Genomic DNA, 144,179 nt, shown 5'->3' with positions numbered 1-144,179 from the left:
TTTAAAGGAACAAAAGGAAAGTGGCAAGGGGAGAAAAAAGGGGAACAAATGGCTCAGTGAATGAAAACAACATGTCAGTCTTTGAAGAACCACAAAATCGTATTGAAGAAAAAGTGAACACAAGAATACTAAAAACTTTTTTTTTTTTCTTTTTAAGTCTTCCGGCAACGTTTTGGATTCTCAGTCTGTTGTGGGACGAAGTAAACATCATCAGCAGTTCTGATGAGACGAACAGGACCTTCATGTTTAACGTTGGGCGTAGTGATTGGACGGCGGGGGGGCGAGGGTGGCCGTCCCCTCCGCTCACAGGCGCTTCTGGGCGAAGATGGACCCGGCTATGAAGGCCGTCACCACACTCATCCCCAGCAGCAGCCAGTTTTTGAAGCTCTCCTGAGATCTTCTGCTCTCTGCCGCCGCGTTGCCCCCGAAGATCTCAGCGAAACGGTCCTGGAAGACAGAGGGAGAGAGAGTAAGCAAGCGTTAATCTGATATTAATGTCTGTATCTGATCCTGAAAGATATTCTACATTGGATATCAGGTGACAATGAAGGTAGATCTGTTCAGTCTAATTCTATGTGTGCAATTATATTTTCAAGGGAAACAAAGCTATTGAACAAGTTGTTGTGTTTTTACATTTTTGACCAAACTTGTGAAGCTATTGGTATATTTAAGTGTGCTGTACTGGTGCAGAGTTATCAACTTAATTTGTAATTCAGTAGATCTGTGACTATGTTTCAAAAGCAGAAACATTTTAAGTAAATTCAGCACTGATATTTTGTACTGAATCTGCATCAGCTGGTACTAAACCTCAGACATCTGTATCAGAGGTGAAAAATGTGGACCGGTGCATCCCTAGTTAAAAGCTGGGGGGAAAAAAGCACACACCGTTTTAAAAAAGCACACACACATTTTGCAAATGACAAGCAGGTAGATTCCCTTTGTAAAGGTCTCCAGACCTCAAACACTCAGAAAGATCCGTCACAACCCACAGACTCGCATGTGGAACCAGGCAGGTGAATAAAAACCCCTGAAAAATCCCCTGCGAGGTTCCTGTCTGGACTATAACAACATGGTCCTGCTAATTAACAGGAAGAGGCCCCGCCCCTTCCCGCTGCCACCTCTCCGGCACCCCGTCAGCCCCGCACAGGTCCCTCCAGAACCGCCGCCGTCGCAGACAGCCGTTCTCCGTCTGCCAAACCCGCACTGCCTCACCGCCCACTGACTGTCATTTCCTGGAAATGAATCAGCAGAGGGTGCGGTTTCAAGTTCTTGCCACACAGAGGCGCCAGCGAGGCTCTGAACGACACACAAACAAACCGGAGACTTTAATCAGCTGACACGGACAAGGCCCCGGTTGAGTAATACTCATGTTGTCGACACGTAAAAAGTGAAGTGATTTATGAGGCTGATGCTTCAGGAGCATGTCACCAAAACAACAGTGACAGTGACTGACTGAGGTGGATCAGCGTTAGTCAGAGTGAACTCAGCAGAAGGGCTTTAAGAGGAGTGAGCGAGGGGGGCTTTACCAAGTTTTAAGCATTCAGATATGTGGATTTATGTTATTTTTCCCCAACATCCGCATGATTTCTACCTGCATGGAGAAAAAAAAAAGAAGTAAACTGCCTGACCAAACAGAAAAATGGAAAGCATTGAAATGGAAAAGTACTGCCGTAAACAAAGTTTCAGCTGACAGCAAGGTATTCACTGGAGTTAAAATGTCACAGTGTTCTAAAATGATGGATGAACCAACAAAATATGGTGGAACAAAGTGTCAGATAAAACAAAAAATACCATATTTGATCTATAAACGAACAGCATTTAGTTTAAAATGCGCTTTCTAATAATCTGACAAATCCAAAAGAAGATAATAGCCACTGGGGAAAAACAAAAAAAAAAAAAGGAGAAAAATGTCAAAATTTGGTTTTTTGTTTTTTCTCCTGACCGGGAGCAATAATTAATCAGCTTATATATTGATAGATAGAATGAATAACAATGATGGAAGGAATAGCAACTTTTAATCATGTCTGATTAAAATGTGGTGTTTTTCCTATCATATTACAATAGGATAACAAAAATAACCTGCTGTAATAATGTCTTTGGAAAAAAAAATACTATGAGTTGACAAAAGATACTTGGACGTACGCAATACATTACTACATTAATACAGACATGTATTTATTATTGTTATTATCTTTATTTAACCAGGTAAAAACGCCACTGAGATCCACATCTCATTTTCAAGAGGGACCTGAGCAGAAATCTGTAACACACAACAACCTGGTTACACAAAAGTAAAACAAATTAACACACACACAAACATGTAACACAGACCTCAAAGGAAACTGGAAATTGGTACCAGGTACACAAGTCCTGGTTGGTGAGCAGTGGTGATTTTGAATGAGTATGTTTATCTGGCAATAACTGGAAAACCAAAATGATGTGGAAGATGGACAAAAACTAAAATATAAAAGGTCATTTTCTTATTGTTAGTACTATGGAGTCCCCTGGGGACACAAAGGTTCTTTTTTCTTATTACGTTCCATCACAACAGTAATGCATTCAACCGCTCAACTGTCATACAGCCATCTGATGACAGTTCTAGTTGTGAAATCTTCTTTGTGTTTACAGTCTGGTTGGATGAAGAGATTAAGCTGCTGTGGAATCTGGTTGTTGAGCAGAACAATCAGATTGTTCTTTTTTTCTGAACAATCTGGGGGGAAAAAAGACTGTTCAGAAACAATCTTTTTCTTTTTTTACTGATCCATTTCTACAGAAAACTGACATACTGACTTTATTAAAACTTACATTTTTTAGCTTATTATTGAGAAGATAAAATAAAAAAAGGGCACAAAAAGTTTGTTTTAAAAATGTTACAAAAATATAAGATTTTTGTGGTCTCATGCTTTCAAGTTAGCGATTACTTAAATTTTGGCCGCGCTTGGTAAAAAAGCTTGGGCTCTAGGGAGCTCCATACAGTAAATACAAAACATTCTTTATTTTTCAGAAAGTCCAGCTATTATCTTTCAAATTATGAACATCACTTTTTCATCCTCAACTCATTGTCCATGCTTGTCAAGATGGTGCAGGAACCTTGCATGTGTCCTTTAAAAGCAAAACAAATAAAATCGCAGGCAGTCAGCTGGTCACCAGTGATCCGCTGAATCACTGGAGGTTTCCTGGGAACAAAATTGTTCTTCCCCAACAGCCTGGCCATTTTCCAAGCAACAAAGCCGGGATTCATGACTGGTCCGGAAACCATGAGACATCATGTTACCAAACTCGTTGGAAAAACATAGAAGCACTTCCAGAAAAAAACTGAACAGCAGACACAATATGATCACTGCATATTCATATGAGAAATAATTACTGCTATCACGGCTATTATCAATGTTATTGTTACTATTTAATGGAGTTGTCAATAATGGTATACTGACTTAGAAAGAATTTTAATGGCATGGAAATATGAATGCATTGTACCAGTCATACATATGGATTTAGAAAATGCTAACTAATTAAGAATGTTATAACAAAGTTAACATGAAGAGTAATTTATTGGATGATGCTTCTGATGTTAGAGGGGATGCTGTAAAAGTGAGTTTATATTTCTACTCATTGCTTTGAATGTGTAAATATACTTTACTACTGTTTGTCCTTTGCTTGCTTTTGTTTTAAATTGATTTCCTTTGTATATGACTTGGTTTATTCTTTTATTACAATATGTTCAATAAAGTTAAACTCTAAAAAAACAAATTGATTCCCAAATCAAAGATAAAGGAAGCTAAACAAAACATTACAGTGCGATTTTTAGCCCCCGCCCCAATAGCACATCATCTGGGTACAACCTTCAGAACAAATTGGTACAAAATGGGAGAAACGGGGCCCAGTAAACATTTTATGTTTTACTTATAAGGAGAGGCGTAGAAGCCCAACAACAGAGACATCTTCCATTTAGGGAAATTCACAGAAATTTTCCAAATTTGCTTAATCTTTTTTTAATTATTATTATTATTATTATGTTTTTCTATCTTAGGGTGAGGCTGTTTCATTCATGCACTATTCTCTGTTCTTGCGTTATGCAATAAGGTTGAGCCTCCATTTTCTGTTTAAGAACAACTAAAAAACAGGGATAATTAGCATGGCAAGATCCTGTGACAGAAACAAGCACTGAGGTCTTTTAAAACAAGTTTAGGCTGGTTTTATTTTACAGTTAACTCATTAAAACCGTCAACAGTTAAGCTGTTAAAGGAAGAGTGTTGATGTTGATCAACGGACAAGTTTTTAATACTGTGAGTAAAAAAAAGGAACAGAAATGCTGCAGAATCGCTGGTTCAACTTTTGAACGGATTCTGTCCCTGAAACGTAAGGCAATACCGGGTACAGACTTCATTAAAACAGTCACATTCAATGAATTAGAATATTACTGAAAAGATAATCTATTTCAGTAACTTCAATCACTAAATGAAACATTATAAAGATGAATTAAAAACAGACTGTTGTTTTCAGCCTTTATTTCTGTTAATTATATTAATTTTCCGTTTTTAGTCAATGAAAACTCAACATTTAAGATTAGAATATTAAATCTAGGGAAGCGCCACATATTGTAATCAACATCAGCATCAGCCAACGTTAGTCATTATTTAAGATTTCAGTGTCTGTCCGATAAGTAAACCTGGGTTGATATCAACAACTGATATTTTGGTCATGTGACATTGATGCACTGTAGGATCGTGGGACTATTTAACAAAAGCACAGGAGCAGTATGGGTGGGGTGTGATTGTTTTTTTTACGGTGATGAATGGTTAGGAAAATATATTTATTTTCCTACATCTGTATGGTACATGTAAATATTGTGATCAGCATTTCAAAATGGATCATAACCACATTGGAAGCTCACTTTTAAGTAAAGCTCTTCATCAGACGACTAAAAGTTTAAGACCGATAGCCAATAGTGTTACTCGGCGAGCAGCCCACCTACTAGAGATGTAACAAGATCTCATTTGGACTAGACAGCCATCTTGTGAAAACTTGCCAGTTGTAGTTATTATGACAACTACCCTCAAATTATTTTGGCAACACTTTGAGTTCCCAGTAGAAACAATAAATGGCTGCAGAGCGACAGAGAAAACACAAACTATATGTAAGCTTTGCAAGTTGTTCAGACGCTGAGGCAGAAAGCGTCTCTGTGACAACCAATGTTTAGACATGTGGGTGTTTAGGTATGGATATGTTCTTCTTTTTCTTCCTATTATTGTTGTTGTCTGTTTGTCATCGTTGTTGACTTTAGTGCAACAACACTAAATATTACCAAATATTTTTGTCTAATTTGAGCTACATCACAATCACAGTACAACCATACCAGCAGTAACTGGAAAACAATAAATGTTGACCAAAGCAATGTCTTANATTTTCTATTTTTAATTAAGATGAAATTATTAAAGTAAAATTTCCTTAAAAAGAAAACACTGGCAGCAACACCAATTATTTGTCTTTAAATAACAGCGCATTTTGCATTCTCTTGCAAGGATCAAATATATCCAGTGACTTTTACTGGAAAGCTGACTATGCTGCCCCCTTTTAGTTCATTTATTAAAGTTGATTAAAGCAAGCGTTTTCAAAGAAAGAGGAACACAAATCCTAATTTTATTGCTCAGAAATGACAGAAAAATAAAAATAATTCCAGTTCATACAGATAATATTAGCTAAATTTCTTTTAATTAGATAAATCAGATAACTTTTACAGTTACATGCTTAGTTTATTGTTATGTAGGTACTAGAATGTTCTTTTGACCAAAATTTGGACATCTCTGCTAATAGATTGACTACATTGATGTTTTCAAGCCTTTTATTTTGTTAAATATGGTGATTTTCTCCTTCCAGCTAACACTTACCTGAGTTATCAGCGGTGTCCTCAGGGTTCTGGGTTAGGGTCAGTTCAGTTAATATTTCCTTTGATAATAACCGACACATGATCTGCATTTACAATCTTAGGTGGATGATATAAAACTTTGTCAAAAAACCGAATGCATCACATTCTCTGATCTGTTCAGTTCGGGGGGAGTTTTCAACATTTTTTTAAAGAAATCATAAAAGAACTTTTGTTTTTTATTGTTGAACAGGAAGAATGACATCATATCTGATTTTGTTGCAGGCTGTGGTTGTGTTTCTGTTGAATGGAGTTCTTAAGATGAGGCTTTTACTTTTAGTGAAAATTTGGCACCGGAAAAAAAAAAACATCCTAAACGGCCTGAGGTTCAGCCCGAGATTTGAATTTGTTTATTCCATCATGCTTGACCTTCGTTTGTATTTACATTCAGCCCATTTCCTCTCATCAGTCGTGCCATCACTGTCGGCCTGGACTTTCTCTTTCTTCCATGGCATGTGATTTCAACTTTTTGTGCTGTATAGATACAGTTTAAACCAATTTAGACACACACACACACAGATACACATACATTTTTCCTCACTTTCTGTAATATGTTTCACTTTTTCTCTTTTAAGTTAATTAAGCGTTACCAGAATTAAGCGTAATTACTAAGTGTCTGAATAATGAGAGAATTCTTTTATTCTTGATTCAAATTTCTTAATTTGAAATTTCTTCAAATGAAGGAATGCCTTCCTCATTTGAAGAAATTGTGTCTAATTTCTTCAAATTCAGAAGTTTATGTCCTTTTGGTAACTGACTTGAAATAGAAAGTGATCATTCTGATTTAAAGTCTGGACATTGTATATAAAAATAATGTGTTGTAGTTGAGCCACTGTCATCAAGACTTAAAAAAGAAAAAGGCTAGAAAAACTTAAAATACCTTTAAACATTGTTTTATTGGGTTCAGTGTTATCTCAAAGTTTACAATGGCATTCTAAAGACATACTAAGAGACAATTGGACATAAATATGATTTCCTTTTTTTATTTGGATTTTTTTTTTTGCTTTTTATTGATCGGCTTGTTTACCCAGCATTAAAGAGACTCAGATATCCACCTTGTTTATTCGTATCTTCCTGTCTACTAACATTGGAATAATCCTTAAACAAGAGAAAAGAAGAACCCACAGGTAACGACGCACATCAATGCAAAGATGGAGTTTAAGGCCATTTTGAAGGGGCACAAATATGCTTTTTTTTTTTTTTTTTACATCAAATATAAATTAGTCTTAAAAAAGCCATCAGTTATTTACTTAAATATGTCACTAAGCTAACTTACTAACCTAATCAATTTAAATAACAAGCATATTCATAGATGTATGTCGAGGGTCGTGCCAGTGCTGTCACGCTTCCTTCATATGTGCCGCCTTCAGAAACAGGTTGCCTGACAGAAACACACGCACACACGCATGCACACGCATACACACACATAGATGTTTGAGTTGGGACCCAGACAGCAGAGAAAACTGTGAGCAGCTTCTTAATGGAGCATACACTAGAAAAATAGCTATATAAATATACTGTACTGGAATGTATGACAGCAGACCCTGGTTCATAGGATGATGCTCGGGATACAAGCATTTTAAAATCAATATGGATTCCATTTCTGCTTATTTAGAGAGATATTTCTCTCAAACATAGTGGTTGGGATTATGGGAGAAATAGAGAAAATGTGGGTGGAAACGTGAAAGAGAATATATCAGAGGTGGAATGGTTATGATAACTATGACGAAGTGAGAATGAATGTTTCACTCATTAACCAGGACAGGTTTTATTTGAATTCTTGACCCGCGACGCAACATGGCGGCACGCTGAGCTCATCAGAAAGCGGATCCAACTCCAGCAGCGCGAGGGGACAACAACTCTGAATTAAAGATGGATAAATTTTCAGAAACAAAGCCAAGGTCTTCCCCCCTCTGTTCTCCCTTCCGAAGTCTCCCGTGGATGGCTTCTCGCTGGTGTGTGAGCGCGCGCGAGGCGGCAGGTGGCCCTGCCGTGAGTGACACACACGAGTAAGCTGCCGTGACAGCCGTGGGACCCGCGGAGGAAGAGGAGGAGGCGGGGAGACGGCTGGAGGTTTGACAGCTTCCAAGTGTCAGGGGAGGACGAAGGAAGACGAGGGGGAGGACGGCGGACTGTGAAAGCAAATCAGAGAACTTGGAGTGGTGCGGTTTCATGGTCCTGCGGCGCGTGACAAGTCGTCTATGGCACGAGACGTTTTCCTAATAGAGGTTTGATGACGGAGCTACATCATCAATCTGAAGGCTGTAATACTTGGGCTGATATTAACTGGAAGTGAGCTGCTGATAAATGTCAGGTGTAAGTAATGGCTCAACAACACACAGCTGTGGAAACGGGGTGAATAAAAACTGAAGCACATGTTCAGGATTCGATGGCGACCTAATTACTGAAACTGACAGCAGGAATTCATCCCTCTGGGTTATTTCTGAAGAGCTACGGACAGCAAGATGGAACAGAGTCTGCTCACTTTTAAACCTACCAAAAAACAGATCAACAGCAACTGCAAATCAAACTACTTAGACTGTAAACAGATACAAATAAGGCTAATTAGCTTTGTTCAAGTTCCTTTAATGAGTACAGCTCTGCTGGTGGAACAGGCTACAGAGAGATGATGATTTATTGCCGGCGTCCTTTTAATTAGCCTTAATAAATCAACAAAAGCATTTGTTTGTATTTACAGCAGCAGTTAAGGGGTCTGACACCGACTGGACCATGATTAGTTAAATTTATTTCATGGATGGAGTGGAGCTTTATGGAAGCGTTTAACTACTGGAGGTTGGAAAGAAATTCAGAAGTGGTTTATTATTAAAACGAAAAGACTTTAGTTACTAGATAAACCCCTTTAAAACGAGTTTGTTTATAATGACACATAACGAATTGTATAACTCAAACTTGTCTCATTACAATATAAATTTATATTGTTTTAACGAGTTTTATATCTCAAGATATGAAATGTCTTGTATTAACAGAAACTCATGAGTTTTGCGTCTCCGTGTAAGGAGAAAAAAAATAGATAATCCTGTTGGAATAAGTTTTATACCTCGTTATAGCGAAAAAACAAACTTGTCTCCTTTTAATGAGTTTTATATCTTTTAAGAGTTTTGCTTCTCTTTATAAGGAAAAAAAAACCGATATAAAACTCCTTAAAAGGAGACTATTATTTTGTTATATTGACATGTAAACCTATCTCATTTTAACGAGATAAAATGAGACGAAACTCATCTCGTTATGAGAAACTTGTTAAAACAAACAAAAAAAAAACCTTTAGCAAAACGAGATGGGTAGCATAAAGAAAGCGTTTCTCTTATGAAATATAAAACGTTCGTTTTAAATCTTGTCATGATGTTCCACTTACAGATCACTTGTTAAAAATGCATGCTTGTTCTCACCCTGGGTCCTCCAGTCTAGACCACATCTGAAAGCCCCAAGAGGTGTTGCCGTTTTACTGTGACTGTTCCGAGTTATAAGGAGCTTATTAATCCAGTTATAAACATTTTTTTTTTGTTTGTTTAAACAAGGTACTGCTCCTAATTTTTTTCCAACCCCTGGCAGCTAAACATTTCTGTAGAACTTAAAGGACAAATTTAGCATTTCTGTTATTTGCTCCAGTATGTGTAGTACTGACTCTGGGTGGTTGAACAAAAATGCATGCCGCATTTTTCAGGTTACACTTCCAATGGCGACAGCCTGTTTTAGCTGCTCTGCTACGTTAGCTTTGATTTGTTCTGTGACCAGCATTTTTGGTTGAAGTCTTGCATGTTTGGATAATTTTTCCCTCTGGTTTTGGATGTGGCGTTACATTTTTACTTTTGAGCGCTTGTTAAGATGCTTAACCATGGCAACGAGGTATTATTTTTCCAACTGCGAGCAGGTGATCATCATCTCAAAGCTCAAATGACACCTGAACTACAAAGCTGAATCCCAGAGGAGTTTAACAGGAAGCTTCATGGAAGCAGAGACAGGAAGTTTAAACCATCTCTTCCAATAAGCAATCCCTAACTCCATTCAGAAGCCTCTTCAGATTCATTGCGAGACTAACTGCTACTGGAGACCTTTCCAGCCCACAGCAACCGTTTGAAGATACTTTGATATGAGTTAAAGCAGCATTTCATTGTTAAATTGTAATAAATTCGTAAAGAACGTTACCCTTCACTAATTATGTTTGTGTTGGTCAATTGCATTAAACCCACATTAAAATACAATGAGTTTTATGATTATAATGAGGCAAAGTCCAAGGGGGGAATGAATACTTTTACAAGGTGTTGTAAACAGCTTCATGTTGTCATGTTCATTTGTGTTCCAATAAGTCGTGCGTTGCTACGGTATTTTCTGGATCCTTCAACCGCTCAGAGGTCCTGATAAGCTGCCAACTAAATCGCCGCGGTAACCATGAGGCGAACGGAAACACCGACACTATGCCAAGATCCAACAATGCTTTTCTCAGCTAGACTTTCCTTTAAACTGCGTATGGACTGATGGATGAGGATGATGATGGGGATGGCAGACGGGAATTTGGAACTACAGAAGGTAGTTCACTCTCCATATGGCACAAACAAAGCTGCTTTCTGGAGGGGAGTGGAGGGGGAATAAGGGGACAACAAAACACACCGACTCGATGCGACAGGCTTTCAGTGTCACCGTTAAAACTAAACTCAGCTTTGTAGAAAACTAGAATGACAGAGAAAACAATTTGTTAAAACTAATTCCAAACATTCGAAAAGAACGATGAAAATAAGATCTTTAATAAATCTGGGCAGCAAAAAAAAAAAAAAAGTTTAAAGGAACAAAAGGAAAGTGGCAAGGGGAGAAAAAAGGGGAACAAATGGCTCAGTGAATGAAAACAACATGTCAGTCTTTGAAGAACCACAAAATCGTATTGAAGAAAAAGTGAACACAAGAATACTAAAAACTTTTTTTTTTTTCTTTTTAAGTCTTCCGGCAACGTTTTGGATTCTCAGTCTGTTGTGGGACGAAGTAAACATCATCAGCAGTTCTGATGAGACGAACAGGACCTTCATGTTTAACGTTGGGCGTAGTGATTGGACGGCGGGGGGGCGAGGGTGGCCGTCCCCTCCGCTCACAGGCGCTTCTGGGCGAAGATGGACCCGGCTATGAAGGCCGTCACCACACTCATCCCCAGCAGCAGCCAGTTTTTGAAGCTCTCCTGAGATCTTCTGCTCTCTGCCGCCGCGTTGCCCCCGAAGATCTCAGCGAAACGGTCCTGGAAGACAGAGGGAGAGAGAGTAAGCAAGCGTTAATCTGATATTAATGTCTGTATCTGATCCTGAAAGATATTCTACATTGGATATCAGGTGACAATGAAGGTAGATCTGTTCAGTCTAATTCTATGTGTGCAATTATATTTTCAAGGGAAACAAAGCTATTGAACAAGTTGTTGTGTTTTTACATTTTTGACCAAACTTGTGAAGCTATTGGTATATTTAAGTGTGCTGTACTGGTGCAGAGTTATCAACTTAATTTGTAATTCAGTAGATCTGTGACTATGTTTCAAAAGCAGAAACATTTTAAGTAAATTCAGCACTGATATTTTGTACTGAATCTGCATCAGCTGGTACTAAACCTCAGACATCTGTATCAGAGGTGAAAAATGTGGACCGGTGCATCCCTAGTTAAAAGCTGGGGGGAAAAAAGCACACACCGTTTTAAAAAAGCACACACACATTTTGCAAATGACAAGCAGGTAGATTCCCTTTGTAAAGGTCTCCAGACCTCAAACACTCAGAAAGATCCGTCACAACCCACAGACTCGCATGTGGAACCAGGCAGGTGAATAAAAACCCCTGAAAAATCCCCTGCGAGGTTCCTGTCTGGACTATAACAACATGGTCCTGCTAATTAACAGGAAGAGGCCCCGCCCCTTCCCGCTGCCACCTCTCCGGCACCCCGTCAGCCCCGCACAGGTCCCTCCAGAACCGCCGCCGTCGCAGACAGCCGTTCTCCGTCTGCCAAACCCGCACTGCCTCACCGCCCACTGACTGTCATTTCCTGGAAATGAATCAGCAGAGGGTGCGGTTTCAAGTTCTTGCCACACAGAGGCGCCAGCGAGGCTCTGAACGACACACAAACAAACCGGAGACTTTAATCAGCTGACACGGACAAGGCCCCGGTTGAGTAATACTCATGTTGTCGACACGTAAAAAGTGAAGTGATTTATGAGGCTGATGCTTCAGGAGCATGTCACCAAAACAACAGTGACAGTGACTGACTGAGGTGGATCAGCGTTAGTCAGAGTGAACTCAGCAGAAGGGCTTTAAGAGGAGTGAGCGAGGGGGGCTTTACCAAGTTTTAAGCATTCAGATATGTGGATTTATGTTATTTTTCCCCAACATCCGCATGATTTCTACCTGCATGGAGAAAAAAAAAAGAAGTAAACTGCCTGACCAAACAGAAAAATGGAAAGCATTGAAATGGAAAAGTACTGCCGTAAACAAAGTTTCAGCTGACAGCAAGGTATTCACTGGAGTTAAAATGTCACAGTGTTCTAAAATGATGGATGAACCAACAAAATATGGTGGAACAAAGTGTCAGATAAAACAAAAAATACCATATTTGATCTATAAACGAACAGCATTTAGTTTAAAATGCGCTTTCTAATAATCTGACAAATCCAAAAGAAGATAATAGCCACTGGGGAAAAACAAAAAAAAAAAAAGGAGAAAAATGTCAAAATTTGGTTTTTTGTTTTTTCTCCTGACCGGGAGCAATAATTAATCAGCTTATATATTGATAGATAGAATGAATAACAATGATGGAAGGAATAGCAACTTTTAATCATGTCTGATTAAAATGTGGTGTTTTTCCTATCATATTACAATAGGATAACAAAAATAACCTGCTGTAATAATGTCTTTGGAAAAAAAAATACTATGAGTTGACAAAAGATACTTGGACGTACGCAATACATTACTACATTAATACAGACATGTATTTATTATTGTTATTATCTTTATTTAACCAGGTAAAAACGCCACTGAGATCCACATCTCATTTTCAAGAGGGACCTGAGCAGAAATCTGTAACACACAACAACCTGGTTACACAAAAGTAAAACAAATTAACACACACACAAACATGTAACACAGACCTCAAAGGAAACTGGAAATTGGTACCAGGTACACAAGTCCTGGTTGGTGAGCAGTGGTGATTTTGAATGAGTATGTTTATCTGGCAATAACTGGAAAACCAAAATGATGTGGAAGATGGACAAAAACTAAAATATAAAAGGTCATTTTCTTATTGTTAGTACTATGGAGTCCCCTGGGGACACAAAGGTTCTTTTTTCTTATTACGTTCCATCACAACAGTAATGCATTCAACCGCTCAACTGTCATACAGCCATCTGATGACAGTTCTAGTTGTGAAATCTTCTTTGTGTTTACAGTCTGGTTGGATGAAGAGATTAAGCTGCTGTGGAATCTGGTTGTTGAGCAGAACAATCAGATTGTTCTTTTTTTCTGAACAATCTGGGGGGAAAAAAGACTGTTCAGAAACAATCTTTTTCTTTTTTTACTGATCCATTTCTACAGAAAACTGACATACTGACTTTATTAAAACTTACATTTTTTAGCTTATTATTGAGAAGATAAAATAAAAAAAGGGCACAAAAAGTTTGTTTTAAAAATGTTACAAAAATATAAGATTTTTGTGGTCTCATGCTTTCAAGTTAGCGATTACTTAAATTTTGGCCGCGCTTGGTAAAAAAGCTTGGGCTCTAGGGAGCTCCATACAGTAAATACAAAACATTCTTTATTTTTCAGAAAGTCCAGCTATTATCTTTCAAATTATGAACATCACTTTTTCATCCTCAACTCATTGTCCATGCTTGTCAAGATGGTGCAGGAACCTTGCATGTGTCCTTTAAAAGCAAAACAAATAAAATCGCAGGCAGTCAGCTGGTCACCAGTGATCCGCTGAATCACTGGAGGTTTCCTGGGAACAAAATTGTTCTTCCCCAACAGCCTGGCCATTTTCCAAGCAACAAAGCCGGGATTCATGACTGGTCCGGAAACCATGAGACATCATGTTACCAAACTCGTTGGAAAAACATAGAAGCACTTCCAGAAAAAAACTGAACAGCAGACACAATATGATCACTGCATATTCATATGAGAAATAATTACTGCTATCACGGCTATTATCAATGTTATTGTTACTATTTAATGGAGTTGTCAATAATGGTATACTGACTTAGAAAGAATTTTAATGGCATGGAAATATGAATGCATTGTACCAGTCATACATATGGATTTAGAAAATGCTAACTAATTAAGAATGTTATAACAAAGTTAACATGAAGAGTAATTTATTGGATGATGCTACTGATGTTAGAGGGGATGCTGTAAAAGTGAGTTTATATTTCTACTCATTGCTTTGAATGTGTAAATATACTTTACTACTGTTTGTCCTTTGCTTGCTTTTGTTTTAAATTGATTTCCTTTGTATATGACTTGGTTTATTCTTTTATTACAATATGTTCAATAAAGTTAAACTCTAAAAAAACAAATTGATTCCCAAATCAAAGATAAAGGAAGCTAAACAAAACATTACAGTGCGATTTTTAGCCCCCGCCCCAATAGCACATCATCTGGGTACAACCTTCAGAACAAATTGGTAGAAAGTGGGAGAAACGGGGCCCAGTAAACATTTTATGTTTTACTTATAAGGAGAGGCGTAGAAGCCAAACAACAGAGCCATCTTCCATTTAGGGAAATTCACAGAAATTTTCCAAATTTGCTTAATCTTTTTTTAATTATTATTATTATTATTATGTTTTTCTATCTTAGGGTGAGGCTGTTTCATTCATGCACTATTCTCTGTTCTTGCGTTATGCAATAAGGTTGAGCCTCCATTTTCTGTTTAAGAACAACTAAAAAACAGGGATAATTAGCATGGCAAGATCCTGTGACAGAAACAAGCACTGAGGTCTTTTAAAACAAGTTTAGGCTGGTTTTATTTTACAGTTAACTCATTAAAACCGTCAACAGTTAAGCTGTTAAAGGAAGAGTGTTGATGTTGATCAACGGACAAGTTTTTAATACTGTGAGTAAAAAAAAGGAACAGAAATGCTGCAGAATCGCTGGTTCAACTTTTGAACGGATTCTGTCCCTGAAACGTAAGGCAATACCGGGTACAGACTTCATTAAAACAGTCACATTCAATGAATTAGAATATTACTGAAAAGATAATCTATTTCAGTAACTTCAATCACTAAATGAAACATTATAAAGATGAATTAAAAACAGACTGTTGCTTTCAGCCTTTATTTCTGTTAATTATATTAATTTTCCGTTTTTAGTCAATGAAAACTCAACATTTAAGATTAGAATATTAAATCTAGGGAAGCGCCACATATTGTAATCAACATCAGCATCAGCCAACGTTAGTCATTATTTAAGATTTCAGTGTCTGTCCGATAAGTAAACCTGGGTTGATATCAACAACTGATATTTTGGTCATGTGACATTGATGCACTGTAGGATCGTGGGACTATTTAACAAAAGCACAGGAGCAGTATGGGTGGGGTGTGATTGTTTTTTTTACGGTGATGAATGGTTAGGAAAATATATTTATTTTCCTACATCTGTATGGTACATGTAAATATTGTGATCAGCATTTCAAAATGGATCATAACCACATTGGAAGCTCACTTTTAAGTAAGCTCTTCATCAGACGACTAAAAGTTTAAGACCGATAGCCAATAGTGTTACTCGGCGAGCAGCCCACCTACTAGAGATATAACAAGATCTCATTTGGACTAGACAGCCATCTTGTGAAAACTTGCCAGTTGTAGTTATTATGACAACTACCCTCAAATTATTTTGGCAACACTTTGAGTTCCCAGTAGAAACAATAAATGGCTGCAGAGCGACAGAGAAAACACAAACTATATGTAAGCTTTGCAAGTTGTTCAGACGCTGAGGCAGAAAGCGTCTCTGTGACAACCAATGTTTAGACATGTGGGTGTTTAGGTATGGATATGTTCTTCTTTTTCTTCCTATTATTGTTGTTGTCTGTTTGTCATCGTTGTTGACTTTAGTGCAACAACACTAAATATTACCAAATATTTTTGTCTAATTTGAGCTACATCACAATCACAGTACAACCATACCAGCAGTAACTGGAAAACAATAAATGTTGACCAAAGCAATGTCTTAAGGTCCGAAGAGATACAAAAAAAAAGAAAGAAAAAGAAAGTACCCATCATGGCAGTAGCGTTGGAAGGAGCATTCAGAACAACAAGAATGATACTTACTTTTCAATGACCAATTTTTGATGCTCCTTTGCAAATTTTAAGTGGGTAAGTCTGAGGCGTGGAAGGACAGGCGGCTTTGTAAGGTTTTTTCTAAAACCTTTGCTCACAAATTCCATCTCAGGATTACTGGACAGTGGACAGTACTTTGGGTCAAGGATCTGTCTTTTGATCCTCCAGCTCAGCACACGTGAAATTGACTTGGGTTTACTACTTGATTCGTTCGTCCCAAATGACTCCAGATCCTTTAGGAAACTGAAAATGACTGCATCCAACCTTGGCAGCAATAGAACTTTACGAGAAGCCTCATTTATGATTCATCTCAGACACATTTATGAATGTCTACGGTGAAATGACGGAGGTCAGATTTATGATTTAGACTTTTCAAGGCTATGGCCTTAAACTGCTGAACATCTTGAGCTTATGTAGGTGAATTATTGAAAACTGTTTTGTCTCTTGCTTCGGTTTCTTACATTACAAAACAACATACAACCTGGTTATGATGCACCGTCTTCAGGTTTTGATAGGAATGTAGTTACACACCATTGTTCTCTGTTATACTGAAGGACTCTAGAGGGAATATGGTAATAAAAAAAACTAATTCATTTCAACTTTTAATAGATCTTCATTACTGTTACACACTGCAACTTTGAGCTCTTGGAACTGCAATATCATACACATGGGACATGTTAAAGATTGAAGAATATTCCATTAAAGTCCATTATGATAAGTATAACACTAATACTCCATCACTGCGACCAATTACAGCATGACAAATATGAGATCACCCCGCATTGATCAAGAGTGTGCTGTGCATATAAAGCTTCTCTGAATAATTCATTATAGTGTATCAGCAGAAAATTACAGTAAATTGCAGTATAGTGGACTGTCCTGATGTCAGCGCATTACACACAGATACAGGTGTGATGCAATGCTCACTTTAAACCAGGAGAGTCACTGTAGCTAAAAGTGAGCGAACAGATCACCTGTGACACATCCTGCTTATGTTGATGTTTTAAAAAGATAACTGTGGAGAATGATGTAATATCGAGCCAATGGCACCCTTGGCTTTCTAATGTAAATCTTAAATTAAAGAGCTTTAATGAAAAGAGGATCAATAAGGAGATGGAGCTGTGAGTCTGTCTTTTGAAGGCAGGGGGGCCTCTCAAGAACACCTCTCTTTTCCGGAACATAGAGGAAGGTAATACCAGAAGCCAAGGCAGAAAGCAAGATGAAGAGAAAGCCGTTCCAAGCGTGTTTTGCCTGTGTGAGAACAGATCTCTGAGGTGTAGTTCTGTTCATGCTATTCATCGTAGTCAGAAAAGTGCATGACGCTTACAAAGGAAATGAACCCGCCTTCAAGTTCTCTAGAAACACTGGTTGCTCAAGGCCTGGAAACACTAATAATGGCAGAACATGGAATACCATACTCTGGAGGGTAGGTGTTGTAATGTCGTCAAAGTTCTCAGGAAATCAATGTTAACTTTCACAGTCATCAGAGTGTGCTGCTCTGCGATAAGAGGCTTCAGCAGAGACTGCTGGCACATGATCTCACCAACGCATTGTCAGAAAGTGACAGACATACTTCTATGCAGCACAGAGCATCCCAAAAAGTGGTCATACCACTTTAACTTTTTCTACATTTTGCTACTTAACAAAACTGAATGAGATTTATTGGGATTTTATGGAGCAAACCAATATAAAGATATAAAGTAGTTCACAATTACAAAGTGGAAGGAATTACAACTATACTTTCACTCTTGGAAGTTGATGAGAGATGTGGATGTCGATTCCGAATTGATTAACAAACAATTAATACTAATGTTGATTAGTACAGAGAAGTACAGAGAAAGATGAAACTTTGAGTCGGGTAAGTGTTGCATTGGGGCAGTTTCTGATGAACACATAACAAACCCCTGCTTCAAGCTTTAGCAGAGCCAATCACTTGGAGTTCAGTTTGTGGGTTACTAAAATAAGCTAATCTTGTTGAACAGTAGCTCTATTCATTCATAGTTTAATTCTATGTAAACACACACACAGAAACACTTTTGCCTTAAAATATTACCACAGCGTCAGTGTGTAAACATTTAAGGAGCTTTTTTCTCCCCCCACGTGAGTGTCAAGTGTATAACTTGGTAAAATACCTATGACCTGTGGAATGTGATAATATGTAAACAGATCTGAACAGAGTGAAGGGTTTAAGGGCTTAATCGACAGTCTGCGCTCACGAGGCTGGAATTTGTCCTTTCATATTTCACATTTCTGATCTCTTACTCAATGAAACTGTTTGTCTCTGTAAAGCAAACTCATGACCCACTATACCAAAAGCCTTGGCAATAAGTGTGAGGAATCAAAAGGACCATTTACTTTGGCCATGGGCGGAAGCTTCCAGAGAAAAGTAAATATTTAACTTCCACCTCACCAGAACGCAGGGCACAGCCCGGATGAAGCGGAGGAATACTATCAGACAGGCGGACACTTCAGTCTATGATTCATGAGGACAACGTGAACATGCGGTGTCCATGAACGAAAGTAAACGACGTCATGTACAGTATGCAGTTGAGTTAAATATGTTTATTTGAACACCTTGCTTTGATTCAACTAAGAATGTCCAAACGGACGACTACACAATTAGAAATATTTCTGTTAACTCTAATGAGTCAAGGACGGAGGCAGTCTGACCCTGGCTTCTCCCTGTGAAATCTTCTAGAACAATGTGAAGAATGTGGGTGTATAACTCTTGATAAGGTCTTGTTAATTTTTTTGAAACAGACAAGCCTAGGCATGTTACCAGTCAGTGTTAAGGAATTACTTCTGAAACAAAGTTTGCTAATTACATGGTTTAGTGAACCTTTGGAGAGCTACCTGAACGTAGTATTAAGAATTCGACATAATAGGTGTCTACCTATTTTGTGACACATTGTCACTCAAAATTAGTTTTCACACCTGATAGTCCGGTAGACTTGGTAAGGTTGGGGATCAAAATTGCGCACAATTGTGGTCCTCAATTTTGATTGGGGAAAATTTGTTCCATTTTCAGCTCTCTTTCACACTTAACTGTGTCAAACAAACCAAATCATTTGAGCAACCCGTCCACCTTGCCTGTGGTGGTGCTACACTAAGAACCACTGAGGGAAGCAATACATAAATCTCTGAAGTAGACACTGAGTGCAACTCCTTTCTTCACAAAAATGGAGAGGTGGTTGAGTTTACTGGTTGAAGGACTTCTCCTTTGTCTTTGGTAAAAAAAAAAAAAAAAAACATTTTTTCCACCAGCACTACACTTGCGCAATTATTCTGGTTGCATTTACCCAAAATGCCCTGCGCTTGTCATTCACATTTGAACAACACCAAAGTTCATGTCAACCAAACTGAGACCTATGTTTGTAGGGGGACCAGAGATGGCTTTTTTGGTTCGCATCAGAGTTCGATTGCATTCACACCTCCCCAAACAAACTGGACTTTCTAGGCAAACAGACCAGAGTTCAATTAAAGTGGACTAAACAAGGCTGGTGTGAATGCAACCTTAATGTGAAAAGATTCTGCTTTAGTTTGATCCTCAACTAAAGTAAGAATATTTTAACAATAAACACAGTAAGTTCAAAGTATTTTAGGCATTAAGTAACTAAATCTAAATGACTATACAATCACAGCACACATCTTTTTTTTATTGGAGAACAAAAACAGACAGATGGCAACCTCTGCTAGATATGGCATTCCTCAGGAATAATTTCTTAGACTCCTTTTCCTTTTTCATCACCTTTAAGATGATACTATGGCTTTATGATAATAATTAGGGATGAACAATATAGGAAAAGTGACAGTGAAGCAGGACTGGATCATAGGGTGTTTAACTGGTTCAGAGAGAGGTGTTTAAATGTTGGTGGGGTGGTCATTATTAAAGTGGTAAGGTTATATAATATTGATAAATATTGGTTATCAGCCAATAATATATCAGGAGGATGTAATATTAATATACTGGTGGCTATTTAGTAATTTTCTCCCATATTCAAGGTGAATTACACAACTAATTCTCCACTGGAGGTTCTGTCACGGATTCTGTTAGGCAGAATACAACATGATTCCTGGACAATATATCAAATTAAAACCATCAATGTCATATCAAATCACAAAGGATTGCTTGGATGTAATTTTTAATGGAATTTCATATTTCAATGTCATGCCTGCACATTCTGTATTGATAATATTTTTGTTCTGTTCCACCTATAATGCCCACACTTATGTTTTTAGTGGTAGAGATGCTAACTCTGACAATCTGTGTTTGGGACATTATGATGAAGGAAAGAAAGAGTCATGAAAATGGGGGCTATACTTAATATACCACATCATTAGAATGGTAATGCAATTACATATTTTCCTGCTATTGTGCAGCTCTACCGCTTGTAGATATATGAGGTCTCAGTGTAACCACCGCAAGTGTGAACAGTAAGATAAATCAAATGCTTTAGCTCAACCTTTACGGTGGCAGCATCATTATTATCAGGTTGCCGTGGTCACACGATATATTTAAATACAAATCACCTGCAGCTACATTCCTCTTTGCATAGATCTGCAGACATAATTCAAAATATGACTTTTCCGTTGTCCGTCTCTTAACTTGGAAAGTAAATGATGTGTGTTTTCCTTTCAGGATGCCTTACTCTCCAGCCCGTTGAGGTTCCAGCTTTATTTCTATCCCATCTATTACCTATGCACATATCAAGTTGGGACTATTGGTGTAATAGGCCCCAACCTGACAGGTAAACCCCATCTTTATCTTCTCCTTTCCCTCCTCTTTCACACGGTCAAGACTTTTTTCTTTGCCTTTATCTCAGCGGAGTTCCCAGAGGAAATCAGATGCTAGGCAGCAGCCTGCAAAGTGCTTTAAGACCAGACCTGCTTTTTCTTTTAACTCAGTGTTTTCTACATCTTTAACTTCCCCTTCCTTTGTTAGCTGGGGAAGACTATAAAAGGATAAAGAAAGGATTAACTCATGAAAGCAAAAGGGTGAACATTAAAAAAAAAAAAAAAAAGACAGAAGAGGAGTTAAAAGTGAGGGGAGGGATTCTGCTGCTGGTTGCCACGGCTACCGAGAAGCAGCTGATTAGCGAGTGAGACGTGAGTGTTGTCTGGATCTGCAGGCCCAACTCTGCAGCTGATAAATGGCCCGGTACTGCGTGTGGAGAAAGGAGTGTTTTAACGATCATTAGAGGCATCTTCCCATCCATCAACCCCTGACTTGTTGTTGCGTCCATGTTGCAACATAAACAAGCTGCAACGCTCAAATCCCCCGATGGTGAAACCTCCTGACCGTGACTCGTACACAAATGTCGATTAACGCCTCACGTCCTCTTCCTCTTAGGCAAAAGAGGACTGAAGATGGATCGGAGTTCAATAAGTTGGAGATGCTTTGAAAAACACTGTCTGCAATTGACAATTGTATTTTATTTAAATCAATTCTTCAAGTCTTTAAAAAAAAAAGCTCCAATGTCACTACATTAATAACTAACTTTTCCTCAATACTGGAACTATTAAGTAATTAACTTCTGCAGCTCACTTTGTATTTTTTTAACTACTTAATTTTAGCAGTTTTTTGGTTGGTTCTTTCTTTTACACAACTTATCGAAATCTTCAGGAAGAAAACCAACATTTAACCCTTGTGCGTGTGAGGACTGAGGCAAACATGGAGGACTGTGGCAAATGATACAAGTTTTACGGGTGTGGGGTCGGTTGGACCCCATTTGTAAACACAAGGGTTAAGGTAACCTTCGACGCCTCATTTAGTGAGGAGGGAAATCTTCCTTTTATTCACCTCCACAGTAGCTCAAACTTTACTATCTTTTGTTCAGTATAGCCATTGCACTTCCCTGCACATGTCCAAACCATCCCAATTTTGCCTTTTTGTACCTTAACTTTTCCATCTTAGCATGCACCATCTTACTAGTGTCCAATACTGACCGTTTTGGTCAATCTAAATGAAAATCTCAACATATTTAGTTCCGTCATCGTTCTCTTCCTAATGCCTCATTTTTACTGAGTAGCACAGCACAGACCCATGCATTTGCCCATTTTATGGTCTGTCATATTCAGGATGCGTTACACTGTCAGTGGGACACTCACTGGGCAGGCAGGGTTAAACTCAAATGACTAACTTAGCGTTATACTACTATAATAGCATTAATATTTTTTTCCATATCTTCAAGGTATGGTAGATTGCTCTTATCCTTCTGTAGTAACTACATCTTTCCACCTCTCCACTCTTTTGAAAAGAAAGCCTTCCCCAGGCGTTCTTCCACTCAAGGACTTTGTTGAACTATCATGGTAAAAAGCCCACTGTCCTCTGGTCAAGGTGTCCTTCAGTGGAAGGACACCAGTTCATTCTAAATAGTGCTAGGTTCAGTCTCTGCAGGCTTAGATGGGATTTATGTTCACAGTTCACCATATTCTGAACCATGTTCACAGCTACCAGAAGTAGGTCTCGCTCATTTACATTTTTTCTGAAGAAAAGGTTTAAGAATACATACATATAGGTCATAATGCCAATAACAAGGATGCGCATATACCTACATTACTAATAAATGTCCTCACTAAGCTGACCATAGCCTCAGCTTGAGGGCAAATGCTGCCTCTCTTTCTCTGTGAAATATGCAAAGTTTGTTCCTATCCTTTGTCCACCTCCAATCAGCGCCGCCAAATGATATTAAAGTGTACTGCACTACTTTCATGTTCCCCACTTGCAAACAAAATTGTTCAGGTCAAAGTTCTCAAAAATGAAAACTCCACTCATGAACAATTACCAACAGTTTTTCCACTTGTTTCCTTGCAGTTGGTTTTAAAAAATATTTGGCAATGTGGCAGATTTCTCTTAGGTCACATTTTGTAAAGACCGTTTGGTACTATTGGCCTCTATTAAACAGTAAATTGACGAGAAATTAGGTGGATAGAGATGGGGAAGACGATGCCTGCATATGGCGTACGCGCTCTACCTGAGCAACTCAACACCTTAAATAATACGATTTTAATTTAAAAGTGCTGTAGTTACTATTCTTCTGTGAAATTACTGGCTTCACATTAAACAAAACTAAATGATTTGAAAAAAAAAAATCTTGGAAAAAAAGAAGAATCCTAAATACTATTTATGAAAGTCATCAAAAGTTGGAGGACCTGTGCTGGTGTGACTTTCTCTTGGCTGCATGTGTGCTTGGAACTCTCAGTTTTATATCTTCACAAGTTGCTGCATCTGTTTGCAACATCAGATTTAGACATGCAGCTCTTGACAGACAGAACACGCTTTCCAGCAACCCACAAGGCACGTGATGCACCACAAACTGACTGCAAACCAGTTGAAGCACGCAAAGACGGAGATTCTGACGGAGCTGTTGGCAAGGCGATGCTCTAGGTGTCAGTCACACGCAGAGAACAATCCCAGGCAACCAAGCTTTACCCGCTAGATTATTGTTTGCAATACAAGCTGACAAAGACTCCTCCTCCACTTGAAGACATGTATGTTCTCAGACATCTGCTTTGTATAGATTCTCTGTTAAAAAAATAAAAATGAAAAAATCACTAGATAAAATACAATCCGGATCAACCAGTCCTATCCAGAACAAGTGGAGGAATGAGCCTTCAGAACAAAATGGAACATAAATGCAATACATGTTTTCTTGCAGGTCTGATGACATACAAAGCTATGTTGGAAGATCCATTATAGTGGTGATTTTCTAAAGGTTGAACTGGGTAGAGTTTGGCAATCTTAGTTTATTTAAACTAGTTGGAGACATTTTCTTGAGGAGGGAGTGTAAAAGAATCAACAGTCCAACAATAAGTCATCATGCAAGTCATCCATGTGTGGCTCCATTGAAAACCTCAGCCGAGTGTAAACTTTTAGGAAATAAAGAAGCTCAACATCGATGAGCATATGCACACACCCCTGTGTAACTATGAAGACGGTTTGCATTCCATCCAAGTGGTTTTATAAAGCGTTGGGTCCGAGCCATGAAGGACTAGACGAAGACAAACCAAAAAAACACTCTGTTCAAAAGAACTGTCAAAGTGACAAGTTATCTTGGCAGAGAAAAATCGAAGTATTGTTTATTGCATTGTGATTTTTGCCATATTTGATGCTTAAAGTACAAACTGGCCACTGAACTTGAGGTATAAGCATTTGCTTTGTAATGGTAATGCCCGGTAAAGAGTTATTTTACTCCTGTAACATTTTAAGGAGTTTTTCTTTCCTTTCTTCTCACTAAACTGGACAAAAAAAAAAGCTCCACATAGTCCTTAAAAACATGCTAGATTGTGTTTCTTCTCAGCTGTAAATGGTTACAGCATGGCTTTTTCCATTTGTGCTGCAATCAGCCATAGCATGCCACCGACAACCATAAACAGTTAGCGCTGGTGGATAAAAGTACACGTGGGGCTTAAGGGTTTGCTAAAATAGCTCTAAAATGCTAGTTTACTTCATTGACGAGTTGAACCACTAATTCTGGATGTGACCTCATCACTTCTGCCGCTCATAGGCCAGAACTGTCCCTAAAAGTCTTTAGATCATCTCTAATTTCCTTAATTTTGGGTGATCAGCCAATACTTACAGATGAAATCAATCTTATCCAAATTGATCTCATCTGCAAAGGTCTAACAGTAAGCCACTATCCTGTTATATATAATTGGTATCAGTCAAATTGGATTCGTTAGGTCAGGTTTTCTGAAGATCGGTGACTAACCAGAAAACTGTAATCGGTGCACCCCTAACAAAACTGAAAACTATTTTATACTTTGTGATATTCAAAAGGTGTCCTCACCATGGATTATAATGGTTTTGGATTTTTCATTACAGTTTAGTTTCATTTCATTGTGACTTTTTCTTTGTCTAGTTAGTTTAAATTACTTACTATTTTTTTAAGTTAAATATTGCTTTCTTTCAGTTTAGTTATTACTTATAGTATAATTTGCAGTTTTTTCGTACTTTGGTTAATTTTTAGGTGTAGAATTCCAAAAGGTCTAAGTATCGCATTGTGATTATGTTTACACTGATTGAGTAATGATTACTTTTCTACCCAAGTATCTTCATAACTTGGGTAATGAAGATACGTTTTTCAAAGAATTTATTCAACTATTGTCAAACAACCAACTGACTCTGGTGTTTTCTCCCAACTTTTGCCGTTGTCATTTTGCTGAATAGCACCACTACAGCCAGGAGAAGTATGGAGGGCTGTCATTTTCAGACTGAGTGGAAAAAATATATTTTAAATAAGTCTGAAATGCTGATAAATAGATTTATAAACACAAAAAGAGAGGATGTTTTATCTCTAATTTAAATATGTTTTAGTTTTATAAATGCACACATAGTTACTGTTACAGTTTTTCCCCATTAATTACCATTAACAAAAATCTTTTCTTTATCTTAGTTTTTGTTATTTCGTTAGTTGGTTAACTATTATAATGTTGGCTCTCACTTGGCAATTTTGTTAACTTAATAAATAGCCAAAACAAACCAATTATGGCACAAGAGTGTTTGTGTGCTCAATCAGAGACCACGTCTACAAGACCCGAGTTGGGCTAAACGTATAAGGAGCCCTCAAGTCACAAGAAACAAAGTCTGATATTTTCTTTCTCTGCATACATTGATAAAATGCTTTCTTTTGAAATTAGGATGATGCAAGAAAACCATTTCTTTATTTACCAAGATATTAAAAATGATATGAACAGTTCGCTCAAAGGAAAAGAAAGCATGATCATAGCTCACCAAAGCCTGATGACCCAGAGTGAGCTCGTCAGAAGGACCTTTGCAAAACATTTTAAACTACCATCAGTCCCGACTGCAGCTGAGCAACACTTTCCCCCCCAAAATTGCAACACTTGCTTGCTTACACGCAAACAACGCATGGGCCCAGAGTGCACCGTGCAACACTATTGCTTCATGTGTTGCCTTTTTTTTTCCTTCTGTTTATAGAGCAAAAAGAAAAAAAAAAGTTCTAGTCACTTCCGACTGGATGATGAAACTGCTGTTTCCATCACCTCACACAGACACGGAGGCGACTCCCTGTTCTGCCCGGTGAAACCGATTGTGACGCGAGGTTGGGAGGTGATGCGACCTCTGATTTACACCGTGACAAATGGTCTATGACGGGATTAAAGGATCGGCAAGATGAGGAGATACTCTGCTCAGCTCTGATCCACATGAAGCTCCTGACGGAGTGCTGACGTGATGTGAAAGTGCAAGTCAGATGACGGTCTGAATGGCTTACTGTATCCAAGAAGATAAACATGCTGTACGATAAACATTACCATGAGACACACTGTGCCACAAACACACAACAGAGAAAGGTTTTCACACTCCAACCCCAGATACACTTTCTGTTTACCGTTATTATCTTTGAGATAGTCCAACAGTTTAATTACAGTTCACCCACTTAAATTCAATATCTTTAAAGAGACTCCCTAATTAAGCTGTGACAGACTATATGTTTACAGAGGGCACAACTGATTATTAAGAAAAGTTCTTCAAGGAGGCAAACATCTGTCAAAATACAGTTCCAGGCCAAGGACAGTACTGGCAACAACAACAACAACAATCCACTTTTAGGACAGTTGTGCCAAGGAAGTGGGACTTGATGACAAGAAGTCTGTCTATTACTGTCTGTGGGGTCATTTCTGACTTCTAGCAGCAAAACTTGGAGTTTACTAAATGACTGGAGAAAAAAAAATAATGCTCAAAATATTACTGTACATTTATTATCATCATGTCAGCCAAAACCAGGACTGTTTTTGGCTGTAACAGTCTAGTTTATGGTAGCTTCTCCCTCCTAGTATGAACTAAGACACACAGGATTTTCATTGTGAATGTCCTCAACTGGGCAGGAAAACACCTTGAAATGCAAATGTGAGTTATTCATGAAAGGAATGCCCGGATCAAGGTCCGTTTACATTTACTACATAGTAGTTCCTCATGAAACTCTTACACCTGTTGTTGTTGTACTGTATGTGGCTTCATGAGTCATGAAGAAGCGCTTTGTTTGAGCAGTAAAAAAAATAAAATAAAACGCCAGTAAAATTTGCGTGTAAAGTTTGCAATTATAAGTACTGTAATTACGTTGTTGATTAACAATTTGGAATTTTCTCTACTTATTATGACATTTATTGTAAAAAAAAAAAAAGGAAAGGAAAAAAGAAAAAAATTAAAATATATGGCTGCTGCAGCATTCAGTCTGTCTTGTGACAAAAAGTAAAGCAGCTGAAACAGTAGTTGAAGTTTAATACATTCCAATTGAAATTTATGAAGCATAGTTTTTTCTATCAGATATAAACTGCATTAAAATATATTACAATCTGAAATATAAATGAGTGAGAAAACATGTTAGCATTAGCCTGGCTCTTCATCCAACCTCAGAATAAAAACATTGTCAGCAGGAGAAAGGCATGAGATTATCCTAGTGGTGCACCGATTGGCCAATCACTGTTCATTAAAAAGCCTGATCTGCCGATTTTGTCCAATACTAATATTTTTGTCCGAAAAGTTGCTAAATATAGCGACAAAGTCAGGAAGTTGGAAACCCTGGGATGAAGCTTGTTAACTGAGTCATTATTGACTCAATTATCGCTGTGGATCTTACCTCCACAACCGCAAATGTTTGTGGAGGTAAGTGGATGAGTAGATGAGATCAGATTCTCATGCAAGTATTGACCAATCTCTGATCTCTCAAAATTAAGAAAATATGAGCTGATTAATCTGTGAACATTTACTCAAGACTGTTTTTGACATATCTTTTACTGCGCAGAAAAACTGATACTGGAGAAAACGGAACACAATTGGTAAATTAGATAAGTTAGTTACTGATTAAATTTATTGGGGGTAATTTTACTGGAATTTTAAAAGGCAAACTAAGTATCATACTCGGTATCAACAAATGCTTAATAAAAAATAAAAACAGAGTCATAGCAAAATAATGATATTTTAAATTAAAAATGTTACATTTTGGGGAAAGGTATTCACTAAGGAATGGGAACATTCAGACACAATGACTGAAAATGGGAAGATCTATAAAAAAGAGATCCTGCTTGAAACAGGACATACAAAACATTCAAAGCCAATCTGAGAAACTGAAGATGCTTCTGTGCTGTTGAAACTCAAATGAGTTTTTGATGATTTGTTTAAACACAAGTCTTCCCTGGTTTACACTTAGCTTTATCCACCTAGCCACAGCATCATCTTGCTCACATACAAACAGACACAAAACAGAGAACTTATTGTTAGTTTCTAATGCATTCCCTCCTCTTCCTGGACTTTAAATTATGAATGATTGTTCCAGTTAGAATATTATTCAACCTCCTAAATGTGATGTTTATTTACACTGGGTCATCACCATCATATGATTAGTTCATTTTACCGCAAATACTTTCATCGTCCCAGTCAAGTCGTGGTTTTTGGATCCCAGTTTAAGTTTTAAAAGGTTAATGTCTGTGTCCAGTTAAGATGTGAAGCCAACAATGGAAAGGCCTGTTCCTGCGTCCTTATCTATGTTCTCATCATCTCCACAAGTTACATTTCTTCCTGCTCCTCCTTGTGGGCTTCCGTCCCCGTTTGCATCCTTATCGCCAAGGCATTTGAAAGGATAAGAGAGTCAGGTCCAATGCCAAAGATCCCACATGACTGCCAGAGGAAGGAATTTGAGTGGAACGGAGCTCTGAGGAGTGAAAAACTACTTTGACCTCACAACTCAGGCATTTCAATTTAAGAGGTTTTTATGGGCAAGCACAAAAACCTGGTGTAGAAAAGTCCTGGCGAAAGAAAAGACTAATGCCACTCTATCAACTAGTCAAAACCCCCCCCAAAACCCAACCATTGTGAAGAGATAATATAACAAAATACATGTTAGATTTACTGATCCCTGAAGCACAGTGCATCCATTCGACTTGTAATGGTAAAAATGTGCATGTCTTAAAGTCGGATGTTCTTTTTCCATTGCTTAGTATGCCTGGATGTGGTTCCCCTCTGCTTATTTCTTGGATGCGCTCCTCGCAATATGAGAATGTGACACGTTAAAGCTGACAGGCAGCAGCAGCATTCAGAAAAAGGATCCAACTGAGAATTTTAACAACTCCAAATTTAAACAAATCCACAGTGGCGCCAGAGATAAAATGGTGGGATAAAAACTTTGAATCTCATTCTATGTTTGAGGGGAGAGACCCAGAGGAACTCTTCAGGGTCACACAGAAAATCGTCAGACAAACAACCCACAAGACAGATTACTTGTAACCACACACAGCCGTTTTAAACCGTCAACTTTTATATCTACTTGTAATCTTTCACCGAGTTAGAGAATTCTGTCTTATTTGCGCTCCAAGACCTCAGAGCTACTTTTAATACGGTACACCACAGCATTCCCATTTCTTTTCTGGAATGTGCTGTTGGGATTAAAGGATCACCACCGCAGTGGTTTTATTGGAGCAGCGAAACTTTTACAATGTCTTTTGTGGCATCCATCAGGGATCAGCTCTTGGACCTATTCATTTCACTTTACTCGTATGCTATCTTTAGGTTCAATTTGAAAAATAATAAGAATCTCATTTTATAGCAACACATGTCAGACAGAAATGTAGAACTAAAGCATAACTAGGGCTGTAGTGATACAGTAATATTACGATATGATACGATACACGATATTCTGTCCACGATATGATATATATTGCGATTTTCATCAAACGATACAATTCAACACACTTTTGCGATTTTCTGAAAGATTTTAGAGGGACAGAGTGATTTTGGTGATATTTTGTGACTGTTATAGAGTTGGATTGAATTAATTTAACTGAAAACTGATTAAAACACCAACCTGGCTCTGGTTGGACATGGACACAGACTTAAAGTCGACAGCTGGACAAAAAGAATCAAAGAAGTGGTGAGAAAACATGTTTCTTTTAATTGAAACAGTACAAACTGTAGCTTACATGGATTTATAAAGTAAATAAAGTGCACCAAGCACCCTGCTCTGAATAGTTTGATACCTTTTTAACCTTGACACTTAACATCTGAAGGAATCACTCTAAGCCTGATGACCTAATCACTCTCCCAGCGAAGCAAGCAGTGAGTGAGCAAGATGACAGTTGGATGTTACGATACTTGCGGATGAATATCGATTTTTTTCTAGGAAAGAAAATATCGATATATATCGCGATATCGATATTATCCTACAGCCCTAAGCATAACGTAAATGTATTCTTGACTTTATTCTCACATTTTTACACCTTTTATTTTCACAATTTTATTCTCACATTATTTTGACTGTTAAGTTTATTCTCATATCTTTAAGTCTATTTTCATATTTTTGCTACTTTATTCTTGTATTATGACAACTTTCTTGCATTATTTTGACTTTGTGACTATTCTCATATTTTGGCTTTATTATCATGTTATTATGACCTTCTTCTCGTACTGCTACGATTTTATTCTGAAAGAAGTGGGGGAATAAAGTTTTACTACTACGACATTATTCTCGCTTTACTACGACTATTATCAAATTATTAAGACTTATCAACTTTCTTATATCGTTTTGACTTTGTTGACTTTATTCTGATATGCCTTTACTTTCTATTTTTACTTTTTTCTCGTATTATATTACTTATGTATTATTACAACTTTATTCCCATATCACTTGGTCTTTATTCTCCAATGACTTTATTCCATTACTTTATTCTTAGTCTGGTCCTAATACGTCGTTGTGACATTTTGTTTGTATAATTTGTCAATTTTGAGTTTTACATATTGTGGAAATTATTAGACAGCCAGAACATAAGCCTCACGTCACATGTCTTTTTAACTCTAGCTGCCTGGACATTTCAGAAGTGATTTGTTTGTTTGAACCCAAATCCCTTTTTTGTTCCCCCTATCCAGATGAAAGCAGAGGAGATGGAGCTGGTGTTACTAAATGGCCCTAAACAGCTGAATAAAGCACATCTTCATGTGAGGACCTCGTAAGATTTCTTCTTGATAATTTAATCTGTGTGATGTGATTTTCTTGATGTCTCTGAATTATGCAGTCCTACGGTCAACTTTTGTTGTTTAGAAATGTGCTACTTGAATTCCTTTCATGTGCCGAGTTTGGCAAGGCGATCAGAAAACAAAGCATCAACGCTGGCCTTCATGGAATGGCACAGGGCGATGGAAGGAGCGGTTTAAAGTTTGATGGATCATTTCCAGGCAGAAGAAAGCATCACCAACACAAGGAAATTAAATGATTAAACCTCCCCTCGGTGATAACACGTGTGGTTGTTCATGCCAACCGCAGAAGTGCCAGAAAGTAGTCTTTCTTCCACTTTCTGGACCTTGAAGGCGACATCACGCATGTCTATGTGTGTGTGTGTGTGCTTGAGCTGAGCCGGCGGTGAGACCATGAATTAAAGAGGAGATTAATGAGTCAGGACAAGGAGGCTCAGACTCCAATCTGTTCCCCGCCGCACTCTGGGGGCTGTTTCTCTACAGAACCTAGTTCTGTCAGCAAACACACACACACACACACACACACACACACACACACACACACACACACACGTATCTAGTGTGCACACTGATACGACGCAGCAGGAACACTAAGGACTCTGGACCATGTTAGAGAGTCTGGCAGAGACAGCAGATGTTTGGGACAGTGGAGAGAATGACAGCAAAGAAAACAGAGAGGCTACCAGGAAAGGATGTGTTCAGCAACAAAACCCTTTCACCCTGTAGGCCTTCACCCCACCCTGACACCTCACCACGACCCACAGACCTGCCATCTGTCTGGAGGAGCTGAAAGAGAAAAACAGGGGTCGGCGAGCTGGACTGGGGCGAGACGGAACGAAGGAACAAAGGGAGGCAGAGTAGAGAGCGATGAGACGAAACCAGAAAAAGAAACAACAGAAAAAAGGAGGAATACAGCTGGCAACTAAGAGTGTTGTCGCACCTGACAGTCCAGTACTTGGTTTGATTTGGGAGCAAAGTTGCAACATTTGCTACATTTTCAGCAGGTGTGGTTCTCTTTCTGCACTGTGTCAAACAAAACAAACCAAACCGATAAGAAACCTGTCCCTTCTCCCCCTCTTCTGTGGTGGCGCTGCACCAAGAACCACTGAAGGGAAATTACATAAAAACCTCCAAAGAAGACATTGAGCGCAACATCCTTCTTCAGGAAACGTAAACAAAAATGGAGTGGATTTTAGCGGTCGTAAGATTTCTCTTTCGGCATTGGGAAAAGATCACAAGCCATTTCTCCCGCTAGCACTAGACTTTGATTTGGTTGTATTTACCCAGCATGCCCAGCGCTGTAGTCCACTTCCTGCTTTTGGAGCGGTCTCTGGTCAGCTTGGCATTCATAACATGCATTCGAACCCCGCCAGAGTTCACTTCAATCGAACAGACCTGGGTTTTTAGCCTGACTAGAGTCAATTGTTTTTTTTCTGCATCAGAGTTTCATTACGCATCCACACCTCCCCAAACGAGCCGGACTTCCTAGGCAAACTGACTGGAGTTTGATTAAAGCTGACCAAACGTGGCTGCTGTGATGCACTCTAAGAAGGGGGAAACCCAGAGAGTCTGTGCAGAGAACATCGTTCATGTCACAGAAAGTTGGAAAACTTAAAAGACGCATTTCCACAGATGATTAATATCTATCGGCAAGTGACAAGTTTCCTTTTTGTTCTCCAATTCGATTATTTTCCCTTTCTCACTGCAAACCTGCTGATTACAGCTTCTTCCATCACTGCCTCCCCCCGGCTATTCATTGGTGAATATAACATAACAGCGATGGCGCTGATGCTCTCTAGCATCATTTATTCCCCTGGAAGGACTCTGCATTATCATGAAAGACTCATCAGCCGTCTTTATCCAGCCCTCAGTTCTCCAAATTTAATACAGACCAGGAGATTTACTAATCCCATGATATGCTCCATAATCTGATCATGAATACGAACACAGAAGAGAGTAGAGAGGAGGATGGTGGGGGGAGAAAAATGCAATCAGGAAGGAACGGCTGCGGATGGATGCCCAGGCTGCAGGAAGACAAAAACGGAGGGGGGCAGAGGGGGAGGATCTTTTCCCAAAGGAAGGAGAGAAAAGGTGGGAAAAACGAGGGGACGACCAGCAGTAGAGAGAGAGAGAGAAAGAGGGGAACACAGACAGAGAAATGAGAGGATATGGGGGGCAGGGGGCTGCGTGTTCTCGCTGGTGACCCGATTTTCCCACTAAGCTCTAAAAAAGTGGAGCAGCACGTAGGCATCCAAGGCTCGCTGCAGACATTCAGTCGCTCTGTCACACAACATGCGCGCTGCATGCAGAGCGCATCATTCATTCTGCTTCACCTATTGACCCACATACTGTTTCCTCGTGTAGCTGAGTCACTAGCATGCTCTTTCTGAAGCCCTTCGCCTCCTGCATCAGCCTCCCTGCATCCTCATCTTCTCCGGGCTTAAAAAAAACAAAAAAAACCAAAAAAAAAAACAGCCTGACCTGGACAAGCTCAATCCGACACAACTGGTTAACATTAGTTACAGGCCAGAGCCAGAAACGAATCAGACATTTTAATTAAGATTTTGCTGCTTTCATTTTTAGTCTATTATTTGAGTAAGCAGTGTAACTTTTTCTATTTTAAGCTTTTGTTCATCATCTTCCAGCTCCATCTTGTCACTTGTTGTAACCACAAGGTGAGTCAGGTGCAAATCATCTGTGATGTGCGATTGATAGGAGTGGAGCTACGTGCTCATTTGTTGTTACAGTCCAATGAACTTCTCCACCTTATTTTCTTTCCTTCCTCAAAAGGGGAAGATGCCAACTCCTCTATTTAGATGCAGTGCTGGACAATAAATATATGACAACATATATTGTAATAGACGCGTGATCAATATCACGTCTGAAAACATTTTCAGAGGAGGAGATTCTGAGGAGGTGCTGGTGTATCAGTGTGTTCCTGTGTGTGTAATGTGCAGCAGGACTTCAGGTCTCATCCATCACATGATCAGCTGAGTTTCTCAGAGGTCGTAAACGCATATAGGAGCGCTGCTGTCTACAGGCTGGTTGTTTTCCAGCTATTGAATATACATAGAAAGGACCAGAAGGGGGAAAACATTAGTTTGAACAGATGTATTATTTCTTTGCGTTTCCACGTGATGCATCACGTAAGCACCAGCACGTATGCGTACAATGAAGGCCTCGTTATAGCATCTGTATCGGCTTACTCAAGAATGGTTAAAGTTATACTTTGCAGCACAGAAACTTGATCCCAATGGAAACAATTTGTAAGAAAAGAAATTATTGGGAATTGTTACAGAAGTCTTTTATTTTATGAAATTTTATTATTATTTTGTAATTTTAAATGCTATTAAAATGAAATGTTTTTTCTTGTCAGCCGATATGCCAAATAACAGTCGAACCTCTCTCACAGCAGAGCAACAGAAGACAGTGGCTGATTTTTAGGCCTTTCCTGAGTTGGATAAGATTGGTGGATAAGATCGGTTTCACATTTAAGCATAGGCTGACCCTTGATCTCCCAAAACTAAGGAATTCAGGGCCGATTTGTCAGCACATCTCTACTATCAGACAAAATCGGAATCGGCAGTTCTTATTTTTTAAAGATCGGCCAGAAAACTGCAATTGGTGCACTCCTGTTTATAATCCATGGAAGTTCAGGCATGAACGCCTTTGGAAGGTACCACAGTGCATGCAACAGAAATGTCTTCTCCCAGAAACAAAAAGAACACAAGGGGTAGTCTGGAAAACACAACTAAAAAAAAACAACCATTGCTCATAAGGTCAAAGGCGAGTGAATCAAGAGTGTTTGCTGCCGTGACCCTTACTTTTGACTCACTTGAGCAAGCGGTCACCTCTGATGTCACCAAACCAATACTCGGCTTTAATATATGCATGCAAAAACAATAGAGAAGGGAGCATGGCTGGGCGAGTTATCTGCATAGAGCCGCCCACCGCATGCACACACACTCACACACACAGCCGCTTATTGACACGGTTTGAACAAAAAGTGGCCGCCATTGATCCAATGGCCGTGTCAGGATGAGACAAAGGCGAAAGTGGCTTTTCCATCATCAGGTCCTTTGTCTGCAGAGCTGTGACACACCTGTGTGGCATAACTAAAGAGACGGTGAGGCGAATTTCTAGGTGTGTGTGTGTGTGTGGCCGCATGTTCTTTGTTTGAAGAAGTCACGTGACCCAGTCTGACTTGGCGCCATCCCCTCCCCTCTGCAGTGCGCCACCGTACAATAAAAAAACACAACAATAAAACTCGTATATAAAAAGACAACAACAACAACGTTGCACCAAGTGTCTGGCTCCGTACACCCACTCAGTTCTGGAAAGTTCATTAGCAAACACAAAACTCTGGGAGTTGATCGGGGTGAGGGGGGGCTAGGTAAAAGCGATGAAGGGAAAGAAAAAGGTGGTGAGGACGGGAAGGATGGAGATCCGGAGAGGGTCGATGAAGCGGATTTGAATGTTACAGCAATATCTACTATTTAACAAAGTGATCAATGGGACAAAACTCCGGAAAACGGGGGAATTTAGAGGGTGGGCGGTTATGGTCTGTGGCGGATTCAGTGGCTGGAGTCCGGAGACAATGAAGAGAGACTGCCGGGACAGGAGGAGCCAAATCAAGAACTTCAGAAAAAGATTATCGACGTGAGGATGATGCAATGCAGATGGAGGTGCACAAAGAAAAACACGGTCCAAAAATCAATCGGTGGCAGGAGGAAGGAGAGAGGGAACGACACAGAGGGGGAGATGTAAAGAAAATGAAGCTTGGGTTGGGGGTGGAGGCAGAGAAAGGGTGGGAGGGGAAGTGGGGGGGAACCCGGATAAGTCCCAAGAGTGAGATTTCCTCCGTCGATCTAACCACGCATCTGATGTGCATGTTAATTACAGACGAGGAGAGACAGTAAATATGTCTGCCAGAAAGAACGGTGCGCTGGAAGCTCAGGTGCCCCCTGAGTCAAAACAAGTCAATGAACAGACCCTCTTTGAGACTTTAATCTCATTCTTACTGTCCACTTTAATGTACAACCAGCCTGCTTACACTCACAGTTTATCTGCACCCTCAGTTCGAAGGGTAAAAATCCTTCAAACGTATGAAACTTGTGTCGATGTACCATCGTCGTGGTAACAAGAAAATCTGACATTTCATTTGAGAATAGTCAGGAATGAATCCCATGATCGTTTTTACTAAATAAGGGGTTGCATAATTAAGCAATGAAGGGAAAGATATGGTAATCTAAAGTGTGTATATATATAAGCATAGTGGATCATGTTGAGTGTACTAGTGGGATTTCCTGGTATTTCATTATTCATGCTGAGCAAACTCCCTATTTGTGTTAGCAACAGTAGGGCAGAAATCACTTCTAAACAAGTGGTTGCTGTGTAGATGACATCTAATTGTTGTTATGGAGACTCGCTCGCTCCAAGATGTCACTCTTTGCAGCATTTTTCTAACAGTGAGATGTTTTTTTGTGAGTAGTGTCATAGGTCATCAATAAACCTCATGTCAAAACAAATGGGTCTCTATGTTGCATCATAGTTTTACATTTTTGGCCAATACTGGGGGTGTTTGGGGTGTTTTCCCCCCAATTAAACATGGCTACAAAGTCAATAGGTTTGCTACTGTGGGATGATTATTGTTAACATTTGAGGAGGTAATTAAGATCATTTTCTCACATTGGTGTTGATTTGTCTGTGCGACCTCATATGATATAGTTCCTTCAAACTCATATTAAAGTCAAAAAGTCAAAATGTCTTTGTTCAGTTGTTGCATTTATTTTAATTCTTGATGTACCACTTATTACAAACGTACTCAAATGAACGGTAGGATTCTTAAAAAAGTCAACGCATTTGCAAGTGCAATAACAATTGTTTTTACTCCAAACATAGCAACTACATCAATAGATCTGCTCATGACTGTATTAGACCAGCTCTATAAACCGCTTTCCATATCTCAGTCTAGAGCACGTCAGTTCCTACTAAATACATAAATAATTTGCTCAGATGAACTTCTTTTTTTAAAGGGTAATTTCCCAAAACACAGAACAGTTTCTGGTAAAGTGATACACGTATACAAGTTGAGAATACTTTCGTCAGCTACGGTGTGCGTGGGTCGGTATGTTATGGACAATGGAGAAACACAATCTACACTGTGTGCTTGTAGAAAGGAATTTGTTTTATTGACGGGGAACTTTTGACCAAATGGGTCAGTCAAAGTTATTTTCCCTTCGGTTCAAAATGACAGCTTTAATTTTTCAATCTTGTTTTCAGATGCGGTTCCATGGATAGATGTGATGCACTTTGGGGCACTCTGGTGACACAGGGGTAGAGCGTGCAACACGAATACAGAGGCCATAGTCCTCAACGTGGCCATCCCGGGTCAATGACCCTTGCGGCATGTCTTCCCTCTATCTCTTATAACCCTCTTTCCTGTCTAAGCACTCACAAATAAAGTCAATAAAATGAGTTTGTCACATTTTAAAGAAATGTGACAAACTCATCTAAATGCTGAACATGTCAGAGCAGTCGTTGCAGAAGTTCAGGTGATTTAAAAAAAACAGCAACTGTGTGAGCTCGTTCCTCTCGTAGTTAACTTTCCGTGACCTCACTGAAACCAACGCGAGCACAAAGCCCGCCGCCTGCACTAATGGTGTCCCTTTTTTCCTCGTTTTCCCACTGAAACGCTCCCTTGGTCCCATCAAGCTCCAGCCAAGCGTCCCTAGACCATGGCAGCGAGGTTCGCCTTTATTAGGCTGTCAGAGGAGAAAAAAAAACCAAAACACTGTTTTCCCCAGTAGCTGCTTGAGATATTATTCATCTCTAATTGGTAATAACCCCATCCCCCCCTTCCTCACCCCCACCCTGAGGCAGCTCAATCTCCACTAAGTAATCACTGCCATCACCTCCTCTGGTGGAAGCGGCATTATTAGGTCGGTGGCACTGTCTCTACCTCTCCACTGTCTGCCAAGGAGGTTTATTATCCCACAATATATGGTTTTACTCGCCTGCTTCTTTTAAAAGCACGAGCTGCAGAGACAGAATTCTGGCTGAGCCCATTTATCTCCCATTCTCGGCTCCAATCAGATATTTCAGCAGCCCGGACAGGGAAGACTCCAAAATAGGCTCCGACGGGATCGTTTAAGCTCAGGCTTTCACTTTTCCTGATGGGGCGAGGGATGCTCTGTTGTGCAAAACACCTTTCACTTTTCAATATGCATCTCCTCCTCCCGCGCCCAACTCAACTATTTCCCCAGTTTGGGAATCTGCTTTTCTGTTTCCTTTGTCCTTTGAAAAACATTTTATGAAATATCCAGCAAAAAAGTGCAACCTCCTACAGCAGTATGCTCTAAAATAGACAGGGTTTCTGCATATTTCAAATTTAAAATTGCACCCGTTCCCCATTTCTGAGATTTTGCAGCGTTTTGGACATTCGAGTAAAAATAATATTAAGGGTCAAGTGCTCGAATAGTAATCCGGTCTTAATATTTATAGAATCGACGAATCCTGAGGTAAAACAATGCTCCGACTGAATTTCAATGTAGTGTGGTATTGGGTGATTCCACTGCTGTTCACGACATCCGACTAAAAAGAAATATCAAAAGCTTTCATAATTAGGAGATTCTGTAGAGGGTGTTACTCTTACTCTTGCTTGTAAAAGCCACCAGTCCAGTTCAAGCTGAAGGAAAAGTTGCAGAGAGTAAATACGATGAAATAATCCTTATTCGATTTCTGGATGAGTTTACATTCAGTCAGTGAAGAAATAAAAATAATTCTGAGTTGAAAAGGTGAAATAAAACTTTGAATAAGGAAACTGTGCAGCATCAGGTAAAATAAAAAAATAAGTATTAAACACTTTTAGAACCATGAACCCTCAAGTGTAGGAGTAATGAAAATGTTTGTGTATTTCAGGTACGAAAACAGTTGCAATGTGGTTTAGATACTTTTAATTCCTACATTTGCGGTGGTGGGAACCATCTACTAATGCGCTACCAGTTGAGTTTAGCTTAGCACTTTAGGATTTTGGCTAATTTTGAAAAGGTTAACGCACTTAGCTTCCCCAAATAAATTTTTCCAGATAAATTCTAAAGTCCAGTAAACTTCAGTGCAATACATTTCAGTGTGGAAGCTGTTGCTACATAAAGTAGCTTGAAAGCTAGCCAACATCAGAATATGTTTAAAAAGAAAAGATTTCAGGAGTTACACCCTTTGAAGGTTGATTATGTCACAACAAAGACCGTCTAAAATCGATGGCTCCTTCACAAATGTGTCTTTTTCTCCAGGTTAGTTCTTGTAACAATAATGGACAAAGTAGTTTTTTTAAATAGAAGTTTTGCTAAAAAAAAAAAAATTCAATTATTGAATTAATTAAAATGGATTAAATAAGAAAAAAAACTTCAGCAACATTTTGAGTTCCATTTTTATCAGCTTATATTTAGCTTCTTCACAGTTGCTAGGTGACAGTACATACATCGAAGTAAGGGCGGGTCAATTTTTAAAAAAAGGAGACTTTAGCAGATAGCAAGCTTTCACAAAGGCTAGGCGTATTACAGCAAGTTTGCTCTGTTTTATCAGCCAGTCAAAGATTCACTAAAATCTCCAATCAGTGCATTTCTACAACACAAAGGATTGCTTCATGTCACTCATTCACATCCAACATATGATGTCGACTTTTTTTTCTCTTCAGTTTCAATTCCTCTAATTCAATGTTATTGCAACAATAACAATGAATTAACAAGAGCAAGGACTGAGAAATATTTCAGCACAGCAGAGAGAGAGTGACCTTGCTGCTTCTCGGGGCAGACTGATATTTCATCAGCTAACAGTAAGAGCACACCTGCCTCACAGCGATACCCACATCTGCCAACGGCTTTGACTTCCCTCCTCTGAGGAGGCGTCGAGGGAGGAGAGCGAGGAAGAGAAGAGGAAATAAAAGACAGAAGAAAAAAAATCCCACAACAAAGTATAATATGGGTTTTTACCAAGAGACTGATATGGTTCAGAGAAAGTGTAAGCAGAGTCTGAAGAGAAATGCTCCAATGACAAAGAGGGGAAATAAGTAAAAAGAAAATGGGAAAAGTCACAGCACCAGCGGTAAAACACCTAGCGGTAGATCTCAAGTTGAGCTACCACTGGAAGTGGCCAAGTTTGTTCACAAACAGATCAGAACCTAACAAGTTTATTGAGCTGAATGGATCTAGAAAATAAAATGAAGACAAAAAAAAAAGGAAGGAAGCAACATCATGTGAAAACTGCAGCTACAGGGGAGAAGTGAAACAACTGTAAAGGGAAACATCCATCACCATTCAAAACTTTTTAATGAAGTCATTCATGTCTCCCAGTGCGTGTGACAGACATGCTAATTAGTTAGCACGCCACACGCACTTATCTATGCCTAAAATAGTACCGATGTAGCTTATGCTAAGCCAAATGGAGGAAGCTTGAGATCATTGGCAATGGATAGATGTGTTTATTAACAACAACACTGATGTCAACATGTGGTCATGATGGGAAATTTAGACTGACCTCCTCATGGTTCATGTTTTCAAATAACATACTCGCTGCGTCTCCAAAAGCACCGTTTTGGTTATTATGAAACCAAAAAAAAAACCTCACTCTCACATCAATCATGTGCAACTGCATTCCAAGTCATTGCTAGGTATGCCAACAATGTAGTTCTGAAGCAGTTGTAATATTTTTGCAGGCAGTGATTATACGAATTAGTCTTCATAAAATGCGGTGATTAGAGTCGCACCGAGAACTCGGCATGTGATTGGAATCGGTTCGTTTTTGGCACAATTGGCTAGTTGAGAACTAAGAAGTCCGACCTTGGACAGGAAGGAGACATCTTGCTTCAGGTTGTACAGACAACACCACAATTCAGTATTAAAGTTGATACTGCTAGTTGGCAAAAAGCAGTTATGAAACTCAGAGATACATTAGGAAATCAAGCTTTTTCAAGGTTGACAATGCCGTATTCATTCATAGTAGCTTTTTAGTTAGCGTACCCACCAGTGTGGAACTGGCAACTGACCTGAAGTCGACTTTAGCAGATAACAATAAAAATTAATACATCACAACAAAGCTGCCCTAGCTAGCTAAAGTTACTAGCTAGTAGCTACTATAAGATGCATTTTAAAAATCACAACTCCGTTTGTTTCAAAATGATTGGAATAGGCAGAATCTGATGAGTTATGAAAAAGATTTATATAAACTAAGAGTCAGAAATGGGTCACAAAATTCTGATTGGCGTATCTCCTTCAACTTATGTTAAATCTGATTTAACCCTTAACTGCCACCCCAAAAACACTTGCATGTTATCCAATGGGTCCATGAGGACACTGGTGTCCTCGTGACAGTTAAGGGGTTTTAAAATGCATGTACAATTCACTATATGTATGGAATTCCTCTTGAGATATTTCTAAAACCTAATGCTGGCAGTGGTTAAAATCTGTCAGTGCAGACCACCAACAAAGTAGTGCAGCTGGAATGTAATCATGAGATCAGCACGTGCTTTTTTTAAAGGTGGGAACTCAATTATGTAACAACTAACAGCATGTTGTAAAGTTTTATGGTTACAAAACATACCCTGATAGCTGTTTGCTAAATCAGACTGCTGCAAAATCCACATAACTAACCCTGAAATGTGTTTCTGTGCACAAACAGCAGGGTTATGCCCACCTAGCTGTAGTTTCACAAACACGCCTCCGAATGCTGAGATGACGGTTTCTATAGAACCGACCTCTGACCTGTTGTTATCCAGCAGTGGGTGACTATAAACAGCTCCTCCCTCTGGTGCTCTATATCATAAAATCAAACGGCTGGGACAAAGGAAAACAGCTGACCTCGACTGTCCTGGAGGTGATACAACACAAAGAAAACAGCAGTGCTGCACTGCACTGAGCAACTACACCCAGGAAAAAAAGGAGAGGCATGCATAGCTTTCATGTGAATGCAGCTGCTTTGGCAAAGAGCATAAGAGAAAAACACTGTCCTGATAAACTGGTCAGATGGTGAGGGAGTGGAAGCACAAAGCGCGGAGCCAATCAACTGACCACACAAACAAAGGACTATCTGTAAAAGCCCTGGACTTCATCTTTCCCTGTGAGGAGAACTCAGGCAGGCTGCAGGACGGCTAGAAAGCCCGTTAAGCCCCCCCACTTCGATCCAGCTCATCGAGTTCCCAGATGCTGATCAATTAGTGGACAGCTGAAACAGCTGCTGACCACACAAACATCCTGCTCTTACTGGGTTCTAAACCCAGACGGTTCTCCGACAACGTGTGCTGACTCCTGCAGAACCTTCCCCTCAACTACGCGGCTAATCCAGACGTCTGTTCCCGTCTGCCGGTCAGGGCGGCCAACCAGACGCCTGGTGTGTCGTCGAGTCTAAGGCATGTTCACGGCTGGGTAGCAGAGACACAGCGTGTGAAGAAATGAAAACCGAGCCCTGCAGGTCAACATCGGCAGGCGGCCAAGACTCAAAGCATCCGACACATTAACACTACACGGTGAAGCAGGTGCAGTCCTGACGGAGAAACACAACACACAAGGAACGCTCCGATCACGCTAGTCTGGCTAATGTCGATTTCTGGTTTCTATTCTCATTCATTGGTTAAGTATAACAGCAGTCTTCAGCTAATATCCATCACATTTATATAGAAAGGAAGAGAAACATTCTATTGTTTGTGATGTACCAATCATGCTTGTCTGGCTGATGCCACTTTCTGGTTTTCCTTCTTCGGTTGAATATAACAGCGGCCGTCAGCTACCAATTAATTTATTTATTTATTTTTTTTTTACATTTGATCAACAAATTAACGTTTTCTAAGGATATAACAGGAAAAGACAATAATTCTACAAGTTCTTTCACAGATGCTGTAGTTTAGAAACTTAAAAAAAATATCCACATTTTTTATGCCAGAAACAGTATGTTCATAAACTTTATTTGATTTTTAAAACACATTGAACTGCCTTATTGCTGAAAATGCGCTATATAAATAAAATTACCTTATCTTGCATTTCAATCAACTCAAAGTACATGCTCTTGGTTGATACCTTTGTAGATCAATCATCTTTGATGCATTGAATGACTGGCTCTGATCACCTTTCCAGCGATCAGAGCCAGTTCCACCCTCTTATTGGTGCATCTTGACAGTAAAAAGTGTTTAAATTGTAAAGCAGCACTGTGAAACCCCCACATCTAGTTGAAAAATAAGGAAGGTATTTATTTCTGTTTTCCAATCTGATTGCTGCCAGCAGGGTTCTACAAACAAAGGTGTCGACATGGAAATGTTCCATGCGGGAATCTGAACTGAACTTCCCTATGTAATCAAACCAGCATATCAAAGTATCCTTTGTGAGTTTGGCAGCACAAGCAAACAACATGAGACTTAACAGTCTGAGTGTGTGTGTGTGTGTGTCTTTTAATGAGACTCACCCATCCTCCTTGGCTCTCCACCCAAGGTTCAATCCGCTCATCCAAGTAGACGGTCATCCACTCTACAATCCTGGCTACCAGGTGGCTCATCTCCTTCTCAACGCATTCCACGCAGAGCGCGCCACCAAACGCGAAGAGCCCCACGATGCGGCCCCAGTTGACGCCGTCCCGGAACACCTCGTCCATCACGTTCTCGAAGCTCTGGTAGGCGGTGGCCGGTGTGATGTGCAGCGTGCTGTGAAGGTCGTTGAAGGCGCGGGAGTAGCGCAGCTCGAACTCACGGGCCGTGTCTCGCAGGGTCACTTTCACCGCGTCCATCGTTGCCGCCGACGCCGCCTGTTGCCGCCTCGGGGATCCTGGACTTGTCCCGTTAAAAGTCCCATTAGCGTGCGTCTCCAACGTCTGCTCGTCGTCCATCCCCGCGTCCCCGGCCGCGTCCCCAGCAGCGGTGCTGTCCGGGGGCTCATTGGGCAATATGTGTTGGATCGGATAGTTCCTCTGAGACAGTTTAAACTTAATGTAGAAAAGCACCAGTTCTCTGTTTCGTGACATGTTTCTTTGTGTTTAAACAAGTTTCTTGATCTTTCTTCTGGTCCGTGTCTCTCTGCGTCTTTTGGTCCCTACCTAGCTGTGGTAAGAGCAAACGCACACTGTGCTTCTTCCTGGGGTTCCTCCGTTTAGACCACCATGGTCAGCTGACAGCCACAGGACTCTTGGAGGTGAAAACCCAACCCACATAAGGCTGACGGATCAAATCAGGCCCTGCAAAAAAAAACAACAAGGAAAAGGTCAAAGTCTCCGAAGCCGATCCATAGAAAATACTGCGACAGTTAACAGAAGGAAGCGGGAGCATGAGGACAGTCCTGCACTTCCAAATTGAATTTGGACAGTTGGGGTCAAAGAGCAACTCTCTAATTGGGCTGCCGCATATGGAACAGATGGCAGCGACAATAAAGATACAACGGTGGAGTAAGAGAGAGCTGGAGAGAGAGGAGAGAATGAGGGCGAGAGTGTCAGGAAGGTGGCGAGAGATCCAGACAGTCCTCCTTATCAGTGACCTCTGTCCTCCAGTTTGACCTACCTCATCTCCACGCTGTCTCTGTACAACTCACACACTCATCTGTGTGCCATCACACTTACTCATCCACTTCAAAAACTGGACTTTTCCAAAATATTTCAAGTTTTTACCTCAAACCCGTGTGCCTGGGCCAACACAAGGTATCTTCATGGCCTGAAAGTTGTGTTGTCAATAAAGGTCTGGTAAACACAACTTACATGGAGATTCAGTTCCATCTGAACTAAATCAGACTATTTTTGGGGGGGTTTGTTTCGTCTCGATCAATTGGTCAGAAGCAAAAAATCTGATATTTTTTTCCCCAATTAATAAACTCAGCCTTGAAGCACCAACTATTGAAGATTTTGAAAATGTCTTCACAATTGATGACGATAATAATGGAGCAAGCCCAGGTATTCACAGTGGTAAGTACAGACGACAACTGTCTGTAAATACTTAAAATCCACAAACACTTAACCCTGGGCCCCAAAAAACCCTTATAACTGCTTATTTAAATAGTTTGAACAATAAATATACTTTGGCAAAAATCATCTTCGCACTTTCATAGAAGCTAACATCTACAGCCATCCCTATTTCCAGTCCTAGAGGTACAGCCAATCAGTGCCAAGGAAAACGAACATAGCTCCTAGATTGGTTGCTCTGCCAACACCATCCAATAGTGTCTCTGGTAGCATTTAGCTTCCCATGCCGTGTTTTATTTTTCAATATTTCAGATACTGTCTACAAAAGAGGATTGTATCTCGCAAATAGGCTAATTTTCCCCGAATAAAGTGGAATAGAGTTACACTGGAAAGGCCATGAATACTGAGCCGAGAACAGGTGAAGGGGTCTACTGTAAATTCATCCTTCCATTATGTAAACTAGCTTATTCTAACGTCATGGGGGTGGAGCTACACCTTGGACACATCATCAGTCAATTTAAAGTGGGACCACTTTAAATTGATTAATAAAATCTTGAATACAACATGAATAAAGAAACCCAGAAAAATCAGTTGGTGACTTAAATTGGCTGATACTGGGCTCGACTGGCCACCCAAAACCGTAAAAATACTATCCTTTACAGAAATGAACACTTTTATACTAAAGCGACCATGTCCAAGTGGCAACAGTCCGTGGAAAGAAAGTTGTTACTAAGCGAGGAAGACTCAGTTATTTCGCCGCTTTTCAGCATTTGCGATGTGCTTAAAAATAAAACATGAAAGTAGCCTCTAGAAAGAAAATTCACCACAGCGCAACAAAGTAAGGCACACAGAGACTCATGTTAGAAAGGCCAACCAAGCTAATTGCTAATCAATCCCAGCAGCGAGCTGGGATTGATTATTGAGAGCTTGAGTCTCCTGCAGATTTACAAAAAAGTTATAGCTATTAAGTATAATAGTGACCAATACTTAAAAATGACTTTAAAATGTGACACTCAATTGCAAACAAGTTTGTTCCTCTAAAAGTAATAAGATGGGCTCAGCTGGCATATCTTTGACAGGATAATGTAGGGGTGAAAGGGTGGCAGCCGACCTGCCAATCCAAAACCTGAAGTGGCAGGTCAGGCTTTTTAAAGGTTGGTGATAGGCCCGAAAACGAAACGCATCCCTAATAAAATGAATTAAACATTTTGTGATGCAAGACTTCTATATTTAATTTGCCTCAGTCTGTTTTATTAAGAACGTATGGAGATGTCCTTCACTTGTTTCTATTGGGCTTTGTGTGTACAGATATCTCTGTCCCATATCCTGTGGGATTTTCAGAGATGTAGAGCTCTGTAAATCTAAAAAAAATGTCAATGTTTTGCTTTATTTTGCAACGCAAATGTCTTTTTTAAAGTAATTAGGCTTAAAATGCATGTAGAAAGTAGAACAAAGTGAACAAAGATCCCTGGTCGGTTACTATGACAGATGTTGCCAGCCTCTGTTCCTCCACCCACAGAGAAATTCTACACTTTGTTTCGCTGCACTGATTTAAGGAAGCAGTTTAAATGTTAAACCTCTTGGCAGGAGGTATGTTTGTATGCGAACAATGCACTGGAGTCCAAATCAGATCTGTCTGATGGGCTCGGGATTTACAAAACACCTTTTAGACTTCCAACAATGAAAAAATCTACTTTATTGTTGAACATAAAATAATAAATGAGGCAGGTCTTGAAAGAGGAAAAAAAATAACTGACTGCTGGGTCATATTATGAAATTAAAGTTATCAGTAGATGAGAATGAAACACTAATTTAATCCCTGCTGTAAAAGGAAACAAGCAGATTTTTACTTGCATAGTTACATTCCCATCCAATGTGTTGCTGAATTGGTAGATAACATCTGACTGAGACATTCTGTAACAAATCATCTGTGGGAAAAGTTATCTTCATTCTGTTGTTCTTCAGCTCACTCATTCACTTGACTCTTTTGTTTCACAAAAGGATCTGGCTGATGATTCCAAACTATCTGCTAGTTATCATGTAATTAACCTGACATTTCCTGCAACAATAATGGCATTTAAGCCTGATAAGTACATGAGCCTAATAATTAGTGTATCAGACAGATGGATGCAAATGATCCTTGCATCACTTCATAACACATGCCTATGTCTTAGAACACAATGGAGAATCAGACACTCTGACTAACAAGTAATATTTCAGGTAAGGTCGAAAAAAAAAAAAAGTTCAGCTGTCCGCCCAGTTTCAGGCAGATCAGGACCAGCCCAGCCTGGCGGATGGAAAGCAACAAGACTGCAGTGTTTACAAAGGCCACATGGTCCCCAGCTGCCAACACGTGGCTTGGGCTGGAACAGCGCAGTAGAGATGTAAACACGGCAGCTCTATAGGAATAACAGCGAGTCAAAATGTGGCGTCTGAATGTTTCCACGAGATCCGACAGTACGGGTAATTTGATCAAAGTAAAGTCTGCGGTGATATTGATTATGGGGGAATTTTGGATGGATTGTTTTTTTTTTGTTTGTTTGTTTGTTCGTTTTTTTTTGTTTTTAATAAATAAATAAGTCAGCCCAACTTTTTTTCTGGATGTGTCGATTTGACGACAGTCTCAAAATTAAATGTTCACAGCAGTCCATAATATTCGCCTGATGAAAACAATAATAGTAGTAATAAATTTGATTAAACACGATTGTCTTACCAGAGCTGGATGAAAAATAATAATAGAAAAGGGAAATCCTCGGTCCAGGGTCACTGGTTCTTTCCGACTCTTTCGAAGCGTAGAAACGCTGTCAAAACGCTTAAATGTAAACACTACCACTCTGTTTGCTGTGTTGAGTAGGTTTGAACATTTCAACATGTGCCCCTTTTATGGACCCTCCCCTGTTGCGTAACAAGAGACGCGATTAGCTGCATGTCAGTGGCTAAGCTTCATTTGTCATCCGGCGAGGCAGTCCGCACGCCAGGTATGGGAAAGGCGGGGAGAAGCGGGTCTTATATGTTCAAATAAAACAAAAAGCTCTGATTCAGCCGCGCGTGAAAGACACACTTAGTCCCCCGACGAATCGTTTTCAACTGTAGGATGACAAACACTATTACAGGCACGAGGAAGACTCCTCCTTATTTTCGTCAACGCTTCCGCTGGGTCATTCACCGGCGGACAGTTGAGTAACGCATCCGGTGTCGTATAGTCCGCGTTTGAATCGTGAGCTGGACCTATCGGTGCAGGACCGCACGTCTCTACTGCGAATAAAAATGTGCCAGAACCCATAAAATATGATAAGTAAAACAGTGCGGTCTGAAAATCTTACACTTGCTGTCCTTAGGTCGATTAAGTGTTATTTATTAACGGAAACGAGATATTATCAACAAACCATTTAACAAACTGATTTTTTAAATTGAAAAATGCACATTTATTCAGAACTACGCGTCTTACTATTACTGCCTATTATTGACTACTTTTTCGGAGAAATTACAAAGTTTAGTTTAAAACTATATAAATAAAGCTTATATGAACTCTCTTTTACCGCATTATTTCCCTAATATTTCATAATAAACAAGAAAAAATGCTTTCCAGAGAGCTGCGGATGAACGAGGGAGTCCCTGAAGGCATCATTACCAGGCCATTCTCCTGACTTAACGCACTGGGAAAGGAGCGTTAATCACGACACGTGAAAATTAAGCCACTTTGAGACACCACCCTGTGCCGGATTTAAATAGTATTCGCCACACCAGCAATATAAAACAACAATAATATTTTTAAACCCGGCAATGATGACTAGCACAGCTCCACCTTTGCCATCCTTACAGAGGCAGCAATCCAGAGAAATATGGCTGTCACCCGAGTCTCATAGAAAGCTGTGAGCTTACCAATGTGTTCTAAAAAAGCAACAAATAGTTTACAGAACCACCCGAGCACATTTGGACTTAAGCAGAAAGACGTAACGTACAAAATCTTGGCAGAAACAAAACATAGATCTCTCGTTCATCCATATCAGTCGATTTCTTTGCTGTAGGAAGATTCACAAGCAAAGCCACAGCAAGCGCTCCCCTTTACACGTAATTTCCCGAATGAAAGAACACACGGGTCGGAGTGAGACTCGTGGGATTAACTGGAACTCTTACTTGTAGGGTGGTCTCCACAAAATCATGTCTGTCGGAACACTATCCGATCCCCGGTAGAACTAGGAGTGATCCAAACCGTCATTGCTAGCCTGCCTGGCTAACGCCGACGGAGCTCGTTACTGGTTCCCAGTTGCACAGATCCGCCCACCCTTCTACGTGGAGTGTGACCACACCACAGCCTGTGCTGTGGCCGTTCGCTAGAGGAATAAGTTTATTTCACTACCGTATACTGATTTAAACCCACTGTAAGGCTGTTCTGGTTGGAAGTCGCGGTTGTTATGAACTGCACTTGACGAACTGTCGCTAAAAAAAAGGGTAAATAAGCGAGTCTAAATTTGGCATTTGAATGCTTCCACGAGAAGTTAAAACTGCAAGCTAAAAATACAAAACCGTACCGTTAACAGTTAATATTTTCTTACTTCTTAATTTGTAATATTAGCTTTACAGGGGTCCATGTAGCAGCTGTTGGGCGCCTTTATGCTTAAGTTGACAACAAAAGATGCGAGAGGTCTCCATAGTAACCTTTGTTACCCCAAATTCCTAACGCTCATTGGAACACCAGAAAAGTTAGATTACACTGCCATCGTGTGGACAAAAGTGAGAATGTCAGAAATCTGTCAACTTGATAAACGGATTAAAACCTCTTTCCACACAAGTTTAGAAGCATACTTAAAAAAAAGACATGAAAAACTAAAACTGATTATATATTTTTGTTTTGTTTTGTTTTTTTTTGGCTTTTTCATAAGCATTGTTCAGGGATGTTGAATCTTATTTTTAATTTATGTCTGGGGGACAAGTGGTGCACTTTAGTGATAAACTAGATATTTCCAAAGAAAAAAAAGAAAAGAAAGAAAAACGAAAGTTTTCACCCAACGTAGTAGAAGGTAGTGTTGTTCACTTTGCTAAATTAACTTCAGGAAGATGCTTCTTGTAACCTTAATACCATATTTGCCAACAGTCTGAGGAAAATGTTTTCTTCACACTTTCGACTATGAGGCATTTGTAGAGCTTCTTGCCAGTTTTCTCTCAGGTACAGTTCTCATTCAACTAATCCTCTTTTGTCTCAAAAATTCTTTGAACAATGATAGAACTCATGACGTCTATGATGGCGAGTTGGACAGGTTTTGCTGCTGAAATCTTAATGAGGTTTTAAAGGGTTTCATTTGTCTTTGGTATTAAAACATTTTTGAATTGAATTTGAATTATATTCTGGTATCTAGTTTTCTAATAGTCTGACCTTTAGGTGACCCTATGAGCTTGCTGGCAGTTGTCAAGGATGTCCTTCACGACTACACTATTTTCTGTGCAATGGAAACCTGACTTCAAATTCTTTTTGGAGTATTTAATTGCCTTAGGAGACTCGGTCTCCTTCTGGAACAGCTAAAACAGCTCTCTCAAACTCACTGTGTAAGCTAAATGTGTGGGGCTTTAACAGGGCTAACCTTCAAACTGCTGGATAACGACGTGAATCCCAACGTCATACAATTTTAAGAGTGAATTATAAGAGTGTCCAAATTTATTCCTCAAAAAAACCACACTTTTTTCAAAATTAACCTTTATGCAAAAAATAGAAAGATAATGTCTTTAGTTTTTGTTTGCTTATATTACTGGAATTTTTTTACTATTGTTAAAGTTGATATTATAAATCCATGTTAAACATATTAAATTCTTAGACATGCGTATTGTAAATTCTTATAGAACCTTTATGCCACTTTCTTAAATTGATTCCTGAAGCAAAAATATGGTTTCACTGTTATTTAAAGAAAACAAAAAAACATTAATCACTAAATCAATCAATATAAGGAAAAAACACTGTGAGACTATTATCTTGATCTGGATGCTATCGGAAAGCAGAAGTTGAAAATTTTTGAACCAGAAGCTGAAGGGAGGGTTCGCTGTATCAGGTAACATTCAGTTTTACCCAATCCTGACCACTAACTGGTGAAATGTTACCTGGTTTCAAAACTTCAGAGCACAAAGAGGAATCGTGGATGTACTGAACAAGAAGCTGATGGAGGATACGAATCAGCTGAGTCTCTAGAGACTAGGAGCATGCTGATAAATCTGCCGTAATTTCCTTAATTTTGGGGACATTGGCAATCGGCTCATACTTCCATGAGAACATGTGAAGTAACCCCACAAGTCAGTATTGTCCAAAATCAGCTTTTTTAAGATCAGTGATCAGTACGAAAACTGCAATCGGTGCACCCTTTGTGGGGATCCATTGAAGGAACAGTCAAAGGAAGACCGTCTCCTTTGAGACACACAAAATGTTGTTTAGCAGTACGCCAACAATACCTGGAACAGACCAGAAATCAGATTTATTGATTACTTCACCAAATGTTTGGAAGATTACATCACAATATTATGTATAGAACCATATAAGCACTTTCATTTCTATGTATCTTACATGGAAAACTTTACAGTCTGTACTTTTGTCATTTACTGTATAATATACATATATATTTATTTATTTATATACTCCCTGGCATTAGGGAAGAAAAAGTAGACATCCATAGTTGCAAGGGAAGGAATGCTTTTTCAAAAAAAATATATTTAAATGCACTTGAAATAATTACATACATCCTCCAGAAAACCCGTGGAACACACTCCGGATGAACCGCGGATCGAACGATGTTGACGGGAGTTATCCTGAACACTTTTGTTGAACTGTGAGGTTAAAGTAAACCAACACTGATGGATATTCGGAAGTAATAATTGAATGGGGCAAACAGATGTGCAAAAAGTGTGGAAATGGACTGTAAACCTGACTGACGGATGAAGGCAGAGTTTGAGGAGCTAACAGGGATTCTCTAACAGTTAGTCTGGATGTTGAATGACCAAGAAGCCAGAAAAAAAAAAAATCACTTTTTTTTCAGTGTAAACTTTGCAGTTCTCACGAAAAAAACAACCAATAAAACAAGCAAAAGCAAATAATCAAAATAATAAATAAAATGTCGCTAACAAAGACGACAGAGCAAAGTCCCATGTAAAGCTGCTTGATCTCCGATAGTGTTGCGTGCAGCAAACGGTTTTTAGTCTGTTAACGGGAATCGGTTGCTACCCAAACAACTCGGATATGGAGGTGGAGCGGAAACTGATGAGATCGTCCTCGTCCAAACAGGCACAGTTGGCGGAAAGCCATTTTTCAACAAAGGGAAACCTTTAGATTCCCGTCTGCTTCACTCCCTTTCTCTTAGATTAGCTTTAAAAATGAAAACAAAAAAACCAGAAAGCAATCCAAGAACATAAAGAGGATTTAGCAACAATAAATTATATCTTTACAGTTTTTTGTCATTGGGACAATGAGAGATGAGAGCCGGTCACAGTGCTGTTTATCCCAGAGAGTGAGGATGGAGGTTTCTCTACAGGCTGAGAGACGACAGAAACGTTGAACACTTTGATGTAGAATCCTGAAACAAGACCGGAAACGCACTCCGACTCCATTCCCTCCATTCCCTCCATTCCCCCTCTAATCCAATCCGGTCTGACAGACGAGAGGACAGTTTATGCATCAAGTCCACCTTAGATCCTCACGTCAACTTTCTCCTTTGTTTTTATTTATTTTAAATTATTTATTTTTTTAAACATTTTTTCCCCCCTTTGCCACACCCAGACATGCGCCGAACCGTCCTCCCCCACCATCTTCTAGGAGACAGGGGTCCGGGCGGCCGCCCCGTCGGGAGCAGCAATTTGGAAGACTGAGCCAATGCGCAGGAAGAAGCGCCTGAGAACGGCCCGCAGCTCCGGGATCAGATCGAACTGCATCATTTCACACAGGTGGGGGTAGTAACAGGAAGCATGGGGCTTGAACTGCAAGACAGAAATATGCTTATTAGGACAAATGGGGAACAAATTCTGCATGGAGTCTTAAACTATTCATATTTAACATTTAATCTCATTCCAATCAGCGGAATTGTATGCGATATGCTGAGTAGCTGAAATGCTAAATGGAAGGAACAGGACGCATGGATTAAAGGAGCAGTATTATGTATTATTCAGTCACATAGTGCCATTTTCTAGCACAATAAAACTATGCTGCCTTCAGTTGTTAAAAACTGCTAGAAAAATCAAACATACCTTAAAAATTTTTGACTTGGTATTTTAAATTGAAATTGGGCCTCCATCTCTAAAACTCTTCTTTCTGAAACTCCGCCTTCAGGAAGTCATGACAACATGTCTCCTCTATTAACCCTTTAATAACATTTTTACCAGCATTGCACTGAGAAGTAGCTCGTATAATAAGTTCAGCAGATGCTCAGTTTCACCAGGTGTTTGCTAATCGCTGCTGGCTAGTCCGAAGGAGCCGAGTCGGAGAGTTGTGGGGGGAAAGCTGCTCTGTGATGCGGAGGCTCAAAGCTTGGAAACTGCAGCTCTGAGGAGGAGCTTCATCCTTAAAGGCGGAGCTAGGTCCACCACGGTGTTTTGCACAGCTGAATGGTTGCTATGGAAGATTAATGATTTCTCAAAGATGCATGAAAGAATCAAAGCAACACTCCATGTATGTACTTGATGAGGGAATGACATCATAACATAATGAAAAGCTCACAAAAGTAGATTTCATATAATACTGCCCCTTTCAATTTGAACTGAAGAATTCCACTAAAGTGCAGATTTTGCTCCTTTTAAAGACTTTACTGTCCCCGGCTACATTTTGTCTAAACAGAAACTGTAACTCTTTTGGCCTACAATTCTCAGAAAATATCTGAGTCACAGTGGGGGGCAGTGACACATCGATGACTCACGGGCTCACACCAACAGGACATGACTCATGTCAAAACATGTCACTATTAACATTTTACATCAATAAAACCTGACCAAAAACGCCTCTGATGCCACTTATTTAAAACCAGTGGGCATTTCAGTCATTTTCCGAGCCTCTCTTTAAGGTTTACTGACAGCTAATGTGTGATGATAGGTAAAATGTGTGTATGTGTGTGTGTGTGTGTTCATGCCTTGTCGTCGGGCAGCCGTAGTGTCCTGGTGAGCAGCAGCATCAGCAGGCTGTTCCAAGCCTCTCTGTGGCTCTCTGAGGTCAGGCTGATGAAGTAGCTCAGAGCTTCCGTACACACCCTGAAAAAAGGGGCACACACACACTTTAACGACAGCTGAACGTCACAGGTGCGGCAGGAAAATCAGCAGCGTTCCTTAAAATCTTAGGATTAAGACACCAGCGGCGCTTCCTGAGACAAAAACTTCCACCTCTGCAATCATGAAGTGATCCAATGAGTCAGAAGGGACGAACGCAACGAGGGGATTTGCATCAGGCGTTTAAATGCCAATATATTCCACTGCCTGCACCAGCTCATCCATTTCTAATGAGGTATGAGACATGTGTGAGAAAAACAAACAGCTCCGCTTCATCTAACAGCTGCTATTTATCCCAAGTTGATCTGGCATCAGCCCATTCAGGTCCATTTAAAGTTCAGCATTTGTGTTGAAACTAAAACCTAGAACTAAACAGGATGGAGTAACTTGCAGTGATTTTCAAAAAAAATCACTGCATATTCGATAGAATATTTCATATTCTATCGAGACTGCAGCAGCCACTGGAAGTCTGTACATTCACCAGAACATTACTAGGGACGGGATGCACCGATCCATTTTGTCACCTGCAATACCAATACAGATGTCTGAGGTTTATCGGCTGATAACGTTACCAATACAGAAAAACAGCTGAACTGACTTAAAACGTTTTTTTTTAAAACACAGTTATACATAAACTGATTTACAAATATATTTGGTAACTCTGTGCAAGAATAGAACACTTAAATACATCAATAGCTTCACAAGCTTGATCAACCAAAACACAACAACTTTAATCTGTCCTATCAGTGCAATTAAGAGAAGAAAAGGCAATGTAAAAGTAAATGATAAAGAAACTGACCAAAACAATAGGCTGACTACCTTGTTTGACTGCAACAAACCTTTTTCCAAATGGATCAGAAAGTGGAATTAGAAGTTCTTAGTATAGTGTAAAATGAATAAAACATGACGTTGCTCAGAGCACAAAGCACAGACTTAGGCTGAATAAATCTGTCCTTATGGATCGGGCACATTGTTATTGATACCCCATCTAGAATTTTTGTCAGTATCAGAAATGATACAGATATTAATTTGTGCATCTCTAACCAATATAGTCATTGTTTGCTGTTTTGTCTCAATAGAAATGAGTGTAAAAGCTTGTTTGGGTTCCAGAACTTCAGATTTTTCTCTTTCCGGTAATAAAAAGAAACCTCAACTTTGAAATCTCCAACGTTTTCCATTCTAAATTTATATTTTCCACATTCAAAAGAGAAGTTACAGATGCCATTCAGTAGAACAGTATAGCGAGAAGTGAAACTTTCATCAGGTTTACAGATGGATGGAGGACACATTCCTGATTCTATGAAAAAACTAATTTTCTTCAACAAACATTTCAAATTTGTTTTTTAATGCTGTAATTAACCCTGGGGCTATTCATTACTCAACAGCATTTCAGTAATAGTAATTTACATACATGAAGCTCTTTCTGACAGGAGTATTCTGAAATGAGAGGAGTTCTGTTTATTGATTTGATTATGATCAGAATCATCTGTTGTACTCACAGCAGCAGGCGTGTCTGAATGTCCGGCCACGAATCCTGCAGCTTGGGGTCAGAGTACATCCTGAACAGGATCCTCAGGCTGCAGGCCAGGCTGCTGGTTTCCTGCTTCAGCAAGTTGGGCTTGGACTTCCCCTTAAAGCCTAGAGGAAAAAAAAAATAGAAAAAAAATAGAAAAGGTTAGGTGGTTTAAATGTGGTCTGCTTTTATTTTGATAGGAAAAAGAAAAATGATCAGAAAAGGAAGCTTCCTTCCAGAAAAGGATCCAAAACAATCATTTGTAGCGAGGGAATTTAAGGTTTTGTTGATAGTAATTAAAGAGCCTCCATCTACCTGCCCTCCACAGCGCCGTCCTCTGCTCGTTGTTGGAGTTGAACTCCTTGGCGAAGTTGTGCGACTCCAGCAGACAGTCAAGCAGCTTGAAGAGGTGAGCGGACGTCATGTGACGGTACATGCCCTGATCCGAAGCCGGCTCTTCTCCCGCCGCCTCCGACTGCTCCAGAGCGTCTCGCTGGGACACGGGGACAACATGTTAGCGCCAGTCACTGAGGGTGGGGCGGCAAAGGCTTTCTGTTTGCCACAGAGTTCATAGAATGATCTGAGAAGGTAGAACTTTTTTGGTTTTTGAAGACAAATATGGATTTTTAAAATCTAATTAAGTTTCCATAGTTTGGAGTCATCAATAAATTATATGATGAACTAAAACAATAATTTCCACTAACATGATTTATCGTTTTATCGTTTCTCTTTTCTACCAAAAACTGGATGATGAAAGTGTTGAGTCTGGTGCTGTGGTCTCAACTAGCCCCTTCATTTTGAAGGACAATTTAACTCACAGAGGTTTCATAATTAATTTGTTGTTTGTGTAGTTTTATTTACTTATTTTGGATAGTTAAAATATCTTCCAGTTCCAGTGTTTATGTTGATTAGAATTTAAAGTTTATTGTTCTTTGAGAATCTGTTCTTGTATTATTATTCTATTACCATTAGGTTGCTTACAAATGGTCTCAAAACAACAATATTATCAGTTATTTCAATAATTTCTGGGACAATTTATCGTCCCAGAATGGCGCCATCTTGTTTGACGAGCGTGTTTTACAGCTTTTGCTTAAAAGACTCCGAAAAGAGCCAGGCTAAGACTTTTGTTTTTTTTTTACATTACGAGAATATAACATTAATCTTACAAGAAGACAGTCGCAATATTAGGGGAATAAAATTTTAATTTTATGAGAACTCCAACATAAAAGATACAAAATTAAAATAAACAATGTTGAGCATCTTGTGAAGTGAAAGCCACTTCTTCAAAATATTTTCTGCCATTGGTAATTCCTGTTTTAGAAAAGAAAGCAAGTTTCATCGTGCAAACCTTTTCTATTTCCACAAAGCTGAAAAGCATTATATTTCCAAATGATATAATTCAGTTCCAGAAAGTATGTCTTTTGTTGCAATCATGTAAAATATTAACTTTCAATCTCTAGTGAGAAAAGTTTTCCCGTCCAGATAACGACTGAAAAGCTTCTAGATAAACAGCATGCTGACATAAAGCAGCAGGTCTTTCTCTGCGTACCTGCGCAGCAGCCATGTTGTCGGCATCCTCCTTCTTGCTGGTTGCCGGGTAGAAGACGATGTTGTCAACAGTCTGGATCAGTTCCAGCTGCACAACGCATTTAATGAGCAGGCCTGCAAACAACCTCTGGTCCGAGACTCCTGGAGGACAGAGGGACGGGGAAAAGAAATGCTCAGAAGTCTTTCGGTCGACCTTGGGTAAAGATGGCAGCCATGTTTACTCACTGGCGCTGGACTTGCCCTTCCAGGTGTCGTCGCTCGACATCTGGCTGTGCCCCCTCTCGGACAGAGCTCTGTCGAAGCTGCTCTGGGACTGACTGTCGAAGTCGGTCTCCTGCAAACGCAGCACAAACATTCTGAATGGTGAAAATGTAACGGGGGACTTGTGTGTGTTACTGCAGGGTGAGTTCCTTACAAAGTGCTTTCCCTCAGCAGCTTCCTCATCCTGTCCAGCCGGTCGCCATGTCAACAAGCTGATTGGCGGAAAAGACAAAACACAGTGACAGATTTACACAGAGGGTTGACATACGGCCTTCAGCACCAAGACTAACGCATGAGCAAAATGGCTGCACTTAAAAAAACTAATCAATGAGTGAGTGATGTGAGAGTGAAGTGTGCAAGTGGCGGCTCACGCGTGGGGGCTGGTGTTCTGGAAGATCTCCAGCATGCAGGAGCAGGTGACGTCCCAGACCTCAGGACTGAACTTCTCCCCGTTCAGAATCACCAGGTTCTCCAGACAGTTGGTCCCCGACCGGGCCAGCTGCTCGTTATCTGCAGCACAGAGGAACCAATCAGAGAGCGGCTGGGATTCAACGCCGAACAACGGGCAACACATAAAGACGAGAGGAGGGACAAGCATGCGGACGGACGGATGAAGAAATGAATGGATGGATGTATGGACATATGGATGGATGAACACAATATAATCCAGTCAGCAAACGTAAATCTTTTTCTATACTCCTGTTTTCTATTTCCATTCTTCTCCCAACCTGGAAAAAGCTGGAATTAAATCCCATCCTTTTCCAGGCTGTGAAGAAACTCTGATATTTGCAGAATTATTTTTTTAGCACCATCTGATAAACTCTAGACAGGAACATTTGGGTGTTTTAGAGCTTAAAATCCCCAAAGCTGTGTAATGCAGATTATTCCTTTAACTATCACAGACACAAGAATGACACTAGTGATGTCATCACCTTGGCGGACACACCACTGCAGCTGAGTGAAGATGTCCTGCAGCAGGATTTCACTGAGTGGCTCATAAAACTGGGTGAACACGTCACACACAGCGTACAGAGCGTGGTTACATGTCGTCGTCATCCACTCGATTTTCTGAAAAAAAAAAAAAGGAAAAAAAAAAACATCATTCAGAACTTATTCCACCCATTTAGTGCTTTTTATCAACTCATCAGTTATTTGAACTCTGACCTCCGTCTGCTGCTCTGGGAGTTTCATATTGTCGAAGATACGGAAGACGATTCTGAAGAGGTCGTGCCACCAGTGCTTCTCAAAGGAGTGGCCGTAACTTTTCATGATCTCAAACATAACTGTGAGGCCTCTACAGAGTAAACACACACCGGAACGTCAGACTGTTATGACTTTCTTCCTATCCACCATACACCACCACAGATTAGGGTTGTTGTAGATGGAACAATAAAAGGAATTAACTTCCCCTCAAAACTCCAGAAATTTCTAGATTAATCTCAGAAAATGTATAGAAAAAAAACGTAGAAATTTCTGAGTTTCAAAAGTGAAAAATTGACTAGAAACTGAGAATTAAATTCAGAAATTAAGATTATCTCCAAAATTTTCTAGAGTTTTAAAAGTTGAAAATTTGCAAGAAAATTTTTTTTTTTTTTATTTTAAATTTGAGATTTTAGTCACAAATCTTTCATTTTAGGAGCTCAGAAATGTCCTTGTTTTTTCTAAAAGAATTCTGATTATTCTCAAAATTTCAGAGTTTTTTTGGCAGAAATTTACACCTTTTTTCTAGCTAGAATGGCCCTGACACACTGTCGTAAGTGTAACAGCAGCTTGCAGTGACCTTTTATGAGCCAAACAACCTAACTGCACAACTTAAATGGTTTCAAAAGATACCTGCCTTTTACTGCAGTGAAAGCTGCATGAGTTAAACCCAGACTGATTTGACGTATAAAGTGAGACTTTTAGCTGCTTCCATTCAGTCCTACTATATTTTGCAAAACTGCAGTTTGCTGCTGTAACCTGATGACTCATTTCATTTTTTAATTTTTTTATGTTTCCCTGTCCTGGAAGTCATAAAAGCTATTTTCAAAAAACTATTTTCACCCCAACTAAGTAGATTCAAGTGTTTCAAAGAGCTAAGCAGGCTACCTCCATGGAAGCAGTGTGTGTCGGTGATGCACAGAAACCTGAGGCTCGTTTGTTTTTCTACCTGGTGCGGACATCCAGTTTGCAGCGATTGATGATACATGAAAGCTCGAAAAGGATGGGAAACCAGCCGCGAACCCAAACCCGATCCCCAGGCGCAACGTTCATGTCATCGCTGGTGTACTCCCTCAGCGCCTGGACAGGATATTTACAGGTTAGAATTAGTGCTGGGAGTCAATTAAAATGTTTAATTGAGTTAATTGGAAAGTCTGTAATTAATCAAATTCTAATTGAAATTTGTAAGTAACTGTTTTAATTCAAAAACCCTTTTTGCTGCTAAATTATTGAAGAAATAGACACATGAGCTCAACAACAATTATTATTTTTAATCTGTTACTCATACTATGAAACCATCAGATTGGTGCATGGTGTTATTCTACTCATTAAGCTTTCTAGTGTTGCAGGAACTCCTGACCATTCATGGATCTTCTACAAAGGTTCCAGCAACCATCTTTGTAATAAAAAAAAAATAATGTAATGAATCAATAAAATAAAGTGTCTAGGAAATGCATAACGCTGTCCCTTAAAATATTTGTAATAAATTAATCTAAATCAATATCTTCTCAAGTTTAGTATAAATGCTTTCTTTGTCAAACATGTTATGGACTTATAATAAAAGCTGGGGTGAGGTTACCTGAGGTCGTTCAGAAACGTATTTAGCACAGTGCCGGATGAGCCGGATGGCCTCCATGCTGGTGTCAGGAAAAGCTGCGTTGCACACAAACTCCGACAAACACTTCACGGCATCCTGAAAGGAGTCGATAGCAGCGGCAAAATGCTCCTGGAAAGTTTTCACTGAAGAGAAACAAAAAAAATAAAAAATTAGCACACAGGAGCAACGTCGCCCCCTGCCTGTAGTGCATTTAGATGGTTTCCCTCCTCCTCAGCTTAAAGATGGCAGCCCTGTTGATGCACTCACTGACGATGTGGCCTGTCGTCTGGAAAGCTAGCTCCACTATGGTCTCGTCGTGATCGGAGGCAGCCTGGTGGAACACGGAGAAGATGTTCTTCCAACCAGAACGGATGTTGGCTGCCTGGGAGTTCACCATCTGAGCCACACACCTGATTACCATGTCCCTGATGGTGGGAGACCTGACACATGGAGGGGAAGAGAGAGAGATGCTGGATGTGATGGTGGAATAATCCAAGGTGCTTAAACAGGAGAGATCAGAAGTAATGCTCTGTTCTTAAATGTTTCATTTTTTTATTGGAAAGTCAAAAACTAAATTCTGTTTTATTTATAGCAGAGTAGGCCGGCAACTAATGATTTTTCTAGTCAATTATTCTGACGAATAATGAGATAAAACATTTGCACATTCTGCAGATTTTTCATTTAACTACTCAATCTTCTTTTACACACTACAAATACATTAAAAGGTGTAAATAAGCAATACAGTTCTTTAAATAAGAAAAATAAACCGTTTATTGCCCTTTAGTGAATGCTTGATCATTTGTAGCAAAGGATGCAGATAAAATATACTGCCAACTAATCTGATTATTTTTTTAGATCAATAAATTGATAGCAAAAGGTATTTAAATAGATTTTTTTTTTTTTTTAGAATTTGAACCGGGTGATGCTAAAATGCCACTTCAGGAGTTCTGGGTAAAACGTTTTAACAGACGAAAAAGGTTTTTCATTTTAAATACAAAATGTTTCGATTTTATTTGAACTGAGTTTTGGCCGAATTACTGCTCTGACTGTGTTGTCCTTTCAGCCATTCTTTTATATCTGTATTATCCAGTTAATTAATCAACTAATAAATTAGTTGACAATTATTTCAATCATCAACTAATCACTATCAATCTGATTAACTGTTTCAGCCCTAGTATTGTTTTTTTTCTTCAGAGGGCTAAGGGTACCAACTCCTTTCTGAACTCATATCACCCCCATCTTCACCTGTTCTTCTTCATGATGTGCTCAAAAGGCCTGAGGAAATCCTTCTGGAAGCGAAAGTTAGCCAGTTCTCCTTTCTCCAGGAACTTCATGGAGAGCTGCCTCAGTGAATCCACAGCAAAGATGGCGACATCTTCATTAGGGTTACAGCCCACCTATAATAAAGACCAGAGTCATCATTGGAAGTGAGCTTTCAGCTCCAACTGGGTTCAAATTAAAGCTGGAAAATATATCAACTTGCTCAATATATTTGCACAGAAAATAATTTAAAACTATCACAGGATTGATTAATAATAACACGACTTTGAACTTCAGTTAGAGGTAACTAACTATGAAGTCAATTTCTTGCATAACTTTTGTAAGAAGTGTAGTGATCAGTGCTTTAAGTGGACGAAAAATTAAGTGCCCGTGTTCCCCTTATTGTCATGCTAAAGTGCGACAGAAACATGGTGATATTTTTATATTGATTTGTTTATCGATCTATAGATAAGTAGTTTTATAGTTCTAGATCAAACCTTCACATGGAGCACATTTTATTAACTTCAAACCTCACAGGATTAATATTAACATGAAAAATAACAAAAAAAATGAAGATATTAAGTAAAAGCTCATTAAAAACAAAGAAGTGAGTAGTTCCCTTTAGACTCAGGACTTCAACAAGCTTTTTAGTATTTTGATTTTAAAATTATACTTCTCAGAATTAGCTCTGGTCTAAACAAACCCATGGCACTTTAGCAATATTCCCTTACCTTCAACACAAATAGAAAAAAGGACACACAGTTGGGTAGTTATTCAAAAAATTACTACCTTATTACGTTTCTATGGCCTTAGTTTTTGCTAATTTTCTGCACTTTATGATTTATTTGGAGCCGTTGACACATCAGAGCAGATTTTTGCTGTAGAGAAGCGGACCGCAGTGGGGCTTTAACTGGGAACAGGACGAACCAGGCAGACATTCCGGACTGTTCCACTGACCTTGTTGAAGTGATCTCCAATAACCTGCCAAATTCGAGACCACTGCAGCCGGATGCGGTTCATGTTGTAGTACGAAATCTCCACGATCTTCTGCAGGCTGAACATTCTGGGCTGATGTGCCGAGGCCAGCTCGTCCATGGACACCGCACACAACCAGCGAACAAAGTCCACTGCACAGAAATGGACACACAGTGTATGGATTCATTTTCTAATCTGCAGCTAATCCCAAACAGCGTCGACTCACCGATTGCGTTTCCATCTAGTCTGGTAGAGCCAGTGAAAATCCTGGAAAAAGAAAACTGGATTTAGAAGTAAAGCAAAAGACAGCAAGGAGTGAAGAGTTAACTTTAAATGTCGTCCCACCTGTCGACAGCCACCACCACACTCTGAGAGCTGGTCTCTCCCACTGATTCCTGGATGTGAGCCATTTGTCTCTTGTCCTGACTTCCAACCAGGTTTCCTGCAACAGCAACGCATTAAACTTACAATCAAAACCCACAGCCAGAATAAGAGACAGGAAAACAAAATTAACCAAAACAGTGCAAAATATGGGCGTAAAAGTATTAGAGCCAATGTAGATAGAACATTTTTTAAAAAGCTCAAAAATTTTGAGATTAATCTCAGAAATTTTCTTGAAAAAAAAAATTTAAATTATTCTTAGTTCCAAAAGTTGAAAAACTTAATGAAATTTTAAAAAATCTTTAGATAAATCTCAGAATTTTTTTTTTAAATGCTCAAGTTTTTTCTAGCAAAAATGTTGATATTTTTGTTTTCCAGCCACAAAGTACAATTTTATAGCACAAACATGTTTTAAAAGAAATTTGACATCATGAAATTATTCTTTTGTGTCTTTGAGAAATTATTGGTCTTTCTAAAACTCCACCTTCAGGAAGTCACTGCAACATTGCTCCTCTATTAACCCTTTAACAACGGTTTTACCAGCATTTCACTGATAAGTGGCTCTGTAATAAGCTTAGCAGTTTTACCAGGTGATTTCTAGTTGCTGCTGGCTAGTCTGAAGGAGCTGAGTGGGGGAGACAGAAGGGAGGGGCGCTCTGTTTAGATGAAGCTTTTAAACTTGCGCCTAGTACGCTGTGCTAGATCTACCCCCGTGTTTTGCACAGCTGAAAGGTTGCCATGGGAGATTAAAGGATTTCTAACATACATAAAAGAATCAAAGCAACCAGGTATGTTTTTGATGAGGGAATAACATTATAGCATTATATGAAGCTTAAAAAAGTCAATTTTACATAATACTGCACCCTTAAAAAATATGTTGGATCTCCACTTTTTCAGCCAAATATCAAAAGTCATTTTGGAAGGTCCAAAGAGCCGCAGGCTGCAGATCCCCGGTTTGGGGGGAACCTACCCAGTCCCAGAGGCATGAACTCCTCAGTACCAGGAGGAAGCCCCCTGATGCTCCCCTCTCTGTCTCGGACCACTCCTGAGATGTAGCGTGTCTTCACCCCTGTGCCGATCAGCTGGGCCAGTTCCAGCTGACTAATACACCTCAGTATCTATGACAACCATACCACAACAACAAAATAAAAATCTATGGTTGAGGTGCATGTACAAAAACGTCAGAGCTTCATTTTATGTGTAGGATTCTGCACCTCATGCCAGGAGTTGCCCAGGTAGTTCCCGTCAGTGTGAGCGACGGTGATCAGCGTCTTTATGGTGTCGATGTTCTTCTGCTTCATCTCGGTGATGCTGGAGCTGGCCGTCAGCAGCGTGAAGCGGGCCAGAGCTTGGACGTAGGCGTCTCTCTCCAGCTGAGAGCAGAAGCTCAAGTCACTACCCTGACTCTTATGTTCTCACTGCTGCGTGCGTGTGTGTGTGTGTCTGTGTGTGTGTGGGGACAGTGCGAGCAGACCTGCATGCTGAAGATGGAGGCGATCCTGACGGCGCATCGGATGCCCTCCAGACACAGCGAGGCCACCTCTGGGTCGTCACAGTCCTGCAGTCCCACGCTGAAGGCGGCCAGCAGCGGAGTCCAGGCAAGCTGGGATACACACATCAGAGGTGGAGTCACTTTATTTAGCAGGAAATGCAGAATACGGCCTTCCTTTAACGACCCAATGCATTTTCACAACAGAGTATTAGGTTGAGACTAAATTATTTTCATTTTAATTACAAGAATAAAGTGATAATATTAGAGTAAAGACACAAAATTACCATAGGAAAGTTGTAAAATTACAATAAAAATGTTGCTTTAATGAGATCAAAGCTTCCATAGAGTCATCAAGATCTGATGTGAGAAGTTTGTTTAGTCCGTGATTCTTTCTTCAATCGTTTCAAAGTTCTGCTGATGATAATTTGATACTGATGTGTTAAAACACTTTACAAGCATGTTCTATTTGTAAAGTTGACACCCAAATATAACTTTACAAAATGCCCAACATTCTTCATTTTACTTTATTATTATTTTTCCAGTAGGAGTTTTTAATTACTACTTAGTTTTCGTATTATGACTTTTCTATTAACAGTATGAGTTTATTCTCATATTAGTTCAACTATAAAGTCCTATGACTTTTTCTCATATTAAGAGGACTTTGTGATGCAACGACAATTTTCATAATATTATGACTTTTTGTTGTGTAGCTTTATGACAAAAGCAGATATAACTTACAACAGTAAGTGATTTTTTTTCACCTACTTACTATTATTATTCTCCTACTAATGAACCATTTAATGGAGTCACAACTTTATTTGAACTGAACTGCTCAATAAATGATATTGATTTTAGGCCATATTATCCAGCCCTATCTGTGAATATTTATGCAAAGCACTGAACTTCTGATTCAACTTCTGTAGTTTCTGACTAACTCAAAAAAAATATATAATCTTTTTTTTTCCTGCCTCATTTTGATATTTTATTTTGCACTACAGATGGAAATGTGAGGATAACTGTTACCTTGAACATGGGTCTGACGTGCTCCAGGTGTTTGGCGCTGAAGAACGGAGCCTGAGCGTGGCTGACGGCCTCCATTAGCGCTTTAGCTGTCTTGGCCATCTGCTCCATCTCCATATTGTAGAGCAGGCGGCGCTGCTTCTCACTGGCCACACCTGGAGGAGGAGCAGCATCAATACAAAAGCTTAGGGTCAACAGTCCAAATGCTGAGACTGGAATACAATTAAGTCTAATGTGTCCATTAACTCTCTTTGGTAAGAAATATCCAACAATGGTCTTCAAACAAACTCGTAAATGCGAGCAAAGAACCCGGAGTGAAGTACTCACTCTGCTTGGTTGACTTTGGAGTGATTGAAAACTCTTTGCTTTCCTTCATGGCAATTTTCTTGCCAGCGATCTCATCGTATATGGAGGAGAGGTAGTCCTCAGGGAGGTCCTTGCTGTCGTTAATGCCCCGGTTCATCTTGATGTACTGCTCCTTTGTCATTTTGTTCTTCACCTAGAGACATAAAGACCAGGCTGACTTGGTGGTTTAAGTCAAAAGTTTTCAGAGGCCATGTCCATTATCTCATTGATCCAAAGTGTCCCAAAGGAGGCCAAAAGGCCTAGTTACCCCCCTTTGGATGATTTTTGTGAGCTGGCGGGAAGAGTAGCGCCCACTAGTTCCTACCTGAGGACTGTGCAGGTCTGTGGTCAGCATGATGATGGAATACGCCAGCACATATGCAGTGTCTGCACTGGCAAACATGGTTTGTCTGAAGAAGACAACAGAGTTCATTGTAAAGTTAGAGCATCAAAATCAAACCCGTAAAGCTCTAAAAGTCATTTCAGATGAGCCCAACTGAACTCTCCAACCGTCACAGGCTAACCGTACCCTTGGTTACATTCGAGGTACCGCGCAGCAAACTTCTCCATGAGCCTATCGATCTTCTGGGCCTCCCCTGGCAGCCGGAAGCCTTCCAAGAACGTTCTCAGAGCCGAAACAAAGTCCCAGCCGCAGAAGTCCAGCTGGTCCACGTAGCAGTACATCACCTCTTTATTGAACTTTGTGTTCTCGCCAAGAAACTCCCCCACCTGCGTCTGTTGACGGACACACAGAGAGTAGTTTAGCTAGCATAGACGAGGAATCCGTCAGGGCAGAAGTTAAGGTTGGTGAAGCCCTGACCGTGTCCAGCCGGTCCTCCTGGTGGAGAAACTGGGCAATTTCCTCTACAGTGGAGCTGAGCATGCCTTGGTCCTGCAGGTACTGGATGCCACGCTTGGGTTTCTTGTTGAACCTGTAAAGGGAACAGATCTGATTGGTCCCCATAACACCAGGAGGTCTAGATGCAGTCAGAGCCTTGCAGAAACATTTCTACCCCTTAGACCCCTTCACATTGTCAAGTTTCAACTATTGGTATTTTCTGCAATAAAGAAACACAAAGAAGAGAAAAAGTTTGGCATGTATTTGTATTCGATCCCTTTACTCTGATACATTTAATAAAATTAGAGCTGCACTGATTGCAGTAATCTAGCCGATCACCAGTCTTCAAAAAGCTCGATTCTGATTTTGACCGATATTAGGGATGCACCAATGTGAAAGCTCCTAAAGCTCATTTCCAATCGTGCAGAAAAAGTGCTCACAGTTCGATGCCGTGCTCAATGATGTCCTTCTGCTGCTTGATCACCTCGTACTGCTCTGGGTGGTCTGCCTGCGATATAGTGATGCTGGAGTAGTTGGAGTCCAGCGAGCTGACACTGTCCCGGCGTCCTGCCGTCTGCTCAGGGAGCTTCAGCTCTCCTCCTTCTGAGTCGGGTGGATGCTCCTGACCTGAACACAAAACACGCCAGACGTCACCGCGCATCCAGACGCCCTGTGCAGCATACCAACCGTGGATTTACCCTGCACTCACCCAGGTTAGCTTGAAGGTTGGGATTCACGTACATATCTTTGCTCCATTCCACCATGCATTTGAGGATGGACACCAGGCACTCCAAGCCCTTCTTACGTAAACTCAGCTCCTGAAGGAAACCCGAGGAGGCAAGTCAGCCGCACGCTTCAATTACGATTTAAATTTCCAAATAACTATGTGCGCTGAAGAAATAGTAAATGGTAAAAAAAATAAATAAAAATTGGGGTACACTGATTGCAGTTTTCTGGCCGATCACTGATATTTAAAGGGGCAGTATTATGCATTTTCCAGGCACAGAGTGCCATTTTGTAGTACAATCAATTAACTGTTACCTTCAGAAACATGACTTTGAAGTTTAACACCTTGAAATGGGGTCACTGTCTCTTTAACTCCTGCTCTTTCTGAAACTCAGCCTTCACAACATGGCCTCTCTGTTAACCTTTTAGCATCGTTTTTACCAGCGTTACACTGAGAAGTAGCTCCTATAACGACCTCAGCAGATGCGCAGTTCCACCAGGTATTTGCTAATTGCTGCTGGCTAGTCTGAAGGAGCTGAGTGACGGAGTGGGCGGGGAGGCAGAAGCTTGGAAACTGCAGCTCAGAGAAGGAGTTCCATCCTCAAAGGCAGCACAGCTGACTGGTTGCCATGGAGATTAAAGGATTTCTCAACACTCCATGTATGTTTTTGATGAGAGAATAACATTATAACATGATGTAAAGTTCAAAAAAGTCAATTTTACATAATATCACCACCTTAAAAAGCTGATTTATCGGTGCACCCCTGAAAAAAAAAAAAGGCAGCTGATGTTCAGAACAACCGATCACAGTGAGAGGAATCCCACCTGCAGAGGAGTCATGCCGAGTTCCTGCCCACTCCGGCCCTGAGCGATCTTAGACAGGTCATTGACAAGACGTTCAAAGATGTTGGCGGCATTTAAATCACAGTCGTAGTTTACATAGATGTCGACCACACACTGGGCATCTGGGGGAGCAAACGGGAAAGCTTTTAACACAGTTCACCTGGGATAATTTGAGATGGTTTCCAGAGTGTTTTGCAAATTTAATAAAAATAGTAAACCTAGAAATCACATTTACATAAGTAGAATCCAACTAGACAGAGATGGGGAAGCAGTTCATGAGATGAAGGCATTTTTTTGTATCTATTACCGGCACAGATGCGTGTCAGGGTCTGGATAACCATCCACTTGTGTTCAAAGGAACTGGTTGTCGTCTCCAGGATGGTCAGGAAGATTTCCCGAAAAAACACCTGATGTGGACAAGGTGAAAGCTCATCATCATCTACTGAGATTAAGCAGCATAACCAGAGCAGCAGGCTCAATCTGCACCTTCCTACCTCAATCTGCATCTTCAGGTGAACCTTGAAGTGTGACAGTAAAGTTAGGAAGATGGCTAATGAGAGCTCGAACACCTCTGGCACAGAGGAGACGCCGTTTTTGGACAAGGCCACGCACAGATACTGTTTGATGGCGTTCACGAACATCTCGTGGGTGCGGAACACTGGCCCGGCGCCCTGCAGCACAGACAGCAGCAGCTGCAGGGACACGATCTTAGAGCGCAACTCATGGGACCTGCAGACGAGAGCAGTAAACTTCAATTTATTCATCTAACAAATGGCAACAAGCTAATGAAATGTTCTGGTTTGCTAGTAATTCAGTGAGATGTCTAATGAGCTACAGGCAGTTTGCTTTGTGACGTACTTCCTGTACTCATTTCATTTCAATCTGACCTATTTACACCGTCTGGCCTGAAGTCTAGTGTTACAGTAACCGGAACCACACCTGCAAGGCAGGAGGCCAAATCAACCTTTGGTAAACAAAGAGGCAGAGTGGAGGATTGTTTCAGCTGAAGATGGAGGGAAAATCTTCTGCAACTCAATTGAACTTTTACATATTTTTCCATCTTGCAAACAACATTTTATGTGTTTTGCTGAGATTTAAACAAAGTAGTGCACGGTTGTGAAGTTGAAAGAAAACAAGGTGTTTATCAAGAGCCGCGTTTCCATCAACGTTTTTTTTTTTTGTTTTTTTTTTTTGCATTTTGAAGGTTGATGGAAACGGCAAAATTCAAAATAATTTTCCTGAACTTCACAATAAACGTCTTTACGCTCGCTTGAGGTGGTTTGTGGGCAAACCTCCAGCAAAGAGGGGAGAACTTTCAGCCAGAAGAACTCCAGGCTGGGATTTGTGCTCCATGATTCTTAGCAACCTCTACTTCCTGTTTGTCACAGTCGGCTATAACATCAACATCTGACAAAATCACACTCGAACTCTGGTTGATTCGCTTCGTAGTAGTAGATGGAAACACGTCTAATTCTCGTTTTCATTTTTTTTTTTTTTTTTGCTTTTTTTTTTTTTTTTTTGCTTAAAATGCTGCTTAAAAAGTGCCACCTTTTAGATTGCTTCTTGACAAAAGATAAATTCAAACCATTTATTTTAATTCCACTTCAAAATGAACCACTTTGTGTTGCTTTTTTACATAAGATCTCAAATCATTTGTGTTTGGGTGAATCATGTTAAAATTTTGCAGGGCACTGTAAAGCATCAGTATAAAAACACAGTGCACATTTTTTTCTCAACATAAAAACCATCTAAGCATCAACATGAAAGGAGAATAAAGAAATGTGAATCCAGAAAGAAAACAAAATACATACTTGGGGTCAGGAGGACCGTCAGCCAGAGGTTTCATGGAGAGTTTGCACAGAGAGCGGAACACCAGAAAAGCATCTTTCTGCAGGATATGAGAGAACCGCGCTGCGTTGTTGGGTCCATGCAAAGCGTCCGCATCCTGAGACAGAACAACAGCATGTGCTTCATTTTACAGAACTAATTCTGATAATGCAATTTATTCCTGCTACCTGAGACACAAAACTACTGATCTGTCACCAAAACTTCAGTTTAAAGACTTTTTGAGAACACTGGCAAAAGATTGGTACAACTATATCAGATTAAGTCTCATTTAATGCAGAAAGCTATAAACTTTCACATATTTAGCAGTGAAACTTTCCAACTTAAGGCTAAATGAATATTTATGAATGAAAAAAAAAAGGGTTACCCCACCAGAATGTCAGCGGAGGAAACAGAGGTGCGATCCTCGATGATACCGTTCATCTGCTGGGCCTCTGTACTGGCTCTGAACGCCACCTCCGTCTGCTCAGGGGCAGACTGAACTGGGGGCTCACCCTCTGAAACACAGACCCCCGCAGACATACTTACACTGCAAAAACACCAAACCTGATCAAGTATTTAGTCTAGTTTCTAGTGCAAATATTTTAGTACACTTGAAATAAGACAAAAAGGCATATTAATGTAAATTCACCTGCTTTGATTTGGTAAAGAACGCTTAATGCTGGAACTCAAGTTTTTAAATATCCAAAATAAAAACACAACTAAACTACTAAAAAGAAATAAAACAAAAATAAATATCCCACTTACAACCAAAACCACAAATAAAACAGATTATGATGTCTATGAACAAAATTGCCCTTAAAAAAATATTAACCATCAGAATGAAAATTATTGAGCTCATTTTAATTTATCATGCGATTAATTGAATAACTGCTTATTGCAATAGGCTTCATCCAGCACATCAAATAGAAATGGTAAAAACCAAAAAACGAACCTGTTCCAGTGTGAGTCTGCCCAGGCTCTCCGTCTGCTGCCACAGACTCTGCTGGGTTGGAGTTGTTCCCTTCCTGAGCTGCTACAGGATGTTTCTCAACACCTTCATCTTCAAACACTGAATCTGATATTAATAAAGAAACAAACTCCATGATCCAATCTACACTTTCAACCTTTTTTTTTAATCTCGTACGTGACGAACCTCTAGATGGCGTGACCTGCTCTGAACCTCCGTCTTCATCTTCTCCGTTGACAGAGGGCCCGTCTGTGTCCGGGTCAGCTGCTGGGGGAGGGGGTGTGGTGGAGCAGGTGGTGTCGGCGTTGGTGCTGAGGTCTGGGGTACGGATTCCTGGGGAGGGGGAGTTCTGAGGCTCGGGGGTTGAGGTCCGGTCAGAGCGAGGGGAGCCGGACCTCCTACCGCCTGGAACCGGGGAAGGGTTCTGATGGGGCAGCCGCAGCCGCTCCTTCTCCTGTTCCTGAGCCTCCAGGGCCTGAGGGCACCACCAGGGGGAGAATGACAGGTGTTTGAAACAGAGAAATGAAAAGATAATAATAATTATAGAAACAGAAGTGGAGCTTTTTTTTAGCTGGCTGACTTGTTTTCCCCTCACTTACAGGAAGGAAATTTGCCTTTTAGGAACAAATTATGATTGCAAAAAGCAAAGATTCCCAGCAACCCTTAATTTAGTATATGTTTATGTTCTAAATTATTATGTCATCGTGTTTGCAGAATAGGCAATATTTGTTTTATTTTCCGGGTTTTTTTTTGTTTTTTTAAGTGTTTAGGTTACACTTCTACATTAAATTTAATTCAGGGACTTTAGCATATTAATTTTAATTAATTAAGTAGATAGATTTTAACACCTAAAAAATTTTAATACAATTACTTGCGGGTTTTTTTGTTTTTAATGTGGCGGGAACCTGTGTACTCACATATTTCTGGTACGCCTGTAACTCTGACACACAAGTGAAAACGTACACAGTCTACTTTTCCAAAGAAGTTCCATAAATGATCAGGTGTTTCTGAAACACTGGAAGCTGAACTTACTTTGCAGCATCTGATGGCTTCAGAACTTAAGTAAAATATTATAAACCATTAATATCTCTGTTGTGGAGCTCATGTGATATTTATCTATTTATTTGTTTGTGATTTGAAAATGTTGCTTACTTTGTTGTGTTGAATCTGTAATTTGATTAGCTACAGACCCTGCAATTAGCGCTATAATTAACATGCGCATGACTGACAGTGCTAAGACCCTCCTGGCTCTGATTGGTTGGTTCTGACCGGAAGTGGTGTATTTGGCAGTAGGACCTCGGGGAGGAGTAACATGTTGTACTAACGGCCTGGTTCTCCATGCGTGTGAAGATGACGTTGAGCATCTGAGTGAGAGTGGCCTTGGCTGTGGTCTGGTTGATGAGGTTGCGGCTGGCCAGGTAAATGTTGTAGCAGGTCCTGACGGTCAGCAGCACCGTGCCCTCATGGATCTCTATGTGCGGGGAAGTCACTGCTGTCAGTAGGGCCTGGATGAACACAACAGGAAGTGAGAACTTCATCACACAGGATGCCTCTGCACCTGCTGAGTCACCACTGCGCTTCCCTTTATCTGTGACTTATTAGAGCCTCTGCTAGAGTTTCAAACTGGTTGCTACAGTGTTCAACTCTTAAAGCAGAAACAAAACAAGTTTTTTTTTACTCTTTGTATAAAACAGAAAGACTGCAGCAACACTTCAGCTTAAAAACATACTGATTACGAGTCTATAAATCTTGTGTCAACAGTTCTAAGTCTGGGTTTACTGCATGACTGACACAATCCCGTTCTAATCAGGATCTGTTTAAGGATCCTGCAGAAGTAAAAGAATGATAAGATACATGTTACATCTTCAAAGCTAAATCATGCTGCTAAATATGGATCAGCAGCACTACAATCAGACTAAGATGACTTTAGTCAAGGAGTTTGAATCACCTGACCAATAGGACTGTCACAATTCATTTTGTGAATGTTAAATTGTCCTAGAAGTAAAAAAAAACAACACTCCAATAAAAAACAAAGTGGAAATCGAAGTCTTTGTAAACGAAAGTGCTCTTCAAAGAAGGAGCTAGTTGAGTCCAATGCATCCAGTCTTTAGTGAAAAGACAGCAAGAAGAAAAAAACTAAAGTCATGCAAAAGGAAATCATTGAGCTTGTTTTAATTTATCATGTGATTTACTGAAACAGTTTTACCAGCCAATATAAATAAAAAATTTTTTTTTTAAAAACTCTTCTAAAATGTTTCCACGCAGAACATACCGCATGAGGGTTACTTTCTGTGCCAACGTGAAGTGAACACATCTCTATATCTCGACTTTAAAAAAAGATAAACAATGAGCACAACAGCTAGCATATCATCACCTTCCTAAAATAACAGCCCAAGGTCAAAAACATTTCAGTGAAAAAATATCACCACATCTTTCTGTCCAAAAGATGTTTTATGCATTAAGAGAAAAAATAATAATAAAAAAATCACTTTTGGCACTTCAGCCATTATGCAATATGTTGGGAGCGTACCTTGATGATCTGTAGCTGGACTCCCTCATCAGTCTGTGGGCCCTGGAAGCAGTTGCAGATGGTTTCCACCAGGCGGTCGATCAGCCTCTTGCCCGGCACTTTATTGTCTGGGGCATTCCCGGTGATGTGACCGTATGCAATCAGTTTCTACAGGGGAGACAGAAGCAAAAAGGACATCTGAGCCGGTGATACTTCAGGAGATTTATGTTCAATGCATAACAATACATCAAATATAAGGTTAAATGAGGTTAGATGGTTAGATGATAACATTAAATGAGGCCACCTGGCAGCAACCCTAAACCATTTTAAACTAAAGCCATCCTGAGCTAATCCCTCCTCAACCATGTAGACATGATCAGATTAGAGATGCAGAGATCAGATGTCAATATTGGTATCGATCCCAATATTAAAAAAATAAATAAATAAAATTCTAGCTTGGATATTTTAAGATAATGTGCCCGATCCATAAGGGCAGATCTATTCAGTCTAATTCTTTGCTTGGTGGTCTGAGCAACATCATGATTTATTAGTTATTTTACATCATATTTTGAATTCCTAATTGCACTTTCTGATCTATTTGAAATAAGGTTTATTGAAGTTTATTTTTACACGTTTGACCAACGTAGTCAACCTATTTGTGTCAGTTTCAGTTTCTTTATTATTTATTTTTACATTGGCTGTTCTACTCCTAATTGTACTGACTGAGCAAGTTAAAGTTGTGTTGTTTTTACATGTTTGAGCGAGCTTGAGAAGCTATTGGTGTATTTAAGTGTGCTGTACTGGTGCAGAGTTACCAAATAAATTAGTAATTCAGTACATTTATGTCTGTGTTTCTAAAAAAATAAAACGCTTTAAGTCAGTTTAGCAGTATCGGCCGATACCAAACCTCAGATATTGGTATCAGAAGTGGAAAAAGTGGATCAGTGTATCCCTATCAAAACCCCGCAAAAGCAAATAACAGTGGAGGAACTCTGTATTGGTTTGGTTGTCGACTGAGGAAAAGACTTGAACTTGAAATCATTTTTATCAATGCATCACCTATTTCACCAGTGAAGTCGCCTGTGACTACTTCGTTCTGTGTGTTAGGGGTGTAATGAGGCAGAATGACTCCACCGCCCTCACTGTATTGGCATATTCAAAAAGCACATGTTTTGTGAAAGAAGCTACTGTCATCTTGTGGGAGCATCAATGTATTACAACATTGTAAAAGAAGGATTTTCACATCAACCACATAGCTGAAACTGCAACGAAAACATTGAAGTTTTTATATTTAAAATATTACCAAATATAAATGCATTCCTCATCCTTTTACCACAACACTAACTCAAAAGAAGTACAAACTGGATGATAGAACAAGCAACTGTGCCTAACAGGATCATTATTGAATGAAGTCATGAGATCAGACGAGATTCAGAGCCTAGGAAAAAATGTGGAGTCTTTGTTTTAAGTGCACACCAAGCATGTGTAACAGGTGGAGCAAGATTTCACCAACACACCACCCTGCAACATACGGACAGGTAACTGAAAAACACCAGCTGTGGAGAGGAGACTAAAAGAGCTTGGATTTTAATGGCCAAACAGGTGTATATGTGTGTGGTAGTAAAAACAAACCTGCAAACAGTCCAAAGAAGTGCTAACTATCCGGGGGGACTTTGACTGGCAGGCCAGCTCGAAGGGCAGCACATATTTATCAGCTTCGATGTAGTTTGCTTTGGGTGGGACCACCGTGCCATCCCTGGAAGACAGACAGCTTAAAAAACAAAAACAAAACAAAGAACCACATTCTGCATTTTAACATTTTTAAAACAAATACAGTGTCAGATAATATGATTCACTGTTGCTCTGACACTGCAGAATTCCAGATAACTGAGATTTAAGCTTTAAACTTTATAAACACAAGGGCCTGAGGGCCGCCTGAAGAGCTGCTGATGCACTACAGCTGCAGCCGCTACTGATTCAAACTGGATTATAATAGTCCTTGGCTCCTCCGCATGCAAGTAGGAATACTTACTTTTGCTTTTCCAGTTCTTCCTTGATTTCATCTAAGACAGGGGAGACAAGAGAGGTCAAATAAGAACATGTATCCAAGGGCTAAAGGGTGAACAGAACATTTCTTTGGCAGACATATTTTAACCTGGCACACAATCCTGTTACAGAGCAGGGTTTAACCTGAGACTGGGTCTGGTTTCAACACTCAGCATTTTACAATACTCAATATTTTACTGAACTTTCATCCCTCATGTCATTTCCCCTGCTACTCTTAACTATTCTGACTAATAGCTTCAGATAGGGCTTCACAGTAACGTGTCAAATCAAATGTATTAGAATCCGATAAGGAAGACAGCTGACTTAACTCTAATTCCCTCAGAGGAACTCAGTATTTGCAACATACACAGAAAATGTCCCAATTATAGTTACATTATGATTTCATTACTAGAGATCATAGGAAAGTATGCGCTATACGTAAAGTTTTAATTAGTCCAGGTTCTAAACATAAAATTTAAAAGTCGATCTGCACCAATAAATTGTCCTCAATTTCCTTAATTTTGAGTGATCAGCGATTGGCCATTACTTATACGCAAGACCGATGTCTCATGTGTAGGTAATCTTATCTACTGATCTTATCTGCTTCAATGAATGTCTAAACATCAGCCACTGTCCTGTCTTGCTCTGCTGAGAGAGCGGGCTGACTGACAGACCTGCCCTTCAGGTAAAATCTACATATGCTAGATTAAATAGTCCTGTCATGACAATATTTAAAACCTAGGATTAACATACGCTATACTGCCAAAAGTATCGTGCAAGTATTCCAAATTACTGGAATCGGGAGTTCCAATCACTTCCAACGCCAGAGGTGTATAAAATCAAGCACTTAGGCATGCAGACTGTTTTTACAAACATTTGTGAAAGAATTCCATTCCAGTGAGACTGCAGTGAATTCCAGCATGGAACTGTGACAGGATGCCACTTGTGCAACAAATCCAGTCGTGAAATTTCCTCACTCCTAAATATTCCATAGTCAACTGTATTATACGAAAATGGAAGTGTTTGGGAACAACAGTAACTCAGCCCCGAAGTGGTAGGCCATGTAACCTGACTGAGTGGGGTCAGCGGATGCTGAAGCGCATAGTGCGAAGAGGTCACCAACTTTCTGCAGAGTCAATCACTACAGACGTCCAAGCTTCATGTGGCCTGCAGATTAGCTTAAGAACAGTGCACAGAGAGCTTCATGGAATGGGTTTCCATGGTCGAGCAGCTGGGTCCAAACCATACATCACAAAGTGCAATGCAAAGCGTCTGATACAGTGATGTAAAGCACGCCGTCACTGGACTCTAGAGCAGTGGAGGCGCGTTCTCTCCACTGAAGGCGCCTCAGTGGAGAGAAGAAGAGTGATTTGTCACTCTTCTCTGGAGTGACGAATTATGCTTCTCCATCTGGCAATTTGATGGATGAGTCTTGGTTTGGCGGTTGCAAGGAGAACGATATTTGTTTGATTGCAATATACCAAGTGCAAAGTTTGGTGGAGGGGGGATCATGGTATGGGGTTGTTTTTCAGGAGCTGGGCTTGCCCCCTTAGTTCCAGCGAAAAGAACTCAGTGCTTTTTTGTGGACGATTCCATGCTTCCAACTTTGTGGGAACAGTTTGGAGCTGATCCCTTCCTCTTCCAACATGCGCAAGGTCCATACAGACATGGACGGCAGAGTCTGGTGTGGATGAACTTGACTTGAGGTCAGGACTTGGGCCTGCGCAGAGTCCTATCACTTATAAAAAGCTATAGTTATAAAGCTCATATGTGAGGTGAGCGAATACTTTTGGCAATGTAGTGTATTTAAGGCCAACTTATCTTTTTTTCCCCCCCTTATTATTCTTTACAAATTCAAGACATTTTAGGCCAAACTTACTTACGGTTGTGTAATTAAGACTTTTTAAGGCCTTAATTCTAGAAGCATCAATTTAAGACTAAGGATGCAGGCATCATGTTAAGACAGGAAAAAATAAGAGGTAGCTTTTAGCACAACATAGCACAGAGGTGTCAAAGTATCAATCACTAAATGATTTGCACAAATGTGATTTAAACTATACCAATTCCATCTAGATATTTTTTAAAGTACAATAGGAGGACCTTTTACTTTCCTTGTAGGTAAAAGTAGAATTATGTTTTTTTGTTAATAAAACTGAATGAAGTGAGTGGTTGCCATATGTTATTAAAAAGCCTAAACCATTATTTTATGCTATGATGCCTTATTATTGAGATCTATGAATGCAGAGACTAAATTAGACAAAACCATCTAGCACCAAAATACAGAATGCAAGATGACATGGTGTGTAAAATCTGCAAGGTCATGGAGGAAATGAAATAAGTAAGAACTTCTCTACAGCTAAAGGCTGAACAAAAGATAGAACTTTTTTATATACGTTTATAACCAGAATGAAACTGCTAGGGTTCACCGCTAAATTTAGATGACAACGGGCAAATGAAGACATTCACAATTGTAATTATAAAATACAGCAGCAGCAGTAGTATAGTTTGTGTTTTTAAACTTAGGTTAGTCAAAATTATACATACAGGCTCATTTGTACACATAGTCACTCCTGTTAATAATTGACTAAATGTCCATTGTCAAGTTGTACTTTGACCACATCCTTATTGTCGCCATCAAGAAGCTACTGGAATATATTTGGCAGCGTGTGTGGCCATTCCATCATCTTTCAGAAGATGGAAAATTTGCTATAATGTTCAGGAACTGCCAAATGTCACCCCATGAACATGATCAGTGAAATTTGCAGCTGCTCATGCATATGGACAAGACAAAGACGGCTTTTCCAGTCAGACAACATTTGAGCTTTTTGACCACAATGACCAAAGTATGTTGAGAGCGGGAGGGCTTTGTTTGTCTGCTAGTTGTATGGGGAATTGCAAAAAGTGCATAGAGTAATGAAGTCAAACACTCAACTTCTTCTCAAAGCAGTAGTTAGATGGTTGAAACTTGGACAGAGTTCCTCATATCCTCATCTTTCCAAACTTACAGCCACACAAAGATTTAAAGTGGAGCGGCAAAAGCAAACGAGGTGGATTAGCAATGTTTGCCAGCTGATTGTGTCATCCAGGATGTGTTATTGTGGAATATCCTCTCTGCTGCCTGGGGATTGAGCTGTTAGCATGTCGTCACACTATCATAAAGCAACAGTCTTCAGTCAGAGGCCTCTTCAGATTTATTGCAAGACTGACTGCTACCTGAGATCCTTCCTGCCAACAAGGACTCTTCGAAGATACTTGGATGATATGAGCTACAACATTTAACTTCCCTTCGAGATAAAATATTTTTGAAATAGCTCTAAAATAATCCCAGAAACACTCAACTGCTGGTTTATGCAATAGACAGAAGTTAGTTAAGTAAGTAATCTTTTGGGATATCTTTGACCCCGGAGATGTTGCAAATTCATGGATTATGCACGAAAGTAACGCCTGTATAAAAAAAACAGACCAATTAAAGTGTTCTGCTAACAGCAGTAAAACATCCAGCAGAATCTTGTTAATGGATAAAAAAAGCATTTGATCAAAGTCCATCTTCCTAGGAAACATTTGCCTAAATATTAGGAGTGTACAGTTATATTCAAGTCTGCATGTATTATTTAAGAAGATCTACAAAACAATGAAACTTGTGCACTCGATCCCTGCTATTACAAATCAATACAGTACATTTGTTTAATGTTGTTTAACTGTTCTACCATGGAAAAAGAAATGCATAATTAAAAGTCTAAATTGAATGTCTATAAACCACTGAGTAGCACATTTTTTTATATAAACAGCTGCAAATTAAAAAGACAGGTGTTATTTCTGTTGGAGATTGAGAAAAAAACAACAACCACAACTTAGGAATCATGCTTTTGCTGTTCCAAGATCCACACCATCTGATTCATATTAACCAATAAACAATGTGATAAACTCACTGTCATTTCTCATAGTGGGTTACACATTTATGTTAAATGTCACACTCATATAGATCCTGTGGAGGCTTAAAGCCTTTAAAACAGCACTATCTGGGTATGACGCTTAAAATAAATGGTTACAATAGATAAAATGTCCACAGGAAAGCTTGGAGAAATTAGGTGAATAACTTCAATGTTTCACTTCAAACTGGTCTTTCAGGTGACCAAGCAAGTCATCAAATCCTATGAATACTCCTGAGTGTAAACAAATACTAGACTGAAGGAGAAAGCATTAACGCACATGCATAGCTAGCTCTCATCAGACCTGATAGGGAGGTCATTTCAGACCAAACACAGGCGGTTTGAGCTAATAAACACCAAAGACACCGTGAGCTCAGCAGCCTGACGTATGTAACACTATCTGTGAATGTGTTCAATGGAAAAGCAGGCCGGGTAGAGTATCCGGGAGTTGGATAGCTCCTGTGTGTGTGTGTGTGTGTGTGTGTGTGTGTGTGTGTGTGCACAGCAGGACTGGACTGTCTGGCTGGGTGACAGTGCTACGTACAACGCACCCATTGGTCTGTTTGGCTAAACTAGCCACAGCGAGCTAACGACAGCTACATTTCAAACCGATGATAATAGTCATAGTTTAGCACACGGAGGAGAGCCAATATCAAACTGTGAGAGTGGTGGCAACACATAGCGACACACCACTGCCTTTAATCATTAGCTGACAGCTGAGCGTGAAGGAAAGGCCATCAAAGTGCACGAAGCTGAAGTTAGCTTCCGATATGACGGTTGATTAAAGGGCTATTTCGTAATTTTTGGTATCTGAATAAATTATGCGCGTTGTATTTTTTTATGCATTACAAACTGTGCTTAATATTAATAAATAAATTAAAGCTTGGTTGAGTGACACCGTAATTGCATTTGTGTAAATTTAAAGAGTTTTTCAATTATTTTGGGGGGAGAGGTGTGGGGGGTGTCTATGATCAAGTCCAGATGGAAAAACACATCTTAACAGACTCGTTAAAGCCTAAATACTCGTTAAGCCTAAATACATTTGTTTGAAATCACAATGTTTGATGTGGGAACAGAACATGGCTAATTCAATATACCCCCAACAACAAGCTAGACACAACGAAATACATGAAATGTGACCCATAAAACGGTGTGTCGGAACCAGAAACCTAACATAAAGCACCTACCGAGCGCCACCTGACAGGCTTTGCGCAGCTGGCTGTGTTGGCTCCTCTTCAATTCCTTATCCGACAGGATTTTCTCCAGCGCCCTGGACAGAAACATGCTCTTGGTTTTACTGTTTTCCGACTGCGAGTGCTGCCGTTGCTGCTCCCGTGGCGGCCGCTGTCGCTGCTCCTGCATCTCTCGGTCGAGTAACCGTTCCTCTCCTCAGGCCGTCATGTTCGGCCTGGCCCCCGCGAAGAAAGCAGGTAACGAGGGAAGCTAGCAAAAGCCAGGCTATCGGTGTCTGTCCAGTAGGGGTTCTATCTCAGCTCCAGCGCCGCCATGCTGGCTACACGTCACGTCATGTGATGGTGATGCTCAGCTACTAGTGTGTGTCGCTCGAAACCGAGCCGGTACCTTGGGTTCTTTTAGTTTACCCTAAACAGTAACAACTATGTCCTGTTTGTGCCAGCGGACGTCATTCTGGCAAAATGTTTATTTTATTACTTTTCTTTTAAACATTAGGCTAGAAAATAAAAAAGTTTATACATTACTATAATTATTCTTTGCATGGTTGTATACAAACAAACTCATTAAATACAAGAACTTGGCTTAGCTATTAATTGAAAGAACTGGAGCTAAGTAATGAACTTTAGGAACTTGGGACTCGCTTGCTTGCGCTGAACATGATCCGAATCCAGGAAAACATCCGGAATTTCCATGACTGGCTCACTGAGCTGTCATGGTCTGGCAACAGAACAGTCCAAGATGGACAAAAATAGTCTTATTGTCCAGTAGTTTGTTTAAACAAAAAGGGTACTTAACATGATCGAACTTTTAAAGTACCACTTTTTAGAACTTTTTCAATCAGTCCTTTGAAGTAAAATACGGCGAAACTATTGCAAGCCCATTTACTAACATTGTGTCAGTCAGTTGATACTCAATTCATTAAGGGACAGATGTTGAATATTTTAGACCTCTAAGGGGCGCTCACGTGTCAACTAAACACAATTTCCTATGGTTCTAATAGTTTATCTGAATAATAATCTCTTGCTTGGTTCTTGTATTATATTGTCATTTTATTATATTGTTCTTGTCAGAAATATTGTCATTCTGACAATATTTTTAGTCTATGATTTCGTTTTTATTCTACTCATTAAAAAACATGTTTAAATACTTTACAGGAAAAACAAATGTTCCACTTAAAAGGTAATATTAATTTCCATTATTATGATTCTGCTCACAATTCAATTAAAGGTAAAAGACTAGATTTCTCCACGCTGGTGTCGGAGGCCTTGCTTTCTCAAGTAATAACTGCTCCTCCGATACATTTTCATTCAAACCTTTGTGAAGAATTCTGTGTGGACTATTAACTATAATTATTTATATTTTGCAGCGTAGCTTGTAAAAAACAACTTTTTTCTTTACGTTATGAGTTTGAAAACTGGCTAAACGTGTCACTTAAGCTTCCACTATTGTTTACGCACCGCTGAACCGCTCAAGTTTCGCAGGTTGAGTTTTACAAACTGTCCACCAGATGGCGATAAAACACAGGGAAGGTTTTAATAATTCCTGTTTCTGAACGATGTTTATTCAGCGGTTGTAATCTTGCTGAGCATCCTGGATTTGTGGATTTATAAAAGCAAATAAAATGGTTGTTAATGGTGAATAGAAAAAGTATCCAGCTGGTCATAGATATGAGTGCAATTCTGAGAAAAACAATTTGAGAATGGTTTTCTTTGGCTTTTATTACGTGCACAAAAATGTCCATGTTTTGTTGCACCATTTCCTGGAAAATTGGAAGGCGCTTTGCTTTGTTACAGGAGAAAAATGGTAAAAGTATTTATTGTTAATAAACACTACTATTGCTACTAATATTTTAATTAATCTACATTGTTCAGTCAGAATTACTTGTGGGCCAAAAAGAAAAAAAAAAAGAAATAAAGCATTTCTAAAACAGCTGAAAATCCACTCATCCATCATCATACACGCTTATCCCTAGTGGGGTCACGATGGGAGCTGGTGCCCATCTCCAGCGGTAAACAGGCAAGATGCAGGGTACACCCTGAACAGCATGCCCACAGCTTAAAAGAAAAATAAAAGAAATTATATAATGACTAATTTCAAGGGACATTACTTTTGCAAGGCTCTGTATGTAATTTGTCCACATATTAAAGACAAAAACGCCAAGTATTGCTACATATTAGTTTATTGTATCCAGCTCCGCCAGTCAGCAGTTACAGGTGTGCATCTACTTTTTCTTATATCTCCAGTTCAACCTTATAACAATATCCTTCAGATGATAAAAATGTCCACCATACATATAAGCATTGATATGAAAATACTGACATTCTTCATTACAAATCTACATCACAGGATTTATCTGGCTAGAAAAAAAAAATATTACCTGATCACTTAAAAACAGTCGACACCAAACATCTGCCTATGTGGTTGTTAATACAACTGTCTCGCTGTCACCAAAAATAATAATTCACAGTATGAGAAAAGAAAATAGAAATAGTGTTTAATTTATTTAGCAGAGATTTTCCTGAAGCTTTAAACAGAGCGGTAAAATCTATAGAAATTATTTCTAAAGAAATCTCTACTGTACCTGGAGATTTACGACCAAAAACAAAAAATCAAATGATCATGAATACACAACAAAAAAACCAAACATATCTGTTATAAAAATATAATAGCATAATGTGTACAAAGAAAGAAAATATGAAGAAGATTACAGAATAAATAAAAAAATGTTGATGTAGTTACAATTCCAGTGTCCTGTGCTGTAGTTCAGAGATAAAGCTAATAAAGTAATAATTATAGATTTCCATTTAGAGAATGGTTCATTGCTATGCTTAGTGCTGGGAATGCTGCATTTTGTGGACCACACACAAGGCCAAAAACATCAAATGTAGTAAGTAGCCTGTGCTGTTATAAAAACATCTTTTAATCAGTCATGGAATTTCACAATCTAAAAGCCTCAGATCGTAAACACAGCTACAAATTATGAACATGAGCATTGCCTCAATTTAAATGAATATACTTTCACTTGCATAATTTGTTAAAAGTGACAGTGTGGACCCTGGTTTTATGTGCAACAGTAAAATAAATGCTAAAGTAAGACTTAGCACTTCAATAAGGAGAATAGATGCTTGAAAATCCAGTCTACGTGCTCTCACTTTACAGAGGGAGTTTGCAACAGAAATGGACGTACTGTTTATGGTTATGTCTGGAATTGAAAGGGTTTCAATTCAATTATTTCAAGATATTATTCTAAAAACATTTAAAATATTAGACCAAAGGATAAAACCCACCAACATTTCAGTACCACCTGGAACCACCAGAGGGGGTCATTTTTTCCCCAGATGACATTTAAGTCTTTAGTGATCATTTGTTCATTATTTTGTGCTTCCTCGTGTTTTTACTGAAGTTTGAGTCAAACTGAAGAGTGAAGTATGTGAACTGGTATTGCTAATAATATTACTGCACTGTATCAGATTGTTCTATACGACATCATTACAATGTGTGCACCCTTCAAAAATCAATATATTTATCATAATTATTCCAGAATCTGAGCAAAAATTTCACTTTGTTTTGCTGAGTATGCATCATCTCAGTTTCAGTGAGGCATAAACCCACAGTAGATCCTCTGTGGATCTACTTTTACATCACCATAATGCTTTCATTTTAGTCATTTACTTCAGAGATGATATAGACTTAAAAAAAAAAAATAAGACACTGGAGGTTAAATTGAAGAGAATTCAAGAAAGTGCAGACAGGGCAAAAATGGCTCCTTTGGTGGTTCTTAGACAGATTATCATCATGTGGTTCATAATACGGCACGGCCTCACCTTTAACAAAGAGAGAGAGTTTGTGTCAGCTGTACCTGCAGCTGTGTGTTCAGCAGTGACTCAACCTCAGCAGGGACACAGACACGTCATCTAACTCACCTCAGAGGTTGTGTTTACCAACATGGTTACAGCAACGCTATTTTTGGACCGTCAGCACGCTTGTCGACGTATTACAGCTGAATGAAAATGGGGGATTTGATAGGAATGATGGCAAATGGCAGACGAGTTAGAGAAAATCCCGTTTGTAAAATTGTGTTTAAAACCCCCCCACTAATCTAAATTCCATTTCTGAAAGCATTTGGGCATATTTTGAATCCTTATCACATATACATTTTTGTGGTTTACACTTTGAGTCCTGGAGTTTGTGCAGAGTTCATGCTAACATGCACTCCAGATTAGAATTTTATTTATTGGGATTTTTTTTGGGGTGGGGGGACTCAAATTTTGGTTTGTTCGACCTGTTTAACTCAAGGCTGTTCAAACATCTTCACCAAGGGCGCTAAAAAGTCTATCTATATCTTTATGAAGTCATGGCATGATTTAGATAATGGCTGAATAATCTTAAATATATTGATCCAGAAAGAACCATGAAAATCATATTCACATTATTTCACAAGTCGACCAAATGGCAGGGGAAACAATCATGAGAAGTAGGAGTGCAATATGAAGGACAGATAGCATGATTCATTCACAGATATCTTATTCTGGAGTTAATCACCACTCAAAATTGGTCTTCTAAGAAAAAAATAATCTCCATGAATAGCAATGAAAATAAAGCAGGTTTCAGAGTAAAATGTTTTCACTGAGGCAATCTAATAATAATGATAACCTTCTTTTTGCAGTCGGTCACCCTTATAATGAGGTACAAAAAGGAAGAAGGGTAATAACAGTGGTTAAAAACCATCAAAACAAAGACTTGCTAGGTTGCTGGAAAGTAGTGTTTACCATTTGAATGAAGTAAATGTAAAAAGAAGAAAAGCAGGTGATTGGAGGGGATTGTCAACTAATAACTGAGCTAGAGAGTAGGGGTGCACTGATAAATCGGCCCTGATTTCCTTAATTTTGGGAGATCAGCAATCAGTAGATATTTGCATAAGACACTGATCTTATTCACCAATCTTATCCATCACCGGTCTTAATTAGCAACTTCTCAGACCAAAAAGAAAAAAAAATGGTATCAACCAAAATTGGAATTGGTGAATCCTTAGCAAAGATTGTAATGCCATGGAGCCAACTTGTTCAATGAAAATATTTGAAGACCAAATGAGGGTGTTGAGTTTACCAGTTAAAAAGCTAAAACCCACAAACTGCACTGGTACTGAGATGAACTGGAGAGCAGCAGTGGCTCTGTGTTCCTTCTGATCACCACTATGGCACTCCAGCGTGATGATTGGCATGTAGGGAGCAGCATATGGTGCGGTGTTTGACGTTCAACACATACCCATATAACTGTGCTCCTCAGATGAGGCCACTGAATGCGATTGAGACGCTGCTGCACCTCCCAGTGATCAGTGTGTTGAAACCCAGTCTACAGCGTGATGACTGTGCCCTCCTCCTCCAGGTTCCGCCTCTCCTTCGCTCTGTCGGGGGATGGCGTGGTGGAACTGGCATTGGTGTTGGTCAGAGATCCGCTGCTGCCGCCGCTGCCACGCAGGTTCCCGTTGGCATTTATGGAGAAGGCAGAGCCGGAATTGGCGGCAGTGGCGGTGCGAAGGTTGAGGTGCGGTTCATAGCGAGGCAGAGACGGCATGCTGTAGTTCGACGGAGTGCGCCGAATGGTCTCCGCCTCGCCCCCCATTTCGATCACCACGTCCTCGTCGTCTTCGTCGCTCTCCAGCTCCCCAACGGAGAAGTTCTGGATGATGTGTGTCGGCCCGGCGATGGCAGCTGCGCCGTGGGGTAAATAGCCATGGTAACTGGCACCGTTGTCCGACGAACTACCAGAGGCAGCGCCTCCACCTACTCCACCGCCGCGAACGACATTGTTCCGCTGATTGGCAGGCTTCACGGTGATGATGAGGTTGTGGCTGTTGGCAATCATCATGTCCGTCACCTGGTCCAGAGACTTGCCCACCACCTCGATGCCATTCACCTCCAGAACCTCGTCGTTGACAGCCAGCAGGCCTGTGCTTTCAGCCAGGCCGCCGGGCACCAGGCGAGAGATGAAGATCCCTGGGACCTTCTCCAGGCCCTGTGGAGTCACTCGCACGCTTGAGCCGTCGCGGATATAGAAACCCAAGGGCTTCTCCTGACCATGCTTGTACAGACGGACACGCCTGTGCGTCTCCGGGAGGATGTCCACGTCGATGATGGACGACACAGGGCGGAAGTCTTTCGGGAGGCTTATGATCACTGGAGGCTTCTTCTTGTTGGGGTCAGGCCGCAGAAGAACCGCAGAGAGCACCGTATTCTTCTTCCTGGTCAGTGAGTCTGTACCAAATGTTGTGTAATCAGCTTCCTCTGCAAAACACAAAAGAGAGGAAGTTAAAAAAAAAAAGGCGAAGTAGAGAAGGGGAAGATGGAGAGCAAATAAAAAATGAAAAGTGATTTAAACAGAAGTAACTTCTTTTTATGTATGCATTTCCCAATAATCAAGTGTTGTTTTGTAGCACAATCATTAATACAGTTCCTGTTACTTCAGTTAACTTTAGTTGTTATTAAAAATGCCATATATATATAAATAAATGACTATAAAATTTCACTCTCTAATTTCGCGACTTGTAAGTGGCCTTATGTCTCTTTAAGACGCTCCTGCTCTTTCTGAAACTCTGCCTTCAAGAAGTCATCACAACAGCACTCCTATTAACCCTTTAACAATGTTTTACCAGCGTTGTTCTGAAAGTAGCTTCAGTAATGAGCTCAGCAAATGCGCAGCACCACCAGGTGTTTGCTAATTGCTGCTGGCTAGTTTGAAGGAGTTTAGTGGGTGAGGTGTAGAGGCAGGGTCAAATGGTTGCCATGGTAGATTTAAGGATTTCTAAAACATGCATGAAAGAGTCAAAGCAACACAAACTTAAAGTTGATTTTACATAATACTACCCCTTTAAGGCTGCCACACATGAAACAGTTTCTATGCCTGAAACTCTGTTTCATCATGTAATTTGAAACCAATTTTATTTTATTATTTTTTATTTTTTTGTTCTCAGCCTGAGGCATTGCTGGAAGAAGGATTCTGACTGCTCCCTTTTGGTCGCACTGATGAAAAAAATCCACCACAGCCAACAAGTAGCTTGGCAAGTCGACTTTTGAAAATCAGGTTTTTCCATCTTGCTGAAGCCAAAAATGCCCCCTCCTTATGCTGCATCGAACCCTGCAGGTGCATGTGGTGAGCTGATATTCTGCATTATTTATTTACCAGGCATATGGTTGGCTTGGCAGAATGTTCACATGAAATTTCTATTCTAACTGATGAAAATCATTCAGCAAACGGTGAAAATCTCATGAATCATTAGGGTTGCTGTGATGCGAAAACTCAATACTGATACTGGAGAAAAACTTCAATCTCATTTTAGATTTCTACTATGTGCATTTCTACACGTAGTATAAAAAAATCTTAAGGCTGACCAGAAAGTGAGGATTACTGGTTTGATCAGGTAGCCAGAAACTCAAAAATCAATTTCTTTTCTATTCAATGAATGCACATACTAAGTTGCACCAAAAACAAAGTCTCTTAGATTTTTGTCTTTTTTTCTTCTTCAAATTTTCATTCCTGCTTTTCTTGGGTTGAGGGGATTGCTTTTTTTGTTTACAACCATTCTCTCATTTTGGATGCATTGTGTTTCAATACATTTTATACTTTCCTCTTTTGTTATGATGCATAACCATAGCAACAGATTGGGAGCAACTGATTAACATGGCAAAAGATGAAATAATGCCAATAACTCTGAAGAATTTTGACTAATGACTTTCAACAACATTAAATTTTCCTTTGAGATTAATAAAGTATTCTTGAATTTGAATTTAAGACGATGGAAGAAGACTCAAGAGCTTTTGTTAGTATCAGTGAGGTGTTTAAAAATGAAGTCAGAGGATGCAGATAGGTAGGAAGTAATTTAAAAGGAAACCGTTTTAGTTTATTTCAAATCTTGCAGAGATAATTTTCATTTATACACAGGCAGCAATCATAGAAAGTTGGAAGGACTGTTGCCTTGCAGTAAAAAGGTCCTGGGTTTGAATCCCAGTTGGATGAATTGCTGCCAAATGTTTTCTGCATATTTTACCTTAAGGCAAGAGGGAGGCTGGTGTTAACTCATCAGTAGAGAAAGTTGAAACTCTATGTAATAATTTTGTCTTTTGTTTGAAATGTCAGTCAACTGTTATGCAATTGCACAAGTATGATTAACAGCACTAAGAGCCACCTCTTGGCTCTGATTGGTTGTCTCTGATCAAGCAGTGTATGACAGTAGGGAAGGCAGAAGGAGCTTTATTTTTATTTTTACAGATAATCTGTCTTGTATTATACTGAGAAACATTTAGCAAACATGTAAAAAAAATTGATAAAAGTTACATACAAAAATTAGTCATTAAAGAAAATTCAGAATCTGATCTAATTAGCATCAGCATGTGAAAATTTTCCAGAAAGTAGAGCTCTAAAATTGACAAAACTCTGAATCTCTACTCGATAGATATAAAATGTTCTTGATTAATATCAGACTATAGCTTTTTTTTGACAATATTGTTGCATTTGCAGATAATAATGCAAAAACAAGAACAAGTGAATTTACTACAATGTTATCATGAACAAATCACACTGATCCTAAAAACACATCTATCCATCAACTACCTATTTATTTGAAAAGAATCCGAGTCAAAGATCAATATCTTATGCAGACCACATCCTCAGAGTTAAACTGGTACATCGTGGACTTTAGAAGGATGGATGCACCTGAAATCACAAAGTGACACCACTACAACCCTTTATTGTTAATTAAAATAAACAGGCAAAAATAGCCAGTTTATTTATTGTAGGTGAACTTCATAAAAAGAGGAACAAAGGAAACAGAACTCCCTCCAACCATTTAGAGTTGTGGTTTAATGCTTGTATGAGTCTAATCCTTCTGTTGTTTCCTGGAATCATCTCCTATTTCTTGATGTTCCAACAATTTACTGAAGATTTTTTGCAGAATTAAGACATCAATGAGTCAGCTGCAGCAGATCGGACAGGGTAACGCTCCCCGTTTCTGGGTATTTCATGTTTTTAGGCCAACAATGAACCCCTCTGACTGGTTTGGACAGAACAAAAAGTGTACATCCTGAACCCAAAACACTTTCAAAGCATCACAACAAAAAAAGAACTGCTTTTCAGGGCACAGTATACGCCATCAACCAACTACAGCGGTGCACTGCTTATAGAGGAAGAAACTGAACCTTGAATCTAATAGTTAACTAGCATGTAACAAGCAGCTAAACATTAACATCTGTGTCATGGCTGTGTCATTAACGTCCTGCTGGGTTTTAGTTATTTTTATCATTTTCTTTTGAAAAGACTTCAAAGTTTTCATTCTCTCCATTTATGGCACTCCGCACGATCCAATTTAGATGAAGGAGCTCTATAAACTATAAATAGAGCATTAGTGACACTTTTTTGAATATCTGCCCCCTCTCCGAGTGTGTGAAAGCAACCTCGAAAAGTATCCGCTCAGGCAGCTGACGAAAATTCCAGCTCTCAGGTTCTGACAGGTACGCGTCGCACCACTCCCCGTTCCATCCCGAAACCAAAACAAAGGGTCGATTGTCCCGAGAAAGAGTGGCCGGCTCGCCTTTCAGTTCCCACAAGGCATGAGTTTAACATATTCACGCCTCTGATATCTTAAAAAGCTGAAATGCACAAGTGTGTCATCTGCAAATTCTGCAGGATTGTAGTGTTTAAACGACCTACTGCTGGCTGTTTGAACACACAAACATATATTTCCTCCATTGCTGCCACAAGGCCTTTTCGGTCAGAGCGGTCATGCATGTGAGAGGGCCTGAGCTCTACATCTCGTTTCACTTTTACCAGTCGTCTTTTCATCTGAACCATCCGTCCGTAACCGGCATACGAGAGATCTGACCGTCAGTGATGATCACTCACACTAAGCAGAAACAGATAACATGAATTTGGGTATCTCCAACATGCTCTCACTGCACAGCTCAGCTCTTAAACACTTCATGTCTACTAACTCAACACCATGAAAACAATAATTATTTACTTTACAGCTGGCTAGAGCACAGCATTACCTGATGAAGTCTAGAGGAAGGTTACTAAATGATATGAACCTAAATATATATGAATCCTTTTGCTAGTTATTACAGCCTAAAACCAATCTGACAATCAGTTTTCTTATTCACAGGAAAGTCTAAGGGTTCACGCCATAAATTAGACTGCCTTTAGTCACTCATCGCTTGGTAAACACTACAAAGGTTGACTGTGGTGTGCTGCACAGTGACTGTACAGGTATGAGTATATTTGGCCAATAATTAACCTGCACAGTCATAGAGGAACTATGAGAGGGAAAAAAATAAAAGGTTTCTTACTGTCAACCATACATCCATCCATCTTCTGTACACCCTTGTCCCTTATTGGGGTCAGGTGTGTTGCTGGTGCCTATCTCCAGCTAACGTTCCGGGCGAGAGGCAGGGTACACCCTGGACAGGTCCCCAGTCTGTCGCAGGGCAATACTGTCAACCAGTATTTTAGAAAGTAGATCTACTTAGAAACTAGCACTGTACCGTCATGTTTTTCTGTTGGTTACACTTAGTATTTTTGAAATATTCTACAACCCTTGCAAAACCCCATTTATGACAGCTTTTAGTAATCCACTTATAGTAGTTTTCTGGCCAATCAGCAATATTTAAAAAGCCCGATTTGCTGATTTAGATTTTAACTGTTAGAGATTTTCTTTTGTCTGACAAGACACTTAAGGTTATCCATGATTGTAAAACATTAGAATTTTGAGTTTTACTAAAGTGGCATAGGACACACTATAGGAAGTGTCTTCATACTTAATACAACCTAAAGGAGAAGGTTTGAAGTGATGTTCTGAGAAGTCATTAAAAGTAATAGCTTCCTTACCATAAGCACACATTTGTAGACATTACCGTAACTACTGAAATTTGCCATTTTTACACCTTGTCAACCAATAAGTATTCCATTTTACTTACATGTTGAACTATTGAATATGAACTATTGAATATTGAATATGAACTGTTGAATAACTATTGAACTATTGAATGAGAATTCAAGTTAGTGTCTGAATATACAAAAATTGAGCCAGAATCAAAAACCAGTCGAGAAACAGGTTTATAAAACTGTATCAAATCCAGATTGAATATACATTTCCTTCATAAAACAAGCTCATAAGCATCCAGTGACTTTTACTGTATGCATGAAAATGACTTCCAAGTCAGGAATTTTTGCCTTCAAGCCATATTGTATTGTGTTTTACTCCCTATTGTGAGTCATTAGACTCGCCTAAAAGGCCAAACTGAAGTCATGATTAACCCAGGGTTATTTCTGAAAACAGCTCAGTGGGTTTCCTTTGTCACTCTGTGGGCTCCAGCCAGTAATACAAACAGAGACCTGAGGTAGGTGCTGAATTAGGGTCCAGTACTCCGCACAGGTTAGGTATTCCAGTAATGCAGTGGTTGTTTTAACTTCCCACACTGTGAATGGGGTTAGTGAGGAGGGAAGAAACCACATCAATGGAGGAGAAAATGACCCCCAGGGAGGACACATGAGGTGGCGCTCAGTTTTTTGCCGTTTTCTGTTCGTCACCTGGATGTATAGTTGTGTTCAAAATAATTGCAGTGCTTAAACGAGTATTGGAAGTCATTGTATGCAAATGCACTGGGAACAGAGTGTACTCTATTCCGAAGTAAAAAATGAAAAAAAAAAAAGAGAAAGTTATCAGTGTATATAAAGTTATCAGTGTATATAAAGTGAACTGTATGTTTGCAGTTCACTTTACAAACTCAAATATTTGCTCTGTAAACTGAAAAAATGCATGAAGATTTAACTTCTCACGCAATCACAGAGCTAATACTCAGCTATGCGGCCAATGCTTCTGCTTCACATCTGTGTACTATGAGCTGACCAACCTGTGAATAGGTAATTCCAGCCCAGCACCTTTAGACAGCAATCCTGGTCTCTTTGCATTTCTTGATTTTGCCTCAGAAACATGTTTGAGGTCACATGCAGCTTTTACAGTGTAGTATGAGAAACACCCCTATAACATGGTGGCTGAGCCACTTTACTCAGCTTACTTTGGCTTGAAATTTGTTTAGCAGCAAAACTGTCTGTTGCCCTTCGATCCAGTAAGAACAATCTTACTTTGCTTTCTGTGGTCCATGGAAAATTGCTCCATTTCTCTTCAGGCCAGGTAATGTGGTATTTGTCAAATTGAAACCTGTTCAATTTGTCAGTTCAGGTCATTTGAGGAGGGAAGCTTCTGGATGACAGCTCAGCCTCACAGAAACGTCCTCTAATTGTTGCAATACTCTCAGGTAACAGTAGATTTATGATCACTGATGATCATTGGTCGAGTCTTCCCAGTAAAGCCTACTGTTTGATCCTTTTCCGCTCTGGTTTTCTGTATGTTTTCTACCGATGCAGCTAAATATTCTTCTCAGTAATAGATTTATTCATCAATTAATCACATTAAACAAGCATCCTTTAGATTATTTTCATTCAACCACTTAAACCTGCTTTATACAATATCATAAATATAGTAAGTCCAAGTAAGTAAATAACTATTCTTTTTATTCCTTTAGTGAACATTCGATCATCTATAGCTAAAAAAAAATCCTTTTAACACCAACATGTGACAAGCTCAGCCCTTTCTGCTGGACTTAATATTAATAATCTAGTGATTATTTTTTGGATTCACCAAGTAATTTTACATCATTTAAAACAGGTAATGTTAAAACTATGCCACTTGATTTTAGGGTAGAACATATTTACAGACAAAGGTTTATTTTTTATTTTTTTTATCTCAAATGCAAAATATGTATACGTTTTGTACAGTTTTGGTTTAATTACGGCACAGAGTCTTTCAGAAATGGCCTTTTTTATTATGCATGCTCCTGTTAATTAATCAACTACTAAATGAGTTGATTATTTCAATAATCGATTCATCACGATTAATCATTTCGGTGCTACACCGTTCTCATTTCAGTTTCCATTTCAGATCATTTTCAAACTACTTTTTAACCAAAGTACACATCTATGAAAAACTCCTGGAAAGACCAATCTTGCCCACATTAACACAGGTAAATGCACTATAAGCAACATGTCAAACATTCTCTGTTATTCCTGTATAAGAGCCACACAATAAATGACCTCACTGATTGAATGCCACAGTACTATTACCTCTTTAAATTAATGATTCAGTTACACATAATGCCACAGGAAAATTTTCTATGTAAAAATATAATTCCTACCAAACTCCTGATGAATCTGGTTAGTGGTGCTGGATTGCCATTATCCTGAACACAAGTGGATGCATCCTCACATTCAAATGCAATATTACCCAGTAATGGGTGCTATGTACACTCGGGATGAAACTAATTCATGGGCTTGACATTTATAAAAAAAAAAAAAAAAAAAAAAACAGCTCTTACTAGATCAAATCAGCTGAATGCCCTGATATTTGGATCCCACAACAGAAACTGCCTTGTGACATAAAAGGCATAAACAATAAGACATGAACATATAGTGAGAGCATTAATAGTTTATGGGGTATGAGTTAATAAGTTTCTTACTTCTTCCTACAACTTTTCAAGCATGTTAAGATTATTGTAGTACAAAATCTGTCTTTTGCATTCCTTGTTTATATGTGTGATTTTATGCTTCTATCATGTTTGAAATACAATAAATTCAATACACTTCCTGCTCCAGTGATTCATTCATGCATCCACTTTCTCTCGTTACTCTCATTACAGCCACTCCTTGAAATCTACTTTGCTGCTGGTATTCAGTATCAAAACTACAATGATCCAGAGCGATAAGATGCTTTCTCTGCAGCAGAATTATCTCTAGCAATAACTCTAATGAGCCATTATTTCTCACTACCTGTAATTCCGGAAACTTGACACTACTCCCAGGTTTCACCATGACCAGGAACACACACGCAGAGAAACGTTATTATCACAGCTGCGACAACTGTAGCTTTTTTGTTACTGTTTTAGCTAAAAATACATCAGCCTGAACAGAGAAGATAGAACAATTTGCTGAGTAACATTAACAACAAACAGGAGTGATGAGAAGCCCAACAGAGTAACAGCTTGAAGTCTGACAAACATGTATTCATTCCCTTTCAACCTCTTCACACAGGTCTTTAAAAAGTCTTACCAGCTGATTCCAATTTTGGTCAATACCAATTTTTTTTTGTCCAAAAAGTTTGTAAATATAGCAACAAAGTCGCCAAGTTGTGAATAGCAGGGTGAATATTTTTAACTGTGCATGTGCAGACGTGAACTGATGGTCAGTCAGCTCTCTGTCACGATTGCCGATCTTCCAAAATGAAAGAAATCAGAATTTCGTGCGGTACCGATTTTTTTTGACCTGCCATTTTATAGTCAGAATTGGTAAATAGTTCATCCATGAAGATTAGCAAACAAAAAGCATCATGAGAACCAAAATGTCCACCTAAAGTGACCTGCCTTGATAAAAAGAGCAATAACCACAGAAGCACTGAAGGGAAAAATCAGCTAAAAGAATAACAGATAATAATTGTTCACATACTCCACAAATCCAGCCCTTAAGGAAGAAAGTAGGGTTGGACGATATGTTACTCTGTAATTTCTGCACTCTTTCGTTACAGTGAGTGACTTAGTTGGTGCAACCAGCCTTGCTTAGCTCGAGGTCGGACAGCTAAATTCCTTCCTCTGGTTACATCCTTCAGAATGCCGCACTGGATCAGAGTTCAGTGAATATTCTATATATTGAGTATTGAAAATTCTATCAAACATATGTATGACGATATATATTGTTATAAATTTATTGTCCAGCCTTAGAAGAAAGTTGCAGTAGGAAGAAAGCTAAAAGAGGACTTATTTATACTTTTACTGCAAACCCTGAGAACAACATGATGGTGGCAGTGGCATTAAGATATACAGATGTTGTTCTTTTGTCTGGGCAGAGGCTCACCTTCCAGGAGGAAGGTGACCTGAAACAGCCAGAGCTACAACAGAAAGATTAATACCAAAGAATATTTATGTGCTACAATGGACTAGTTAAAATCCAGGCTAACTTAGCAAAAAATAAGATACAAAAGTTGCATAGAAAAATAAAAGGTTGAGGAAAAGCCATTTGGTATATTAACATAAACACTGTTCACTGTTTAATTAGTGAACTGTGTTCACTGTTTAAGTAATTAGTTTGAAATAGCCAAATATAAGACATCAGAAGAGCGAACTAAAAACAAGCAGACTGTGGGGTTCTGGAAACAGTCAGGTTTGTTGATGACAAGCTTGGATGTTCACTACTCAGCCGGTGCCATGATGTTCCTAACACAGGCTGATACAAGAGGAGGAAGAGGAGGAGGAGAGGGAGGAGAATGTGTGAGTGTGTGTACTTTCACACAGCAGAAGCAAAGGTGGAAAACAACACAATACAGAATAGAGACAGAAACGAATCATACAAAGAGACAGGAGAGCTGGAACACTACTGGGATGGTGAATAAATAAAAATGCTTTCAAAGGGGTAAATTCCATTACTGTTACTATTCCTGGTGTGGTAAGCATACCTCCCAGATAACAGAGCCTTAATGCTGCTGATAAGAGGAAGAAGAAGAAGTTGAAGAGGGAGGTCAAAGAGAGTCCTGAGAGGAGGCGGCGGAATAAGGCCAGCGCTTTTACAAACTGAAGCAGAGCAATGGACCGATGTGAAAAGGTTCGCCCGACTGCTGGCCATGTGAGGCCAGAACGTCGCCATGAGTAACTAGGCTGACACCGAGGAATTAGACCAAATGTATTATTTAAGGCTCCTCATCATTAAGACTGATCATCCTCCTTCCAGGCCTCCTGATACAATGTCAGACATAACTTCTCAATTACAATCATCAGTCTTGTCTTATTATCTTTTAATCTTGTTGGGGAAAAACCTGAATAAAAACCCGAACTTGATAGAAAAGGGCTGCACTGTAGCAGCATATACAGAATTACTTAAAGGGGCTTAAAAGAAAGGCATTTTTTCCACCAGTTTGCACTTGAAGGAACAGCACGTTTTAAGCATTTTAGGCCGGCTCTGTTCCATCTTGTCACTACGGTATGAAGCAGTTCCATCAATTCGTTTAGTGCTGACAGAGACGTTTTTTGCTTCCTGCGTTGGCTCTTGTCTTCCTTTCCCATCAACCTGTCCCTTGGCCACTCTGGTCCACCTCTCAGCAGAAACATTTCTGCTTTCAGCTGATCCAACAGATTCCTATTTTGGCTTTCTTCTCCATCTTCTCTTGATTTAGCCATTTTTTCTGTAATTACCTCCCTCTTTGGCTCCTACTGCAGTGTCTTAAATGTATTCAGTGCAGAAACGCTTAATAATTGCAGAGGAAAATTAAATGTTATTGGAACATTACTGTTCTCTTTAGGTGTCTAGCACAGAGCAACCCAGTCTGTAACCTCAAGAGAGCCCTTCAGGGCTTCTTCAGCTTCCTGTGGTCACTTTCTCACATTTCTCTTTGTTTCAGGTCACCACTGAACAAGGGATTTATATTTTGAGCAGAGAAAAATAATGTGACATGTTATGTTAATAGTCACCTCCTATTATGATGGAGTACTACATAAAAAACTTAGATGAATTCAAATTGTAAAATAAATTAAACTTTTAATTTACAATTTATTTAATTTATTTATTTAAGCCTAGTTTGAGGAATAAGTGGAACCAAAATGCTTTCTGCCAAAACATTAACAGACGTTAATCAAAACCTGGTAACTAGTCTGCATAATTATTCAAATTAGTTTACTATAACCTAGTAGGAGGACTTTAACTGGATGCTGTGAACCTTAAGCAGAAAGTGTCCCAACAGCAGAAAGGCAACAGTGTTTGGGAAGCTGCTTGTCTGAGCCTGCTGACTACAGAGAACAGCCAATCAGATGAAACATGCTGGAACAGCGTGCAGAAAGAAATTCGTAGATGAGCATATCAGTTAGTATGCTGCATATCAATATAAGCACGACACCAAGCCCACAGGGCAGAAGAAATGGGTTTTAATTAAAGCTCACCAAGAAGTAAATCTGTCAACTTGACTGTACAATAAAGCAAAAACAAAACATCATGTTCACATCTGATGGGCAAAGAACTCCATTACTTTCATCTGTTCCAATCTGAATCCAACAAATGTAAGAAAAGCTAAACAATTCCCTCTTTGACTGCTTTATTTGCAACACCTGAGATCATCACTAAAATACACAACACAGACTAAGTTTCAGCTTGTGAAATGGAAAGCAGCTCTCCAGCGACAGTTCATCAGTTCTCGTTTCTAACATGAATCTAAGCAGACGTGGTTCAGCAGTCTCTCGTCACACATCCACCTGACATGGTGTGGGCATTCCTTCATGTCTTCTGGATCTGTACAACGTCCAACTCACTCATTACCTTTGTCCTCCCGTCATCACTCATTCGTCTTGTTCTCCAGATTATCCCTTATGAATTGTTTGTGATCAAGACTTTCCTTTCTACAGCCACACCCTAAACCTCAGCTTTACCTCTTACCGCAGCTGAAATTGGATTTTTTTACAGCAACCCCTTTTTCCTTCCTGCTCTGACTCATTCATCTTTTCAGAGCTAAAAGAACTCAGGCAGCCTCCTAATACCCCTGTATCCCATCTGCTCCCTTTCTTCCCTGCCTCTATTTTCTTGCAGTTTGAATAAAGTTTCAGTAAGTCAGGCATTAGAGAAGGAGTAAGTTCTCAGCTTTTTCTCCTCCTTTTAAATCTCTCTCCACCAGCCTCTTTGTCCGTTTTTAGCCCTTGTTGACTGAGCCGTGCTCTGAAGCTCAGGGTCCAGTCTGGCCTGCTGTCTTGTCTAATCTGCCCAGCGGACGTGATCAGACGCTAGCCACATACCACCCATAACGCCTCCACCTCCTCTGCTTCCCCATCTCCCTCCCACTCTTCATTTCTTCCCCTCTTTCTCTGTCCCACCCACCCTATCTTGGGCCTCTCTCCACATTCCTCCCTCTCTAATACTATTCCCACTATCCTGCTCCCCTCCTCTTAGCTCCTGGTGCATTCCTATCACACTTAAAGCTCCCTCGCTCTTGTCTCCCTGCATCACTAATTACACGACTTACCAAAACAAAGCCTTCTACATTACTCCTGCTTTAATACTGTTTACTCTGCCTCCCGTCCATCCCTCAGTCTCTCTCATTAGCTTTAAGATATGCACTGCCTCCTCCACACATTCCTCCTCAAGTGCTCTGAATCCTTCGTTCCCTCACTCAGCATCCTTGGGAGTAATTAATGTTGGTCTGAAAACTTTAGATCTGGAGGTGGAGTGGCTGATTTCTCTTGCCTTGTCAGAGTGTGCTACTTAGGGAAGCAGCATGGTTTTTACACCTGCTACTTTCATGTCCATCCAGCTTTAAAGATTTTACTCAATCGGACCACGACAGACTTTGTTGCGCTTGTTTCGTCTGTTTTCACCTTTATCCTCATTGTTATTCTATTTTGCTCTGTAAATGTGAATTTTTCACTCCATTTGCATCACTCTGCTTCTACATCGTTGCCTCTCAACAGACTTGATGCGTTGCTTTGTTTGTGTACCGAAACCACAATGTACATTCCCCCCACTCTGACTCTTGCATGTATTGGTTACTAACTCCTAAGGCATTCTCATGAGGGACTGTGAATCCAAACATTCCTGCCCTCTGCTTTAATGAACAATGGTTATGATTTGTCCAGGGGCTAAACTGAATGAGCAAAACTGCTCATGCAGTGCTGGTCATTTCATCCTTTAATTGTCTTAGCTTGGCCATTGCCTTCACATGCAAGTCAGCTAAATTCTGAGTTTCGTTTGGAGTTTCTCTTATTGAGAAACAGAAGAAGGAGTTGTGAATAATGACATTGATTTTCTATGCTGTTTTTGAGCTGCAGTTTTGCCTATGTGTGTAGTTTAACAAGGGTACCAGAGGAATTTAACAAAACCATTTGTGTCGGAGCAAGAGTAAGGTTTAAGGCATTTTGTTGCTGTGCACACAATTCCCATTAGGCTTCATAGTCCATATTCCTTTATGATCCAGCTGTCAGTGTCACAAACAAAGATTGTGTCTACCAAATATTTATACATCTTATAAATATCTGCCAGTAAGTAGTCAAAGTCTGGTAAAAAACAGCCCCTTGTTCTACGCTTTGTTTCCTACAGGGGACCTTCAGCTATTAGAAACGATTGCTTGCTGGAGGCATGGACTCTGTTGATGTTTGAAACAATTGAATTTAATTTTACCCAATTGGTAATGTTTGGCCGTGACGTGAAATGCGTCACATCGAAGCTTACCATGTGTCCGCTGTAAAAAATAAAAAACCTTGTGAGGAGTAGGGCCATGACATCTTTGCTAGCAATAAAATATTTTATGCATTCCATTTGTTTCAACTTTAGTGGCTCAATATTAGAAAGGATGGCCAGCATGGACTGATTGTCTCTGTTCACTTTCTCCGCTGCTATTCCCAAACTACAACCACAGGCAGACTACAATTCTAAAACGGCGCAGAAAATCACCGTCATCATTCACAACTCCTCCTTTTGCTTACCGATGGCCAGGTTGAAATTCATGTGACCAAACAGCCAGGTTTTAATTTTATCAGACAACAGGACATCTCTCCAGAAGCTAACATATTTGTCTTTGAGTAGTTATAAACAGTAATTTGCCTTTTTATATTGCTTTTGAAGTAATGATTTCTTCCAAGCTGAGTGGCTTTTTAGGCAGTGTTGGTACAGGACACGTTTAACTGTGGCCAATTAGACAGAACCTTTAACTCTTGGTTTTGTTCTGGAGTTCATGTATATTTTGCACAACAACACTGATGCACCAATGGACAGTTCAGTATAGCTTGGTGGAATGAAAACAGATGAAATCAAACCCACGGGGACTACCATTTCCACAAAAAGTGATAGTTGAAAGTGATAAAATGGTGTTTATAATTGCATATAAGTTTTTGAACACATCAACGTGGTAGCTTTATAGATTTTTTGGTACTGATATACTTAAAATAGTCACATTTTCATGACTATTTATATCCTTAATTCATTTAAGTGTTTTTCTAACTAGAAAAAATTAAGTGCCTGTGGTTTAGGTACATAAGAACAAAACAGAAGTCAGAAGTGTCAAAAGCCAAATGTATTCACAACCCTTAAAGTTTGAAAACAAGCGAGAGTATGACAAGCTGAAGATGTTTCATGACACATATAAAACAATTTTTTTTTTTTTTGAATCAGAAAATATTCCCAATATATAGTTTTATTCAGCAAGTTTAAAAAAACAATGTTTCTACTCAAAACAAAGACTACAGAGGAGAGACTTTGGAGATTTTTTTCTCTCTTTACAGTTTTTGCAGTTTTCCAAACACACCAAGTTTTGACAACTAGAAATTGACATTACACATGTTGGAAGATTAAATGGAAAATCCTTAGAGCCGCTCTAACACCAATAATGCACGTAAAAACATTTCTAATCAGAACACATCACAGCCAGCTCAGTCATCATCAACACACTCTTTGCACTTTATTAAAGTTTAAAAGTTAGCCTACTTTAACCGATACACAGGACAACAAACAAAACTCTTTATACAAAAAGCAAACAGCCACAAACTCCACAGCCTCACATCATAATGTCTGCAGAAATGAACAAAACGCATTGATCACCGAGCTCATGTACGATGCCCAAGTCAGTCTCCCAGAATAAAACTAAAAGCCACATTGGGAACAACCCTCATTAGGTGCAAACTGATCTGCACTGAGACTAAACACACAGATTGTGAAATTGCCAGTTTGAGAATGATAAACAAGCGCTGTAACTGGAGACAGCTGTTTATATTTCAGAGCTAAACACATTTCTAAGCCCTCTAATAAGAGTTCACTGCTCCACGAAGGAAGAGGAGCTCTTCGTCAATGCTTTGAAGGTTCACTTTATCCAGTAATAATATCACATCTGTCTAAAAGTTTATGAAATTTATAGAAATATGACAAGTGAATCTCAAAGGTATTAGCAGTAGGTTAGGAGTGGGTTCCTCTTGTTTGATAAAAGTCTCTTCACTAGGACTCAACTGTACCTTTTACATAAAGACACACAGACAAATTGGCTGGTGACTAATGTTCAGCTTGATTAGGTAATGTCTGCTTCACACAGCAAGATTTTAAAATTGTCGACCAATTGTCAAAACCTAAGAGACACAAATGACAACATATTTGCTTGGCTATAAGAGGTTTGGTCATACAGTGTGTGGTGTCAAGTCACCATAAAAACTGATTTCACTTACCAACATTCAGATATCAGACAGAAAATATTGCAAAACGTCTTGAGATGAAACGCAAGTTCATAATAATAGTTCATAATAAACTTGACTGGGAAAAAGCAATGATGACAATTTGTGGACTATATTTAACAGAATATACATAATACAAAGATTACTCAAAAGTACACCAAACTTTACGGTCCACTTTGGCAGTCATTTGTTTTCTTTATTTAAAACAGGCTGCATTGTCATTTATCCTCAGAACATCATACACACTGCAATATCCCCGACTATCCAAAGTGCTGAATATCCCGACTTTTAGACTGGAGCAGTCCTGACTTCCTTAAGAACAAACAAGATCACTCTTAAAGTGGCAGTATTATGTATTTTACAGTCACATAGTGCCCCTTTATAGCACCTATGTTACCTTCAATTGTTATAAAAATGTTATATACATATCAAATATGATTTGAAAGAAATTTGACTTTTATAAAATTGGGCCTCTGTCTCTTTAAAAACTCCTGCTTTTTCTGAAACTCTGTCTTCAAGAAGTCATCACAACAAGGCTCCTCTGTTAACCCTTTATCAACGTTTTTACCAGCGTTTCACTGAGAAGTAGTTCATACATAATGAGCACAACAGATGCGTAAGTGCTTCAGGTGTTTGCTAATTGCTGCTCGTTAGTCTGGAGGAGCTGGGAGGGCGAGTCGCTAGGGAGGGCTGCTCTGTGAGACGGAAGCTAAGAAACTGCAGCTCTGAGAAGGAGCTGCGCCTCGAAAGTGGGGTTAGGTCCATCCACAGCTGAATGGTTGTCAAGGAGATTAAAATATATCTTAAACATGAAAGAAAGAATCAAGGCAACACTCCAGGTATGCTTGATGATTAAATAACATTATAACATGACGTAAAGCTTTTAAAAAATGCAATTTATATAATACTGCCCCTCATATACTTACATATACTTGCTGTGTGTGGTATGTGGTATTAACATACCACACACAGCAAGTATACATCTCTTAACTTTATCTTAAGGGTCATCTTGATAATCTGCACATCCTTAAGACTGTTGGAAGAGGAAAATCAGGACAAAAATCAGGATAAAAATCTTGCCAGGCTTAATCAGAAACTAAAATCTCTCATCTTTTTCTTATCATAGAACTCTCCGTATCCAGACAGGGTCCGGTAACAATAATACTCTTTCAAATGGAAGTTGTGACTAAGGGAAGAAGACTCAAAGTAAGCTACTTGTAGCATCACTGAAGTGTTTAAAAATAAGTCAGTGTTGAATGAATGAAACATCTACAGTGTTAATGTACTGCACCCACACATTGCAGGGCTCTGTCAACTTAATCCTACTGGTGCCTTCTGGTAGGGTGAAGAGCAGGGGAGGGCAACAAACCAAGAGGGGGACAGGAGTGTGAGGTTAATAGGGTCTGTGGGGGGTTGTGGTTGCATTGATGGGCGACCGTTGTTGGTTTTTATTTCAGCGCATGCCTAAGAGCGTGAGTGATGTGCACTCCCTGCTTGGCTCCACCACCGTGTTTTCATGTTGTTCCGGTGCGTTTCTGAACAGCAGTGAACCCAGCGTGGGGCTTGTGTCTGGAGCGTGTAATTCAAACAGCGTCCCATGCAGCGCTACGCACTCACCTCGCTAATCTCCTCTTGACAAAGTGGCTTAGCTTCTATAGGGTTATATGGCACAGGGAGACAGCTTAAACCCCTCCTCCCCCCAAACACCCTCGGCCACCAGACCCTGGGATCCTCCCAACATTCAACAAGTCACACTTGGAAACTCACAGGGTTAAAAATCCAAACAGACAGGAAAGTGTTGCAATGCCTGAATATGAGAAACATTAACTTCAAAACTCTCACAAGTAAACACACTGAAACCTCTCATATATTCTGAAAGCTGAAAATTGTCATGCACTGTAATGGGAGTACTGTGAGGGAAGTACATTTTAGTACTAATTAAAGTAAACAAATACAGATGAGCAAGAAGGATTTTGTGACACATGCACACCTGGCATTTTCCATTAAAATCTTGCGACCTTTAACCTAAACCCGATAACAGATTTCAAAACTTAAGAATAAAACATATCCAGAGTTCAATTAAGCATGTAAGATATAATTATTCAAAGGATGCATCGATTGCAGTTTTCTGGCTGATCACTGGTCTTTATGGTCGACTCTGATGTTGGCCAGTAAAATTTTTTTATTTCTGAAAAGTCCCTAAAGCCACGAACTTGCTAAGTAAGCCATAATGGGTGATAATTATAAACTGCAACCTTTGCAGAGTCAGATAACATTAGAGGAAAAGATCAGTTTTACGTATAAGTATCGGCCAACTGCTGATCAATCAAAATGAAGGAAGTCGGTCAGGGAGGGTCAAAAATAGTCATACCAGAATAGTTTTCCTCCTATTTTAAGAGTAATGTTAACATTTTGGAGCAACGCAGCCATAGTCCAGACATGACTCTGATCTGTAAAGGGAGATTAGATTCATCTGAATCTAATCTTATCTTATCTTAGGTGGTAAGGAGGCTCATCACTAACGATGCATCATCACAACCCCACTGGAAACATGCAACACGCTGGTCAACAGTTCTAAGAAGGGTTTAACTGCTGTAATGCCAGTAAATTTCCCCTTATTATTGGTAAGAGTAAAACTAATTTTCAACATGACATTTCATTTCATTTTTTTTTTCCAAAACCAACACTACTTTTACATTGTTTCAATATCTTTTGCCTAATTTCCTTTCTGGAAAAATTTTTTAAAAAACTTCTTGATTGGTTGAAAAACATTTGACGCTAAATTTGCCGGGAGTTGTGTATGATTTCAAATATACACCAAAACCATAACTTTTCGACTGTCCAGAGTAAAAAGCGTTATGATTCTGTAACCAGCATTGTATTTCTAAGCTAGGTCATTTAAAAACATGCAGAAACTGAAGAACAATAAATGTTACCTTTCCTCTGCAGGAAGAGCCTCAGCAGAGGGTTGGCACTCTTGACGGCCTTGAGATAGTTGTCGTCATTGTTGATGGGCAGCAGGTCGCCGTGCACATCGGCGTAGGCCACCAGCAGCTCCACGTTGGGGATGCGATGAACGTGCTGCAGAAGGCCGTAGAACTCATCAAAGCGGCCTGGCTTTGAGCGATCCAGAGAGAACCGACGGAACTCTGCGCCAAACTGGGACAGGACATACAGGATCACAGTACGAATATTAACACAGATGATATCGGAGAGGTCGGAACAGGTTCAGAAAAAGGTGTGCAATGAGAATCAAGGGAGTTTTGCTAAACTATTCTGAGGAATTAAACTACAAATCCAGTAAATTACAGGATGTGTTCTTATGGAATTTGATAAAAAAAATAAAAAAAAAAATTTTCAGCACAATAGCAGACAGGGTCAAACTACAGACGTCTGATCTCATCAGCACGTAGAAAGCCTCCCTGCTGATGTTGACAACAAGTTCTGGTTGTTGTGGTTACTGTTGCCCAGGATGGACCAAAAAAAAAAAGCTACAATTCACTGCCAACTTGGGCGCTTGTTGCACATTGGTGCACAGCAATGTAGAGATTAAGTTGTAGGACTCAAGTAAAAGCAGTTGGACTTTACAGCACACAATGATTTTGGTGAGTTTCTACAGGCAAGTCTGGAGAAAAAAATGTTAAAATGTACTGCTGGCTGCTTCATCAGTCTAATTTTACATCTAATTTTTACCCATGAATTCTGAACTTATGGCATCAAATGACTGTTGCTCATGTAAAAAAAATCTAAAAAGAAAAAAACATTCAATTCTCTTTCTCCGATACCAGTAGGCCTGTCGCAATAAGCAATAAATCAGTTAATTGCATGAAAAATTAAAACAAGCTCATTTATTTCCATTTGCATGATTTATTATTTCTCTTTTCTCTTTTTCCCCCAAACTGTGGACCACAAAAGTGTTTTGTGTGTTGTTTTTTTGTCTCCTCTCTGTTTTTTTTGAGAGTTTTTTTTTTTTGGAGAGTTTTGATTTTTTTTTTGTCGTTTCTGTTGCTTTGTTTATTTATTTTGGATATTTAAAATGTCTTCCAGATCCTGTGTTGGATGTTAATCTGAATTTAAAGTTTATTGGTTTTTGAGAACGTATTCTTGCATTATTATGCCATTGCCATTTTATTAATTGAAAATGGCCACAAAACAACAATAAAGACATTTATCACAATAACTTATATGAATTTCTCTTCCAGCAAGATTTGTTATTGTGACAGGTCCAGACACAGGTGAAAGATTTTTGCTAAAATCTCACAGAAGTCTTTGTGTATATATATATATATATATATATATATAATCTAAACATAGCAGTGCTCCAGAAAGATCATTCTATTTCAACAATTCTGTTTACAATAAATTCAGACGCATTTAGTTCAATTCACAATTAAATGGTTGTTAACCTTATTATTACAGAATGATGTCAAACATCTAAGCATTTAAATATGTCCCCTGCGTGCTGATTACAGGTTTGACAAATTAAACTGTGATCCGTTGGCCAGACGGAGAACCTTATCCCAGTTTCTGGTTTGTAGCCACCTGAAGCTTTTCATCTGTTTCTACTTGGAACTACAAAGACTCAAGTCTTTCCCTTTTCCTTCAAAAGGTTTCATCATGTAAAATTACATAGCATTGTTTGAGGCAGCAGTATAAACAACTGAATAAACAATTGAGGAAAGTGTTTTTTTCCCCCCAAAGCATGAAATTCCCTTAAAAGTACAATTAAACATTGTAGAGAATGTTGAATTATGAATAATGCACATGTTTCTAGGTATGGACTGCACAATATATCATTACAATAGCTCTCTGTGTGTATTAATAATATTCCAAAAGACTGTTTAGAATTCAACATTTGTTGGTCACAAATTCTGTCACAAGTCCAATTTGTTAAGGTCACAGGTTGTTGGAAACAATAATATCATAATCTTATTATGGGTATCCCACCCTTCTGTTGAATACATATTTAATGAAGTCAAAAGGAAAGCAGGGCTATTTTTGAAGTCCAGATTAAACATACCAGAAAATACAACAAAAAAACTGAATTGTTTACATTGAGATAATCTGAAGTTTCAGTTGACCAGTATGGCATGTTGACTTGTGTTACCAACAGCAAGTAAAACATATTTATAATTTTTAAATCGAATACATTTATTTAAAGATCAACTTCAGCCATTGATCTGCCCCTCAACAACAAACCCAGTTATTAATAAGGGACTTTGGAAAATTTAATTACTCCGTACTGCCCCAAAGTATATGTTTGTGTCTTTGCAAGTGTACCTCTTGAACACCCCATAACAACTTCTGCAAATTTCTGTATAAACACATCTTACATCATATGATTCAATATTCATTAAATCACTTTAAAATTGTTCTACTAGTTTAAAAGATCAGACCAATAATAGGCAATGGATCACAAAATTTAAAAAAATGTCAAAAAATTTCAGAATGGTTCACATAATCCCCCCCCCCAAAAAAAACACAAAAAAAACCTTCTTTTACATGCTCTACTAAATAGGTAAGTTTGACTCCTTATTTTAAGGTAGCAACTGCTATCTTTTGTATAGCTATGGCACATAACTATAAAAAGATGAGAAATGGCCGATTCCGGTCACCTGTCAAGTAATCAGTGTATTTATAAACTTCAGCCCTATCAGATTGAGGAGCGCTCCTAAAACAATAAAAATAATTTGTATTTGTGCCAAAAACTGATGTCATAGTTTGTGTATATTAAAGTAAATAATAGTTTTCGGTAGAATTCCTCAATGTGGGCTACAGACAGGACACAGAGAGCCTTCTGCGGAAGAAGCCAGACGAAAGCAAGCCGAATGACATCTGCAGACATAAATAATATCACCTGCATTTAATAAATTGTTTTATTGTGACGCCTTAAACATGTTTCCGTTTGTTGTAAACCCTTTATGAGGCGACAGCGCTTATATCTCCTAGTAGTTATAAAACACGCAATTGTCACAACTTCAGTGAGTGAGTGCAGGGAGCGGCGGAAGGAGCTGTGACAGGTGAAACTAGCTCGCTGCGGAGTCAGCTGACATTAACCTCCACCTTCAAACTTAGCCAGCCATAAAACTTGGCAAATACAACCACAAAATAGTTACCTTAAAATGTGTCGAGTTATCAACGAACTCCACACAGTAAAAACAGAACTGTGCGTATAGCTCAGGTTTATGTATCTGTAATCGGAACATCACAACCTGCTACCAAGCCACTTAGCGGGCTAAATTAGCAGGAGTAATAATGTTAATCACCACAATGATTTAGCATCACACACAGAGAAAGTAAAACTGACAATAAAAAGTATATATGTCACCTTGCTTTTCACCTCCACGGCACTCAGAGAACGGCTGCTCGGTACTCGGTGGTTTTTGTTCATGTTTCGCTAGCAGCAGGACCATCGACGCCTCCAAAGCCCGCACACTACGCCCTGCTCCAGCCGTCGCTTCAGCGACCGCTGCTGCCACCACAGAGTGTCCGAAAAAACAAGTTGTTTTACCGGGACCGCGAACTGTCCCAAGAACTCTCGGCTACCACCAGTTTCAGAGGTCTGTGTAGAGAACGGCACAACTGCTGTCAGCCAGCTCGGCTCAGCTGGTGAACTTATCTCCTCTCATAATTATCATTTCCAATGTTATCCAAGCGGCAGCCTGCGCTGTGTCTGAGCTGGCCTGGTCCCTGCCTCGGGCTGCCTATCTTCTCTCAGGACTGGGAGAGCTGGTTGCTTCAAAATAAAAGCCGCTAATTCTTAGCCAGTCAAAATAAGACTGAACAAGAAACCAACGAAGTACACTTAAACTTCATATTAGCAACATAAACTACAATAAAAAGAAAAAAAAAACGTTATTTAGGAAATTGTATTTAATTTACATTACTACTTATTTTAAATATCATAATTTATGACATCCCCAAATATAATGATAGCAGTTATGGAACAAATAACAGTTATGAAGACAGGATGAAATGTGGTTAATGTATACTGCCTTCTTAAATAACTTTTATTTTGTATACATGCTAACATGAAAAAATTATAAATCATAATATGATATAAAAATAACTATTTAAAAAGGCAGGAATCGTTAACCACATTTTTTCGTTCTTAGAGTGCCACCTCCTGGCCAAATACCACAGTCGCTGCTCTAGACCAAAAAAAGGGTGGTGGATGGATGGATGGATAGATGGTTTTGTGTTAGTTTTATTTAGCTATTAGAAAATATGTGAAAAAAGATATTTTTTTTTTTGTCTACTGTACATTGGATGGTCTGAAAACATCATCCTGACAATGAAAGGTGGCGGCAGCATCATGGAAGCTGATTAGTGTTGATCGGAAGATGGATGGAGCTAAAACCATGGCAGTCCTTCAAGAAAACCAGAAGGCTGCAAATCACTCTGGAAGAGTTTCATCTTTAAATCAGAACAAGGACCCAGAACACCAGGCAGATCAACAGTAGAACGGTTAGATCAAAGTATGTTTGTGTGTTAGAATGGCAGATTCAAAGTCTAGGACTAAGTCCATTTGAAAAGTTGTGCCAAGATTTGAAAATCAATATTCAGATGGTTTTTGTAATTTGACTGGATTAGATTCATTTGCAAAGATGGATGGATAAAAATGTAAGTCCTTCTAAAAAAGGTTTAAAAGCACACATCTTTTTTTTCTATTCTACCACTATTCCATTTTTTTTTTTTTTACCTCCTCAATGTTTCGGCCTAACATGTTCCTCCTCCCCTGCGTTGTTTGTATTGTGGATGTGCAGTAAGACCAATGTAACTGCAGGAGACGTAGTGCACAGGCCTGCAACCGTCTCTGTCTGCCGCGGCCCCCCTGCCCCCGCCCCAGCATCCCCCAGCCCCACCTCCACCCCAGTCCTCCCTTTTCCAGCCTCCATCACCCAGCTCTGCAAAGGAGGAGTCCTCGCAGCATGCTTCCCTTCGTCTGTCTCCCTCTCTTATTGTCCCAGCTTCTGTTGCACCCTGATCTTTGAAAGCCCTTCTGTTGACAATGTGTAGTATTGATTTGTGGAATTGTTTAGTATTACTGTTTTTATGGGGGGAGGTTGTGATGTAACAGGTCTCTCTTGTAAATGAGACAATGAGTCTCAAGAGATTTTTCCTGTACGAATAAAGGATTATATCTACAACACCTTTATAGTTGCATGTGATGGTCAGAAGAGTTGCACCCATTACCAATGCTTGTGCAGATGGGAAATATTAACATCTCTTGTGTGGGAGAATCTGTGGAAATGTCCCCTTCCTTCGCTGTCCTAACTGTCACTTCATCACCAGCCCTCCCCATTCAGGTGGATTTGGGCAGCTGGTCAGGTCGATGTGACCAGTCCAGCCAGATAGCCAGGCCTTCATTGTGTTTAAGATCACACATATTTATGCCCTGCTGTACCACATCTCCAAGCACAGAGGGCGCAGTTTTTGACTCCCCCCACTGCTGCCATCTCCTCTATCTCCTCCTTCCCTATCACCCATCTTAGCTTCTCTTGTGTTCTCTGACTCCCACTTTCCTCCCCTCCCCCCTCCCAGCTCCGTTCGCCACCCTTCTGCCTCCCCCTCGCCTCTCTTCTTCTCCTCTCTTCCCCCGTTCAGTGCTGTTAAGCACTCCTTCTGCACACAGCACTGCAGATGAGGCCTCCGCCTCCCCCACAGTCTTCCAGGCCTCTCTCTCCCTCTCCCTCCTTGTAGCAGCATAGCAACACGGCCTAGCCAGCCAAGGTTCTCTCTGGTACTGGGGTAATTTCCATCCATCTTATGTTATTCATCCAACACCAGCAAAGGACAACACTGTGATGAAATGATATTAAGATGTGCATCCAATTTCTCACAAGAAACCTGAGTTGCAAAAATAGGATTCATATCAGCAAGACTACTAAGTTTTGATTCACAGCAGCTCTTCTATATACTGTCACTGATATGAGGACGGGGAAAGTTAGAGATAGTTTTGTAACTTTTTCAGAGTTACAAAACTCAAGAACTACAGGGTGAGGGTTAGTGTTGTCTCTTACACATATAAACAGTGGTACTTCTAGGCGAGCCCTGCCTCCTGCCAACCCAACCAACCAGGGCACAACATCTGGAGTTGTGCCCTGACTGTGAGAGTTTATATTTAATTGCAGTATCTGGTGCCTGTGCACCACCGTTGCTGATGCCACCCTGGGTAAACTGCCCACCACCGTTGCTGATGCAGCCCTGGGTAACTGCCCACATGGCCCAGTGGGAGGGCCACACCCAGAACAAAATATTCCCAATAGGACAATGTACAGCACTGTGTGTGAAAGATTTACTTAGATGCAAACATCTCCAGTGCATACATATTCTTACTTTGTTTTATTTTTATTACAATATTATATTAGATGAGGTCGTAGCTGGTGAGAAACCTCCAACTTTCCCACCGCGATTTCCAATTTGATTGGACCTCTGTGATTCCCCCAAGTTGAAAAAGAAAAAAATTAACATTTATAGTTAACATGTAATGTAATTGTTGCCTTCATATAATAATGGATTGCCAATGGTTACAATTTATATATATATATATACACACACACACACACACACATTCCTGTTTTTTTATGACAATTAGTAAATTAATGTCATTTGTCTTGTTATTTTAAAATCCTTGTCATTGCGGTGTTTTTCGATTAGGCACTTGTGAAAAATGTGAGAATTATAGAACTATTATTGTAACAGTCCCAGAACAAAATAATCATGAACTTAAAGGGTCTTTTTGTTTGTTGGCTGGTCAATATCGGACTATCTTTGAAAGAAACAACTCCTGCGTAGGAAGTCATAGAGATGCCGTTTGTAAATTTACTCAATTAGAAATCAACAATAATTTGGGTTATTTAGTCTGTCATAAAAGAAAATAAATTAGGATTCATTTTCAAAGTCATATTATAATATTTAGTTAGCAAGTTAAACATTTAGCTTCAAACTATATACTTAACTCTGCGCTAAATATTTGAAGTTAAATATTTAGCTTGGAGCTGAATATGTAGATTCACTTGCCGTAGGACCACCAAAATAAAAACGTAGTCTTGGAACCTTTCTGCTGGTGCGCCTGATTAGATTCAGATGTTGCTTCAGGTCACTTTTTTATAATAATTCATCTTCTTTTCCTCTCAACACGTACAACATTTTAGCTTAAAACATGAGATGAGCCATTTTAACGGCAATGCAGGTGTTACAATGAATCTACAACAGTGGCCGCGCTAGCTCATCGGCAGCAGGAGTTAAGGTTCGCAGCTTTATTTTGACTGTCCACTTCCGGTTGTCGGCATGTGAATTTGCATAATAGCTAAATACTTAAAATTTACCTATTTTAAAATATTTTCAAACCATTCAACTTTTAAGCTAGACATACATTTCCAGCATATATATATATTTTAAACATATTTTTCGGTTACTGCTACAGGAATAACTGGCCAACATAACTTATTCCACTATCGCCAAAATGTTACAGGCTTAGAAACGTTAGTATATTGTCAGCCATCATATTATTGGTTGAAACATCACGCCCACTGTTTATCACAGTGTGGGATCTGATGTTGTGGGGCCCTGAAAACCTCAGCATACTGAATGGCATCCTGAACTTATTGAAAGAAAAGACACTTTTAAGGACACTTTTTAAAACTGGTGGTCTTAAACAAAGGAATGATTCAAATCTACAAAGAACCAAAAACAATCGTTTTTCTATGGTCATCTCAGCTATCTCTGCATCTGAAAGCTGCAGGATGGCACCTCTCGCCAACTGGACTTCGCCACCCCTGAGCTATATATTCCACTAACCTGAAGTTTGCAGCTTTCCAGACTTATTTTAGCTCCAATTTTCAGGAAAATTTTAAAAAATGTACACCAAGAACAAGTCATTTCTTAAACCAAGGGTCTGGTAAAGCATCTGGCCCTGTAAAAAGTCACAATTACAGCACTTTATTGTTCATAAATGCTTAGGTGAAAAATAAAATAAACAAAAATAAAATACACACAATTCAGAGAACACATGGTGAACACAATAATGTCCTTTAGAAGCAAAACCAGAAGCTTTCTTGCCAGTATCCCAGTTACTTTCCAGTCTTGTGGGTCAATTTTTGACTGAGAAAATAGAAAACAAGCACAGTATAGTCAAAGATAATGAGCAATAGATGCCAAAAATGGATAAAATGATCTTTTATGCCAACAGAAATATAAAGAGCAATGTTGCCAAATAATTAAAAAAATAAAATATTTACAATAAAAGAAAATGTTCAGTTCATTTATATTTATATATATTTATTTGGCAAAAAAACAAAAACAAAACAAAAACTAATTTAGTTAAAAAATAAACATGAAAATACCAATCCACAAAAGCAACACCTAGTTTTTAAGCATAGCAATGGAGAACATGAGGCTACCGTACACACAGGTGATATTTAAGGATACATGTACAGCGACGTCTGTTCAAACATGTTTAAAAGACTGTACAAATTTACACTACCTATCTTAGTATACCTACATGAAAAATGGTGAATTATATGGTCAGTTTCTAAAGGTTTTACCGCCAAACATCGCTTCAGGAATACTGAGGAGCTCAGTGGCTAAAGCAATGTTAGTAACTCTTTTATCTCAAAGAAAGAATATAGAAGGCAAAAACTTCCCATTTTTGTTTGGTGTAACTTTCCCATCTTTGCATGTCTCCTGTAGATTTTAACTGCTTGCTGAGTCTTACTTTCTAACATCCATAGATGGCTTTTTAAAATTTATTTATTTGTCCCATTTGCTTCATCCCTGTAACTCAGAGAAGCTGTCATTTAATTCAGGTGAGGCAGATTTATTGGTGTGATCTTCTCAGACTGACAGATGCAGTCAGGACTGCTGTTTGCCCAGCTGTGCTCCATCTCTCTGGTTTCTAGCGGACGACGGTACAAACTTGGGGATAATAATGGGCAGACTGTCTCTTCCTGAGTTCTCAGTAGCACAAAAACCATTCTCTACAAGTTCCCCTTCATCGTCTTCGTCATCATCATCATCATCGTCGTCGTCGTCTTCATCTTCATCGTCATCATCAGACATGTCGTCCAGATCTGAAACCATTTTGATGTCTGTCCTTGTCTCCAGTCTCTCTTTAGATCCAGTAAACTGCTGGTTACCATGGATATGTGCTGCTGCCCCTGGTTTCTTGTCATTCCTCTGCTGCTCTTCCTCATCACTTTCAGAGTCTATGGAGATGGGCTCAGAGAGGTCTAGAGGCATTTTCTGTGGTAAGGTGCTGCTGATTGTCTTGGTTTGGTCTCTGCCGACAGTACTTGGTTTGGGAAGCAAATCTTCCTCCTTCCCCGCCAACTCTCCCTCCTGCGGCTGCTCAACTCCACCGTTGGCAGCCACGAGTTCCCTGTGTCTCTGGAGAGCCTGTTCCGATAACCCCTTGCGTGTCCTGGAAGTCCGCTGCTTGCCGTGTTTGCCTTCGTAAGCGTCCTCCGCGTCAAACTCCAGGTCGTGGCGAAGCTTGCTGAGGTCGTGCATGCTGAATCCCAGCAACACACTGGGCTGCTGGCTTTCACACTCCTGTACGCACTTTCTCCTTGTGCCAACAAAATGTCCAGAGACGTCTGACCTCCACAGCCAGAGACTAGATGCCAGCTTGTCCACCTCTCGTTGGGTAGGGTATGGCGCACGATTGAAATATTGCGTCAGAAATGCTTTCCTGGACTCGTACGACTTACTTTCCTGGCCTTTGGGGTCAAGAGCAAGGACGACAGGTTCGTTTGGATTTTCTTCAAAGTAAGACGGACCATTGAGGTCCCGAGGGTGTGCCCTTTGTCCGGGAGGTCCTGGCCTTCTTCGCTTTGGTGCGCTGGTGTCAGAGCTATCGAAGCCAGGCCGTTTCAGTGCACTGCTCTGAGACTGGCTGACGCGAGAAGACTGGGCGACCCTGGTGTCTTGTCCGTTCTGCGACTTCCCCACACCTCGACAGTGTACTAAGTGGAGCGTGATGGTAGACGCAGTCATGTTACTTGTATAAACCCCCAAGCAGTGGATGCATTTATAGGTCAGCTTCTTTTCTACAGGATGAACGGTCTGAATCACCTGGTGCCGCTCTCTTAGATGGTGGGCCAACGAATCTGAGATCGGGCCCTTGAGGATGGAGAAGCAGAGAGGGCACAGAGTCTTTCCGACGTCTCTCTTGTAAGGTACGGAAGCTTGCGGGGCGCTCTTGATTTGAGGAATGTCTGAGAGGCCCGATGACGTTTTAGATGGCTGCTGAGGCATCAACCTCTTCCCCCCTAGAAGAGAAGCAGAGAGGTTTGACGAGATGGAGGAGGTGCTGTTCTGGGCATGAAATGCAACCGACTCTTCGGGTGCATCCCTCATGTTATATGTTGTGACAATCAACTGAACGTTTTTGGGGTTTCCCTGCTGCAGAGTGAGGTCAAAAGTCAGTGGAGAGTCGGTGCGAGGTCCAACCTTTTCCTCAGGGTGCGATAGACGCATGTGCGCAACCATTTTCTCCACGTCGTTGAACGTTGCCCGACAGTACGGGCAGGACAGGCCGTGGATCAGCATGTGGTTCAACAGCGTGTCACTGGGGAGATAGCGGTTGCAGTACAGACACTTGCTGGTGAAATTGTGAATCTTCATGATGTAGTTGGCCACAGCAGGCACCTTCTCTGCTTTGTGTTCCTTCTCGAAGTGAGCACTGTAGACGTTCTCTGGGAACAGCTCGTTGCAGATGGTGCAGATCTTCCACTTCTGCGTGTAGGATGTGCCGAGGACCGAGGAGCCACCTTTCTTTGCTGTGACAGCCGCTACCGTGGTGGCGGCTGCCTGAACACGTGAGCCCAACGGGTTGGATTTAAGGGAGGAAGAAGCGCCAGCCACCAGCGGGCTCCGCAAACTATTGGTGGAGATGAGCTGCTTTGCTGCATGCGACTGCTGTGGCACAGACACCTGAGCGTTTCCCGGCAGAGTTCCTCTGATGTGGTGGTTGCCCAGAGAGAAAGGCTGCACGCTGCCTGCCTTTAACCCCAAAGAGTCATGTTTTAGTCCAGTTAGAAAACTATGGGAGTTAAAAGCAGCCTTAGATGCTGCGACAGCAGCAGCAGCGGCTCGACTAAGCTGTTGGGACGCAGAAGACCTCGGCGTGGCCATCACTGCTCCTTTGGGGCCCATCCCGATTATGGTCTTGTCTCCTTGAGCTTTGGCCGGGAACATAACGAGTGGTTTTGGTCGAGGGACTATCACACTGGTGTGGCCAATCATGGCCGTGACCTGATAGCCGATCCTCTCGTGGTCCTCGATGACGTGTTGGACCAACGCTTCGTAAGTCCGCGGGACAAACAGACACTTCTTGCAATGAATTTGGTTTGCATTACCACCATGTGTGGTACTGCTCTCCGTTGTGCCACCGTTGTGACTGTTTGTTTTCTCTCCTGGCTTTACAATGTAAGGATGGGCCACTTGTTGAAAGTGTTCCCGGTAGATGTGCTTTCGCACCACATTGTACAAAGGGTCCCTGTAGGTGCACTTCTTGCAGTAGTACACCGCCTGTTCCACATTATCCACCGTCCTCTTCAGCAAGCCGTCCTTCATCATGATCCCACCAGCTCCTGCTGCTGCCACGGCACCAGGCCCCTGCCGCACGCTGTTATTAGGCATGTGGAAGAGTTTAATGTGTGTTTCCAGGGTCTTCTTGTTGCCATTGAAAGTGCAGTAGGGACAATTGAGCAGAATGTTGTTCTCAAAGTCCTCGCTGTGGACGTTGCGGAAGTGGCTCTTGTATGCAGAGAAATACTTGGATGAAAATAAGCAGCCAGAGCAGCAAAAAGGTTTGGATCTGTAGTCCTGGATGAGAAGTAAAAAAACAACAATTACTTGAATAGAAGAAATGAAAAATAACAGTATAGAAGCCACATAAGGCAAAAACATTTTCATGTTTCATTTGCATGAATCACCCACCTGGACTTTGGTATGGGATGGTTCCCACATACACACATCTTCCCAGGTTGTGTGCTTAATATACACCTCAGGAGGGTTAAAATCTTTATAGTCCTAACAAATAAAAGACAGATTAATACATATTCATGGTAGATCTGAACAATACATCATCAGTGTGTGCTACACATCTCAATCCAAAGGGACTGCTTTTAAGCAATAGATGGCAGGATATAATAGTTACAGTGTCTGAAATGTCGCTAAATATAACAACAAAGTTGTTAAGTATATTGGCAGTATTGGGTGACTATTGTTAACCGTGTGATCCAATGTGTCAGTTAGCCCTCTCTCATGGCAGAGCAAAAGGAATAGCAGTTGATTCTCAAACCTTTACCGAGATAGATAAGATAGGCTTCATATGCAAGGATCAGCTAATCTCCCAAAATGAAGGAAATCATGGCGGATTTATTGGTGCACCACTGAAAATTACTATGGTGATCATGTCTTCATAACACTCTCCTTGCTTGGGGTACTGTTTTATAACCCATCACTGCTTTAAAAGTCACAACAACGTTATTTCGCTCCATTCTTTCCATCTACTGCTGATTTCTCATCATTATTCTGTAACAAACCTTTGAGGCTTTTAAAGAACAGCTAGAGTTACAGTGAGATTATATCACGCATGGATGGACTAGATTTCACTTAGTTTGCTTTAGCGCAAAAGAGGCTGAACTGACATGTGTGCCACACTTTTCAGATTTATCTTTTGGACATTTTTGAAAACCATCATGTATCCATGTATCATTTTCCTTCCACTCCACAACCGTGCACTAATTTAGGCCATCTGAGATATATACACACACACACACACACACACACACACACACACACACACACACACAAGTACTAGCATATAGGAAGTGTAAATCCTCCAGCTTTAATGAAATAAAAAATGTATGAATTATTGAATGCAGAGAGCATCCTTTTATACATTAAGTGAAATATAATTAATATAATTAGAATGGGAATACAGAGTCATCGTGGGTAATCACAGTGCAGTGTGTGCTGGTTTGTAGATTTAAATGAGGATACATCATCTTAATTCATGCTGCAGTGCCAGAAGCTCTGCAGCAGAAGCCTTACTTCATGCACAGAAATCTCAATTCTTGAGTGCATAAAACTCAGTATATGCCATATTATGAACGCAAACCCCCCCAAAAATAAATGTTATGTGGTAATTTATAAAAGGACTACTGCAATCTACTGTAGACATAGCCATGAAGGAAAAGGCTAATTATTAGCAGTGTATATTTGGAGCGTGCTCACCTGTAGGTGATCTCTGCAGAACTCCAGGCCGATATCTCCCAGGACTTTCTTGACATTTCTCCTGGCTTTCCGTAGGCTGGTGAGGTTATTGACTGGGAGCTGGAACATTCTGCCCGCCTGAACAGAGGGGGCGAACAAACACAACATGCCTTCAGTAAGTGTGGACATTGATTGTATTGTTCATCGTTAGGCCTGTCTCAATAAGCAATAAATCAATTAATCGCGTGATAAATTAAAACAAGCTCAACTATTTTTACTGCAGGGTTTAGCATATGTCTTTTCTCTCTTTCCACCAAAAACTGGATGACAGAAGTCTTCAGTCTGGTGCTTTGGCCTCAACTAGTTGGCTTTTTTTTTTTTTGGAACAACAATTTAGTATACCGAAACTTCATAAATAATTTTTTTGTTTATTTCAGTTGTTTTATTTATTTTGGATATTCAAGATGTTTTCCAATTCCAGTGTTAAATGCTCACTAGTTATTGATCTTTCAAAATATGTTTTTGCATTGCTATGCCATTACCATTATATTACTTGGAAATGGTCTCAAAACATTATCGTTTACTACAATAACTTATCGTCCACCAAAATCTGTTATTGTGACAGGCCTATTTAATAAGACACATTTCTTATAAGAATTTTGATTTATTGTTGTCACTTATTGCGTCTAAAACAGTGGTTCTTAACCTGGGTTCGATCGAACCCCAGGGGTTCGATGAGTCGGTCTTAGGGGTTCGGCGGAGCCTCTGCCGCGGAGGTAAAGACACACTATGTAAAGTCGTGATGACGCCCCGTTTTGCCATCGCTTGTTCCAGAGGATCACGTTACATAGCTTAGCCAATCAGTGCTGCGGGAAGGAGTTCCACTCTCAGCATGGATTTGAACTTGTGTCTTTAATTACTTCAGTAAAGCTCACCGTTTTTACCAAATTCTATAGTCTAAATCTGCTCCTTAGTCGCATCTTTTCGGGGTTGGTACTGCCTCTAGTGGCGTGGGGGAGGTAATACAACTAATATAATTACATTAATAAATCAGAATACCGCAAATTATTTTCTGTATCGGGGATGCGGGGGGAGGATCGGTCGGTGAATGCGCATATGAAACTGGGGGATTCGGTACCTCAAAAAAGGTTAAGAACCATTGGTCTAAAACTACAAAGCTGCTTTTATTGTCAGGATTGATCATTTTACCATTTTCTCCACTGTTTGTTCAATAAAAGCATCAATAAATACTAATGCACTTGAAAGTACAGCTACCATGTGCAGTTTATTGACAAAAATCACATGTTTTTTGTGTCCTAAATGAAGTGTATAGCAAATGAGAATGTTTTTTGAGAGCATTATTTGTATTTGTGGGACTATAATTGCTGTGACTCAGTCACAGTCATACGATTACCTAAAAACAAAGCAATAGTTTTTATTGTTATCACAATAATATCGGAAAATACGAGAAAACTTTATGTACATATGACTAACATCTAGCCTGATATAAAAAGTGAATTTGTATTGGATAAAACCCATCATTCTGCTGAAATTGCCTTGTAAGATGAGCAACATTTAACAACCTTTTAGCAAGTGGATGTTTGTTATGCTTGATTACAAGTCGTTATTTTATACAGTCAACTTTTCCATTTCCAAGTCAACCAGTCTGACATTTTGTATTGTATGATTCAGTGAATTAAGGCGCTCCAGAGGCTTTAGGTATCAAAGTTTCAGTCCTAACCTCTTAGACGCGACATAATATTTGAGAATACGCTACGTGCTGCTGTTGAGATGCCAGGTACATAAGAGAATGGCATTGCTGAGAAACCAAACTGACTTCAGAGCAGGTTGTGTTAAGAGCATCGGTTTCCATGGAGACAAAGCGCTGTGAAAAATGAACAGATCTGAAAAATTCCTAAATTTATCATCTCAATTGACTAGATGCAATTTAGAATTCCTGATGTCCCGTTTGTTAATCACACAGGAGAGACTGTAGTGTTTAAAAGTCCAGAAGGTTCCCTTCTTCACATGAACAACAGCTTCTTGCAATCTTTTTAAATGATTTTCTAGGTTTCTCATATGAACGTGTGTAATTATTCTGTTATTTCATTTATTATATTCTTTTGCCAGACAGTTTTTGCAAATATTCCTTTATTAATTCACTTACCACTGACTCAATTAGAAAGGCTGGTCAATCAAAGAGATTGTTTTGGAAAAAAAAAAAAAAAAAAACTTTTAGTTGGACTTTGATCACTGCTGCAGGTGACCTGTTACACAGACAAGCTATTTTAAGTTCTTTGGTAAATAACAGGGGGAAAAAATCTAAACGTTATACTGTTTGACAGACATAAAGTAGCTCAAAGGATTGTTAGCTTAAAAAAAACGTACATACAGTAGCAGGTGAACTGAAGGGTGATGCATCTCTCTGGGTGTGTGTGTGAGGATTATTTTTCCTGTCTATTTAAAGACATCATTTTTATACACTGTTCATTTTCTGGAGATGAAATTGAAGGCCTAACATGCTTTTATCATCACCTTGTTTCAGTTCTTCATTTTTATAGCTTCTACATAGTAGATCCTTCAGTGTACAAAGAAAAACTTCTGAATTATTCAGAGAACCACATTAAAGTTTATGCTAATCTTCAGCTTCTTATGAGCAGAATTAAAGAAACAAGGAATGACTCAGAACGTCTGAGTATTACTGAACTACAGATGCTGACCAATCTACCAGCAGCCCTGGTAAATATATGCAAAAAACAGTTTCTTCCTGATAGAGTCTGCCAGGAATGCTAAGCCTATTTAGCATGGCCACCAGTTTATGAACGGTGTTCCTGGAACGGCAAGTTGTTTCTAGGCTACCAACACATTTAGCAGCGTGTACCACAGATTGATTGACAGCATTAAACCCCTTCTCCTGGCTATAATTGGTTGGTTTTGATCAGGAGCTGTGCATTTCTTCAGAACTGTTTGTTTTGGTTTAGATGAGACAGATTTTTTTGTTTGTTTCACACTGAGATTGACGGCAATCAAAAGGTGAAACGTAGAAAAACATCTTCTACCCATTGATGATCAGTGTGTGACTCTTTAAACCCCCAAACAAGGCGGCGCCACAGAGCTCAGTACGACGAATCCAAAGCCAGATCTGAACATTGTCCAAACAAGAAAAACATTTTGCAAGCTTTTGCAGGTGTTATGCTGTATGAGAACAGTTCTGAATTGCAGAAACAAACATCAGGTTCCACCACTGTTCACCTGACTACAAACATGGTACAGACAGGTAGCCATTCATGTTCCCAGAGATGGTTTGTCTTGGTAGATGGTACGTTACCTTCATATCGGAATAAATCAGCATCGGTCCACACATTTGTGTCGGTGCATCCACAATCCCAACACATAGTGCTTCATAGGGCTCCTCTTAAATTAATAGGAACTCCTATTAATTTAACAGGGATCATATTAATTAATAGGAGCCTTATGAAGGAGTGAATTAAACTCCGTTTATGATTTTTAATTGATCTTTCAAAAAGTTCTGTCCCCAGAGAAAATTGGATAAAAGGGGAAAGATCATGTCGCCAGTTTGATATTAATTCAGATTTTCACAACAAAAAATTAATCAATAATTATTGATATTGACTGATATTTATCAAGGTTTTTTTTTTTTTTACCATACCGAAAACCCCATTATATAAGATAATACTTTATTGATCCCCAGAGGGGGGAATTTTGCTTGTCCCAGCATACAAAATATTTAAAAAATTAGAATTTTTGAACTTACTGTGTGCAGTTTAGTGAAACAAATCACACATATTCATGAGTCCTACAGAACCATATGACAAATGTTTGTTTTTCAAAGTAGTATTAGTGTTTGTATGGTTAGCTAAACCAGAAGCAATAGATTGTTTGCATCAGTTTATCGTTATCGCCATAGTAACACAAAATATTATGATAACACTTTAAATCTCTGTTGCCCACTATTAGATCCTCTTTTCAAATCAGAACTCTTGTGCAGCAAGGGTCAAAGGTCACCTTCTTCACAATATCACAGCAATATCACAGCAATGTGACACCAAACAATCACAGTAAACACATGGGCCCCCCCCGCTGTGCTCCAGCTAACGTCCTCCCACAAAACAGTTCCAGGTACTAGACACAGACCTCTACCCGCTCTGACTCCCTGATTTTTATTTATTTTTTTAATCCTTCATCCCTCCCTCAGATGTTAGATGGCGCTGCAGAGGACTCCCATTATGTAAGCCTCCCTTACACTCCGACTGGCCCCCTTTTTCCTCCCTTCCTCGCAGCACCATCACAGAATGGCGCCTCCTATTGAGTTAGCAGCAGCCCCTACAATATGTCTGCAGCAGAAGAGGGCTGGGGGGAGGGGAGGGAGAGATGTTGGATGGGAGGAAGAAGAGGGACAGAAGGAGTGAGAGGGAGAGAGACTTGGAAAGAGGGAGGGTGAGTTGGGAGAAAGAGGATGAGGAAGAGGAGGAGGAGGAGGGGTGTGGAAGGCTTGCAAAGGGGAGAGATGAGAGGAAAAGGGGGAGGCAGGGAGGTCAGAGAGACTGGCAGAGAGGAAAGGGAGGGTGGAGGGGACAAAAAAGGGAAGAGGGTGAGATAGATGAGAGGGAGGGAGGGGGAGCCTAGCAGAGGAGGGGGTAGGAGAGAAGAGAGGGAGAGAAGGAAGAGGAAACACAGGAGGAGGCTGCTGGAGGAAAACAGGCTTCCCGTTCTGCGGTGGAGCTAGAGGGGAAAGAAACATTGGCCTTCATGGCATTAAACTCCCAGGATGTGATCACCTGGTCCAGTAGATCAGGTTTGCACTTCCTCAATGTCTGGATGCTTAATTAGTGAAGGAGGGAGGCACTTCTCATAACATCCACTGTAATGCGAGACTGGGATTTACCACATGGCTCCAAAACTGTCTAATGTATTCTGATGAAGGTGAGGGTTTGTTTTTGGGCTCATCACCCCGTCCCGATCCAACACTTGGTGTCAGTACAGCCCCACTGTCACCTGGCTGAACTCTGATCACATTCGAAGGGGCTCAAACGCAAACAACTATTGTAGTCAATAACAGATTGAGTGTTCAAAAACAAACAGTTTAAATCGGTACGGCTCGGATCCATTTTTGTCCATTTTTTTAAACAATAAAACATCTGGAAAGATCGAGATGGGCAAGGTGCTGCTGCTGCAGCTGACAAAGAATAGGGGGCACACCGCGCTCAGCTAGCATGCTAAGCTAGCTCCCAACAACATGGGCTGTTTAAAACTAATTCCTCACGATTCAACGCCTTGTTTCAACCCGACTAATCTGTTACAAACAAGCTAACGGGTATTCGAGTTTCGATGTGCCTAACAAACACGAAAATAATATTTAAAAAAAAAACACAATAGCCAGGGTCCCACTGCCACCCTTCACATCACATCCCCGCAGGTAGAGCACGGTTAACGGCCAGCTATTTGCGGGTGCTCTCCCGGCGTTATGACACCCAGGTTTACCTGCTTTCACATCCAGAACTCCCGTCTGAGCGAACCGTGTCACCTCAGGCTGACCGAGGCCGTGTCTTCACACTCTAGCGCGCACAGCTGTGTCCTCCCAGGTACCTTCCGAGGAGGATCATCGGCCGTCGGTCTTCCCTCCCCAAGCCCGATGGTCCCTTACCAAACGGCGGCTATCCTGCCTCCTCTGGCCAGAGAGCGGAAACGGAGAGCGCTCCGAGCTTCACCGGACAACCAATAGGGCCGTTCCGCGGAGCGCTGAGGGCGGACACATGTTAGCTGTTTTACTCCCGAAATAGAAATTCACCTTTAACTGTGCCTATACTTCCCCGGTAGTGAGAATTGCTTTGCCCATTCTCTTCTGACGGACAATACACAGCCAGCCCGCAAACTGCCCAATCCAAAATGGCGCAAATAAAAGAAGCGGAAGTGACATCTACCTTATTAGCATAAATTATCTCGTTGTAAGGTCCTCCTAAAAAATCATCTCATTAAAACTCCTGATTGGTTTGTCAGTCAGTTTGGCCAATTAAGCAAATATCTGCTAAAAGATAATCCCCCAGTCTTTCTTTTTCGACTGTTTATTTTGCGTCTGTGTTGGACTCAACGGGGTAAACAACCCCCGCAGCAGTTACCTGAACCCTCCGACAGCGGGCGTCCTTCTATGTACTCCTCCCTGCGGAGAGGAGTACATAGAAGGACTCCTTCTATGTACACAGTGCCTCAGCACGTAGGTCGAGGTCAGGCCAACACTAGATGGCGCTGTAGATTCAGTTGCTTCCTAGTTAGTAGAAGCTGGTACTGCTAGTTACTTGTCGAACTGAACTTATTTGATGGGAACTAGTGGCCTTTTGTTTGGTTTAACGTCAGCCATACTGTTTTCATCTTATATTTTTATGTGTGCCTTAAACATGCAGAACCTGATATATCTCTTGTGTGTACATGCATGATTCTGTACAATTGTTCAAAAATGCTTAATAATAAAAAAAAAACAGCCTTTGGAAGACAGATATACTGTATATGGAATATATGGATGGATGGAATGACATCCATACATTTCATTTATCCAATGGGATGAATAGACAGGATTAATGTATGGAAGAACAGATGGATGGAAAAAAATATGAATGTAAAGCTGGATTAATGGATGGCAAATAAATAGATGTAAGTACATCTGAAAAACGTTTAGAGTAAAATATCTATCTTCACAAAGTTACACTCGTATTACAGATTCATAGGGTGAAAGATTCCAAACGTTTATTTCTTCTAAGCTAGATGATTATGCTCACAGATAATGAGATCCCAAAAGGTCTATAAAAGAAGGATATTCTAAACAGAAATATAAGGACTCTGAAATATATGTTCATTTTTATCCACTCAGTTCTTGATGCTTTGGTCCTTTTGCATGAATTAGTGCGTCAATGAGGCGTAGAGGCTACCAGCCTGTGGTTTATTTCTTCAGGTATAGAAGCCCAGGTTCCTTAGATAACCGTCTTTAGGTCATCTGCAGTGTTGATTCGGGTTCATCTTGACAACACTTTCTAGATGCTGTGAACACCCAGCTTGTGACGGGTATCCATGGCAGTCTTCCCAATGACTGTGTATCTGACTGACCCTGAGTCAGAGACGGTTTAGAGGCTCGGGTGTTTGGAGTAAAACCCAAGAGCTTTGCATCAAGACATCATTAAATGTTAGAAATAAAAGATACTCGCATAACAAACCAGTGGCAGGAATACAAACTGTTTATTTTATACAAACAAATCTGGGCTCAGTTCACATTCAGTGATGGGAGCGATGACGCGCCAAATCAAACTCAAGAGAGAAAATGGGAATGTAAAGCTTCATCTTCCTTCGGGGTTCGTTTTGCGCTTAATGCCTAGCATGGACAGACATCTGCTTTCTGGTCCGACAATCCGCCACGTTGTGACCGCTGGAACATTGAAGAAACGCCAGGTGAAGGCAGGTCGCTGATCACGTCGTGGCGAACAGCGTGAGCAGTCCCTTCACAAACGAAACAATCTCATTCCCTCCGAGTTTGGACTCCCCATAAACCCGATCCACAAAGGAGATGGGCACCTTTGTTTTGGAAAGAGAGGGAGACATTTTGTTAGAGGACATAGCAATTAAGAGAATTATTAAGGTAAAATCTAAATAGAATTGTTTTTAATAGATGGTAAAACTTTTTGTAAAATGTTCACTGTATTATTTAGATGAGTCTGAGTCACAGTCGGTCACCATTTACGAAATAGCGATGATCGTGGAAGCGTCTTCAACGCTGCATCAATCTGATGGGAGCCAACTTCTAATTCTTAGTCCAAGTTAAACCAAGGCACTTTTTAATGTAGAAAAATAAATTAAATCCGTAATTTCCTGCTGAAGATAGGTTACAGGGTAGAAGATGTCTGATATTAAGATCCAATATTAATATCTGTATCGATACAGATATTGCTAAAAATTCTAGATGGAGTATCAGTGACAATATGCCCGATCCATAAGGGCAGATCTCTTCAATCTAATTCTACGCTTTGTGCTCTGAGCGACATTATGCTTTATTTATTTTACATCATATTTAGAATTCCTAATTGCAGTTTCTGAATCATTTGAAAGAAGATTTGTTGCATTTATTTTTTAAATGTTTCTCCAAGCTAGTCAACCTATTGTTTTTGTGAGTTTCAGTTTCTTTATTATTTATTTTACGTCGGCTCCTCATTGCGCTGACATGAACAAATTAAAGCTGTGTTGTTTTTACAAGCTTGTGACACTATTGCTGTATTTAAGCGTGCTGTACTGATGCAGAGTTATCAAATCAACTTTTAATTCAGTACATTTAAGAAAGAAAAGTTTTAAGTCAATTCAGCTGTTTTTCTGTATTGGATCAGTATCGGGTGATGCTAAACCTCAGATATCCGTTTTAGGAACCAAATATTTTCAGTCTGCTCTCTAAATGCAGAAAGAAAAACATTTCAAATGCAGCTGAGTAAAACTCTTAAGGCTGGTTCACCTCTCCCACTGTGTAGTTGAGCTGCCTGGCTCGGACGATCATCTCCATCTGAAAAACGTAGCCTTTGGACACACACCGCTCAACCAGACTCTCCAACACTTTCTTCTTGTATAACCTGATGCAGGAGAGACCAAAAAAAATTAAAAAGGAAAAAGAAACATTCCAATTTCTTCTTCTTTGGAAAAGAAGAAGGAAGACAATAGCTGTTGTCTTTTACTTATGCTTAAAAGACAACTTCCTGCTCCACCCACCTGAAGCTTCCTGTGAGGTCTGAAGCCCCGGGTCTCAACAGCACCTGGGTCAAAAAGTTGGCTCCCCGGCTGAAAGCGGGAGAAATAAACAAGAAAGCTTACAAATAAATCACTTGATTTCAGCTTCCTGCCAAAATAGGGGGGTGTAAACTTGAGAAAATAAAAACAAAACAAGGAATACACTATATATCAGCAATAACACCGGCATATTGGTGCAGCTGTAGAAAAAAAAAATCAAAAAAACAAAGCAACCTTGCTGAGCAGGCGTCACCTGATGAGTTTCCTGCGCAGGTCCCAGCCGTACACACCTCCACTGCCAAGGTATCGAGTGCCAGACACAAGGTCATAATCACCCTCCTTCTGTTTTCTGGATAAAAAATAATAATGAAAATTTAAACTGGCCCACACAAGAAAAATATAACATCCTGCCATCAACCAGAAAAAAATCTAGTATTTACAGTAAGAACCAGAAGTTTACATACACCGCATAAAAAGAACACGAGCAGACATTAAATCAGACCAAACGTTTCCTGCTTCAGGTCAGTTTCTTTTTGCTAAATGTCAGGATGTCGAGATGGGGAATGTTTTCTTCAATTCAGACGTTTATGTACCTTTCCTTGACATTTGCTGGAACTGCCCTGCTGGAATGCCGATCCACTCTTCCTGACAGAATTGATGCCTCACTCACACACATATTTTCAGCTGTGTCCATAAATTCTCTACACACCTGAGCTTAGCACTTTGTGGTGGTTTTATCCTTAAGCCAAACTTGCTGTCGCATTTGGACCTAAGTTTTAGCTTCTTGGTTAATGTTCTGAGAAGTTGCTACGTTTCAGCGTCCTTTTCTGACATTATCATCTATATTATGAAGAGCAGATGTTTGTGTCTGTGACACAAAAATGAAGGTTTTTGTCCCCCGATTGGTGGGTGACTTTACTCTGTTTTTGTTTTAGAGTACCGGCTTCTTCCTTACACAGTGACCTTTTCACTCATGTTGCTCAACCAGCATATTCACCAGGTGCTTTGCCTTTGGTCTGGGGTTAAAGTGCAGATTTTTCACCTCTACCACACAGAACCCATCTCCTTCCTAAACAGTACGATGACTGGACCTTCCCATGCATCTGAAACTTGCACTAGACCAATTCTCCTTCTGACCGTTTTCAACTATGTCAAACGGCAAAGCAGCGTGTTGGAGCTGTACCTTAAAATTATGGCCGGGTCTAACGTGTTTATTTTGGTCAATTAATTACACAGATTTTTTTCCTATGTGAATACAAAAAAAAAAAATTGTATTTGCACATTTCCTTGCAGATGACTGTGCCTTCAAACTCCTGACTTTAGAGGACAATAATAATAATAATAATAACTCTCATTTAGCAAATGAACTAGTCAAACTTCCGGAAAACAGAACAAATTCTGTCTGAATTAATGCCTTTTTATACAGTGTATTTGAACTTCTGTATATTCTATTACTAATAAATCCACCCTTTATAATAATCTTTATAAAAACCTAAGTGTTTCAGATATACTTACTTGATAAACTGTGGGATAAACTTGGGCTGAAAGCAAAAGCAACAGTCATGAAATATGAAGTTCAACATAATACAGATTTTTTTTGGAGGTTTTGGAAAGTAACAGTAAAAAAAAAAAATGTCCCCAAACACAAACAGTCGTGAGACTTTGAGGCCAGGAAAGATGCCAAACATTTTCCACTCACATGGTGGGAGAGATCTGCATCCATTATAATGATGAAGTTCCCAGTAGCATGCTTCATGCCATGAATGTAGGCCGTGCCTTTAAAAGCAGACACGACGCCGTCATTAAATGATCAAGGTGAGAGAGTCAACGCAGCATGTTGACAGCTTACCAAGGCCTAGTTTTTTCGCTCTTGGTCGCAGAAGCTGGAAAACAACAAGATTTATTCATCATCTGCAATTGCTAACAGCTATGCGTCATCTTTAATACACATTTTTGTAGCACTGAGTTAAAGTTATTTGTTTACACTGGCAACAAAGAACAACTGCATTAAACGCAATCAGATCATGATTTGATCTTTCATGCATACATCCTCAGATTAGCACGTATCGTACTTATGCTTCTTAGCTTACTATTTTGTCATCTCCATAAATTTTCTGCAGCTGCTCTGCCACCTCCAGTGTCCCATCTGGGCTTCCGTCGTCAATGACAATGATCTCATAATTGTAGCCACTGCAAGATGAACAAATTGAAAGATGCATGTCATTCGTTAGAGCAGTTATACACGTGACACTAAGCACAACTAGTTCAGGCAAGAAATTGAACCTGAAAATAACATTGCTGCCCCTGAATGCTCTTTGGTTTTGTTTGGACACACAGACTACAAAACAAGTCTTGAAAAACAAAAGTGAGGCTCGCTTAATGTAGTAATACACAAATCAGTTAGCTGGTCTTTCAATCGCCGCGTTTCTCTTGAAAAGCCCAGACCAATGACTAGCATGTGAAACACTTTCTGTAACCTGGTTTATTTTTAGATATTTTAATACATACTTACATAACCTACCCGAGGCAAAACTAGATCTGAAATGATTTTTCAGTCAACTAAAAAGTTCCCTTCTGATAGAAAATGAGAGCAGGTTTCCTTTAATTGCTCTATCTGATGAATAAGAGGTCAACTTTGAATAATTTTAATTATTTTTCCCCTATTATACTGATGAAAACTAAAACCCATGCATTATTCTAATTCTGTGAGGGTCAGGGGGGTCACCAACACTTCTCCTTGATAAAGACAGTATGGTGGTTTTGTATCAAAAAACAGAAGATTATAGATTTTAAAGGTTATGAAAACTGGAATGTATCAGAAAAATTTCCCCTAATCTTTATGTGCATATGAATTATAGAAATAAACGATGGCCTCATTTTCTGTTTGATTCAAAAGTGCTGTCTCTCAGCTCCAAGGAACCTTTCTATTTTATGTGTTTACAGACTTAAGAGTTAAACAGAAAAAACAGAATAGAATATATCACAACTGGACATGACAGGTGAGCGCTCAAAGAAAAACAATCAGAAAATTGAAAAAGAAATATATAAAAAAAATCTGACTCAACCAGGAAGACCGTTACCAGTTCATCTTTACCAAAAGCCAAATTACACTGCAACTCGTGTTTAAACGTACATAAATTACAATATCGCTGATGTTTTGTAAATGAAGACACCTCATTGTAGAACAGTACAGGTATTCAATACAAAAGACACAGAGAAGTCGCCCTTTTTTAACTTACACAAAAATAAACACTGTAAAAGTTTTCACATCACTAACTGCTTTAAAAAAGTTTTAACATCTCAGAAAATCCATAGTCCATATTCCACCTCAATTTCAGCACTGACCCACTTGTTAACTCGGGTTAAGTGACAGCTCAGCGCTGGCAGCAGCAGTTAGCAGTAGCCGAGCAGATTAGGAATAAAACCAACTCACCTTTCCCCGAAATATTTCACCAAGAGCCAAACAATCAGAGGAAGGTTTTCTCTCTCGTTGTATGTCGGTAACAGAACAGAGTACTTGTCTCCGTTCGCCTGTAAAGACTTTCTACTCGCCATGTTGACGTGACATAGACAGGAATACCGACGTGACAATAGAGTAATCCTTCTGCGCAAGCGCAAAACTACAACCCGCTACCTAGCTTCTTGTTTGTAGACTTCAAAATAAATTTAATACTTTTTAACTTCTCTCTCTATGGGAGTTGTTTTAAAAGCGTCTTTGACTGTTTTGAGACTGAAGTTGCTTTTGATTTCATTTTTGTTAAGAAACTTTTCAATGATGGCTTAAACTCAGTCTAATAAGTCTTGAGTGGTAAACTGATCCTCCCAGCTGTGTGCGCATAGGGAATACACCTTATTGTGAAAATTGTTTGTTACAGTTTCCGGTTGTACATTTCAAAGTAAGCAACAGTGGAAACAAAATCCCTAATAACTTGTTCCTACCTGGATCTTGCTTGAGAAGTTCCGTTCTTCATCAGTGGTACAAATTCACACCAACAATCTATGCGGTATCTATCGAATGCCATTTTTATCTGAACATAATACCTTTTGACAATAATTCAAAGATTTTATTTTATATTTAAACACTTTTGTTCTCTCAATCATATAATTTGCCAAACTTAAGACATCAGAAAATGTAAACAGGGGCTTCCAGGTGAAATTCAGAACACATAAAATTTACATGAATTAAAAAAAGATGCAGCAAATACTACAAAACATATACAAATTATCATACATATATAAATGCAGTCTCACAGTATTATTTATATATAGTGTAAAAAAGAACCTTTCATGCCACAAAATATGGATTTTAAATTATCTTAGAGGCAACAAGGCTTACAATGAAAACAAAAAATAATTTCAAAGGCTTAACTTGCTACTTTAGGCAGTGCATGAATACATGAAAACATAAAGAAAAGCTTTCTGTGCTAAACTGTATAATATGGCACTCAAGTGATCCAACTGAGATTTCTTTATTATAGACAGTTATTCTGGTTTATACTGGAAAGCTCTCTGATTCATCTTAGGTTCATTTTTCTGGAGATTTCAAACAAAATGGAGACTGGAACAGGGTGACTGGTAAACACGCTTCTGCTCAGCTCTAAAGGAGAGTCATTTTATTGGTGACTGCTTGCTTTCTCTTCTCAGGGTTGGTAGCCGTAATAAGGGTCTTCTGGATAAAGAAAGTATAAAGAAGGAGAATATATATATAAAAATATTAATAATAAAAATACTGAATTAGAAATTAGACAGAGTTAAAAAACAAATCTGATCCTGCTCCAGGATAATTTGGCTCAAACAGACCTGAACTCTCACAAATGTCATTTCCCAGGCTTAGTTTCATCATTTGGCCACTCTTAACAGCTAACCTGTTTGTTGGGGAATATTTCGACAGCCTCCACTGCGGTCACACATGCCCCGTGGTCCAATCTCTCCTGGCTGACCCAAACTCCCAGTGGTCCCTGGTGGCCCTGGTTTGCCGTCGTTTCCTTTTGGACCTGGGACCCCTGGCTTGGACTCCCCTGGAGGACCTACACACACAAAATGCACAACCGTCACATATCCTAATCACACCTGATGGTGTGTTAAACAGTGGAGTAATAAATGGAACACACAGGTCAAGGAGAGGTACCTGCCAACCCTTTAATTCCTGAGGGCCCCTGGACATTATTCCCCAAACTTCCTTTTTCTCCAGGGATTCCTCTCCGACCTGCAGAGAAAAAAGAAACAATTGAACAGAATGTCTTGATGGCTCTGACGACACATCTAACAGATCAAACCTTACCTTGCTCTCCTGGATACCCTGGCCTCCCAGGTCTCCCTCTTGAGCCAACATTCCCCTGGTTGCCCCTGGCACCAGGTGGGCCCCTGGACCCTGGTATACCAGGCTCCCCTGGGGGCCCCACCGGCTCCTCAATAGGAACGGGCTTTCGACTAATCTCATTGATGTACATGTCAAGCTTCAAAACCTCCTCTGAAAAAAAAAAGACATCAAAGCCTGTTGTAGACATACATTATGTTGCAGTGACTTAGAAAACACAAACAACTCATAAGTGTTGGTTTTATCACTCCTGGTACTTACTGTGAACTAGTTGTTCACAGGCCTGTGTCACCAGCTGATAGATCATGGCCATAGACTGCGGTTCCCCCTGAAAAATATGAGCCAGTTAGCTTTAAGAAATCAATCAACCAATCAACCAACCAATCCAGCCATAATTAAAAAAAGATATTTTAAAACGCCAAAGAAAATCTTATACTGCAATAACAGAAATGCTTTCACACATAAAACTCTGGAATGCTGGACACATGTATATAAAAACACAATGGTGTATTGAAATATTTATTGAAAGACAAATATCAGAAGACAAAAATGTATTTAACCCTGTTGTTGATTGGGTTATACCCTTATTTAGAGGATTTTTCCATCATGTTACCTGGTCTTCTTCGAAGGTACCCTTCACAAAGAATCATATTGGACTTCCCTGGTTGAAGGTGTACTGGATGTAACAGCATGTTTCTTTAAGCATAAACTCAGAGTGGTGGTAAATATATAGTTTGCCCTGTTACCCACCTTTTCACCTCGTTCCCCTTTATTTCCCGGCAGACCCTGTGGAGTTAAACATACATGAGTGTGAACTAGTAGATAACCAAAAGTGAAGAGAAGCTGGACAGCTTTTGTGTTTGTTCTTGAGTTCTTACCGTTGGTCCAACAGGTCCAGAGGGACCCCTCTCTCCAACAGGTCCTGGGTATCCTGGAAGTCCTTGGAAACCCTGAAGCACAGAAAACGTTTAATGGAAACACCATCAAATATCAGGCGGAAACAGAACAGAATGACGGTTTGTCTGTATGGGCATCCAGACAGTAGAACAAACTGTCCTGGCCAGGAAGCCAGGAAGGTGGAAAGTGGTTTTGATTTCAGCAAAACAAAATGTTCCTGTAGGCGATTTGCTCAGCTCAGGCTGTTAGAAATGCACACAAAGATATTCTTACCCTGGTTCCCGTAATGCCCGGGGAACCAATGTTTCCCTCCACACCTCTGATACCCTGGAAAACAGAAAGCAAGAAAGGAGGACTGAGAGAAATATCTGCTGGAAGAGGACCTGTTGCCTTTCTCTGGGATCAAGCAGCTCACCCTGGGGCCTGGGATCCCCTCTTCTCCCTTTGGACCTGGAGGTCCAGGTGAACCCTACAGGAAAAAACAGACAAGAAGGTTGAATAGGGAACTTCAAGTGTGTTATGTTATCGAGTCTATGTAGCATTTGTGAACACTATGAATGAAGATATTATTGTTATGTGACAGTTAAAGAATGAAGAGAAAGATTCCCATCATTTGATTTCAACTCACTTGCACTCCTGGTCTGCCAGGATCTCCTTTTTCTCCCCTTGCTCCTGGTGGACCCTGATCAACACAAATGGTTGAAAACACAGGAATATATATATCACATTCTAAGAGAGAAAATGTCAAGCTATGACTCACAATTTTGCCTTGAACTGTTAGGCCTCGGGGTCCAATGCTGCCCACAGGTCCAAGACCCCCCTCAAATCCAGCCTTACCTGGGGGGCCCACCTCTCCCTGACAGAGTAAGCATAACAAAATTTTCACATATGAGTTTAGATTTTCCTTTTTCCCCCCCCAAAACTGACGAAATAAACACAATGATAAATTGTTGTGCAATTGCCAATTTAAGCCATTAGATGTCACTACAGCATAAAAACCAGATTACCTCTTACTCTACGTTCTTTGTGACCAACCTTGGACCAGTTATCGTTATAAAGGAAGACGATGAAATTTCTAAGTAGATGCCACAGACAACTGATTCCAATCACACATGTACTGAGCTGTAAAAAAGGTCAGCAGCGCTAAAATTGAAACTTTTTAGAACATGTAAAAAAAATAGATACAACCAGCTCTCCAAAATATTCATAGGTTTTAATAAAGGCAAAAAATACAACATGTTTCAGCTACATGCCATCGTCAGCCCTAATACTTCTCCATTTGCACAACATATACAACCAAACACTGCAGAAACAAAATCTGAAAGTATTTTTGGTTTAGTTTTTACTGCAAATATCTTAGTACACTTGAAATGATACAAAACTACCTTACAAGTAACTGCTCAGCAATATATAGGAGTTTTTTTTCAAGTCTATAATTTCTTAATATTGATGAAAAAAGTACTAGTTCCATTGGCAGATTATTTCACTTATAATTTGGGAAAATCATAGAGCAGAGAGAAAACACACTGATATTAACATATCAGCTAATAACATCAACTGATTCAAGACTGTAGCTGTATGAGTTTAAAAACTTATAATAAAGCTATGGATGTTTCAGACGATGTGTTGTCACGACATCACAGAAACTTTCTAAACAGAGTTATTGCCTTTCCGGAGCAGCACACTGAAGTTGACTGATTTGGATCAAATGTCTGCAGGCGACAACAACAACAAATCAGAAAGAGTGGAGGGCCTAGAATGGTGAGTGAGATAATTAGGACATAATTGTGATAATAATGTATAGCAGTTCTGATTAAAGGACATATTTCAGTTTAATTACATGGTAATAATTTTAATTATGTACAGGACACGGCAAATGCTTATTCTCAAATTACTTTGAACACCATCAGATCAGCGTCAGACTGGACAAGAGGACCTCATCAGGACATCACCATTATTTTCAGTAACTCATATGGAAATTAAGACTGTAATATAGAACTTTAATATAAGGAAGACTTGAAGTTCACTTTCTCCACAGTTAGAGAATTTGAAGGGCTCTTCTTACTGTTGCCACATTAATACGTCCATGAAACTTCACTCACAAACAAACATTTCTGGTCATTAGAGGACTATTGTCCATTAGCAGATAGCAAACCAGAAGAGAGGAAGAAAGAAAACTAGTTGCTACAACCACTGCCTACTTTAATGTGAAGAATGATCATTTTCATCTTACCTTTGAGCCCTGTTCTCCCTTATCACCTTTGTCCCCTCGAGGACCTGGTTTCCCCTGTGAAAAAAAATAAATAAATGGAACATTAACATTGTAATAATCTTTGGAAACATGCCTTGGTGCTGATTTTATCATAAAATATTACAGAGAAATTTTAAAACTATGCATGTGGTGACATACAATTGGTCCAGGGGGTCCTGGAGCTCCTTGAACGTTGGAGGAACAGGTACATGCGTACGGTGGAGCAGGGCAGCTCTCCTCATCCCTCTGAGACACAGTCAGCAAAGGCTTTAGGTTAACTGGTGAAGTGTGCCCCCCAAGAGGGGAAATGTGTTGCTTAAGTACAAATACCTCGCATACAGCACATAATTAACATTTCAGTCTGTCGTCATATGGAGTCCCGACAGGCACCAAAATGAAAAAGAACAGACAAGAACAGAAGAGCAAAGCAAAGCAAAAAAACAGCTGGCTAAAGATGGCAGTACCACTGACCACTCCAGGCAGGTCACAACAAGTATCCAATGAAGCCCATGTGTTGTTACAGATGATTTCAAAGGACTGTAGCTGGAACTGGAGATATTAAAGAGAAAAAAACAAACAAACATTGTAAGCACCATTATTTTATTTGAAGGATCAACCGATTTAATCCCAGAGAGGAAGGATAAGCACCGGGGCTGAGCCGCTTTTAGGTCCTCTGGTTTTCACCAGTTTTCCCAGCATCTCGAATCCATCGGTGGGCAGGTTTCCCAGAGGGCGAGCTGGCCTTTCACCAACAGGCTGACAGTCCACAGACAGAGAGACGCTCACCTGGCTGACAGACAGGTGAACCTGCCAGAACCAAATTAAAACACAAACACTGTTAATGATGATGGCAAATTAGAGATGCACCAATTGCAGTTTACTGGCTGATCACCGATCTTTAGAAAGCCTGACCTGCCGATTCTGATTCTTGCTGATACCAATTACTTTTTTTGTCTGAAAAGTTGATAAATGTAGCAACAAAGTTACTAAATTGGCAAAAGTGACTTATTATTAACTGAGCACATGCAGATGTGACCTGGTGAACAGGTCCATCAGTCAGCCCTCTCTCACAGCAAAGCAAAAGGGGACAGCAGCTGATTTTCAGACCTTTGCGGAGGTAAATAAAATCAGAGGGTAAAATTGGTTTCACATTTAAATATCAACTGATCACCAATCACCCAAAATTAAGAAAACTGGCACCAATTCATTGATGCACCCCTACTTTTTTTTGTAGAGACTTAGTTTAGTTTATACAAAACTTATTTGGTCATCAAGTGAAATTTATGGAAAAAAATAAATACAAAAAAATAGGCTTTTTGTCTATTCAAATAGGGAACATAAGCATTTGTAGCTGGAGCTACATACAGACCATTACTTCTCAGTGTGTTTGATACACATCTGTCTCTTGTCTGTGAAATAGCTAGCTGCAAAAAGGATCCATCTTATTTGCTCCATCTTATAAAAGCAAATATTGATTCTACCTTAAAGAGTTTGGTGGATCTTATCTCACCTTGTGAAAACTTCCATAGAAAATCTTGTGGACCTGTGGCTGATCAAAGGTGAGCTCCTGCACTTCTCCCCTGTAGTCCAGACTGAAGTACATCAGATGTTGGCTAGAAGCTGTAAAAGATGCAAAACAGTCATCTTTTCATCTTTAAAAAGCTTATTGTATTGTTCTAAAAAGACATTTTTAAAAAGTTGCTGTGAGAATCCCGGTTTAAAAAAAAGAGAAGAAAAGAGAGACTGACTTAATTTCATGTTGGCGATGCGGTCTGATCTGGCAGTGTGGGGAATAGCTATAGAGTGTAGCTGAAACCCCAGTTTAAGTTTGAGAACACTTAGAGCAAAGTGCTAAGTTTAAAAAACAGGACAACTTCTTCTTTAAGCTTTATAGGCACGCATTTAATAGAAAAAACATTGAAATATACAATAACTTCCATGGTACCAGGTGTACAAAATCCAGCACAAATAATGGTGAAAAACTTTCAACGCAACAAAATATTCCACAGTTTACTAAAAGCAATATATTAAAGAGGCAGTACAGTGATCCCTCACTATAATGCGGTTCACCTTTCACAGTCTCGCTGCTTCGCAGATTTTTTTTTTGTGCAGTTTTTTTCACAGTGCATTGTGTTCTGAGTCCTGATTGGCTAAACAGACTCTGCAGTTCTTCTCTGCCTGTGTGCTAATAACGTTATGGTATTTAAATATAAGTAATACAGATTGGCCATTCAGGAGATGAAAACTGAAACTTTGAATGCCTGTTGGAAAACACTGGCCAGAATCAGCACAAAAAACTGACTGGAGGCTCGCTTGACGAGATCCATCGCTCTGCCGCAGATACAGCTGTGAATCTCGCAGGGCAGGTTGGAGGAGACGCTTTAATGACATGACTCCGGATCACATTAAGGCCTGATTGATGCACACGCACATCTGCTGACCTGAAAACAGGTTTTGTTCTTTGGTTTCACTGTAGAGTATTTAATTATGCTGCGTAATAATTGTAAAAAATAAAGGTAACTCTACTTCGCGGATTTCGCTTATCGAGGGTTAGTTTCGGAACGCAACCCCCGTGAAAAACGAGGGATCACTGTATTATGTATTTTCCACTTCCAGGCACGTAGTTGCATTTCATTGCACAATCAACAGGGCTTGGGGGGGGAAGGTGTCCACTGAGGCGTTTTGCACAGCTGAGTGGTTGCATTGGGACATTAAAGGATTTCTCAAACATCAATGAAAGAATCAAAGCGACACTCCAGGTATGTTTTTGATAAGGGAATAACATTATAACACGATGTAAAGCTCAAAAAATCATTTTTGTTTCCCAGTAAACCACTGCAGGCAGATATAGATGTGATGTTCTTCGCATTGTTCAACACAACTCCCCTTATCCTTGAATGCTAACCCTCAAAAAGCTGTAAATAGTCTCTGCTGTTCCATCAGCAACCTAAAAAGCACTCATCCTGAGGAGGTTTTCATAGTGGCCGGTCTTTAGTCAGACTAAAATGAAAACTCTCTTCCTATATTTCGTGTGCATTCCAACCAGAGGAGCAAATGCTCTTAATCTGATAGGCCTATCGAGCAGTACAATGTCCTCATCTGGGCTCCTCTGATTGTCATGGTGATCAGAGAGAGGCCCTCTGTGAAACAGGTGAGAGTGTGGGCTGACGGTGCTGGGGAGGCTCAACGAGATTGTTTTGAATGCACAGCCTGGGATATGGACAGAGAAGCGGCTACATATGAACATAGCTTCAATGTGGATGAGTATCTGTCATCTGTGTTAAAATGAATTTCAGACAACGTCAGTGTCATCAAGATTATCATCATCCGGGCCAATCAGAAAACCCTGGATGAATGGAAAAGAACGTTTTAGATCTGAGGAGGTAAAATCAGTTATGGCATAAGGAAGCCAAAGCAAAATCCAAGAGTTTTTTTTCCACAACCTGAACACCACGAGCAATGTGTGGCGGCATCCAGGTGATTGCAAACAATGGGGGGCAGAGGGCCCAAGCTTCCAGCAAGGATGACACTGACTCCCTAAATGACCTTGACAGGGCAGGTTTGCGGTACTGAACAACAACCTAACATTGAAAACAGTGCCAAGACTGGATGAGCAGGCCTACAACTTTAAAGAGCCGATGGCTACAGAACCAAGACAGAAAGGAACACGAATGAGGCATCAGGATTAGACAACATCCTAGAGAAAATACTCAAGGACCAATTAGCCTCTGTCCTGACAGACATTTAAAGCATCTCTCCAAACCAGGCTATTGTACCAAAATGTTTCAAGTAGGTCATTGTCATACTATTGCCAAAAAGGTCCACAGTAACCAGTCTGAATGATTATCGACCCGTAGCACTCGCTCCTATGATGTGAAGAGGCTGATGAAGCAGCACATAACCTCCCATCTCCCCAGTTCGACCAATAGGTCTGGTTTAATGAAACTTTAATTATTTATTGCAATAAATGACAAAAAAAACAAGAGCTAATAGAAGAATGAGCTGTTTGGCATTGGCATGGAATCTCTCTCTAGCATCTCTCCAAACAAACCAGACTATTGTACCAAAATGTTTCAAGCAGCTGAATTGCAATCATCTGAATTGGGTGTGTTGAACCATGCAGACGAGTGTGTCTTGAGGACTATTGTAATTATGGTCCTCAAGGCACACTGACCTGCATGTTTAGACGTTTCCCTGCAGCTGATTGCAGTTCAGCAAACACCTGTCAATTGAAATCACCTATGCTGAAGCAAGAAAACAAATAAAGCATTCAGGGCAGTGAGCCTTAAGAACCAGGGTTCTAGAGATTCTGTACTGTGGCTTTTTGATGCACTCCTGCTCTAACATACCTGAATCAAATGACTGGCTTTGCCAGGCCTTTGACATACCTGGTTGCAGGATGGAAAGGTAATTCAATCATTTTATTAAACTGTGTTGATGAATCTAAAAGTTGCAGGTCAGTAGATTTCGAGGACTTGAGTTGGAGAGCAACTCCTCTGCCTGTAGCATACAGAGAATTTCTTACTGAGCTAGAGCGGCTTAATGACCACGAAGTCAGAAGTTTGTCAGCAGCCAAAGTATTTTTTGTGTTTTTCCTTACGACTGTGAGGACAGTTAGGATGGAAAAACAGAAATGGTTATTTGTAACCTAAATATGAGGCCTATATTTTTCTTTACAAACAGGAGCCCTATTTTGGAAAATTAAAAACTCTTGACCATAATTTTTTTTATTAGAGGGGCCAGTTGTCCTCCCTCATCAGCAGCGGTGTGGCCTGGCTTCAGATAGACAAAGGCATATACACCTGCTGACATTCAAAAGTGCGACTCTATGGAAATAATGGAAGGGTTCCTGTGGTGGTGGCACCCACAGAAGAGTTTCATACGAGTGGCCAGAAGGGGTCAGTGAAAGCTTTAAGGTGGTACATCAGGCTGGGACTTTCTAAAATAACTCATATAGAGTGTTTTGTTTGCCTCAAAACTTTGGCAAGTAGAGCTTCTTAATGGATTTCAAGAGCAAGGAACAAAAATACTGCTGGCATGAAAGCAAGTATGCTATCCTGGAGTACACTAGTTTTTTCCTGGATGCTTTTATTAAAGCATTAATGAATAGACAGCAGAAAAAAAATATAATGATACATCTCACACACACATTGATCCCTGAGACACAGAATCCATCTCCTTCCTGAATGGTATAGTTGAACATTCACAACATGTCTACTTTCATCCAATTGTTTAAACACATGAACATAAGCATCAATACATTGTTCCCAAGGACAAACCAGACTTGTGCAGCTCCACAATTCTCTTCTTGATATCTTGACTGATTTCTTTTGACTTTCCCATGGTGTGAAACAAGAGAAAGCAGCATGTTTCAGGTGTGGCCTTAAAATAGATCTCACTTAGAAATATAGTACCGTGAAAAGGTGTTTGCCTCCTTCCTGACTTTCTACTTTTTAGCATGTTGGTCACACTTCAGGGTTTCAGGACATGAAGCCCAACTTAAATATTAATCAAAGCTACATGCCCTGTGTGAAAAAGTGTTTGACCCCCATAAAAGATATCATTACTGTGGTTTATTGCACCAGACTTTACAGTCTCTAGCCTTACTATTGCAACACAAAGACATCACTTAAATAGGACCTGCCTGACAAAGTGAAGACATCATAATATCATCCAAGGCTGGACATGATGCCCCCCTGCCTCAACTACTTAGAGGTGTCACTGAATGAATAGCTGCAGAAGCATTACTCACGGTCAATCACAACTCCCATCTTTGGCTGGAAGTCATTGTCAGTGAGCTGCCAGAGAGCAAAGGCTTCCTTTGGTGTATCCTGCAGCAGGCGAAAAGTGATGCTGATGGTGTGCTCTGGAGAGAAACCTGCAGGGTGAATAAACCTGGAAAAAAAAGGAGGGCCAAAGCACACTGTCATGACAGAAGAAGGAAATAATTTCTTTTTCTTGACATTAGACTTCTTTGGTAAAATACAACTAGTTCTGCAAAACACCTGAAGAGGGTTGACCACAAACACATTAAGCAGTGAATACACCAATAACAATAAGTAAAAAAAAAAAAAAATCATTAAATTATTACATAAACACAAAGTAGAAATTACTCCATGGCCAAACAGCAGAAAACATATTCTGTAATAATTTCTGCTGAGAATACATGCATAAAAGAAGACACAGTAGAAAGTGTGCTTTTGAACTGAAATGTGAAATCAGAAAGTCTCACTTGGTGCTCTGTGTCAGTTGCACATCTCTGTACACGGTGTAGGCAGGCAGATTGTTGAAGACAAAGGGCTCGGCTGCCACTCCCTCCACTGATGAGTGAGCATCCCACGTCAGACCAAACGCTTCCATCATGTTAAAACCTGAACCAATAAATAAAACCACAATACTCTGCAGAACTTTTATTGGCATGAGCTGGGTGAATATCTCTTGTCTTATATGAAATGTTTTGTGAAGACAGTCAGTCTCACCTTTAACGATGCCATTCTGGATGGTGACTTCAGGACAAACTGCAACACAAGAAGGCAGTGTTGACACATTACAGGAAAAGACAGGAAAGCAGTTTGAATAGAAAACAGAGTTCTAAAGTATTTTACCTTAAATTGCAAAAAAAAAAATTTAAAAATCCATTAAATATATGAAATAAACGTGCAGTGAACCAACCACTGCATCCTTATTTTAGTTTTTAAAAGAGAAGGACACTGAAGAGAGTGATCTAATGATAAATTACTGAGTAATGACTGAATAGCTCAGAAATAGAAGATGAAAAAATCATTAATTGCCCGGAAAACCAGCAACAATCTTAAAATGTACTCTTATTTCATGTTGCATGACTTTGTGTTTTTTGGATGTAAAGCACTTTGAAATGCCTTGCTTCTGAAATGTGCTATGCAAATAAAATTTGATCGATTGATTGACTGATTGATTTCTGACCATGTGTGAAACTTGTTCACCCATTTCTTGTTTTTAAAATCCCTCCAATTAAAAGTTGTGTATTTATTACAACTCAGTAAAAGAACAGTTTAAATGAAAAATCATACATGATAGTGATATTATTCTGTGTGATGAGTAAATTTTCTTTCTTTCTTGCAGAAACTTTGAATTATTTCTTCTCATACTGTAAAACAATGTAAGACTTCAGACTAAAAGAAATCCTGAGCTGCTCTGAAAGCAAAAGAAGCAACGTTTAAAGAGATTCACCTTCATTGTGTAAAGGATATATCCGGGGAGGAACGGGAATTCTGGCTGGAGCTGGAGCTGTGAAAAGATAAATCAAAAGAGCATGCAGCATTACTGGAATAACTACTTGTATTTTAATTTCATTGCTTTGGAGACTTTCAAAGATTTGTGTAAATTCACTTAATTAACACATAAAAAAAAATCCCTTTTACTCAACAGAGATATAAGCTGTCGGTTGCTGATTATATGCATGGTAAAATTTCTAGTATTGGCCCAAATTAAAATAAGACATAACCCTAACCCTATTACTGCACACCTGTAGGATGGAGAATGGAGACGGCAGCGCCCTCTGCAGAGCCGAGAAGCGAATGCACGCTGATACGATACAGGGTTTCAGGTTCCAGGTGGTTGAAGCAGTAGCTGTTGGTGGACTCATCCACAGTTTCCTGTTTTATTTGCTTGTCTATAAATAAAGAGTGAGAACCAACAAAGATGTTCACTCCAGCCAATGTGTTTTCAGAAACATGTTGAGCACAAACTTCTAGATCACCTTTAACTGACTGCATGACAACACGGTACCCATCAACCGCCAACACGGGCCTCCAGGACAAACAGATACTGGAGTGGTCCGATCTGACGACGCTTATGCTGCTCACACGCAGACTGGCTGCAGGGATGGACACACAAATAAGAGGGAAAAGAAACTAGATCACAGATGAAGTAGAAAACCCGATGAAACCTGTAAGAACCAGAATGAACTGATAACAGGTTTCACATTTTTATTAGTTTTTTTTATTTATAAGTTCATGGAAACTAATGTCATTTTTTGTTAATATTCCCCATTTAAATAAGCCACATCTTGCATATATTAATCTTTGCAAAACTTGTTTGCAAAAAAATAATTGTTCTGTGTTCACTTTTGTGTTTGAAAAATGTTTATATATTATTTTTAGCTTCCTGTTTAACAGAGTTTGTTTCTTTGTTTGCGGAACTGAACCTCTGCTGTGATCATAAACCTTTTGTTTTTGATCATTTTTGTGAAAAATTTGCAATAAACTCTCAATCATGCATTAATGTGAAAAAATGCAAAAATTTGTTGATGTAAACCCACACCCTCTACTCTTGCTGGCCACCCACTAACACATTTCAGTGGAATCTTAAACATACTTCCAGTGTTATGAGAGTTATTCCCAAGAATATTTGTTACAACACAGAAATAACCATCTGCAAATGTTCTTACTTTTTAGGTGTTGTGTTTGAGGAATAGTGAACATGAGTGAACATGTTTTAGCCCCTCACCCTTTAAAAGTGGTGTTGTAATTTAGAGTTCCTCAAGCATTCTGAAGGTCTCATTTGTGTCAAAATACTAAACTGAGAAATATGGAGCAGTGACAAAATAAATAATAACAAGGGCAAAAACAAAA

The 144,179-nt window shown here is 39.8% G+C and overlaps 6 protein-coding genes across 6 annotated transcripts; all 6 read right to left on the bottom strand.

The window, feature by feature from the left end:
* Positions 1–6,800: 6,800 nt before the first annotated feature.
* bcl2l1 (BCL2 like 1) lies at positions 6,801–49,239 on the bottom strand. The gene is given in 4 exon segments (XM_007578044.2): positions 6,801–11,041; positions 11,043–11,162; positions 43,654–44,415; positions 47,843–49,239. Coding segments are annotated over 3 exon segments (846 nt in total). The 5' UTR covers positions 44,206–44,415; positions 47,843–49,239; the 3' UTR covers positions 6,801–10,867.
* A 2,322-nt stretch (positions 49,240–51,561) lies between these two features.
* arfgef2 (ADP-ribosylation factor guanine nucleotide-exchange factor 2 (brefeldin A-inhibited)) lies at positions 51,562–81,186 on the bottom strand. The gene is made up of 39 exons (XM_007578042.2): positions 80,819–81,186; positions 75,689–75,719; positions 75,289–75,412; positions 73,678–73,824; positions 72,473–72,652; positions 71,334–71,622; positions 71,133–71,255; positions 70,571–70,695; positions 70,165–70,298; positions 68,848–69,082; positions 68,661–68,760; positions 68,336–68,475; positions 67,494–67,602; positions 67,225–67,411; positions 66,767–66,878; positions 66,476–66,681; positions 66,272–66,356; positions 65,929–66,100; positions 65,605–65,756; positions 64,564–64,692; positions 64,304–64,462; positions 64,060–64,207; positions 63,054–63,150; positions 62,935–62,975; positions 62,691–62,860; positions 61,719–61,870; positions 60,741–60,913; positions 60,456–60,616; positions 59,826–59,956; positions 58,841–58,970; positions 58,609–58,744; positions 58,048–58,186; positions 57,831–57,888; positions 57,641–57,749; positions 57,417–57,556; positions 56,183–56,360; positions 55,854–55,992; positions 54,222–54,339; positions 51,562–53,079 (listed from the first exon to the last, which is right to left on the bottom strand). The coding sequence occupies exons 1-39, from the start codon at positions 80,991–80,993 to the stop codon at positions 52,915–52,917; spliced, it is 5,499 nt and encodes a 1,832-aa protein (XP_007578104.1). The 5' UTR covers positions 80,994–81,186; the 3' UTR covers positions 51,562–52,914.
* A 1,800-nt stretch (positions 81,187–82,986) lies between these two features.
* pard6b (par-6 partitioning defective 6 homolog beta (C. elegans)) lies at positions 82,987–108,816 on the bottom strand. The gene is made up of 3 exons (XM_007578041.2): positions 108,432–108,816; positions 105,040–105,262; positions 82,987–87,109 (listed from the first exon to the last, which is right to left on the bottom strand). Exons 1-3 carry the CDS (start codon positions 108,492–108,494, stop codon positions 86,178–86,180), a joined length of 1,218 nt encoding a protein of 405 aa, XP_007578103.1. The 5' UTR covers positions 108,495–108,816; the 3' UTR covers positions 82,987–86,177.
* A 4,937-nt stretch (positions 108,817–113,753) lies between these two features.
* adnpb (activity-dependent neuroprotector homeobox b) lies at positions 113,754–124,258 on the bottom strand. The gene is made up of 4 exons (XM_007578040.2): positions 123,833–124,258; positions 118,352–118,468; positions 117,050–117,142; positions 113,754–116,935 (listed from the first exon to the last, which is right to left on the bottom strand). The coding sequence occupies exons 2-4, from the start codon at positions 118,457–118,459 to the stop codon at positions 113,960–113,962; spliced, it is 3,177 nt and encodes a 1,058-aa protein (XP_007578102.1). The 5' UTR covers positions 118,460–118,468; positions 123,833–124,258; the 3' UTR covers positions 113,754–113,959.
* A 1,298-nt stretch (positions 124,259–125,556) lies between these two features.
* On the bottom strand, positions 125,557–130,720 carry LOC103156110 (dolichol-phosphate mannosyltransferase subunit 1). Its single transcript, XM_007578039.2, has 9 exons — positions 130,536–130,720; positions 129,193–129,292; positions 128,952–128,985; positions 128,802–128,878; positions 128,618–128,643; positions 127,356–127,451; positions 127,085–127,153; positions 126,834–126,948; positions 125,557–125,908 (listed from the first exon to the last, which is right to left on the bottom strand). The coding sequence occupies exons 1-9, from the start codon at positions 130,655–130,657 to the stop codon at positions 125,804–125,806; spliced, it is 744 nt and encodes a 247-aa protein (XP_007578101.1). The 5' UTR covers positions 130,658–130,720; the 3' UTR covers positions 125,557–125,803.
* Positions 130,721–131,555: 835 nt separating this feature from the next.
* LOC103156125 (collagen alpha-1(XIV) chain-like) lies at positions 131,556–143,422 on the bottom strand (the record flags this gene model as incomplete). Its single annotated transcript, XM_007578062.2, has 22 exons — positions 131,556–131,771; positions 131,968–132,129; positions 132,231–132,308; positions 132,384–132,572; positions 132,681–132,747; positions 133,170–133,205; positions 133,298–133,369; positions 133,590–133,643; positions 133,732–133,785; positions 133,945–133,998; positions 134,077–134,172; positions 135,550–135,603; positions 135,727–135,813; positions 136,039–136,116; positions 136,216–136,374; positions 137,078–137,187; positions 141,320–141,462; positions 141,800–141,938; positions 142,047–142,085; positions 142,777–142,833; positions 143,072–143,218; positions 143,306–143,422. Coding segments are annotated over 22 exons (2,021 nt in total), but the record flags the coding sequence as incomplete, so codon positions are not given.
* Between the last annotated feature and the right edge of the window lie 757 nt (positions 143,423–144,179).

This window comes from Poecilia formosa, unplaced genomic scaffold, assembly GCF_000485575.1.
Source record: "Poecilia formosa unplaced genomic scaffold, Poecilia_formosa-5.1.2 Scaffold465, whole genome shotgun sequence".
NCBI lineage: Eukaryota > Metazoa > Chordata > Actinopteri > Cyprinodontiformes > Poeciliidae > Poecilia > Poecilia formosa.
This window is presented reverse-complemented; position numbering and strand designations above follow the sequence as displayed.

Coding starts and splice junctions, on each gene's coding strand:
- pard6b (XM_007578041.2), bottom strand. CDS start 108,494: ATGAACAAAAACCACCGAGTACCGAGCAGCCGTTCTCTGAGTGCCGTG. Junction 105,263..108,431: donor CCGTGGAGGTGAAAAGCAAG/GTGACATATATA, acceptor GTCCTGTCCCAG/TTTGGCGCAGAGTTCCGTCG. Junction 87,110..105,039: donor GCTCTTCCTGCAGAGGAAAG/GTAACATTTATT, acceptor TGTGTTTTGCAG/AGGAAGCTGATTACACAACA.
- arfgef2 (XM_007578042.2), bottom strand. CDS start 80,993: ATGCAGGAGCAGCGACAGCGGCCGCCACGGGAGCAGCAACGGCAGCAC. Junction 70,696..71,132: donor GCAGACTCACACTGGAACAG/GTTCGTTTTTTG, acceptor TCTGTGTTTCAG/AGGGTGAGCCCCCAGTTCAG. Junction 58,187..58,608: donor GCAGTGGTGTGTCCGCCAAG/GTGATGACATCA, acceptor TCTGTGCTGCAG/ATAACGAGCAGCTGGCCCGG.
- LOC103156110 (XM_007578039.2), bottom strand. CDS start 130,657: ATGGCGAGTAGAAAGTCTTTACAGGCGAACGGAGACAAGTACTCTGTT. Junction 128,879..128,951: donor AGCGAAAAAACTAGGCCTTG/GTAAGCTGTCAA, acceptor CTGCTTTTAAAG/GCACGGCCTACATTCATGGC. Junction 127,154..127,355: donor CTGCGCAGGAAACTCATCAG/GTGACGCCTGCT, acceptor TCCCGCTTTCAG/CCGGGGAGCCAACTTTTTGA.
- adnpb (XM_007578040.2), bottom strand. CDS start 118,459: ATGTTCCAGCTCCCAGTCAATAACCTCACCAGCCTACGGAAAGCCAGG. Junction 117,143..118,351: donor TCTGCAGAGATCACCTACAG/GTGAGCACGCTC, acceptor TTTATTTGTTAG/GACTATAAAGATTTTAACCC. Junction 116,936..117,049: donor CATCCCATACCAAAGTCCAG/GTGGGTGATTCA, acceptor CTTCTCATCCAG/GACTACAGATCCAAACCTTT.